General features: G+C 38.5%; 1 protein-coding gene and 1 non-coding gene across 2 annotated transcripts; both read left to right on the forward strand.

The window, feature by feature from the left end:
* Window positions 1-28,710: 28,710 nt before the first annotated feature.
* CUNH1orf185 (chromosome unknown C1orf185 homolog) lies at window positions 28,711-89,131 on the forward strand. Its single transcript, XM_063235134.1, is given in 7 exon segments — window positions 28,711-28,912; window positions 29,405-29,515; window positions 37,632-37,786; window positions 53,430-53,581; window positions 61,299-61,437; window positions 87,321-87,357; window positions 88,747-89,131. Coding segments are annotated over 7 exon segments (1,143 nt in total). The 3' UTR covers window positions 89,094-89,131.
* LOC111754895 (small nucleolar RNA SNORA2/SNORA34 family) lies at window positions 43,466-43,601 on the forward strand. Its single transcript, XR_002789567.1, has one exon. It is a non-coding gene; the product is annotated as a small nucleolar RNA SNORA2/SNORA34 family (small nucleolar RNA).
* Window positions 89,132-144,179: the final 55,048 nt, after the last annotated feature.

Consider the following 144,179-nt stretch of genomic DNA (forward strand, 5'->3'; position numbering starts at 1 on the left):
AGTTCTTTCTATACCTTCCCATTAACTACCTTTGCCCTTTGGGTGAAAATACACATAGATGCACGTAAAAGTATAAGTAAGGGGCTTCTGAACGTTTCCAGGATTCAACTCGTAGACCTCCTTTCCTTTTTTTACTCCAGCTAGGATTTTTTCTCACACACCACACCTGTTTATCTGATGGCCCCCTGGCATATGCTCTTGAATATTAATATTGTTTCAAAAGTAATGTATTAAAATTGGTCTTGATATTCATCTCCAAACAAACTTCCTGACAGCTCTTTTTTGGGGGACTACTTAAATCAATAAATTTGATGTCATCATCTGACTCTTTTCTCCCATACCTCACATTCAATTAGATAACAAATACTATTGGCTTTACCTTTAAAATGTATCCAGAAGTTTATTGCAGAGAATCCCCTCTGTTGCCCCCCTGATCCAAACTGCTATCACCTCTCATTTCAACTTTTTTTTTTGTACTGGGATCAAACTCATGACCTCATGCTCACCAGGCAGGCGCTTATGCCACTAAGCTAAATCCCCAGCTTGCTTCTGTTCTTGTCCCCAGTGTCTTCCCCAAGTCCCAGAGTCAATTCTGTTTATACCAATTAGAGCAGTTAATATATCCCAGATCAGGCTGAGATTTTCTTCAAAACTCCTCAGTGGAGTCCCATCTCACTCAGATCCAAATTCTTACTGTGACCTCCACGTCTCTTCAGGGTCTGGACCCCATTCAGCTTGACTCCTGCAACTTTGTATGAAACAATCCTCCTTTTTGCTGGCTCTGCTTCAGCCATACTGTGCTCCTTGCTGGTCCTTGAACATGTTACAGATGCTCTTTCTTTCAGCACCATTTTCATTTGTCTATTCCACTCCCTGAGAAACATGTCTGAAATATCTACATAGTGCTCACTCTCACTTTTTTAAAGGAATTGCTTCAAAAGCTGCCTTCACAATGTGACCTTCCCAGGCCAACCTACCTCCAAAATTTCAACTCCTTCTCAGTGTTTTGTGTCTCCTTTCTCTTCTTTAATTGCTACCACTAATTTAAATATATATATGTACTTATCTATTTATCTTGTTTATTTCTGTTTTCTCACATTATGACACGTGTAATGACACCAGGTTTTTCTGTATTTTTATTGGCTGTGTGAAAGTACCTATGAATGTGCTTAGAATATAGTTGGTACTCAATAAATACTTGTTGAGTGTATGAATGAAAGGATGAAGTGAATTGCAGTTGGAGAAGCTGTTATGGTTTACATCTAGACGGCTCCCTAAGGCATCATGTGATTGTGGGTGAGATATCTGGTGGGGTTATAGGAGCATTACAGTTGACTTACTATTAGGAGCAGGGGCCAGACAGGTCACTGTGGGAATGACTCGAAAGGTTTCATCGCCTTTCCTGGATCCTCCCTTGATGCTCTCTGCTTGCCGTCCTCCACACCACAGCAGTTATTCATCTGCCACACCCCTCAGCCGTGTTGTCCTGCTTTGGAGCCGGGGGAATATGGACTGAAACCTCTACAAACTGTGAGCAAAGATAAACCTCAGTGCTTGCCAGGCAGGCACTGTGCCACTGAGCTATATCTCTGGCCTCAATTCCTTTAAGTTGTGGATGTGAATTATTTTGTCCTAGTGATAAGACAAATGACTTACTACGTAAGCTTACTACTTAATCCCTCTACTTTTTTCTTGTTTTTATATATTTATGAAATGAAATATAAACCTCTTAAGATAACACTTAGGAAAGTTTCAAATATGATACTCACCAAACCATTAACTCCAATCAAGATGAAATACTTCCTGTCACATTACACTTTACTCAAACTTGAGACCTACCTGAGTGCTGGGTTTACAGGCAAACACCACCATGCTTGGCTCTGTATTTCCTACTTGTACTCAACATTTTTGGTATTTATCTATGTTGATGATCAACAGTAGTTGAAGCAGTTCATTCTTTTTAAAAAAAAAATTATATGTGGTTGTATTTTTTCCCTCATATCCAGAATTCATTTTATGGACATTCCATTTTATGAAGATTTTAATTTCTCTTGAGTAAATAAGAGTAAAATTGATGAGTTATAAGGTAATTTATTAATTATTCATTAAAGTAACAACTATCCAAAAAGGCTTCCCATTTTATAAATCCACCACTGATGTTTGAAAGTTGCTGATTAATGTTTGTTGTAAGTTTTAAAGTGTTTTCAGTAAAAAGTGATGTGGCAGGCAGAAAAAATAAGGACTTTGAAATTAGTTCCAGAATTCTTTTTTTAAATTTTATTAAAGAGGGTAAAATTAAATGGAAAAAAACAGATCAGAAGAAAACCATGTAAGAGACACAGATTTCAAAGCAGACGACTGGAGATCTTCACTATCACATTGTCTCTTGTTTTCTCCCAAATAGTTGTTCATATCTTCACATACAATGAGTTCATACAGAACAAAATGATATCAAACTGATCAGAACAGGATGATGAAGGCATTTTAGATCTTCAAGACCAGACAATAGGGAAGTCAACAATGGCTGTCATAATGTCTCTCATTCTCTTAAAAACAGCTGTCTATATCTTCATGTATGTTGAAATTAAACAAAACAAAACAGACTAAAATCACTCTGAACAAAGGTAATAGTATTGTTAGATTTTGCATCTTGACACTATAGAATCAGCACTGGGTACCTTAGTGTCTCTTGTTCTTCAAAGTAGTTGTTCATTTTTATTGTGCATTATATAATAAATTCTCATAAACTGTTTAAAAGTTCTATGCATGCATGAGTCTCTACATGTATATTCTTTCTGTATTAGAGGGAAAAACAAAACAAAGCAAGACAAAACAGAACAAATTCCCAGAAAGACATGAAACGAAAAAGACATATAAGCAACAATTACAAAGAGCCTGGAACACTGACAATGTAGGCCTTCAAAACAAGCTGATACTAGGGTTGTTATTTTACATAATGATCTTCAAGAATTTCTCAGATCACCATACAATAGTATGCACAATTGTTCCAATCCTATGAATGTTAACTATTTTGTTCTACAAACTTACAGAATTTGTAGCACAATCATCTTAGCTATCCTGTGTGTTTATATAATTTTAGATATTTTTTTCTTTTCCCTTTCTTTCTTTGTTTCTTTCTTGCTTTCTTTTTTCCTTTCTTTCTTTCTTTTTTTGCTTGCAGTAGTGGAAATCGAACCCAGGCCTTTGCACTGAGCTACACCCTCATTGCTCCTTTTATTTTGAGACAGGGTCTTGATAAGTCACAAAATTGCCCTAATTAGACTCGAACTTGCAATCTTTCTGCCTCAATCTCTCAGAATTCTAGGATTATAGGCATACATCATAATACTTGGCTACGGTTCAAAAATATTTAAAATATTAAAGCAGTCTCTTTTTCCAGGTTTAAACTAGAGACCTATCTATCCATCCCTGTCTGTCTATCCATTTCATGTATTTTTTCCTGGACTTCATTGAGTAGTCTGCCTGTAATCACAAGTAGCTTGCTGAGCTTCTTTAAAACAGTTATGTTTAATTAATTATTTGTCAGATAATTCATAGACCTATGTCTTTTGGTGTTGATACTAAAAAATTATGTTCCTTTGTGTCATATTTCTGTATTATATATGAGCGTTCTTTGTAACCATGTGTTGTTTTCTGCACATTTGAAGGGAAATAATGTCTTCCAGATTTTGGGAACTGGATTCAGTAGGGAAAAACATTTTTTGCCTATGTGTGGATACAAGGATATTGGCTGATGTGCAGCTGACCCAGCCTCTAGGACAACACTGAATAAAAATGGCAAACCTGGACATCTTTTTGTTATTACTGACCTTAGGGGGAAACTTTCAAGTCTTTCACCATAAATTATGATGTTAGCTATGAACTTTTCATAAATTCTCCTTATCGGGTAGATAAAATTAACTTTTAGTAGTGATTTCTTCAGTGTTTTTAATCATAAAATGATGTCAGATTTTGCTGAGTTCTTTTATATATCTGTGAATGCATTTTAAATCATTGTTATGTTAATGTATTTTATAATGATTGTTGAGCTGGCATTCATAAGATAAATCCTCATTTTGTCATGGCAAATAATTTTTTACATGTAGCAGGATTCTGCCTGGTGGCTTATATTCATGTTAGTTTATATTCATAAGGTTACTTGAAAAAAAATGGCCATTGGTCTAATCAAGAATATCTCTCCTGCCTGGCAAGCACAAGGTCCTGAGTTCAATTCCTAATTTAAAAAAAAACCCTCATATATGTTGAGTTGCTTTTTCTTGCTGTTTTAAAGTTACCTTCTGTGCCTCTGGCTTTTTAGTTAGTTATGCTGTGTCTTTGTGTGGATCTCTGGGTCTGTACCATCTGATATTCATTGAAATCTTCTGATTGTTATTCATAAAGGTTGGAGAATTATTTGTAATCATTACTTCGAGAATATTTTTCTACTTTTCTCTCTCCTTCCACAATACATTATGTGTATACTGTATGTTTCTGGTATCCTATAGATCTCTGAGACTTCATTCTTTGTTCTTTCTCTTCCTCCAACTAGACAGTCTCATTTAATTCAGTTTCTACCTCATGAATTCTTTCTTCAGCAGCTGAAATATGCCTTTGAGTCTTTGTAGTGGATATTTTTGTTTCACTGCTTTTTCATTCTAGAATTTCTTTTTTTATTTTAAAGAGAAAAAATAAGAACATTGATATATAGAATTTAAAAACAATAGATTAACAATGAATGGTTAATATATTGAGTATTTTTATCTTGAGAGTATTTTCTCAGATTACAAGATACAAGCATGAAAAACTGATCAAACAATAGAAGCACAAACCATTCTTTTCAACAAACTAATAGAAATTAATAGTATAATTATCTTACTTATCTTTTATATACGTGTTTTTCCTTTTCCCATCCTTCTAGAATTTCTCCCTGGCTATTTTAAAATAATTTCTAATTCACTAAAAATTAATAGTGGGAATCAGGAAGAAAAACCTTTGGAAAAGAGAAGGGAATCAAGAAAGAGTGGAGGAAGGGAAAGGCAAAGGGATAAAAAGAATTGAGATGTATTATATACAGGTCCTCCCCACAATGAATGTAATCATTATGTACTGCAAACAAGTAAAACTTTAAAAATAAATAAAATAATTTTTATCAATAGCCTTCCTGAATACAAATAACAAACTCACTGAGAGAGAAATTGGGGGAAAATACTTTTTACAATAGCATCTAAAAAAATAAAATATCTAGCAATCAATCTAATGAAGGGTATAAAAGATCTCTACGTTGAAAACTACAGTACTCTGAAAAAGCAGATTGAAGAGGATTTTAGAAAGTGGAGAGCTATCTTCTGCTCTTGTCTAGGAAGTACCAATATAGTGAAAGTGGCCATACTCCCAAAACTTTTATATAGATTTAATGCAATCCCAATCAAAATTCCAATAGCATATCTCACAGAATTAGAGAAAACAACCCTAAAATTCATCTAGAACCACAAGAGACCTGAATAGCAAAGCCAGGTCTCTGGGTGACAAAGACAAAACAGGAGCATCACAATCCCTGACTTGAAATGTTGCTACAAAGCTACTGAGATAAAAACAGTATAATACTGGCAAATAAACAGATCCAAAGATTAGAAGATCCAGAAACAACTGTTGATACACTAAGCCACCTTACTTTTGACAAAGGTGCCAAACACATTCACTAGAAGCCTCTTTAATACATGGTGCTGGAGAAATTTGCTCTACACATACTGAAGATTAAAATCGGACCCATATCTTTCATCTTGTATTAAGATAAAATCAGAATGGATCAAAGATCTTAATGATAAAAAAGAAACATTAACTCTGCTGGAAGATAGAGTAGGTAAAACTCTTGAAGACATTGGTGCTGGCAAAGACTTTATGAAGAAAACTCAGATTGCACAGGAACTATCACAAAGAATCAACAACTGGGACTTCACCCTATTAAAAAACTTTTGCACCACAAGAGACACCACCAACAGAGTGAAGAGACAGCCCACAACGTGGGAGAAAATGTTTGTCAGCTGTACCTCAGGCAGAGGACTACTAACAAGAACATATAAAGAACTCAAAAAAAATCAGCCCTCCCAAATTTAAAGATTAAATCCAAAAATGGGCATCTGAGAGGAATATACACTTTTCAGATAAAGAAATACAAACAGCAAATAAATATGTAAAAAACATGTTCAACATCACTGGTCATTTGAGAGATGCAAATTAAAACAATACAGATTCTTCCTCACCCCAGAAAGAATGGCTACTATCAGGAAATCATGCAAGCCCCAATGCTGGACAGGAAGTGGGGGAAAAAGAACCCTTCTCCATTTTTGTTGGAAATGCAGACTGGTGTAACCACTGTAGTAATCAGTGTGGAGATTCCTCAAAAAAATAGGATTGGAGGTCTCATTTAACCCAGCTATTCCAGTTCCAGGTATCTTCCCCCCAAAATTAAAACTTCATATCACAATGATATATTTGCATCCGTGTTTATAACAGTACAATTCGTAATAGCCAGATCTTGTAAACAACCTGAATGCCCATAGACTGAGGAATGAATAACAAAGTTGTGGTATTTTTATACATTTAAGTGCTACTCAGCCATAAAGAAGGATAAACTGAAAACTTTTATGGGTAAATGGAAGCAGTTTGATGAGTGAAACAACATCATATTGTCTCATTAGTGTGAGAAGCTGACAGAAAAACATTTGTTTATGTGTATGTATATGTATATAAAGAAAATAGTTAAGATAGTATACTACCAATTTCTCTGAGTTCACTGAAGGAAAGATTTGTGCTGGTATTGTTTGGACAATTGAATGCAGATGTCTTGTGTTCTGGAAAAATGATTCGGGGATTATAATGAGCAATGTTTGTAACACTGTTGCCCTCTGATTGACATGTTATGAAATTTTGTTGTAGTTTTTTTCTTCTTCTTGAAATAAAATGGATTTGGAAAACAAACAAACAAATAAAAAGCCATTATCTACCTCACAAACTATTATCCCAATAAATTGGAGATTTCAGAAGAAATGGATATATTCCTATATTTGAATTACCAAGACTGAACCAATATTTAAAAACCTGACTAATTCAGTGATAAGCAATGAAACTTAAGCAGTAATAAAAAACCTATCAACTAAGAAATGCCCACTGTGGGCCAGGAAAAGGACCAAGAATCAACCTGCTTTTCCCATGAGCCAGCAGAGGTCATGGGCAGAGAAAAGAACCAGGAAGTCAGCCTGTCTTTCCCATGAGCCAGCTGATATGATAATAAGGGTCCCACACCCATACCCATGTAGGCAACCTGCTGATTCCGAGGAACACAGGCTGGGATGATAGCAACTGAGATACAAAAGCAACTTAATGCTTGTATTGATTGATTGACTTTGTAGGCCTGGGGCTGGTAGTGTGAGCAGCCATTTAGAGGATAAGAATATGCCTTATAGCAACTATGAGGGATTTCTTTTGTTTTGTTTTTGAAATTCTACATTGTTTTCCCTTTTTTGTTTCATTACATTTTATTGGGTTTTTTTATTCCCTTCAAAATTAAAAAAAAATCCCAGATGGTTTCACTGCTGAATTCTACAAAACCTTCAGGGAAGATCTCACACAAAGATCTCACACAAATATTCCTCAAGTTCTTTATTGAAATTGAAAGGGAAGTAGTACTCCCAAAGTCTTTCTTGGAAGCTAGCATTACCCCAATTCTAAAACCAGTCAAGGATTTAACCAAAAAAGAGAACATTCAACCAATCTCTTTATGGAATACAGATGCAAAAACTCTCATTAAATACTGGCAAACAGAATATAATTATTCATCAAAAAGATTATACATTATGACCAAATAAGCTTCATCCCAAGATGTGAGGATGGTTCAACATATGCAAATCAATACATGTAACACATATATACAGAGAAACAAGGACAAAAATTATATGCTCATCTCAATAGATGCAGAAAAGACCATTGACAAAATCCAACATCTTTTTGTGATAAAATCACTGAAGAAAATAGGTACTGTACAATTATGGAAATCAGTATGGTGATTCATCAGATATCTAAGACTAGACATTCCTCCTTGTAGATATCTTCCTGGAAGAATTAAAGGTAACTTATTACAGTGATACATATGCATCTTTTTTTTTTTTTTTGTCCTTTTCTTTTTTATCGGTACCGGGGTTACTCACGACCGCCTGCTTGCAAGGCAGGTGCTTATGCCGCTGAGCTAAATCCCCAGCCCCGATACATATGCATCTTTAAAGCAGAACAATTGGTGGAGGTAAATCTTGGGAGTAGATTGAGTGTCCATCAACAGATGAATAGACAAAATACTCCATTTACACCCAATGGAGTTCGACTCTGTGATAAAAGGAGAGAATTTTGAGTCATTTGTAGAAAAATAGATGCACCTTGAGACCACAATGTTTAGCGAAATAAATCAGACCCTTAAATATCATATGGTTTTTCTTACAAATTACAAATTACAAATAAAGAGCAAAATAAATGATAGATAATAGAAAGTAGGGATAGAGACCATTCTCAAGAAGGAGATCAAAAGATGAAAGGAGGAGGAAAGAGGGAAGGAAAAAGGAATGATAAGGGGATGAAATTAAGATGTGTTGTATACACATACCAAGGAATATAAACACTATCTACTGTAAATATGTACTAATAAAAAATTTATAAAAGAAGTAATAAAGTTAATGTACATTTTATATCCACTCAAAAATTCCTGTTAGATTTTCACCAGTTTGTATAATAGCCTTTAAATTATTTATGTTTGTTAATGATAACTTGAGCTAGGCATGGTGGCCCACACTTGTAATCCCAACACTTGGGAGGCTGAGGCAAGGGGATCACTGCCAGTTCAAGGCCAGCCTGAGATACGTGAGTGAGTTCAAGGCCAGCCTGCACTGCATAGTGAAAGCCTGTCTCAACAAACAAATAAAACCCCCAAAATAAATAAATAAAAATAAAAATAAAAATATTAATGTTAGCTTGAGCTTGTTAATTATAATTTAGTACTTACTCTTTTGCTAGATATTGTTGGTTTCCCTCAGTGCCATAAATGAGACCAAGTGAACTTGGAGATAAATGCTCTAAATATATATGAAAGCATGTCCTGGGCATAGACTTTATAATGAGAGACCTGGATTTACTTTCCAGGTATTCAATATGATGGCGTAGGTTACTTAACCACTATGTGTCTCCACATCGTCAAGACTGAAACAGCATAAAGAACACATTTGCTTAGAAGTCTGATTCTTGGATTCCAGTCTAACAGATGTGATTTCTCAGTCTCAGTTTTCACACATATAAAATGAGGCTACCTTTTTCAGTGTATTAAAGGTTTGTAGCAGCAGCAGAAATGGAAAGGGACTTACTAAGGACCAAAAACTACTGAGAAGACAAACCAGGTCAAAGGTGAGCCTAGCGGCTTCTTGCAAAAATGTACAATAAAGCACATGACACAGAAGACCATCAGTAAATGTTCATTTCTGTCACTAATGGAGGGTAGTCAATGAATTTTCTGCCCAAGATATTTTTGTTTATTGCTAAGAGCACCACTCAAGATATTTTTTCCATGACTGCCATCCTGCTAAGGAGTCTAGGGAAATTTATTTCAATAACACTAGTAACCCATACCACTAGACATCAGAACCAGAAACATATGCTGATTAACAATGTTTTACCCACATATATACACATTCCCAAGGGAATGGAAGGCACTAACGAGGACTGCCAGCTTACAACATTCCTTTTGCATCCACTTTCTGTTTTCTATTTCAGGTGGAATCTCATTTTAATGAACACCATTTTAGACATCTGTTTCTACATAGTGAGGTTATTTTTGTGTTCAAACAGATGGGCAACAGGAACTGTGCTTTGTTGATTTGGCTAAAATAAAGTCTAAAACATGAAAATTCTTTTTTCACAAGTACTGTCCCTGCAGAAATGAGTTTGGTAATATATGTTGGCCATATCCAATTCCAAGAAAAACAGAACAAGGTCTGAGTGGATAACTGGATGGCAAAGTAGACTGGACAGCTAGATAAGGTAAAAGACAAAAATGGGCCAAAGTTCTCACGTGAGGACTGCTAGAAAGAATAAAACTTAGGCCAGAAATCTGCTTATAAGCATAACCTCTCTGAAGGCCTACTTTACGTTGCTCTCTCTGCAAAGACGTTCCAATTTCCTCTAAACCTATAACTCTGTTTTCTCCTTCCCATACTTTAACTTGTCCTGAATCTGTGCAATAACATTTAACGGTGTTTGTTCTGTACCTTAAAAGACAGTTTTCCTGCTCTGTCCTTTTCCCCAACAAGACTGTGAACTCAGAGCATGAAGACAAAATTGACTCATCTTCTTCTCATGCCCAGCACCTAGATAGAGCTTAATGCATAGTAGATGTTTAATATAAGCTCACTGAATTTAAGATATATGAAGAGTTACTGATATGATTGAATGGAGTATTTTCATCTAACTTGTATGTTTTCTGAGGTCAAGAACCACTCTTTGTCTAGCACGGTGGTACAGACCTATAATTCAAGCTACTCTGGATGTTGAGGCAGGATGATCTCAAATTTGAACCCAGCCTGGACAGCTTCAAGATTTAGCAGGAGTTGTCTCAACAGGAAAAAAAAGGGGGGGCTACGGATGTAGGTCAGTGTGAGGGCCCAGGGTTCAATAACCAGTACTGAAGAGGTGGGAAGCCAGGCGAAGTAGCATACATCAATAATCCTGGAATAAACTGTTTTTTCAAAATAAAAGAAGGCCAGTGACATAAATGCCTGCCTGGTAAGCATGATGTCCTGAATTTGATCCCTGGAACAACAACAACAAAAAAAAGACAAAATCCTGAAGATGTAACTTAGGAATCTGATTCTCTGTATTGCAACAATAAAACAAACCATGTTTTCATTTCTTCAAGTTTTGGTGCAGAGATAGTGGTACACATTGATGGGAAAAATTACTGAAATATACCAAAGTTGATAAAGCCAAGTCAACTATTTAACCTTTCATTCCTTTCAAGACTTTGATGCATATGCAAAACTATTATATAATGTTGAATTAAACACTAATAGTAAGTGACCAAGATACACTATGTGCTCTAGGGGGACTAAATAAAGGCCAACCTTCTAGAGCTTTCAATGATAACAAATAAATGGCTATGGTAAACATACCACTGCAAAAAACTCAACTTAGGCATCATCTAGGAATGCAAAGATAAGGTTCCCCAGGCTAAGACTGAAAAGAGTTTGACACACAAACCCAGTTCAGGAGCCCACACAAGCAGATTTCCTCAAATGAAGCTAAGCCCAGAACTGGGACTGTAAAAATGGACTGCAAAATATAACCTTTTCCATCAGGTTATATCAATCTCAGGTTGAGTGCTGATCCTTCTGAAAAGAAGATAGGGCTTCCAAAACCAAATCTTCATTTTCCACTCTTCCAGCTCCTTGGCTTCTAGTGGCTCACTGGCTCTAACTTCTGCTCCCTGCACGTGGGCTCCCAGCATGAAGCTCTGACTTGCGACCAGTGTTGGAGGATCTGCCCAAGACCAAGAACATTGGGCAGGCACTCACCTCTAGACTCATCTGTTAACCTGATTGGTCTTCCCAGCATTTTTTGGTCCTCACCAAGTCCCTCTCTATTTCTGCTGCTGCTAAAGTAAACTTCAAATCCACTGGAAAAAGTCCCCACTCTTTGTTTCTGTGAAGATTGGTGACCTCCATGGAGTTGCCCACATCAGGCCTGAGAGGACCACATAGTGCCCACTTAAGGTCCCCTTTTCTCTTTTTCCCTTTCTTTTGCATTCTCTGTGCTTTAGGAGTGCAAGGTTAATGGCTTCTCTGTCTCACCTAGACTTTCTGGAAAAGCATTTGCTCTGGGGAGACTTATACCTTGCCCTCCTTCTAAGGAAAAGGCTTCAATCTTCATCAAAGAAGAAAAAATGCTAACCTTGTCCTATTCTATCCCTCTGGTGTGGTCCTTAAAACTATGAGATAACTGTCTTTTCCCTTTTCTATACATTTGAATACTTTCTAAAAAGAAACTAATTTCCTAACATGTTCTAATGAAAGTAAACATCAGAAGCCTCCTTCATATATGACCTTGATTTTTCAGAGGCTATAAATAGTGGTGAAGTATAAATATTTTGAGGGCACAAAATATTATCTATGGCTAACTTATTCCAAAATTAAGTTATTAGCACAAAGGAATAAAGCATGGTACATGATAAAAGCAAGCAATTCTATTGAATATACTTTCTATTTAGTATGATCTATGAAGTGTTTTTCAAAATGCAATTCATTTTATCAATTGTCAAAAGTGATACATATTTACCTGAGTGAAGTAACACACCTTGTAATTAAAACACTACTAAATTTTGGCAAGAGATGGAAAATTCAAGTCCTCCTTGGGCAATTTAGTTATTTAGTTTGTTTGTTTGTTTTTGTCTCTTTAGAGACAAGGCCTCGCTATGTAGTTCAGGCAGTCTTAAGCTCACTTTGTAGCCCAGGCATCAAATTTCAGCAATTCTTTCTGCCTCAGCCTGCTCACTGCTGGGATTACAGGCCTTCTCAGAAAATTTAGCAAGACCCTGTCTCCAAATAAAAAATAAGAGGCCTGGAGCTGTAGCTTAATGGTTGAGTATCTTTGGATTTGATCCTGAGTACTAAAAAAAAAATGCGAACACAAAGTTAGCATTCCTTTTTTCAACTGTATTCCTCCTTCACTAATGCTATATGTATATATAATTGGGATCCTATTGCATATGCTTAATAAATTGGAAAAAGAAATTTCAAAACAAATTAGGAGATAATATAAATATACTGAATGGGCAGTATACAGTTAGATGGACCTAACCTCATTATACATGAATTTAAATTTTTTATCTTTTTTATTAGTATATATGTGCAATACATAATAAATATACTCATTTGGGAGTATTGGCATATATATACACATCTTATCTTGATAACTTTGAGCAATTTACTGCAGATTAGGTTCCCACACAACTAAGACCCTAAGATAGGGATTGGAATAAAGAAAACTTTATTTGGGAATCCTAATAAGGATGTGAAACAGGAAGGGAGAAAAATTAGTTAAAATGTGTTAATGAGTAGATTACCATGCAGAGCAACTAAAAATGAGTTCCAATGGAAACCCTCTGAGAGACTATGTAAAACAGAAACCAGTTAGTTATTCTACCATGAAACAAACAAACAAAATGGAAATGTGTATTCATCAATTCCCTACCTTTGGTGGTTCTGGGTTACTCCTGAGGATATTAACTCCCTGCTACTTCCTTTACAGCCTTCCTTTGAGCAGCTTGTCCCTGCCACTAAAGAAAACCCTCACACAGAAAGACAAATGGTTCAGATCTTTAGCTCTGGCATGGGATGTGTTCAAATTTGCCACTAATGCTCAGGATGGCCTCAATAGTAGGCCACTTGTATAGGATTGAGGCACTGATACATCCCAAGTCTTAGTTTCTGTCTTTATAAGTCACATAATAATTTCTACCCTGTAGAGTGTTATTAAGTCCCTGACCCTCTAAAATACTTAAAAATGATTTGGGTATGTTAATGTAATAATGTATGTGCCTTAAATTTTTTTGTCATATATTAATAGTTGATTGTGGTCCCACTGTTTGTAGTTCATATTCCTATGTAGTCTACATCTACTCACATTTATTAGGATGCTTAGATGTCACTTCCCCTGAGAGATATTCTTAACCAGATTCCTTAATTCTCTGTTTTTTCTCCTGGTATTATTTATGTGTCCTCACTAGACCATAATGAGAGTAAATTGTACTTTATCTGTCAATAAAAATGTTTGAAACGCTGAGACATCTGGGGGATGTAAAAGTTGAAAAGGAAACCTTCACTCTCAGTATGTTCATGATTCAGGCTGGGTATAAGTAAAAATTTAACTAATGAAAATTGATGCTCTGCTAAAGGTAACCCTTTATAGAGGCAAATAGGAGTAAAGTGATTCAAAACAGGACAGTGAACACTTCAGTAGAAAATGACATGTCAGCTTGGGGTGATGAAAAGTGGAATATAGTCTGAAAGAATGGAGATCAGATTAAGAGTAGTCATCTGTAGAAAGGGAAGTGGGGGGTGTGTGCGTGTGTGTGTGTGTGTGTGTCTAGTTTAGAGAAGTCAAGATGAAGGAGCAGTTAACTTTTACTGTTCATATTTTCATGTTGTATAAATGTTGTACAAGGAACAAATAGTCATCACTGCTTGTGATAGTCTACTATGTGCCAGTCTCTGTGGTAAATGCTCTGAACACATTATTGCTAAAATAATGTGTTATTTAGCTGACTGGCTAAAAATATCTTATTCTTTTACAAATTTTCTCTCACCCAAAACCAGTCAACCAACATTCTATTATCTACTTAAATGAGTAAGTGAACTCAGATGGTATTTCTCTTCTGTTTGCTGACTTATTTCATTTAACATAATGTCCTCCATGTTTATTCAGATTTTGAAAATGGCAGATTTTTCTTCTTGTTTAATGACTGAATAGTGTTCTATTGCACACATATATCAAATTTGCTTTATGCATTCACCTGTTGGTAGGCACTTAGTTTGGTTCAATATCTTTTAAATTTATTTTTATTACTATATATTTATAATACACAATGATAACATTCCTTGTGGGAAGTTGGTACATACACATAACACAACTCAATTCTTTTTTATCCTCTCCCCTTCCCTTCCTTTCTGCTCTGCCCATCCCATGGTCCTCATCCCTTTTGTTAAAGATCTACATGTCTATTTCCTATTATCTATCATTTATTTTGTTCATTTATATTTTGCGTTTCTTATATAAGAGATGCCATCAGTATTTAAGCTTATACAGCTGATTTATTTCACTTAACATTATAAATCAATGTTCATCTATGTTCCTACAGATACTTGAATTTATCTTTCTTTATGGCAAAGGAGTGAGTATTCTATATAGTTTATAGAGGCCAAATTTTCTTTTATTTTATTTTTGTGGTTGTTTATTCTTTTTTCAATTTTTAAAAAGCAAAACAGAAAAGAGGGTAGAAATAATACAGAATTTTAAAAAATAACAGTAGAAATCAACACTAGTTAATATATTACATATTATTATCTTAAAAGTAGTTGTTCAAGTTACAAAATCTAATCATAAAAAGTGAACAGACAATCAATGACAGTATAAACTATTCTTTTTGATGAACTAATAGATAATTAGTAATATGGTTGTCTATCTTGCAAACTTAAACATACATATATTATATGTGTATACCTACAAGTTGTTGTTCCCTTTTGAGCACTTTCTTTCCCTTTCATTATAATAATATTATTATAATATCTGTTGTATATTTTGGATCTTATTACTTTTTCAGTTTATTATTATTTATTTTTTATACTAGATAGACAGTATGGTATTTGCAAATGCGAATCTGATTTATTTCACATGTCACAGTAAGATATGTGCACCCATATTTATAGTAGCACAATTTATAATAGCTAAATCTTGGAAACGACCAAAATGCCTATCAACGTCACAATAGATAAAAAAGACATGGTATTTTTATACAATTCTTTTCATACTCAACTATAAAAAAGGATAAACTTGAGGCTTTTATAGGTAAATGGAGGCAACTTAGACTATCATAAGTGAAACCAAATTTTCATATCCCTTCATCTGTTGGTAAGGATACAGGTTGCTTCCCCAATAGAGGTGTTATAAATTGTGCTGCCATAAACATGGTATGTATTTATCACTGTAGTATGATGGTTTTAACCCTTCCAGGAAGATTCCTAGAAGAGAAATAGCTGGGTCAAGTGAAATTTCTATTTTTAGTTTTTTGATGAATCTCCACACTGATTTTCATAGTGGTTGTACCTGTTGATACTCTCACTAGTAGTGTAAAGTATTTCTTTATCCCCACAGCCTAACTAGCTTTTGTTGTTTAATTTCTTAATCTTGGCCATTTTTTCTGGAGTGGCATGGAATCTCACTGTTGTTTTAATTTGCATTTCTCTAATGACCAACAATGTTGAGCATTTTTTCATTCTTTATTGGTCATTTTTTCTTCTTTATCTGTGAAGTGTTTGTGCATTTTAGTTGCTCATTTTTTGGTGGGGTCTTTTTTGGGGGGGTAGTCTAATTTTTTTGAGTTCTTTATATATACTTAATGTTAAACCTCTGTCCATGGCCTAGCTTTCTCTTGCCTTGTTTCTCTAGCTAATATTTTTTTTACTTTTTTTTTAAAAAACAAAAAAGAGGATAAATACTAATTCTAAGATAATGTGTAATTTATTAACTAGAGATTTCTTACTGTTTTTTTAAAATTCTGTATTATTTCTACCCTTTCTTCTGTTTTGCTTTTTCCCTCTGAATAAAAAAAGTACAGAATTTCAAAACATAGTAGGAAATTAATACTAGTTAATATATTTCATATTGTTATCTTAAAAGTAGTTGTTCAAATTATAAGATTTAGGCATTAAAAACATGACCCTAGCTAATATTTTGAGTACCATATTGAACAAGAGCAGTGGTAGTGAACATCCTGATCTTGTTCCTGATTTTAGAGGGAAAGCTTTCCACCTTTTCTCATGGAATATAATGTTGGTGGTAGGTTTGCAATAAATGATTTTTACCAGATGAGATGAGGTTTTTCTATACCTATTTTCTTCAGCTTTTTTTAAACCTTAAATGGATGTTGGGTTTTGTCAAAGATTTTTTTCTGCATCTACTGAGTTAATAATGTGAGTTCTTTCTTTTTGTTTTTGTGATCTACTAAATTTTTAAAAATTTGTGTTTGTTGAGCCATCTCTGAAGCCCTAAGGTGAAGGGTAGGTGGTCATGAGGTATGATTTTAATTTTGTACTGGAGGTTGTACTCACAGCCTTGCGCTCACCAGTCACCAGTAAGCTAAATCCCCAGCTCAAATATACTGGAAGGCTTTCACACTGAACACATGCTTTATTTATTTATTTATTTATTTATTTATTTATTTATTTTTGGTACCTGGAATTGAACTCATTACCTCATGCTTGCCAGGCGGATGCTTATACTGCTGAGCTAAATTCCCAGTCCCCCTCCCCCATGATCTTTTAATGATAAGTTGCATTCTTTTTGCCAGAATCTTGTTGAAGACTTACTCGTGCATATTCATTAAAGAGATGAACCCAAAGTTCTCTTTTCTTAGTTGGGACCATGTCTGGTTTTGGAATCAGCATAATGCTAGCTTCCAGAAATTACTTTGGGAATATTCCTTCCCCTTCAAGTTTATTAACGGGTTTGAGCAGAATTGAACTCTGAAGTACTTGTAGAATACAGTTGTGGATCCATTGGGTCCTGGACTTTTTTTAGTTGGAAGTTTTTTAGTACTGTTTCAATTTTTATTACTGTTTCAATTTTATTTCCTGTTATTGGATTATTCATAGTTTCTATATCTTTTTGGTTCAGTTTTGGAATTCATGTGTATCTAGGAATCTATTCATTTCAACTGGATTCTCTAATTCATTGCAGTAGAGGTTTTCAAAGTAGTTACTAATAACCGTCTAGATTTCAGAAGTGTCTGCTGTGATTTCACATTTTTCATTTCTAAGTGCATTCATTTGGCTCTTTTCTTTCCTTTTTTTGGTAAGATTAATTTGTGTTATGATTTATATCTAGATGTCCCCCAAACTTTCATGCAATCATAGATGGAGCTTTTGGGGAGGCTACTGTGTTATTGGCCATTTAGGTTTAGAAGTTCAGTTTCATTTTCTTGCTGCTGACCTAAATAAAAAAGGACATATGTTTTGTTAAAAAGGAAAAGAGATTTATTCACCGCTAGTTCTCAGGAGGTGGAGAGGCCCATTTGCTTCAACTTACCTATGTACAGGTTGTTAATGGGCTTTTATAGTAGTGAACAGAGAGACACTGCAAATCTTCCCACTTGTTTCAAGTCTTCCAATCATGTCCAACTTATTGCCCCCCCCCTTTTGATACCAGGGATCAAACTCACGACCTCATGCTTGCCAGGCAGGTGCCGCTGAGCTATATCCACAGCCTTCACTGTCCACTTTCTTAAGGAGAGGCTACTGTACTGCAGCCTCCTGGGACTGATGTCTGCCTACTCTATCACTTCTTCTAGGTTAAAACAAAGTAGAGTTCTTGGTTATGTGCTCTGTAGGAGGAAGCTTGGGAGAAACCACTTATCTCTAAAAGAAAAAATGTGTAACTTTTAAAGTTCCATTTTCCACTGCTGTTTGCAATTCCTCCCTGCATATTTCAGCCCTCAATATTGAAGGCTTTGAGGTGTTGCATCATCTGGCTGGTTGTTTCATGTTGAACTGACACATGTGTTCCATCACAAAGTAGTTAAAAACAAATAGGAGAAAACCAGATGCTTGAGCCTAAAAATATATTACAAAAAATTATGAAGTCAAATGCAAAGTAGAGTCAAAGTCATGAGATATTGAACCTTTACACTTGCTCAAGGGACATTTTTGGCTCTAAGATAATCATGCATAAGAGACCTCTTTTTTTTTTTTTTTGATACCAGGGATTGAACTCATGACCGTGCGTTTGCCAAGCAGGCAATTACATTGGTAAACTAAACCCCTGGCCCAAGAGACCTCTTTCATGACTTCTGCAGCTCTACTTATTTTGGTAGGGTAAGTGTACAGGTGTCACTTTGATGCTTGCAACTCTCTTCCCTTATCTCTGAACACTATTTTTTCTTTTCTGAAGACTCTGCCGATGAGCCATCTGCAGTAGACACTGAGGTATCTTTCAGGGGTGACAGTCAAGAGCAGGACCCACATTTGAAGGGATGTGACAGATGAGTCAGTCTCACAAGCCCTTTTTGCTGAATTTGAGCAATTTTGAGTCTGTATAGTAAACTTGAACTAAAAACATAGCATCTAAGTTAACTAAACAAACCCAGTAGTCTGTGACACAAACTCAGTTCTACCATAGAGTTATGTCAAGAAAATTCTTAAGTGTCCCTTCGTCTTATAAACCAATGTGAATTAGCATTTGCTAATACCAAGACCAAGAATTACAATTTGGTTAAAAAAAAATTCAGGACTTTCTGGTGCACATACAGAACTGTAAATATTTTATTATAGTATACTAGTATTAATGTCTATTTACTAGTAACACATTTTTGAGCAACATTGTCTTATTTATCAAGACAAATGGTTTTTGCCAATTATATGAGTATATGCAATGTACAAAGTAGCAGTTTAGTAGTTTTTACAGCATATTAAGACAACAATCATGACTTTGCATTACCTAGGATAAGTACATTTTTAAAAATAAAGAAAATCACGTAAGAGTAGTTTATGTGGCCAAAACCAAAAACTTTAAAGAGATATGTAAGTACTATAAACTTTAAAGAGATATGTAAGTAAACATGAATATTCTAAGGCTTAATCTTTTTAAACATTGTCCAAACAAGACATTATAGAACACAAAAAGTTATTTGGACAAATTGAAAACTCCTTTTCAAAGGAAACAAGAGACATCGTTGATAACCATTGTTGATAACCTTGTACTCTGTTTTACATCATGTGCTATGTCTATCCTTGGTTTTGACTGACAGCTTTGTTTTGCCATATTTGACTTTATTCTCTCCCCCGCCAAAAAGTAATAAGAACTAAGGAGTAATAAAACCCAAAATGTGTAAATTTTGTTGTAAAAAAGAGAGGGAAAAAAAGAGCTCTAAAGGATACAACAGCAAGTGTGTTTAGGGGTGTTAAATAGCTGACCATATTAATGTTTTTGGTTGGATCATTGAACACAACTGTTTGCAGTCTCACTGTTTGAATGTCCACTTTGTATTCTTTGATACTGTGATTTGAGCAACTATTTCTAAGATGATAATATGTAATCTATTAACTAGTGATTTCTTACTATATTTTTTTTTTGTAGTTCTGTATTACGTGTACCCTTACACCACTTTGTTTTGTTCTGTGTTTTTCTCTTTTTCCTTTTAAATAAAATTAAAAAAAAAAAAGAAAACTCCTTTTCTTAAAGTTTTGTTTAAAATTTGTTAGGAATATAGTGTTTAAAGTTTGTTAAGAATACATTCAAATCCTGTTTTTGGGGGGATGGTCTTTTTGAGACAGTGTCTTGCTAAGCAGTTCAGATTGGACTTCAACTTACTTCGTAGCCCAGGCTGGCCTTGAACTTGCAGCAATCCTCCTATCTCAGCCTCCTGAGTGCTGGGATACAGGCATATGCCACCATGCCAAGATAATTAATATCCTAAACCTCATTGTTTTAAACAAAGATAATATTATTACTGTGCCTTATATTTTTAATCATTTTCAAAATATTTTCTTAAAGCAAACTGTCTCTAATTAGAAATGTTTTATTCAAAAGTAATACTGTTAAAATATATGAAAAATGTACAACAGAAATACCACCTTTTATTTTAAAGGAGGTAAAATTAAACAACAAAACAGAACATAAGAAATCAATGTAAGAGACATAAATTTCAAAGCAACACAATCAGAGATCTTCACTATCTATCATATTGTCTTGCTTTCTTCTGAATAGTTGCCCATATCTTCACATACAGAGGACTCACATGAAACAACATAGTATAGAACTGATTTGAACATGATGAGGAAGGCATTTAAGGTCTTCAAGACCAGACAATAGGGAAGTCAACAATGGCTGTCATAGTGTCTCTCATGTCACATTATCTCTTCAAAATAGCTGTTCATATCTTCATGTGTGTTGAAATTATACAAAAAAAACCAGGCTAAAATCACTCTGAACAAAGGACAATAGTATTGCTAGATTTCACATCATGATACTACAGAATCAGACTGGGTACTATAGTGTCTTTTTCTTCAAAGCAGTTGTTCATTTCATCATGTGTTATATAATCAGTTCTCCTAAACTGTTTATAAGTTCTATACATGCATGAGTCTCTACATGTATTTCTATCCTTTCTGTATTAGAGGGAAAAACAAAACAAATTCCTATAAAAATGCACAATGAAAAAGTCATATAAAACCACAGTACAAGGTGATACGGTTACTGTGTTTTCTCTTGTTATCTTCAATAGAATTGTTCATATCACCAGGCATAGTATAATTGAAATAGCAGTACATAACAATATTAATAAAAACAAAACATTGTAGACAGTGTAAAACTTCAAAAGCAGGTAATAATCAAACCAGAGTGGCTATCCTAGTGGCTATCCTTGTCATCTTCAGAATATTTGCCTATACTCTCAGACTTGATACTATCAATCATAACAGATTTCACTAAAATCTGCCAATACAAAACAGCAATCTAACAAACCAGATTCAACTAAGATCAGTCATGATAAAACAGTGTAAGTTATACAGGGCTTCAGATTAAGTTAATAGGAAATTAAGGATGATTGCTGTACTATATCCTGCTATTTTCAGAATAACTATCTGTGTTCTTAAATCTAGTACAAGTAGACAATCTGGAACAGAATATAATCCATCTAAACAGAGTGGTATGAACAATGTGAGTTTTAAATCCTGATACACTATTAACAATATCCTCTGCCTTCTTTATAAAGACTATTCCTTCCCTTTCACTCCCACAGGGTGCTACACATTTTGGGTCCCACCAACTCCCTCCGTTTTTAGATTAGGGGGGCAACCTGCTATTTTCCTAAGTGATTCCAAACTTTCTCCCTCCTGGACTTGATCTCAAGTTGTATCCCTTTACCTACAAAAGCCTCAAGGTTTTCCTTCATTATAGCTGAGTAGTTCTCTACTGCACATAAGTATCCTGTCTTTCCAATCTATCTGCAGGTACTAATCAAGTTACTCCTATTTCTCTCTGGTTCCCTGTCACATAGAGCATTGTTTTCTCATATTTGATTTTTGGTTCATAAACCATTTTTCAGGTTAATTATATTTCCTATACTGAGCATCTCGGTGGACCCTATCTGCTGATCTACTCTGCCTGTGTTTTGTTTCTTTCTTTTTTTTTTTTTTAGTGTATCAAGACCTTCTATGTTTGAGATTAAGGCCAACCTTCTCTGCCTCATTCCTGCTATGCTATTTTTCTGCCATTGGTTGTTTCCTTTTCTCCTTCATCCCACTGTGCCCCATTCATTGAGGCCTCCCTGCCACTGTTCCTGAAATCCTGGTATCTTTTTCTCTCTCTAGAATGTCCTTCATTATTCTCTGTAGGGTTGGATTGGTGGTCACAAATTCCCCCAGTTCCTCTTTGTCATGGGAGCATCTTGTTTCTCCATTAATTTCTAGAGAAAGTTTTACAGGGTATATCAATCTGGGCTGGAATACTTTCTTTTCTTCCAGGGCTTGGAATACTTTGCTCCAAGCTCTTCTTGATTTGATGGTCTGTGTCAAGAAGTCTGCAGTGATTTTGATGGGTTTTCCTTTATAGGTGATCTGTTTCTTTTCTCTGATGGCTTTTAATATTCTGTTCTTATATTGAATTTCTGGGATCTTGATTATTATATGTCTGGGTATAGCTCTGTTTTGGTTGTAGGTGGCTGGAGTTCTGTATGCCTTATACATCTGAATATCATTTCCTTTTCCTATGCTTGGGAAGTTTTCCTTAATTATTTCTGTGAATAGCCTTTGTTTTTCCTTTGGTTTTACTCCTGCTTCTTTACCTACATTTTTTATTCTTAAGTTATAGATCTTCTTATCATCTTCTAGCCTTTGTAATGTTACTGCCTGTTTCCTTGTTATTTTTAAGAGATCTTTCCTTTCATGATCACACATTGCAAACCTGTCTTCAAGTTTTGATAGTCTATCCTTAGTTTCTTTCAAGCAGTTTTGCCAGATTTCAATGGAGTTTTTAATTTCCTGGTAATCTCTTTGAATCTTTTTCATGTATCTTAGGTTTTCTCTATATTCTTCATCTAACATTTCTCTCTTTTTTTGTGTGTTCCTCCATTCTTCTGTCTGTGTCTTCCTGAGAAGTGCTTAACATTTCTTTTATTAATGTACTTATATCTTGCTTTACTTGAATTAATATTTTAGTTTTGAGCTTATCTATGAGGTCCTGAAGATATCTCTTTATGTCTACTGATGCTGTGTCTGATATTGCATGTTTCCTGCCCTCAGTATCTTTTGTCTTTACCTCTCCTGGATCAATATTCTCAGGGTTGGGAGCTGGGGGCTTTTTTTATTTCTTTCTCTTGTCATGTTTTTGGTTTCTTCCATACAGGTGTATAGTGAAGGTCCCAGCCCCACTTTCCTTGTTGGTTATGGTTCTTCTGCAGCATGCTGGCTAGGGATTTCTACTCTCTCCAATTTGCTGTTGGTCACTGAGGTGTAAGCAGGTGTGGTGTATGCTGGCCCCTCCCCTCTGGGCCAGTCAACCTGCAGGGGCTTCACTGCATTAGTGTGTGCTGCGTATACAGAATTGGTTTGGAACAACTTATTAGGTCCCGTCCAGGGGCATGACCCAGGTCAAGAAAATCCCACTAATCTGTTCTGGGAAGGGAGTAATCAATGGAAGATACTGCCATTCCAGATTCAGGCCAGTCCTGCCAGATTCCAACATGTTGTCCTGTTGGTCGCCCCTTTCCCATGGGAGGGTCTTGTTCCCAGCACTCACCTCAGGTTAATGCAGGTCCCTCACTGCCTCCATTCTCTGTTGGGCTCGCCAACCTCTGACTTCAGCTTGACCATGACTCTGGTGAGTCACAGTGGCACTAATTTGGGCAGCTCTAGTGAGTCACAGCAGCGCAGGCAGCTCCAATGAGTCAAAGCAGTGTGAGTTTGGGCCACTCCGGCAAAAAGTGTCATGGCCACTTATCTTAGCTGCTCCAATGGTAACCCTGGGACTGTATGTTTGACCAGCTGTTTCCCTTTAGTTTCTTTCTGAGTCGAGATGATCCATCTCCCTCTGTCCTGACCTCTCCAAGATGTTTTATTCTGGTATCTGAGTTGTTTCTCTCAGGGAGGCTCTGTATCTGGTTGTTTATCAATCTGCCATCTTTAGCTCCTCCCAAGAAATTCTGTTTTTATGTTACTACAAAATTATACCATCCCACACATAGGTTATCAATAGTTTTAAAACTCATGTTATTAATTCATATTTGTGTCCCAAGTCATGTCAGATATAGAGGTAAGCACTATATGCATATATATATATATATCATACTTGAAGTGGGAAAAGCCCAAAATCTTTATTTCTGAACAATGAAGAAGCACAGCATGGCTGGATACTGTTTATTCAGACAGAAGTTAATGCATAAGACAAACTATTTTTTTCATAGATCTAATATGGAAGTGCTCAAGTGAAATAGTCATTTTGCTATAAAACATAACTCTTTTAACTCTTTACTAATGCCTCGTAAAACACTGCCTCTTTGGACCCATTCTACTAATACTAAAATCTACTACAATCTAATGTTCTCTGAGAAGCTAAACAATTTAAATCTTTCAATAAAAGAAAGCCCAGCCAGTTTTATATTAATATATGTGTCCTTTAGATGTATATCCAGTAGTGGAATTGCTGAGTAATATCATAATTTTAGTTTTAATTGTTTTAGGAACTTCTATATTGTGTTCTGTAATGCCTGTACTAATTTGCATTCCCACCAAGAATGTACAGGGTTTTTTTTTCTGCTCCATATCCTCTTTAACACTTATATTTCATCTTTTTGATAATAGCTATACTAGTAAGTGTTATGGTATCTCATCCTGGTTTTAATTTGCACTTCCCTGGTGTTTATTGATATTGACCATTTATCATAGAGCTCTTGGCCATTTCTATGTCTTCCTTTGAGAAATGCCCATTAATATCCTTTGCTTATTTTCAATCAGATTTTATTATGAATGTAAATTGTGGATATGTGGGCCACTGCCAGAGTGGGGACAGCCAGACCCGTGCCTCTCTCCATGAATTAGCACCATTCACAGACTGCGGAGGGAGAGAACCAGGCCTTACTAGGAAGTGATCTCCTCCTGGAAACCATATCATTTTCATTGTTTTGTTGGGTTGGGTTTTATTCTCTTTTGTTTTGTTTATATTAAATCTGATGGCATGAACAGCTATTTAAAAGACAGGAAGACATTATGGTAGCCATTTTGAATTTACTATTAGCTCATTTTGAAGTCATTTATTGCATTCATGGTTTTGTCTTCATTGTTTCTATTTAATTCTGTTCTGTTTGATTTTACTATGTCTGAAAGTATCGTCAGCTCTTTTGAAGACAACAAAAGACATTATGGTAAGTGTTGTTGATTTCATAAGATTTTAAAGTTTATTTTGGTTTATTTTTATTGGTTTTATTCTGTTTTATTTTCCTTGGTTTTATTCCCTTTAAAATAAAAAAATTAAAACAAAAAAGCAAGAAAAATAAATGTAAATTGTGCCTGCCAAGCAAGTGTGAAGTTGTGAGTTTGATCTCTTGTACTTCCCAAAAAAAATTGTGATGAAAAACTTTGTCAAAGATACATTACATCATGTATTGTTTTTCTATTATCATAAATTTAGCAACTTAAAATAACACCAATTTTTTATTTTAGATCAGAAGACTGGGTTTGGCTTTAGTGGATTATCTGCTCAGGATCTAGGATGGTGGCAATCAAAATTAGGTTAGGAATGTGGTCTAATTTGAGTCTTGCCGTACTCCTCCAGTCTCACTCATTCTTGGAAGGATTCAGTTACTTTACTTGTGGGATTAAAATCTACTTTCTTGCTGAAAAATCAAGGCTACTCTCTGCTCTTCATCATTGAGCACCATTCTGTGTCTATGATACTTTGTTCTTTCAAGGATAGCAGATACACTTTCTTTGACTTCTTTCAGTTTTGATCTCTAAATTTTTTATGATAGTACACATGATTAGATCAGTTAACACCCAGGATAATCTTCCTTTTTGACTGGCTTAAATTCAAATGGTTAGATCCCTTAGCAGCAGCAAAATTTTTTAGCTTTAGTCATGTAACTTAACCTAGTCACAAGGGTAACATCCTATCATATATACAGGTCTCACCAATCCTTAAGAGGAGAGGATTATGTAGGGTATACACAACAGGGGAAAGAAATCTTGGAGACTATCTAAAAATTCTACCCACCTCATATAGGACTATGGTAGTTAAATATTAATTTGTGACAGACCAATGGAACATTCAAAGTAATGTTCTGGGAGTTTTTCCCCTTTTTGAAGGACAAACTTTTCATGCTGGTTTTCCTGATATGAACTCAGCAATTCTCATCTTCAGAGGAGCTCGGGTCCTCACTGTTACTGAGGATGGCTGTGGTCCTCTTTGGGGAAGCTCTGGTTCCTTACCATGAGCATCACTTCCTGGCTTCAGTGCAGATTCCTCAGCCTGCTGGCACAGATCTTTTATCCCACTGTTGCAGACTTGTACCTTCTGTCACTGACCTTCTGCCTTCTTCCCAGACCTCCATAAGACTGCATGGGCTCTAGGCTTCCAGCTGGACTCAAGGAGGACATTACCATGGACTCTAGATCTTTGGTGGGACTTGTGCAAGATATTGCCATGGGATCTAGGACTTCAGATGAATCCTTTAGGTCTCTAGTATGTGGACAGATTTCTTGTACTCTTTAGCATTTGACTTTTTGGGTGAATATTATGAAATAATTCTATAAGTTATGTGTCCTGTATTAAATCTATACCCTTGAAAACTCTGGTTACAAATAATCCTTGTTATCTCTTTCTACAATGTCCCTCAGGACATTTTGGAGTGCTGATTTAGTGTTCATGAATCTCCTCAGGTATTCTTTATCATAGAAGTATCTTAATTTTGCATCAGTTTTGAAAGATAGTTTTTCAGGATACATCAGTCTTCGTTGGAGGTTGTTTTTTTGTAGGACTTCTTCACTCCAAGCTCTCCATGACTTGAAGGTTTGTGCTGTGATTTTGATGGGCTTTCCCTTATAGGTGATTTGTGTCTTTTCTTTAATAGCTTTCTCTAATAGCATTCTGTTGTTGTGTTAAATTAAGCTTAATTCCTGGGTTAATGCTTGTAAATTGCCCAAGTAAGTAGTTTTATTGCTAATATTTAGAACTCTTAAGAAATGATGGAAGCCAACTAGCAAGCCTTTCTGGCAAGTCATGCAAATTATGAGGCTTCAGGAAGAGAAAAATCAGTGCCTCTCAAGAATGGGCCATGCTGGGTCTGGGAGGATTCAACAAGAAGCCAATAGCAGCCTTTCTAGCAAGCTGCACAAGGTGTGTGGCTTCCAGGAAGAGAAAAGAGTCAGTTTCTTCCATGAGCCTACTGAGTACAGGCTGAGAATCAAACTATTCCCTCCCACCACATAAGCAATCAGCATTGGAGGACAGGCTGAGTTGATAACAATTAAGCATAAAGAAACTAAATGTTTGTATTATCTGGTTAATTTGCAGGCTTGGGGCCAGTGGCCTGAGCATCTCTTGGAATATACAATATAGCAAATATGGGGAATTTCCTTCTATCTTATCTTTGAAATCCAATGTTGTTCTCACTACTTTGGTTTGTTTTGCTTTATTTAATATTCTGTTTTGATTGGTTTTATTCTGTTTTGTTTTTGGTTTGATTTTGCTATGTCTGATGGAATGGACAACTATTGTGAAAATAACAAGATATACTATGGTAGTTATTGTTGTTTTCCTAGTATTCTGCTTTGAAGTTCTGTACCAGTTTTGCTGTTTGTTTTGATTGACTTTATTCTGTTTTGTTTTGTTGGGTTTCACTATCTTTAAAATAAAACAAATTAAAAATGACTACTTCTCAGCGATGTCTTCCAGAAATAGCTGGTTTTTGAGTTTTGAGTCTGTTGCAAGATTCTACCTCTTAAATTTGTTAAGGATGAGAAACTGCTGCCTATTTGGCTCAGCACCTGGTTCTTAGGCATTTGCCTATAGTATTACTTATGACCATTAGGCAATCTCAGTCTCTGTATACCAGGAAGAACAACTGATTAGAACAATTCTGTCACTTTGGCTAAAATGGTGCAATCAGCAACAACAATAGCTTCAAACACAGCCTAACAAATTGTTAGGCTGACAAACTGAGGTAACTATTAATTTGCCACTTTTGATTATATAAACCAGATTTGAAATGATATAACAAAATCTAAAATGAACCAGAAAATTGTGTGTAGTAAGTAAATCTTCAATATAGTGAATTTACCCTCAGAGGAGAAAATGTAAAAGGGGTTAGGAGGAAAAATGTAGAAATAGAAGAAAATGAAGAGATTAGAAACAAGGCTGGAAGATGAAGGAAGATCACACAAACTTTGGGAACCTGTTGATGAAGCCAAGAGGGAAAGAGAGAAGAAAGAAATAAAAACAAGAATAGAACAACAACAAAAACAAACAAGAAACTGTTCACTCTCGCATAAAAAACAAAAATAATCAAGAAACAAAACAAAACAAGAAAAGAGAGAAAGAAAGAAAAAAGAAAAGAGAAGAAAAAAATACTCGCTTTAAGATGTGTCTCTGCTGTCACTGGTAGACAAAGTAGGCAGATAGTTCAGACCTGAGTTGATTAATCCCACCAAGCCAGCCATAGCTTTATGGCAGGACAGTGGATAATCCCAGCATGCCTGCACCTTTAATTCCACTGACATTCAGGCTGGTTTCTGGCTGTGTGGCTGGCATCAGACCCAGTCACTTTATAGTAGTTCATGTGCCTCTCTGTCTTGAACTTGGCCCCCTGACTTCCTGCTGACTTGAACATTGCTCCCTTATCCTGACACTTAGAGCTAGAAGATGGAGCCAGCAGTTTCTCCAAATTCCAAGCTCAGCTGGCCACTTTCCAAGAGGGCTTCTGGCCAACTGCTCTCTCCTGGGGGATATCTGAACCCAAATAACTCACCAGCCACTGCAGTCCACTCCATCTACTGTTCTGTTCCACTAGTGCATTTCTTCATGGAGGCCTCTGGAGTCACCAGCAGTCACCATGTGTCTGCAGGTTCAAGCTGCCCCTCCCACAAGTGAATCCAGGCTCAGGGAGAAAGTGCCAACTCCACTTCCACCTCCTTGTTTTCATTGAAGTCTCTCTCTTCACTCTCCCTGTGGGCTTCAATTTTTGCTTCAGATCTTTTCTAGTTCCCAGGGACCCACCTCCCTCCTTCTTCTCATATTGCTATATTCCAGTGTCTGGATACCAAATCTCAGAGAGACTCTTTTTTTGCTGCTTACTACTCCACCATTTTCCCAGAAGTTTCTTGATTAAATTTGTGAAACAATGTTGTAATGAATTGTAATATATAGAAAAATTCCTGCAATATTTAATTATCTTTAAAAGTTTTATTTAATGATCTGTATTTTGATCATTCTTTATTTATAATCCACCCAAGTATGAATTTGACAGAGTCTTAGTAGATTCTGTAATAAAAAATAAAATCCAGAAAACTGGAATATTGTACTTTTTGACTAAATTTTAAGTCTTTAAAATTGACAGGACTTGGCAGACTATGCAGGGATCAGGAAGAGAAAAGTCAGTGCCTCCTGGGAATCAGCAGTGCTGGGAATGGGAAGAGCCCACCAACAAACCGACTAGCCAGTCTGTCTGGTGAGCCACACAGGCCATGTGGGGCCCAGGAAGAGAAAAGTCAGATAGTGCCTCCCATGAGCCTACCAGCGTGGGGGTTGAGAATCACCAACGCCCCTCTCCCATATTCCCCCATAAGCAATTGTCTGATTCAGAGGACAGGCTGAGTTGATAGTAACTGAGGTACAAAAAGCAACTGAATGTTTATATTTTTTGTTTGACTTTGCAGTCCTGGGACTATTGATCTGAGCGTCTATATGCAGGATAATATTATGCAGCACAGCAATTATGGGGAATTTCCTTGCATCTTGTTTTTGAAATACAATATTGTTCTCACTGTTTTGTTTTGTTCTAATTAATTGTTTTGCTTTATTTGATATTCTGTTTATTTTGGATTGATATTGCTATATCTGATGGAATGGACAACTATCGTAAAGATAACAAGATATACTATGATAACCATTTTTGTTTTTTATCCTACTTTGAAGTTCTGTACCAATTTCACTACTTTGTTTTGATTCAATTTATTCTATTTTGTTTTGTTGGGTTTTATTATCTTTTTTTTTTTTTTTTTTTTTTTTTTTTTGTCTTTTTCCTTTTTATCGGTACCGGGAATCGAACTCACGACTGCCTGCTTGCAAGGCAGGCGTTTATGCCGCTGAGCTAAATCCCCAGCCCCTGGGTTTTATTATCTTTAAAATAAAAAATAATAAAATTAACACAACTTTAAAAAATTGAATATTACTTCAGATGGCAAAAACTGGTCAAGTGTAATGAGCAAGGCTAGAGGCTTTGGAGTATAGGTCAGAAATTACAAACTTTAAGGTAAAAACTGATGATGTAGGAGGAAAAGGTATATAAATAGTTTTTTTAGCTTGGCTAAAACTACTTTATGATGAAAACTTAGTCTAGTGTAGACACCTAAAATTGTGTGTAGGATGGAAACTCCACTTTATGTTAGTCTTGAATTTATTGTACAGGTAAGAAAACATAGAATTGTACTGGAATCATATGAATAAAAAATTGAAAAGAGAAGGGCTAAAGCTTTTCCCCTTTCAAATTGTAACCTTTTGAGATCTCTTTGTTTGGGACAAAATAGAAAACAGCAACAAAAGACAAAGTGGAGTTCATGAGATGTGTTATCAATGCTAATTGTTTGTCAGACAGTCTTTCTGGGTCACTCCCAATCCTAGTAAAAATAGTTGGATAGCTGGGTTTATTTGCATGCCCCTGTAATCTTAGCACTGGGAAGCAGAGGCAGGGGATTGAAAGTTAAAGGATAATCTGCACTATATAGTGAAAATGAAAAAGGGGACGAGGGATCTTATTGGAAATATCAGATTTTAAAAGTAATCTCAGCTCTAACCCTGGCTAATTAACCTCCTACTTAAAGTCAGAACCAAGTATGTTTTTCATTTCCTAATAGGAGTCACAGGCCGACCAGAAAAATAAAAACCTATTAATGTAATTATGGTAGTGTTACTGAGTTTTGGGATGCTGGAGTCTCCTTCTGGAGGTGGTTTGTAGGTTCTTTCTACCCTGAGCAAACAACTGGTTAAGGAAAACACAAATGGTAGCCAAATTTTATTAAAAGTAAGAAATAAAAAGGCTCTGCAGAGTGAGTTTGGGCCAAGTAAAAGTAGAAAAAGAAGCACACTCAGCAGCATGAGGCCAGACCACCATGGAAGAGAGAACATAGTGGCAGAAACTCAGTGGCAGCTTTTTCTATCATCCATTCCTCAGACTGATGACTGGCCTTGGCCATCCTATCAAAAATCAACTTGGGCCAAACAGGGTGGCATGTACCTGTAAAACGAGCACTTAGAAGGCTGAGACAAGAGGATAGCTGAGAGTTTGGGGCCATTCTGGACTACAAAGTGAGCTGTAAGCCACCATGAACTGCATAGTGAAACTCTGTCTCAAAGGGGGAAAAAAAGGAATGAATGAAAGAGAGAAAATTTTTTAAAAACCTGCTTGGGTTCTCTTTAGAAGTCCACATGCAGGATTTTGGGAACTGTTCTGACCATGTGTCCTAGGTTTTAAAATGAATTTTTCAAGGACATATTCAAATCCCTTCACCTGTTTTTTAATCTAATGTGGTTACTCCTTTGCAATAATTTAAATTTTTGTAAATAACACATCATATATATTTCCCCTTTCTGTTTTGGCATGCTCTAAACTGCATTAGTAATAGTTCCATTTTTAAGTCATTTAATTCAATAATTTTCAGTTGGGCATCTGCAACATGTCAGATTTTCTTGCATATAAATCTTATATAATTTTTTGCATGATTTCCATATGGTCAGCCCTCAAAACCAAAAAACTGGGGGGAGGGGCAAATGCCAGGAATGGTGGCAAATAAGAAAAGTGGGGGTTTTTTTTTCATTGTGGCTACTATAACAAAATACCTTATACAGGATAATTTATAAATAGTAGAAATTTACTGCTCACTGTTCTGAAGCCTATGGAGTCCAGGACTGAAGCACCAACAAATTCAGTGTCTGGTGAAGCCTCACTCTCTGCCTGTAAGATGGCACCTTATTTCTGTGCCCTCACATAGCACAAAGGAACATGGAGCTCCATTCAGCCTCATTCCTAAAATAACTAATTCTCATAATTACTTCCCAACATGCCTCAGTTCTTAATATCACTACAATGGAGATTAGCTTTCAAAATGAATCTTGGAAGGATGCATTCAAATCCCATCACCTTTTTTATCCAGTGTGGTTACTCCTTTGAGGCAAATATTTGAACTTTTAAAAATTTTCATTGTTAAAATATGTCTTAAGAATATCATTTTGTTAATAGTACAAAAATCATTTGGTAAATTTTTACGTCTGTTATGTTGGCTAAAATACATGCCTTATTGGAACTAGACTGTAATAAGTCTGTGGTTGTTAGGGAAGTATATTGTAGCAGAAGATGCACCCCCTCCAGCCAGTATACTTCAGTTTATTAGCTGTCCAAGTTATATTTCCAGTTCCAGTTCCTGTTACTTTTGTTTCTTGAAATGACTGGTCACTGTGGTGCACAGCTGGTCACTATGATGCATATTGTAAGAACTAATCCCTAACTGACAAGCCATTCTCTCTCTGTATTTCCTGCTTGCTTGTCCCATGTAAGCCCTATACCACCAGAAATCAGGGCCTGATATTTTGGGAATGATCCCCATCAGTAAACGTAGAATAAACCTGCCTCCAAATTCTGAATATTATTTTGGTGTTTCTGCTTGCTGTTGCATATCAGTCACTTTTGCTATTTTGAGGCAGTCACAAAGTAACAGAAATTAGTTGTCTATAATAGGACTATTAAACTTGTTTGCAGGTAACTCCTTCTAAAAGTGGTTTACCAATTCAATATTACCGGGTTCTGGGTTCCTTGCCTCTTCTTCTGGAGTTGGATTTCAGGTTCCTCTAATCTTGAACATAGAATTGAACAAAACAAGCAAAAAGCAGTGGCAAAGTTTATTTTTAAAAAGTGAAACTGAAGAATGAGGGAGAAAGTGGTTCTTCAGTGTGAGTAAAAGAGAAAAAACAATATAACAGAACACCTTATAGAATGCAGGGTGGCCTCTATTGTTAGGAAAGCCATGAGAGCAAGATCCTTTTGGTAACTGTGTCCTTTTATATTGTCCAAATCTTGAGGAAACCCATGAGACCTTCTATATATGGATGCTGAGATCCTATACCTCAGGCTGACATGGGGTCTAAGTTTTCTTTCGAAAACATGCTCTAGTTCTCCATAGAAGTCCATGTGCAGGTCTTTTGGAACTGTTCTGCACATGCATTCTGGGATTTTGTAATAAATGAGTCACACCTACTTTCCTAGCCAGCTTCGCCATGCATTAATCCCCTATGTCAACCCTACTGACAACAGTTATTGGCCCTGGTTTTAACCATATGTTGTAGTCAGGGGTTACAAGGAGAGCAATTAAATACTTGACACAGAATTTATAAATATTATTTTATGATGGTCATCCAGAGTTAAATACAGGAAAGTGCAAGAAATCTGTGTAAACACTAAAGACCTAGAAAATTCAACAGAGGGTTTGGATCCCACAGCAATGTTCTGCATGAGTCCACCTCAATACGTAGAGCCCATGACAATGACTCATGCTAGTCTGTTTTATGGATCTGTGCTGGGAAGGCCCAAAGGTCAGTGGTGGAAACTAAAAAATCTATGATTCCAGGATGAAGGCTCTGTACCAGTAGGTTGAGGATTCTGTACTGGAGCCAAAAAGTGACACTCAAAATAAGGACCAGAAATCCCCTGAAAAGTACCACAGCCATCCTCAGCGACAGTGAGGTCCTGAGCTCCTCCAATGATGAGAACAGTTGAGTACATGTCAGGAAACCTGTGTGACAAGCTTCTCCTGGAGATTAAACAACGTACATCTTCCCCCTCCAGAGCTAGGAAGTCATGCTTAATGTAAGGAGCAGAGCTACCCCAAAGTGATCCACAGCCACTTTCGATGACAGGGTCCCCAGCGCCTCTGATGATAATGGCCGAATTCATATCGAGGAAGTTAGCTATGGCAAGCTCCTCCCAAACCAACAGCTCCAGACAACAATTAGGAAAACCCACAACACCCTACTCTTCCTTTCTGTCTGCTTTTATGCTGGAAACTTTCTTCAGGTGGGCCATCTACACTCAGTAGCATGCTAATTTAGTTCAGCTGATGTTAAGTTGACCACCAGTTTTTAATCCATAACATCTTATTACCTCAGACAAAATATAGTGAGGACAGATGCAGTCCAAGAACAAGAAACCAAAGTTTTTATATTTTGTTACAGTCAGAGCTTTCTGAGGAAGAACCACATGACATAGATATCCACTCAGGGAAAGCACCAAGTCTATCACAAGATGGACGGAAAAGGAGTGTATGGACACATAGCTATATGATGATTTCCAAAGCAATGAATGGATAGAAGAGAATAAGCATATTTAGGACTGGGCTAGTTCAAATAATTTCAGCAAGCTCTTCTGACATAGGGGCTAGCTTTATGTCATGGATATTATGTCATTGGATATTGTTCATTTTCCAAAGGGTCATATCCTAGAAGATCTTTCCCCTGTGTAGTGGTAATCTGAAGTAGGACTTTTAAGATATGAAGCCTAGTGAGAAGCAATTATGTCATAAGGAAAGCATCCTCAAAAGGATCAATGCTCATCTCACAAGAGTGAGTCAAGTTCCTGCTATTGGATTAGTTACCTTGAGGGCATGTATAGCCTCTGCTTGCACACGAGCATTCACATATGAACTTCCATGTGATGCCATCCACTGAGTTATGATGCATTATGAGGACCTTACATGTGTGTATGAACTTAGAATTTTTAACCTCTAAAATCATAAGCCAAAATAAGTCTCACTTTTTCTTATAAAGTATGCATTCTGGGAAACCAAGCAACCAGCTTGCCTCCCTGGTAAGTGGCTGTGGTGTAGTAGGTTGTGGCCACCCCAAAGGAAGAACCACCAGTGTCCCCTGAGTTCTGCGCCATGTTGAAACTTAGGGTGCTGGGAAACCAAGCAACCAGCTTGCTTCCCTGGTAAGTGGCTGTGGCTGTGTCAAAGGGAGAACCACCAGCATCTCATGAAATTCATGCCATGTTGGAACTTAGGGTGCTGGGAAACCAAGCAACCAGCTCGCCTCCCTGCTAAGTGGTAGTGAGCCTACTGGCACATGGGCTGAGACTCAAACATCTCACCCCACCCCACCCCATTAGCAAATGGGATCCAAAGATCTGAGCATCTTTTGGGAGATTGATCATACGCAATATAGCAAATAAGGGATTTCCTTCTACCATCTTTTTGAGGGCAAATATTTTTACCACTGTTTTGCATTATTCTGATTAATGATATTGCTCTATTCAATGTTCTGTTTTGATAAGTTCTATAATGTTCTATATTTTGCTTTATTTTGCTATACCTGACTGAAAGAACAACTATTGTGAAGACAACGAGATATACTATGGTACCTATTACTGTTATCCCATTAACCTGCTGTAAAGTTCTGTACCAAGTTCACTGCACTGTCTCAATTGGCTTTGTTCCATCTTGTTCTGCTGCATTTTACTACCTTCAAAATAATAAAAAGTTAAAGAAACTGAAAAAAAGTATGCATTCTCAGATATTTTGTTAGAGCATCACAAAATGATCTAAAACACCCCAGTTGTTTGGTATCTGATCTTCAGGGGAGATTAGAGTGGTTATATAGTGGCCATGAAAATGGCTAGGATATGGACTTCATCAGCTGCCCCAGAAAGGAAACTGAGCAGCCTACAGTCAGGGCCTCAAAACAGGGTTAAAACAGCACTGATTTAGCTGGGTAAGATGATGGAATACTCAGGAAGTTGAGGCAGGAAAATTGCCAGGAGTTCAAGCAAGCCCAGTCTACCCTGCATAGTGAGATCCTGTCTCAAAAAAGAAAAAAAAAGCACTTATTTAAAACTACATTATAAACTGGGTCTGTTGAGGGTATACCTACAATCCCAGCTATGTAGGAGGCTGTGTCAGAAAGATCACGAGTTTGAGCACAGCTTGGACAACTTTAATAGGAGCATGTCTCAAGTAATAAAATAAACTCTGGGGAAGTAACTCAATGGAAGAGCAGGTAATTTGTTTATATCTGACAATAAGCCTTAAAGTGATGCTTTATTAAGCTGGTAATTTAATGAAAATAATGATACATATTTTATTTTATGAAGAATATTTTATTTCTGTAGCAAGAGGTATAGAAGCTGTTTCTTGAAAGCCATAAAGTAAGTGACTGCCCACCAGAGGATGCTACAACTGCTTGAAGAAAACAATGGCTTCAGTAACATTGTATCTTACTCAAGACAGAGAAACCAACATCTAGCACAGTACTCATACCAGACAGTGGGATATGTTTATCTTTTGATCTCTCCCCACTTTTTGAAAGAAAGGTTACAGTAAAAAGAACCAAAGCAAATTCAGAAAATAATTGGGAAACAAAACTGAGTATTGTCTTGATGCAGTCAACAGACTTCTCTTGTTCCCCAGTGCTATCTTAATGTTCAGCATTTACTTTTATATCCTTAAACAAGGCTCCTCAGCACTACTTGAAAAATGTTATCAGTGATTGAATCAGTGACAGATATGTATTCCATTGAAACTGAACTCAGATCTTTCTAGGGATGATAGTGTGAGAACACACATTTTCTTGAGATGTTCTTTACACTTTTCACCGGCTATTGCCTGATTTCCTTGAGAACTTTATCAGTCTCTAAAAGTATGTTGTTTGCTGTTTGTCTTAGTTATTTTTTACTGGTCTCTGAGACAAAATACATGATGTCCAAAATTGGGAAAGGAAAGGTTTATTTCTTACAGTTTTTGGAGGCTTCAGTCCATACTCAGTTAGCTCCAAGACAGGGTGGCATGGTGGGGCTGCAGTTCATGGCAGCTGCAAACAGCAAGGCAGAAACTGGCAAGAGAGAGAAACACACCTTCTTCCTGCCATTATATCACATCCTGGCTCCACCCCTAGGCTGGTGTAGCAGTCACATTCCCAATCCAAGCACCAGACAATGAACCAGTCACAAACACATAATGCAAAGGCATGAGGCTTGGAGACCATAAACCATTACATCCCACCCCTGACCCCCAGGACTCATGTACATCCTTCATACAAAAGACATCCATCTCGAAGAGTTGCCAAGATCCTAACATTTTCAGCATTGCTGAGAAGTTCCAGTCCCAAGTATCCTCTGATATCTATGGCAAACTCTTAACTGTAAACCCTTGTAGAAATGAAACAAGGATAAACATTTTTGAAATACAAAGGCACAAGATAAACATTACCATTCCAAAAGTTATAAACAGGGGAATATAAAGCTTTGGAAACAAAGCAAGTCCAAAATCCAGTAGGGTGAACAATGTTCTAGAGTTGCATGCTCAGCATTTGAAGCAATCTAGTTACAAGTTCCAAGAGGCTTAGGTGATTCCACTCCCACAGCATTTCCAGGGATTTTAACTCCTGTAGCTTCTCTCTTAAACTCTCTCTGCTCGCTTTTTGCATAGCTTTCCTTGGATGATCCACGTTCCTGGCTTTTCCAAACTTCTAGGGTCTCCACTGCATCTTTGGCTTCACCCTTACATCTGTGCATATTGCCCTTATAGGGGCACACTGCTCGGCCTCCCAGACCCTTTGCAATCGAAGTGAAAGCCGTCTTCAGAATTTGTGTATTTTTCTTGCACCTAAAATCAGTGCCATGTGGATACCACCAAGGCCTGCTGCCATCCGAGCAGTAGCCAGGCTTTTCTCTCTTGTGGCTGTAGGGATAGATTGCCTGGATCACTGGGTTCTGTGAACCTGATTGTGAAGAAAAGTTTCTCTATGTTGCCACCATTCTGGAACCTCATGTGGCCTCTGTCACCATTCTGGAGCATGGTGCGCTGCAGTTTTCTCCTCTGAGCAAGTTCTTTCAGGTTTGCAGTTTTGAGGCTGCAAAAGGTGGAGACTCGCTGCTTCCTGGGATCCCCCAGGGCCATCTTTCTTAACTCTCTGTTTCTTTTCAGCAATCAAAGTCTCAATGCTGTCTTTACAATCCACAGCTTTTTTTTTTTTAATTTTTTATTTAAGGAGAAAAGAAAAAAAACAGTGAAGGGGTACAAGTTATACAGAAGAAAAAAATGCGCAGTAGGAAATCACTAGTTAATGGATTACATACCGTCATCCTAGAAATAACTGTTCAAGTCACAAAACCAAAGCCTGTAGAGTGGACATTCCAACAATGATACTGCAAACAGTTCTGTTCAATGATTCAATAAAACTCTGTGATATCATTTTCTATCTTATACACTTAAATATACATGCAGTTATATAGTTTAGAGCACTTTCTTTTCCTCTCTTTTGTACAATGACTATTACACATTTTGGGTTTCATTGCTCCCACGGTTCTTATTGCTTTTTTGGAAGAGAGTAAAACCAAATGTGACATAACAGAACAGAATCGGTCAAGTCAAAAGGGTGGACATAATAGATAATATAAAAACATAATACAAGGTGATCAACAATGGTTACCATAATGCCTCCCGCTATCTCTAATAGAATTGCCTATATCATTAGTTGTAATACAATTGAACAAAACAGTAAAGAACAAAACCGACAAAACCAAAACATTGGAGACATTGTAGGTCTTCAAAAGTAGATAAAAGTCAACGAGAATGGGCGTTATAATGAATCTCATTATCTTCTCAGCTGATGCCTAAACTTTCGAACCTGATACTATCCAGCAAAACAGAATAGAGGAACCTCAGTCAAAAACAAGATGGTGAGAGTAATACAGGGCTTCAAATCGAGATAATAGAAAGTCAAAGTGGGTTACTATATTATATCCTGCTATTTTTTCCCTTTAATTAAACGGATAAAAATAAAAAAGTAAATAATGGGGCAGAGATTGAGAAAAAAGAGGGCATAACAGCGAAACAGGGCAGATCAAAACATAACCATTTAAGCAGAATAGTGTTTCACCACCAGATAATTCCGACCCAAAAGTAGTTACCATATTGACTCTTTCCTTGAAGTCCTTGAGTACAACTTTGTATACTGTAGCATTAAGGATATCAAAACAATGTAAAACCATTTAAGAGAATGACAGCATTATAGAGTATTTAGAATCGACTAACAGAAAATGAACAATGGTTTCTGTATATTCTCCTTGTCTTTAATAGGTTTTTGCTTATACTATCGTACATAATAAAATCCAATAAGATACAACCTGTTTAGACCATTGGAGACAGAAGAACAAAAGCTAGATGAGACTTCAAAACAAGATGGTACTAAATCAGTATTACCTATTAAGATGTCATTTTCTCCAAAATAGCTGTTCCTATCATCCAATCTTCTCTGTCTCATTTCTGTTGAGCTCTTTTTCTGTCAGTAGCTGTCAGTTTGTCTTCTTCATTTTGTTCTCTGCTCCATTCATTGTGGCCTCCCCACCACTATTTCTGGGTTCTTTGTATTTTTCTCTTTTTAGAATATCCTGCAATACTTTCTGTAGGGTTGAATCGGTGGTTGCAAATTCCCCCAGTTCCTCTTTATCCTGGAAGCACCTTGTTTTTCCATCAATTTCCAGGGACAGTTGTGCAGGATATCTCAATCTTGGTTGGAGATTATTATCTTTCAAAGCTTGAATTATTTCCCCCCATGCTCTTCGTGATTTGATGGTTTGTGAAGAGAAATCTGCTGTAATTCTGATGGGTGTTCCCTTGTAAGTGGTCTGTTTCTTGTCTCTTACAGCTTTTAATATTCTGTTCTTGTATTGAATTTCTGGAATTTTTATTATTATATGCCTGGGTGTTTCTCTGTTAGGGTTGTAGGTAGCTGGGGTCCTGTATGCCTCACACATCTGAGTATCTTTATCTTTTGCTAAATTAGGAAAATTCTCCTGGATTATTTCTGTGAGTAGCTTTTGTAGTTCACTTGTTTGTGTCCCTACTTCTTCTTTTATGTTCTTAATCCTTAAGTTATGGCTCCTCTTATCATCTTCTTGTCTTTGTATTATTGCTGTTTGTTTCTTTGTTATTTTTAAGAAGTTTTTCATTTCATTCTCCCATATTACAAGTCTGCCCTCCAGTTCAGATAGTCTGTCCTTAGTTTCTTTCAAGCTGTTATGCCAGTCTTGGATAGACTTCTTAATTTCTTGATAGTCCCTTTGAACCTGCTTCACATACTCTATGCTTTCTCTGTTTTCTCCATCAAGCAATTCTCCCCTCTTTTTCTGTTCTTCCATTCCACCATCTGTTTTTTCCTGGGTGGTGCTTAGCATTTCTCTAACTATTCTGCATACTTCTAGCTTCAGGTCGTTGATAACTTCATTCCTGAATTGGTCTATGAGGCTCCCTATATGGCGCTTAATGTATATTGGTGCGGTGTCCACTATTGCCTGTTTCTCAGAATTGGGGGCTGAGGAGCCTTTCTTGTTGCTTCCCTTCCCCATATTTTCTGTTCCTTATAAAATGCAAGCTTACATAGGAGGCCCGCTTCCCTGCCTGTCAGCCACAGCCTGATCAAATTGCGCTGGCTAGGTGTTCCCGCCCACCGCTGCGCACCAGGGAGTTGCGGAGGAGGCAGCCTACGCGGGAGTCAGTCGCTCCTCCGGGCCACCTTCAGGCTCTGGGATCTGGGTTAGGCCAGCCTACTGAGTCCGCCCGCAGCGTCACGCAGGCCAGGCACTTTTTACCAATCCCATCCGAGAGGGGAATGTGCGGCTGGAGTCGCCACCGCGCCCTGCTCTTACAGGACTGCCCGAGCCCAGAAAGTCCTCCGCTGGAGTCAAACTGTGGTAGAGTGTCAGTTTCTCTCACTCACCTCGCCACCAGTCAGTTTTCGTGTATGCCTCCTTGTCCGTCCTGTTTTCGACTCCGTTCGCAGACTCCCGTTTCCAGAGCTTCTGCGCGTCTCTCCTTGGTGAGCCGCTGTGGAAGCAGCCAGCCGCCCTGTGGCGGGAAACCCAAATCGTGGTTTCCAATGGCGCGGGGTCGAGCCTCCACACCGAGTCTTTTCTGTTCCTATTTTAGCGCCAGGACTGTATTCTAAGTTGGTTTCTCTCAGCCCAGTTCGTTCCTGAGTCAGCAGAGCATATCTCTACCGGTTCATGTCTCCTTAGTCCGCATCATTCCTGGCCTCTGAGCTGAGCCTTTCAGAGAGCCTCCGGTAGTTGCTGTTGTCTGTCCGCCATGTTCTCCTGGAAGTCAGTTTTTGGAGGTTTCAGTCCACACCCAGTTGGGTCCAAGACAGGCAGGCATGGCTGGGCTGCAGTTCATGGCGGCCGCCCACAGCCACAATCCACAGCTTTACTGGAGCTTTCCTTCTGGCTAAACTGACAGTATTGTAAATTGTCCTGCTGGCCTCTTTGCTCTTGATTTGCAACATAAAGCTGGCTAAAAGCTTCCAAGTATCACCATCCCACAGCCTCAACATTTCACTGCCTTGAAATTTCCTTTGCCAGATTAATCAGTCCATTGCCCTTAGTCTAAGTCTCAGGCAAAGTCTCTGGGCATGAGCAAAATGCAGGCCCCCAGGACTCATGCCAAGCCATAACACACATCATGGGGAGTCCAATAACCAATGCAGCCCTTCTTCCCAGCAGAAACCTCCCAAGCCTGGTCTTTACCATGAGGCTTTCTATCAGCCTTCCGGTCTTCTGAGCTCTGAACAGAATCTCCTCTACAGAACAACCTAAACTGTTCCAGCTCTATGCATCCAGGCGACATGCCTGAACCTTTCCAAACTTTGCCCACAAGCCATTTCCAAAGCCTCTTGAAAAACATGGTTAGGTATAATCATAGCAATGACCCCACTCTGGATACCAAATTCTGTCTTAGTTACTTTTTACTTGTTGCTGAGACAAAATACCTGATGCCCAAAATTGGGAAAGGAAAGATTTATTTCTTAGTTTTTGGAGGTGTTAGTCCAGGTTTCAGTTGGCTCCAAGACAGGGTGGCATGGTGGGGTTGCAGTTCATGGCAGCTGCAAACAGCAAGGCAGAAACTGGCAAGAGAGAGAAACACACCTTCTTCCTGCCATTATATCACATCCTGGCTCTACCCCTTGGCTGGTATAGCACTCATACTTCCAATCCAAGTGCTAGACAATGAACCAATCAAAAATGCATAATGCAAAGGCATGAGGTTTGGAAGCCACTGACATGAATCATCACATGGTTATAGCTTGGATGGGGCTATTGCCCCACCACAGCCCAAGTGGTCATAGGAGGGCTTCTCAGAGATGGCTGGAACTAGGATGTGTAATGCTGGATTAAGGATGATATGCTAGGATTAATGGTGCGATGTTAGGGTTAAAGGTGGCTATCCCAGGTGTGAGTGATACCCGTCCTTAGGTAGGTAGCCTAAGTAGAGTGTAAGGGACAGAAAGAGAACTACTGTTTGCTGCTTCATGCTTTAGTTTTTGCCGCTTCACTGCTTTGCTGCTATTTACCTGCCATGAACCATTTTCTCCTCTCTGTCATGCCACCTTGCCTTGTAGCAAGCCAATTATGAGCTGTAACCTGTGAAAACTGTGAGCTACAATACACCTTTCCTCCTTTAACTTTGGGTGTCTGGTATTTTGTCTCAGCAACAAGAAAAATAACTAAGACATTTGTCTATGTGCTTATTATTCATCCTTTCCTACTAAAATATGAGTCCCAGGAATCTTTCCTGTTTACCAGGGTATAACTGGATGCTAGGTCAGTACTGACACATAGTAGATGTACATATGTGTGAAATTTATGAATTTCACTTTCTGTAATGATTTGTCAAATGAGAATATAAACCCTTTACAGTTATACTCCTATGTTTGCCAGTTAGCAAACTAAATTTTATTTAAGGATAAATTTTTCTTGAAGTATGTACAAAGTATGATTTTTAAAAATTTGCTGGAACTTGCCTACTGTTCATTTGTGCATCTTGTCTCTTTTCAGAGAGAGTTTAAAATGATTTTCAAATAAAAGTCATATATAATAGACCTGATGACATAAAAAATGAAAACTAGAAATTGAATTAGAAAAGACAGTTTTAAAAATTTGAGTTAAAATAATTTCTATAATCAAACATGCAATTTTAGCTAAACTTCACAGTATACAAAGCAAAATACTGGGTATTTTTAACTCTTATTATCTGATAAAGGGAATGCAGCTAATAGTTAACCTAATAAGAATGGTTTTTAATATTAAATTCTAAAGAACTTGTGTATAAAACAATATTTATGTAATTATCTTCTATATAATAATGTCTTTATTAGATCTTTGCTTGAACCCAAATTATTAAAATATAATTTATTAAATTAAGGTATTTCTTTAGAAATACTAAACTTGTCATTTAGATATACTTTCTGATATAGTCACTTAATATAGGCACTAGTTGTTTGTTCAATGTTTATTATTTTAAATTTTATTTGTGTACACTTACTTTGAGTGGTCAGGTAGCAATCAATTTAAGATAACTATTGAATGGCCCTGAATCAAGGCTGATAGTTTTCTGAAGTTGTTGGTTTCAAGCAGGCACTAAAGCTGTGTCATTCCATGTTGTGTCAGCTATTTCAGAACTTTAGAAATGTAATGGTCAGTTTGTTAGAAAGAAACAACTTTCCCAGTAAGCCCACCACTGCAGGCGGGAGAGAGTGATGCACCCCTGGTGAGCCTGCCTCCACATGCCCAGAGGAGAAGAAGTCACACTTCCCAGTGAATTTGCTGCCACAGGCCTGGAGTAAAGGACATCACATTCTCCTGGTGAGCCAGCCACTGCATCCTGGAGGAGAAGAAGCTACACCCCCTAGTGAGCTGGCTACTGCATCTTGGAGGAGAGGAAGTCATGCCCCTAGGGTTCCACTGCCATTGGAGAAACATCAGTGAGCAGCCACACTGCATATTTTGGCCACCTTGTGGATCTTGGATCAGAGGAACCCAGGTACCTAGCCCAGCCCACTGTGCAGCCAATGCAGGAGACACCTGAAACTTAGCAAGCCACTGGTTCAAGGAACACAGAAAAATATCAAGATGGAGCAAGGTGCATTCTCAAACCACCAGCCCATCCAGAACAAAAGTCCAGGAGACCTGGACACAAAGGAATTACAAGTCACACACTTGAAATTTCTGAAAAGACAGCAACTGAAGCAAAGAGACATTAAGCGCTTATATAGTTTAACGTTGTGTGCTTAAACCTCACTCAGAACAAGTCCATAGTCACTTAATATAAGCACTACTTGTTTGTTATGTTTTTATTATTTAAAATTTTATTTGTGTACACTGACTTTGAGTGGTCAGGTAGCAATCAGTTTAAGATAACTATTGAATGGCCTTGAATCAAGGCTGATAGTTTTCTGAAGTTGTTGGTTTCAAGCAGGAACTAAAGTTGTGTCTTTAAAGTTGTTGCTTATATTAAGTGACATAAACACAGAGGAAATTAGAAGTCACACATCTGAGATTTCTGAGATTATAGCAACTAAAGTAAAGAAACACAGTGCTTGTGCTGTTTGATTGACTTTACATGCCTGTTTCTGGTGGTCCAAGCTTCTATTTAGAGGACAATAGTGTGCATGACAGTAACCATGGTTGATTTCTTTCAATCTTGGTTTTGAAATCCAATTTTGTTCCCATTGTTTTGTTTTGTTTTGTTCTCTGTAAAATAAAACAGATAACTATTGGATAGGATGCAAAGTCATTAATTATGTCTTAAAGGAAAATTAGCATATATTTTCATAAAGTAGATAATCTATTTTGAGAATTAAGAAGGTTGGCTTTTATTCTTACCTATATTGATAATAATGTTTTAATAACTTTCCAGTTTTTAATTTTTTTATCCAATGGCTCCTATATTTCCAAAGCTCCCCAAGATAAATGTCAGGAGACAGAATCAGAACTCAAGTCAGAACTGACTTGAAGTTACTTTACCTCTTCCACTAAAACTAACCTAACTTCTAAATAAAAAGATTAGTTCTAAGAAAATTTGCAATGACTACATTTTCTCTGGTACCAGAGAAGTTTTTATTTTTGTATTCTGATTGTTTGTTGTAGTTATAGAACATTGCACAGATTATTTTTACCTAGACTGCTTTTGTAAAGGATTTTTGTTATAGCTTGGCATCCATCATAAAAGATTTCCCAGCTGGGCATGGTGGTTCATGCCTGTAATCCCGGCACTCAGGAGGCTGAGGCAGGAGGATCATTGCGAGTTTGCGGCCTAGGTTACAAAGTGAACTCAAAGTCAGCCTGAACTGCATAGAGAGAACCTGTCTCAAAAAGACCAAAAAAAAAAAAAATATTTTCCTATACCTTTTGACCATCTAATTTTTCTCTTTATCTGTCTTTCAGTCTGTCTGTCTGTCTGTCTGTCTCTCTCTCTCATTATTAGGAATTGAACTCAAGGTCTCATGTGTGGTAGACAAGTGCTCTATCACTAAGCTACACATCCCCAGGTCTTCTTATTTTATTTTGAGAATGAGTCTCACTAAATTGCCCAAGCTAGATTTGACTTGAGATCTTCCTGCTTCAACCTCTCAAGTACCAGAGATTACAAATATGTACCACCATACATGGCAGCTCATTTGATTTTTTAATAACATTTCCAGATAGACGTCATGGAAGAATTAGCTATAAAACCACACATAATTGAAGACACAGATATAAATAAGGAAATCATTTAGTATTATCCAATTGGAAAATGGAAAGTACTGCATTTTCTCTAATTAGAAATATTGACTTTGGCACAATTGATATTAAACCGTTTTTTGTTGTGAGTGATATTAAGACCAGGACACTAACTTTAAGGCATGAGGCATTCTTTATGTAATGAATATAATACAATTTATAACAAAGTCTTATAGCTAAAATTTTTTTTAAATACAGCAAGGAATAGATTCAAGATTGGCAAATACTTTTTTAAAATATAACATCTACATAGTAACTACATTTAAATTAAGACAACTCTAAGTGTCCTAGAAGCCAAAATATAAAAGGAAACATGTCAGGTATGTCACTAGCCTTAGCAGAAAAAAATAGTTTTTTATGTGGAACTTTATTTAGGGCCAGTTTGATGATGTGGAAAATGCATCCCTAGTAAAAATCTTTAGAAAATATAGTAATGTTTCTTGTCAATTTATTGTCTTTTATTTATTTTGAAGAGAAGAAAAAAATTTCAAAACATGATAATTAGGGGTAACAATGGCATATACATTGCATATTGTTATCTTCAAATCAGTTACTCAGAGTACAAGACATCTGCATTTAATAATACTAGCACAAAACTTTCTCTTCAATGAACTGAGAGAAATCAGTAGTATAATCTTGTCAATTCTGACAAAAGATGGTACAAGTTATTTAAAAATACAAGAAGAGAATCTGTTTTACATAAGGTTCAAATTTTATGCAGTTAATATAACTGCAAAATTTATAACTTAAGGTCTCGCCTCAAATTTGTGCTCCTCTTGCCTCAGCCTTCTGAATAGTTGGTATTATAGGAATGCACCACCATATCTTACAACATTTTTAAGTGTGAGCATGCTTGAAAGCAGCAAAGGTAACAGTTAATCTGAAATTAAAGTTAGTGGTAGATGGTGTTGAAAACTTGGGAAAAAGAAGAAAGTTTAAAATGTTTGCAGTGAAGATCAGGAGAAAGAACTGATGAAATATCTATCTATTCCATTGGATTTCATTTGTAACAAGTGAACAAGCCACCGGAGAGGTAGTTTGTAAAGCCCCTTTGACTATCCATATAAACCATTAGATTACAGAATCTAGATCCATATTGTTGTGGTTTAGATGGAGAATGCCCCCCAAAGCCTCCCACACTCAGAGGCGGAGCTTTTAGGTGATTAGTTCAGAGGGCACCCCGGATGGTGCTGTTAGGAATTGAACCTGGTTAGAAGAAGTTCACTGCAAGTGTGACCTGTAGGGCATCTCTCCCTCCTTGGCTCCTCCATTCTTTCTCTGCTTCCTGCTTGCCATGACTTGAGCATCTTTCCTTTACCAGACCCTTCTGCCATGCTCTTCCTACCACGGAGCCAGCCAACTATGGACTGAACCCTTGAAAAACCGGGAGCCAGAATAAAATCTCTCCTCCTTTAGGTTGTAGGTGTCAGGTGTTTTGTGGTAGAGACTAAAAAAGTAACTAAGACAGTAGTTGACCATAGTATCATAAACTTTTTTTGAAATCTATACTAATGGATTTATTACTTTAGAAAGCTAGGGGATTAACCTATTATGAAAATTGGTAAGTTGTAGCCCATAAGTACAGCTTTAGTAGCATCCCCCAAGCTTTGATGTATTGTGTTTTTATTTTATTTGTTCTCTCCCTTTTTTAGCCCATGAATTACTTAGAAATGTATTATTTATAAATTTTAATGGTCTTCAACTAAAAAATTACTATGTGCACTTGAAAAAAATGATACATTGTTGTTGTTGGGTTAAATTTTCTGTAGTCTATTAGACAGTTGATCAATGAGGTGATATCAATACATGGCTTCTAGGGTTTCCCTGGGAGTCATCTCCATCCCAGTCAGGGGGAAAGGGCAGAGCAGAGTGCTCAAGAGGTTTTTGTGACATCACTGGCACTCAGATTCTATTGGTCCAAACTCAGTCACATGGCTTCATCTAATGGTATGTGAAGCTGGGTCAAGTTCACCTTTTAGCTTGAAAATAGAGGAAAATGTCTTTGGACAACCAACCAGCAATGTCTTGTTGTTCTCTGGAAGAGATTCTATAAGATAAGAAATTGTTAGATCATCGGTATACTGTAGAAATTGTAAAGTTTTCAGGACTTGCTGTTTTCTTTGAGGGAAAAATTTGTAACTGCTGTTTTAGTTTGATATATCGTGTGTACTTGGGTTTTCTATTATTTTTTGATATTTAAAGAAAATTTTAAATTCTGCATCTGATTTTTGCTGTTTCTGTTGTTTGCTAGCTTGTTCCTGCTTCTGATTTAGTAGGTTAGGATTTCCAAGAGCTCCACTGGATGGTTTGTCTTGGGTCCACATAGAGTCAGCTGGATGAACTGGAACAGACAGACCCATTCCCAAGATGTCTGGTGCCTTGGTGCATTTGCCTTCTTTTCCTTTCAATAAGGGCACTCTTTGTCCAGCCTTTCTTGGGCTTCCTCGCAACACTCCTGAGGAGAGTCCTGCTTCTAACGTAGTGCCTGGCATCTAAAAAGGGGAAAGGGAAGTTACAAATCCAGTTAAGAGCTATGTGCAGAACTAGTACTACATTATGTCAGCTGTACTCTACTAATTACAGTGGTCCAAAAGCCTACTGAGCTTCAAGTAGATGAAGGAATAACATCTCCTTAGAAGAAAGAAACATAATTTAATACTTTTTATTATATTTGATTACACAAACATGGTATTTCAAAACTAAGATTTGAGAGGCACTATCTTGCAACTAGAAATTACTTAAGAAACAAAAGTATGAAAACAACAAAATCTTTATCATGTTCCTTACTACTTGACAATATGCTCCCATCAAAAGATCTTCAAGTAGTTTTATATTATTTAGCCCCTTTCCCCAAACAATATACTCCTTGGTTGTCTTAGGACCCTTCTGGTTCTAAATAGCCTTTTATGAAAGCATTTTCCAGTTGCTTTCTGCTATGATATCAGGTTTCAGAATCTTAATGAAGTGTTGATCAACCAGACTGCATCTCTTGCTTCCTTTATTTCTAATTATCTTTTTTTAATTTAGTGATATACCTTTAAAGTTCCTCTATGTCATTTTTTAAGAAAAAGATAAAATAAAGTTTCAAAATTAGGTAATTGAAGAATAACAATTGTTAAAACATTGCATATTGTTATCTTTAAATTAGTTGCTTAGAGTACAAGTTATTGGCATTTAATTTTCCAAACAATATTAGCACAAACATTTCTTTTCAGTGAGCTAAGAGAAAGCAGTAGCATGACCATCTTAACTATCACATGTGTATAGCTTGATTTATTTCACTTATGAGTATGGTCTGTAGTTCCATCCATTTACCTACAAAAACGTCAAGTTTATCCTTCTATATGGCTGATAAAAAGACCACATCTTTTTTTTTATCTATTCCTCATTTGGGTTGTTTCCAGGATCTCAGATGCCCATTTTTGGTGTGGGTCTTTAAATTTGGGAAGACTGAATTTTTTGAGTTCTTCATATATTCTCAATAGTAATCCTTTGTATGAGGAACAACTGACAAATATTTTTTCCCACATTGTAGGTTGTTTCTTCACTTTGCTGGCAGTTTCTCTTATAAGATGAGGTCCCAGTTGTTAATTCTTTGTGATAGTTTCTTTGCCTACATCAACGTCTTCAAGATTTATACCTATTCTATCTTACAGTAGATTTAATGTTTCTCTTTTAATATTTAGATATTTACTCTAAATTTAGTTTAGTGTATGGTGAAAAATATGAGTCCAATTTTGACCTGCAGCATGTGCAGAGCCAATTTTTCCAGTACTGTTTACTAAAAAGGCTATCTTTCTTCCAGTAAATGTGTTTGGCACCTTGGTCAAAGATGAAGTGGCTGAGCATGTCTGGGGTTGTTTCTGCATCTTCCAGTCTGTTCTACTGATCATCAAGTCTGGTTTTTTTGTTTGTTTGGTTTTTGTTTGTTTGGTTTTTTTTGCCAGTACTACCTTGTTTCATTTTTTTAAAATCACAGTAGCTTTATAGTATAATTTCAAGTCAGGGACTGGGATGCCCCTGTTGGCCTTTGTTGCCCAGAATTGCCTTTGCTGTTTTGGTTACAGATGAACCAACTCTTTGATTCATTGATCCTTTGTATTGTTTAGTCTCTGATATTTATAATTTCTTCCCTTGCATGAGCTTGTGGCTTAGCCTTCTCTTCTTTTTCTAGAAACTTGAGGTCCACCATTAAGTTGTTTATTTGCAATTGCTCTGTTTTCCTGATGTGGATATTTACTGTTATAAATTTTCTACCTAGGATTGCTTTCATTGTGTCCCGTAAGTTCCATTATATTGTACTATCATCATTGTTCTGGTATAAAAACTGTCTAATTTCTTCTTTAATTTAATCTGTGACCTCATTGGTTGTTCAGTAGGGTGCTATTTAATTTCCATGTGTTTATGGAGTTCTTATGGTTTCTTTTGCCACTAATTTCCAATTTCATTGCACTATGGTCTGAAAATATGCATGGGATAATTTCAATTCCTTTGAATTTATCAGGATGTGGTCTTTATAGAGAATGTCCTCTGTGCAACTGAAAAGAATGTATATTCTGAGCACGTGGGGTAGAACACTCTGTAGACGTCTACTAAGTCCACTTGTTTCAGTTCTAATATTTCATTGTCAATTTTTTTTTGCCTAGTTGATCTGTCTGTTTGTGACAGGGGGGTGTTGAGATTCCCCCATTACAATTGTATTAGTATTTATTTCATTTGTCATGCCTGTTAATATTTGCTTTATATAGTTGAGTGTACTGGTATTTGTTGCATATATATTTATACTTGTTATCTCTTCTTCTTGGATTACTCCCTTTACAAGACTGTAGTGAGCTGTTTTATCTCTCTTTATCAGTATTGGCTTGAAAGCCACTATGTCTGCAAATAGAATAGCTACACCTGCTTTTTTCCATGTTCCTGTTGCATGGAGTATTGTTTTCCATCCTTTGATTTTTCAGTCTATGAATTTCTGTTTGAATTAAATGCGTATCTTGTGTACAGCATATTGTTGGATCTTGCTTCATGATCCATTCTGCCAATCTGTGTCTTTTGATTGATGAATTGAGACCATTAACGTTGATGATTGTAACTGTTATGTACTGACTTACTCATCATGTTGTTTTCTTGTAGTTGCCTCCCTTCCTTTCTCCCCTCCCTCTGTCTAATTGTTTGGCTTGCCTGGTGGATTTCTTCTGTTGGGATTCAAGGAGTTTTAGTCTTTGTTATTTGTTTCTTGAACACCTTTCAAAACATTTTAGAGTGCTGGTTTTGTTGTTTGAACTGTCCTTAAATGTTCTTTGTCATGGAAGTATCTTATTACCATAAGTTTTGAAAGATAGTTTTGTGGGGTACATCAATCTCAGTTGAAGGTTTTCTTCTTTAAAAACTTGAAATTCTTTGCTCCAAACTTTCCTTGAGGGTTTGTGTTGAGATGTCAGTTGTAAGATGAACTTTCCTTTATAGATGATTAGTTTCTTTTCCCTAACAACTTTTTAAGATTATATTTTTGTGTTGAATTTCTGGAATCTTGACTATTACATGCCTGGCTGTAGAATGAAGTCTGTGAACAGGTTTTTTTTTTTTCTTTTTTTAATATCATTTGTGGTATTTTCTGCTTTCTGATTGACTCCAACCAATCCAATTATTTCTCTTTGTCTCATCTAGCGCAGCTACTGGGCTGATTTCTTTTTCTTTCTTTCTTTTTTTTTTTTTTTTTTTTTTTGTCTTTTTGTTTTTATCGGTACCAGGGATCGAACTCACGACTGCCTGCTTGCAAGGCAGGCGCTTATGCCGCTGAGCTAAATCCCCAGCCCCTGGACTGATTTCTTATGGACCATTGATATTTTTGAGAAATCTTTCTTTTCATGATCATTAACTGCAAGCCTGTCTTCTATATCTGTGATCATGTCTTCTCATTGCCTTAATCAATACAAGTATTTTCAATGGAACTTTATTCTCCTGGAAATCTGCTTGAATTTGCCTTAGGGATTCCATTTCTTTCCTATGCTGAGCATTTATAGCTTCCATCATTTTCTTAAGTTTTTTTTTTTTTTTTTTTTTGGTCTGTATCTGCTCTAGTATCACTAAAGATAATCTTCATTGTGGACACCATCTCAGCAGGTATTTGATAAATTATTTGTGACTTGATTTTTTGCAGAGCCTCATTGAATTGCTTTGTTGCTACCACCTCAGAGAGGCCAGGTGGGAAGCTTTCAGATTGTTCCACCTAATTGCCTCCTTGATTTTCCTTTGATGAACTAGTTGTCAGGGAACGTATCTTGTTTGTATGTCTTCTTTTTCTTTTCTTTTTTTTAGTTGAATTCTGGGAGATGCTTGTAAGTTGCCTGTGGTGGGTTGTTTTATTGCTAGAAATTAGGATCCTTAGATAATGACTACTTCTCTGAGGTATCTTCTTGATTTTCGGGTTAGAGTCTGTTGAAAGATCCTGTCTTTTCAATTCATTGGAGATGAGAAGTTTCTGCTTGTTTGGCCCAATTCCTGATCATTTGGCATTGTGCCACAGTATTTTCTGGGACACAGTCAATTTCAGTCATGCACTACCAGGAAGAACAACTGTTTAGAACAATTAAATCATTTTGGGCTATAGTGGTGCCAATAGCAGCAAATACAGCCTAGAAAATTACAGAGTGAGATAATAATTAATTTTCCACTTTTAATGGAATGAACTAGATTGTGGTGGTTGCATCATAAAATCTAAAACAAACCAGAAAATTATATTCAGTATACAAGTCTTTAATATGTCAATTTTGCCCTCATGAGTTAAAATATAAAATGGGTTAGCCAGGTGTGGTGGCTCACGCCGGTAATCCCAGCATTCGGGAGGCTGAAGTAGGAGGATCATTGTGAGTTCAAGACCAGCCTGGGCTACAAAGTGAGCTCAAGGCCAGGCTGAACTGCATAGCGAGACCCTGTTTCAAAAAAGACAAAAAAATAAAATGGGTTAAGGAGAAAATAGAGAAGGAGAAGAAAAGGAAGAGATTAGAAGTAAGATTGAAGGACAATAGGGAATAACACTAACTTTGGGAAACTGGACAGAAGACTAGAAGGAAAGATAAAAGGAAGAACAGAGTAGAATCTCCATCATGAAGAGGCTAGAAACCACATTCATACTCATAACAAAGCAAGATCAAACAATGAAGGAGAAAAAAATTACAACAAAAAAATGAAGGGGAGAGAGAGAGAGAGAGAGAGAGAGAGAGAGAGAGAGAGACAGACAGAAGCCCACTTCCATGTTTGTCTGCTGTCACTGGTAGACAATATGTGGAGACAGAGTCCAAATCCATGCAATGTATTCCTGCAAGCTAGCAGTAGCTTATTGATGGGGTAGTGGACAATCTCAGCAAAGTTGTACTCTCTGGCCAGCACCAGACTCATCTGGCCTGCAGCTATCAGTGCACCTTCCATGGGTCTGGGGATTTAACTCAGTGACATAAGCACCTGCCTGGCAAATGCAACATCATAAGTTCAATCCCTAGTACCACCAGCAAAAAAAAAAAAAAAAAAAAAGTCTTATGTCAGAAGACTTCCAGGCATGATATATTCTTAGCTGGACTGAGAAGAAAAAAACTTGACAAGAAAAGGAGCAGGTTGGATATATACATAGAAAAACAAAACCAAAGTTTCAAATCATGGCAGGGTCAAAGAAATGCACTATGGAAGCTAATCTGCAAGATGCCTGTGACATTCTCTAACACACAGTGTTTACACTATTGTATAATTTAAATAGTCTATAGTTTTATTTACATAGAGAATAAAGATACTCCTATCAAATAATCTTTTATTATTTTTTGTAGGATTGCTTAACTACCTAATCTATTTTCTGGCTGCTTGTGCTGTTAGTTTGGGAATAGGTTTCTTTGCATTGGCATCAGCTTTGTGGTTCCTGATTTGTAAACGAAGGTAAGATTTATTAGAATATTGAATTTTATCTCTTAAAATTCAATGAAGAGCTTTTTCAAATAATATTTAACTCAGCTGGGAATGGTGGCATATGCCCATCATCTCAGCACTTGGGAGGCTGAGGCAGTACAATCCCCACAAGTTCAATGCCAGCCTGGGCTACATAGGGAGTTCAGAGCAAGCCTGAACTATATAGCAAGACTGTGTCTCAGAAGAACCCCCCAAATTTAAAAAATATATGTATTATACTTAAATAATTATTATAGTATTGATTTTATAATCTGGGATTTGATCATAGGTCTTTTGGTTGAAGAAAGAAGGTTTTATGTGTTTTAAATAAATTGAAAGAAAATAGACTAATATAACAGAAATTTTGTGCTTTAGAAGTTTAAGGGACATCAAGCTCTATTTTATTTTCTAGAAGACATTGCAATTACAAACAGAAATACTGAAATGACACCCAGGACTTGAAGGTAGATTTATTTATGTTGATGGGCACTGACGGGAGATCATTCCCAAAATATCAGGCCCTGATCTCTGATGGTCTAGAGCTTTTCTGAGATAAGCAAGCAAGAAATACAGAGGCAGAATGGCTTGGCAATTGGAGATTAATTTATACAATGTGTATCACAGTGACCAGCTATGCATCACAGTGACCAGCTGTTTCTAAGAGACAGGAGCAACAAGAATGAAACAGAAACTATTGCCTACGCAACTAACAAACTGAAGTGTACTGGCTAAGGGGGGCGTACTTTGTGCTACATCCCCCGCAACTCTTTGATTTCCCTAGCAAATCTTTGCTACGCATATTACATTTAATGATCTTTTGAGACAAGGTCTAACCAGAAGGGTTGTCAGTGATCTTAGGATGGGCTATAGTCAAAGTCCCCAAGACTGAAAGTTTTTTCCACCAGAAGTTTGTGGTTTGTTCACCTTATTATAGTTTCCCCCAAAATTGACTCTGACAAGGAAATGAAGGACTTATTCTGATCTAGGAAAATGTCCAATGTGTCTTGGATATTCGTCAAATCTTGGTCAAGCATTTTTTCTATTCTCTTAGAGCAAGCATTCATAGATGTAAGGCAAAAACAAAAACAAACAGCACACAGCTATCAGGGAGCAGAAAAGCAAGGACTGGATTTAAGCAGAGCCCAGGTCAATTAAGAAAAACCACAGCAACAGGGGGCAATGCTGTGAACTATGTCCATGGGCCTCAGCCGTGTGTGTGGACTGGTCAGCATCCAGAATGACCAGAGCGAGACTTTGAGTGCACTGTCTCCTTAAAGTGAGCCTCAGAGGAATCATCCAGGTAAAATTTTCAATGAATCTAAGGCTGGATTTCTGAAATTTGTACAAGTAGTTAAAATGTACCTGCTTCTGTAGGATTACATTTTATTTCTGTGTAATCTATCTATGTATCTTTAAATGGAGAGAGTCCACCCTAACGTATGAGGTCAGGGCCAGTGACACAGATGCTGAGGCCTGAACTAGCTTCAGGGGTATGGGTGCCAGTACAGCAGCTTGAGCTTGCAGAACATATGGTGAGGGCAGGTCGATGGCTGGGGTTGATTGTTTTCAGTTAATCAAATCCCCAGAGGAGGGTTAGGCCTCTGGACAAAATTATCTTGTGTCACTGGTAGCAGGTTTCCAAATAGCATCAGAAAGCAGTTTGCTATACACTCATCGCTTCAGGACAATCTTGGCCAAAATAGTTTTGTCCAAGGTGACCACAGCATATTTAGCCTGTCACACTTTATTCCTAAGAGAGCTACTTCCATATGTAAACAGATTGGTCATGGGGGTTTATTTTTTAGAAAAGTGCATTCCAATGCAGCATATGGCACGTGGACAGCTAGGCCTTGGTCTAAGGTGAGCTTGTCATCTTTCTTGATCAGAAGGACAGTGGCTGGTAGAGTGCAGAGACAAAGGGGGAGGCAGGCCTTTCGGGTCACTGGGCACTCCCAGGGACTGATAATTTGAGTAAGCATATAGAAGTGAAGTGATCTTAACTACAGAGACTGAGTCCAGGTGAGTTAACCTTTGAGTCCAGAATTGAGGTCTTTGTGAAGAGGGGCTGACTGACAGGAGCCAACTCAAGAAAGAAGGTATTCTTTAGGTCCAGGTAGGTGTACCAGCAGTTTGTGGGTGGCAGGAGACTGAGGCAATTATGGTGGCATTGGCAGCTCAGAGATCTTGAACTGGCTTTACTGGCAGGGGAGGTGTATTTTAGTTGTTTGACAGTCTACAGATATTCTGTAATTTTGAAGCTTCATTTTTTTTTCTTTCTCAAGGGACTATGATGGCTAGGGTCTCTCTAAAAATATTGAAAAGTTCTTAGCCTGTTATTGGCAATTGAGTCCAAGTGAGCTGGCCTTCTGTCTGAGGGTTCTCCCAGCTGAAGGGGCTTATGAGAGCAACTTGCAAGTAGAGGAAGGCATCTTTTAAATCTTGGGAACTTCAGAGTGCAAGGTGATGACTGTATTGCTGATGGCATGGAGATTTTGCCCAAGGTGATTAAAAACCTATCAGACTGATGTGTGGCTGGATGCCTGTTTTTGTTCCCTGTGATATTTGACAGCAATGGGGGTGGCCACAGTGAGGTGGCATGGTTGGTGGTAAGGCCAAGAGGCAAGTTTTTGACTCATACCTTTGAGAGGAAAGTTTTCAGAATTTCAGGAGTATGATTATCTATCTCAGACATTGTCTTTCTCTCAGGAAACAATTAGGGTTGAAAGTGCAGGGTTAAACAAGACAGAGGCTGACTAACTTGGTGCAAAAGAGATGATCACTTGTAATTTGAAGAGAAAATCTCTTCCCAGATGTGGTATGGAGACTGGCTTACACAGGAGATGTCCTCCCAGGCTGCAAATTTGTGTCTGGCAAAAAGAGCAAGAGGCAAGAATCCTAGTTTCTCCAATGACAGTGTGAGGGGCTGCTGGTGACCTAGCTGAAAAAGGAAGCTCAATTTGGCCTAGTCTGAGTCTGACAGACCAATGAGTTCTATCATCTGATCCAAGTTGAAGCTTTTGAAAGTGGTTATGTTAATAATCTGAATGGACATTTATTTTTTTAGTGACCATAGTCCTTATAACTCATAGCCAGTGACAGTGGTCATCTGTCAGACTGGATTTTCTTGTGGACATCAGGTGCTTTTTAAAAAAAATCATCCTTCTAGGTAACAGTGGTTGATGGTCCTTTTGTCCCCCTTTTTGATGTCTTTGAGATGTGCTTGACTGGTTTTAGGTTTCTAGACAGGGTGACCTTTGGGAAAGGCCATAGCAACTCATTTGTCAGAGCTGACAGTCCAATTTTTCCTCAGTCAAATGTGGAACTTGAAGGAACTGATGACAGTCACCTCAAGTGGCCATTAGATGACATCATATGACCAGGATAGAAACAGGTTCTGGAGGGAGTGCCTGTGTGGCTGAATACAGGCAATACAGCTGAAACCAGTTTAATTGGCCAGAAGTAGATGAGTCGGGAGTGGGGAGTGAAGCTATAGGTGTTGGTAGCAATTGCGGCAGCCAACAAGGGTACAAGGTGGAATTCTCAAGGAAAATGGGCCTTTCTTTTCTTTTTCTCAGAAATGGAGGGAGCAATTTGGTTTCATTTTTAGCTCTGTAAAAGCCTTTTTTTTTTTCTGCAGTCAAGGATGGTGAGTTTTGACTAATTCTGATCTCTAACTTTCTATGTGTGTGTTGTGCACCCCCAACAGACAAAGGGCAGGTACACCTCAGAGAGCAAGCCATTCAGATGCCCACCTGGCCACACATCCCTCACAGAAACTTAGGTGCAACTTAGCTAAGGATGATATGAGGCGTCTGTTATTTCATATGTTGATTGCCACAGAATCACGGGTAAGGGCCCATTGTCACCATGAACAGTGCTTTCCAGTCTTGTTGCACAGATGGAGCAGCCTATTGCTTATGCTGTCTGGTCCACTCACTCACACAATCATTCAGCAGACACTCAGAGGTTAAATATCCAATCCCCCCTCCCTCGAGGGTAGCCTTAACTAACAAGAGTTGATCAAGCTTTTATTCTGTCCAAACTGGACTAACTGGGATGTCCCAGGATTCTTACCAGAATCAGGCAGGACAACAGGCAGGCAGACAAAATGTATCCTCTTTCTTTTTGGGGTCTGATGAGGACCCCAAGAGGAATCCTCCTCCAGACCTCTAAGGAGACTTGAGAAATCTCAAGGACATGCCTTCTTGTCAGGACCCAGAAGAGGTCCTTGCTCCATGTGTAAGGGCCACACTCGTGACCAAAGAGGTCAGCATGATCAGTCTTCCTGGCCAGTTCACCAGATGCAACAGCAAACAGAAACACTGAAATGACACCCAGGATTTGGAGGCAGACTTATTTATGAAAATAAATGAACTGATGGAATTAATGCTGATGCTTATGTTTTTACCATGAGTACTTGAGTAGTTGTGCCATTGTCTGAAATAAGATGATCATAAAAGGGACTAAGTTTTGGAGTGATGAAAAATAGGAGTTGTGTTTTGAATGTAAATCTGAAAGTTAATTATGCATCAAAATGGAAATACCACATAGACAGTTGGGTATGCATGTATAGACTTCAGGACAGAAATTAGGACTGAAAATTTGATATAGAAAGTTATCTAAAATCGTAGAACTAGGGCTGGGGATTTAGTTCAGTGACATAAGCACCTGCCTGGCAAGCGAGAGGTCATGAGTTTGATCCCTGGCACAAAAAAAAAAAAAAAAAAAAAGTAAATAAAATTTTAAAAAACATAGAACTAGATAACACTAACCAGGGAATGATTATGGAAACAGGAGAACTATAATTATGTCCTTCACACTACCAACATTTAGAAATCTAGCCGAAAACAATCCACATCTGAGAGGAAAGGAAAGCAGAAAGATCTAGTGTCAAAGAAGTCAAAATCACAAAGCATTACAAGAGGAAAAAGTTTTAGCCAGTTGCGTTTTGAAGGTACTTTGAGGACATAGAAATATGCTTCTTGGATTTAGCAACATAGAAATCAGTAGTAACCTTGAAGATATTGATACAATGACAGGTTGAGAATCTCATCTTCAGGGAGAACATTAGAGGTGAAAAAACTCTGTGTGTGTGTGTGTGTGTGTGTGTGTGTGCGCGCGTGTGCGTGTGCATGTGTGTGTGTGTGTCTGTGTGTCTGTGTCTGTGTCTGCAGAAGCTAATAAAGAGTAATAACCAAAGTACATAGAATCAAAGAAAGGATTTTTCACCTTTTGTAATTAGACAACATGCTTGATAGCAACCTCTCTCTTTCCTGTCTTTGGTAAATTTGAACTGTCACCAAATTCTATTTATTTTGGCTCACAAATCCATCACATCTATTCATTTCTCTCCATTACCACTTCCACCACTCTAGCAAATTTATCTTTATTTCCTACAGTGACTACAGCAATAGTCATTACAACTTTATTTTTTAGTTAGTTATTTAGTTAGTTTGTTAACTTATTTGTTTTTGAAGCAGAGTCTCACTGCATAGCCCACGCTAGTCACAAATTCTCTTCATCCTTCTGCCTCAGCCTCTGGAGTGCTAGGATGATAGGCACACACCACCACCCATGCCCAAATACAATACTGTCTTCATTTAATCTCATCTCCACACATCAGCAAGTTGCTTCCCAAGTGCAAATCTGATCGAATCACCCCAAACTTCTCCACCTTCACTATAAGTGAAAGGGCTTCCCACTGCTTTTGGGATAAAGACAGAACGAATGTCTTTCAAGGCCACATGTGGTCTGCCCATGCATACTTCTCAGTTTCATGTCCTACTTTCCCTTTTGCTTCCTGTGTCACTCCTACATTACCCAAATCTGGTTTGTTTGTTTGTTTGGGGGAAGTTTTTTTCCCCTCTCTTTTTTGAGAGAGTTTCATTACGTACTTCAAATTGGCCTTGAACCCACTTTGTAGTTTAGTCTGGTCTTGAACTCACAGTGATCCTCCTGCTCAGCCTCCCCAACTCTGAGATTATAGGTTTGCACCACCACACCCAGCCGTTATCCAAATCTGGCCAGTAAGTCTTAATACTTGATATTTTCCTGCCTAGAAAATGCTTATTTGCATATCTCCTCTCTTCCGCCAAACTACCTAATTGCTGCTATTTCTTCAATTGCCCAGTTCAGTCATGCCTTTAATTAGGAAACCATTTCCTGACCTTTCTTACCAGCTGCATTCCCTTTGTTACCTACTCCTGCAGTACCAGCACTTTACACAGTTACAATTTGTCATTTTCTTGTGATTTTTTTTTCTTGGTTTTCTGACAGGGTTTTGCTATATAATTTAGGCTGGCCTTTAACTCAGTATAGAGCCTAGGCTGGCCTTGAGCTTGTGGCAATCTTCCTGCTTCAGCCTCCCAAGGATTACAGATGTGAGCCACCATGGCCAGCCTGATTATTTGATTAATAATGTCTTCTTTACTGTTTTTAAAGCTATATGAGAGCAGTAATAATTCCATAGGACACTGTGATTTTTCCCTCCCATTATGTACATAATACTTATCATTTCTGGCATGTAATAAGTACCTAGTAAATACATGTTAAGTGAATTGAATTTGATGAATGAATAAATCCTTGCATTTTAATACCTCATTAAGTAACATGATCGCTTGAATTAATTTGGAAAGTTTCCAGTACTTCTGAAGGAAAAAATGGCAATCAGCATTATTATTTTGGGGAAAGAGTTACTACTAAGAAATGACCCTGACACAAAAAAAGAAAAATTAAGAGGCTGGAGATGTAGCTCAGTGAAAAGACCCTGGGTTCAATTCCTAGTATCACAGAAAAAAGCTCAGTATTGGTGGGGCACCTCCTGGGGTTGAACAAATGTATCCCCACTACAGCATCACAGAGCGTTTTTATTGCCCTACAAATCCTCTGTGCTTCATTTGCTCATGCCTCCCTCCCCCAGTCTGGCAACCACTGATCTTTTCAGTCTATAGTTTTGCCTTCTCTATAATGCCATCTAATTGAAACTGTACAATACATGGCCTTTTAAGATTTGCCTCTTTCATTTAATAACATGCATTTAAATTTCTTCCAATCTTTTCATGGTCTGATAGTTCATTTCTCTTTAGTACTATGTAATATTGTGCTGTCTGGAAATATTTAATCCATACTAACCATTTGAAGACACGTTCCCTTATACTTATCTGCTTGTCATCAGCTATTTAATTCCTGAGTCACTATCTTTAAACTTTTCACTCGTTTGTGGTTGCACGGGTGGTAAAGATCTCAGATTCTCTTCCATTAGAGGTCACTGAGTTTTAGGGGGAAAAAATAAAAGTCATTGGTTACATTGGTTAGTCTCCTTCCTCTTATATTTTCAAGATGCGTTATTGTATACCACATATGATCAATGGGTTTCATTTTATTTCCTTTGCTATTAAAGTTAATGTGAAAATGCCAACATTAAAGATAACTAATTATCTCACAAGCACAGGGAAGTATATCAATGACTTTTAGTTAATAGTCAGACTGGAAATGTTTAGTAGTTTAATTTGCTTTCTATAAATAAAACAAGTGTAATGAAATCTAATGTATGAGAAAGCATATAAATTGATTTATGCTTTTAAAAGTAAATATGCTGTAACATACTATTCTGACTTTTAAACCTTTATGTTTAAATATTAGGAAAATGATTTTACTTGGATTTTAATATAACTCATATTTATAATATTCTGTATAATATATCTTTCAGAAAAATATTTCAAAATTCTAGCTTTACAGTAATTGATGACAGATTCAGACAAGGATCATCAGCGGTAAAGATTCTCAAACCCCATTCTCAAAGTGTTTTCATTTCTCGAAATTTTCATACTGGAAGACTCCAATCACAGGTAAAGTGTATAGTTTACAGCAATCTTTTCAAAAAGTCTTTATACTATCTCATTAGAATAAGACTTTAAATTCAAAGAGCGGGATAGCCATTTTTTTTTAATTTGAGGGATAATAATATGGAGTCAAGTTTAAATTATCCAGCCTAATTAAGAATCTATATTACATAAGTATAGTAAAGTGAAAATTTAACTGAAAATATATTCTATCTATGCTCACTTTTCCATCTCTCACCAAAATCGTGTGCTCTCCATAGTGAAATGAAGATAATACATATAAAAAACTGAAGGCAAAATTATTGGGTCTGTCAGAGGAAAAAGATTTAGAGTTAAGAGGAACAGTATTCAGATAACCAGACTACCTAACCAAAAAGTAATTGAAGCTAAATCAGTTTGATAAAGATCTAATCTTTTATTTCATTCTAAACTCTGAGTCTCACTAGTGCAAATAGTAAGACATGGCCAGTGTGGTTCAAGTGAGAAAAGCAGACCATAATGGTGTTTGAGCATTTGTAACTTATCTAGTGCCTTTCATTTGCAGTACCAGTTTTGCCACTGATCCTATATAAATAAACAAGAATCCAGCCCTAGGTGAAGCTAAAGTTAATAGAAAAAATACAAATAAACAACATTATGTGATAAGAAATGACAGTTTTAAAAGTACAATGAGGGAGACTATATTGAGGAGAGCTTCAGAGAGAAGACATTTTTACCTGGGTTTTGAGAAATCAGTAGAAATTCCTCAAGAGGAAAAAAGAAAAGTCATTTTATATTCAAAGGTTTGCAACTTTTAAACAGCATGTGAAGGCAGACAATGTATTTAGGGAGTTTAGCATTCATAAAGGGGAATGATAAAAAAAGACTTCAGAGAAATTTCCAAGCAGGTGTAAGATACTGCCTATAAACTCAGAATTTGGAAGGTAAGGCTGAGTCCCACTGGGAGATTTTAGTGAGACCCTGTCTCAAAATAAAAAATAAAATAGCCTGGAGTTGTAGTTTAGTGCAAAGGCCCTGGGTGAGGAGATTTGATGAGTCTTGTTTTCCTGGAAGCATTATAGTATTATAATCAAGAGCGTGAACCATAGAGCCAGATCACACAGGTTTAAATCTTTGCTATACCACTACTGACTGTGCAATATTAAGCAAGTAGTTAACTTCTCTGTGTCTGTTTCTTCATCAGCAAAGTGAGGCTAATTCCACTTCATAGAGTTGTTATAGGATGTTAGAATTATCTGGTGCAAGAGAGAAGTGAAAGGTAAAAAAAAGAACAGTTTATTGAGGACATGGAAAAGAACACACAACCCATGGCCGTTGGGCTGTTTCCCCTGACCAGAGAGACAGAAAGGCAGAGGGTTACATGACCTCTGATCAGAAGTGGTGCATGGGGTGGATATTGATGATGTGCGAGGAACCAATTGGAGTTCTCTTTGCACACAAACAGGAAGGGGAGTTGCAATTAGGGCTGGAGAAGAAGGAGGAGGTGGTAAGCATTACTGCTTTGGCCTTCTGCCACATTAGACCATCACCATAATTGTACAGTAATTTATACTAGGGCAAGAACCTTTCATTCCCATCTTTGTATTGTTAGGAAAAGGGCAGACTGTATCTTACTATTTCTTGCTGGACAGGAGCATTATGTTGGGGTCTAGAGGGTTGACAGGATAATGGTTGATGCCCATGGAGAGCTGGTACCAGGTGTTTCAGCCCAGACAAGGAGTTTCTTATTGGTAAATGCTCACATACCAGATTGGAGAAATAAAAAGACAAGGTGCTCTGAAGAGGAAGGTCACTATCATAATTAAAGGACCCAGGAAATGTAGAAGGAAAAGTGCGCTTGATCCAAATGTGTCATTCCAGCAGGGCCATGTTAAGAATCTGAAAAATAAATGTGAGGTTGGGAGGGGTGAAGTTACAAGAGGTAACTATTCCCCCATTGAAGGGATGAAAGTGTAGGTAGGACTTGCCCTTGGTCCGGGGATTGAACTGGGGAATGGGAAGCGTGAAAAATGTAAGGCCTGCCAGTTGAATCATGTTTGAGAAATTATACACTAAGGGTGAGGAAGGCTGTGGCTGTGTCACTATAAGTGATGCAAGATTTTAGACCTACAGGGGTCTCATATTTAACTAAACAGTTGAGGGCAGAAAGAACTAAGATAGTTGTAGTGAAAAAGTTAACTAATACACTGTAAGGGATCAGGAACCAAATAGGATAACAAAACATGACCTATCCTGAAAATTGTGGCTGTGAGGCCTTGGTGACATGGAGATGGGAGACAGGAGATGAGATGACTGATCAGGATGTTTAGAGCCAGGGGAATTAAGGTTAAGAGAACACCACTTAGCTTGAGTGATGTGGAACCAGGATGTCACTCCAGCAACCTTGTGCACTGTTGGAGTTCCAAGGAAGACCAGATAGGGGCCACTCCGCTTTGGGTGTAGTCCTGTTGAAAGATCACAAGATGGTTGCTGCCCATTACATGGTGAGGGAGCACAATATGGCAACCAGTCATCATGTGACCTGCAACAAGAAGGCTGCTGCTGATCTCATGAGGAGGGACTGCAAGATGGTGGCCAATTACCCTGTGACCTGTTACAAGATGGTGGCACATTATCACATGGCAGAGAACCACAAGATGGTGACTGTCCTCCATGTGAACTGCAGCAAGATGGATGCTGAGGACCATGAGGTATGGGATGGCAAGATGGTAGTTGAATACCATGTGACCTGCTAGGTGGCTGAAATGCACAAGACCAAGTATGGTGAGCTGGTGGGGGAAATGGCAATGCAGGAGTAGGAGACAAAGAAGAAGAGATGTCCGACAGAACAGATGGCTTAGGTGGAAGGGATTGAGAAATCTGAAACTAAGGAAGGATTAGAGATCATTGGGGGTGAGGAAGGGGGAGAGAATGACATGGGGGGCACAGAAACCTCTGGCCAAGAAAGCTGTGGGGTTTGGTCTTGGAGATATGGGGGAGAAGCCCTAAGACAGGAGATGCATCACCTAAGGGGTCTGGTGAGGAGTAAGGGAGAGTTCCTGGTAGAGTAGAGTGATCCAGAAGTATTTGGACAAGACAGAATGAGAAAAGGACTGGTCTTCAAAGTGAAAAAGGCCTAAAAATGCGGGGTTTCTGCCAACTTGCCACCATTGTGATAAAAGTATAAACAAAAGATCAGCTTTTTGAGGCCAAGAGCAACAAGATTATGAACTAGGCACCTCAGAGGTGTGTTTTTCAGGGTTAGGTAATGGTCTCCATGACCAAATTAAAAGTGAGCCAAAAGAACAACTTTGCCTCAGAATGTAAGAGCTTTAGCTCCCCCACCAAAGAATGTGAAAGTTGTTGTGGATCACACTTATCAAAAGAAGTCATCATCTATTTTGGAAGTATGACACCGGAAGTCCCAACACCATTTTCTTTGGCTGTGGGGTCCCAGAGAACAAGAGGGTAGTAGTTTTGCCTCAGGCTGTCCTACCCAAGGAATGAGAAAACTGCTATCTCTGTCCATAGTTGGTAATGGATAGGTTTTTTGATGTAAGCTTGCAAATTTTAGAAACAGAAACAGAAAACCTCAGATGGTAGCTCACCTCTGATGAATGAGAAGGCTTGGTGTCGCATGCGGATTAGGGCAGCAAATAAACAGGTCCTGGAGGAAGGAAAGGTGGTTTGTAGGCAGGAGAGCTCAAATTAGGAGTGACTCCCAGGAGCTAGCGTTCTGCCATCTGAGTCACAGCACCAAAATGTTAGAGTTATCTGATGCAATAGAGAAGCAAAACCTAAAAAAAGAACAGGTTTGTTGAGGATGTGGAAAGGAGCACACAACCCATAGCAGTTGGGCTGTCTCCTTTACCAGATACAGAAAGGTAGAGGGTTATATGACCTCTGATCAGAAGCGGCACATGGGGTAGATATTGATGGTGTGCAAGCAACTGATTGGAGTTCTCTTTGCACACAAACAGGAAGGGGAGTTGCAATCAGGGCTGGAGAAGAAGGAGGAGGTGGTAAGCAGTACTGCTTTGGCCTTCTGCCACATTAGACCACCACTATAATTGTACAATAATTTATACTAGGGAAAAAATCTTTCAGGATTAAATAAAATAGTATGTGAAAAGCATTTGAAATAGTGCTTAGCCACAAGGTGGGCACCATGCAAGTGTTCTGTTATTACCAGACAATTTTGAGCAGGTGGATCAGTAAAGATCAAATTAACTCTTTCAAATAAAGGATAATTTGAAATGGAGATTCTGCTGTAGAGAAAAAAGTGTCACTATATGTTCATTTAATATTAATCACATTCTAGGCACTTTGCTAGGTACCATTATATAATGCTTTCATCATACTTAGTTGTAGATACACACAAATAATTACAAAAGTGTCATAAGTATGATTTTAATTAGGTACTTTGATTAATCATATGTGATAAGCATTTATATGCCAGACATCATTCCAGGCACCTGGGAATTTGCTGGTGAACATGTGAAACAGTAGTACCTGCTTTTATGAAGTTTATGGTGTAGTGAGACAGATAAACAATGTATGAGCAGACACAAAATATCTTTTTAAAGATCATTTTAGGTTGATAAGTACAAGTTATGTATATTTATTATACACAATGCTATGTTTTGAAATATGTAGTCATTGTGGAATGGCTGAACTGAACTAAATAACATGTTACTCCACATATGTGTCATTTTTGGAAGTAAGAATGCTTAAAATCTACTTTCACTAGTGCACACCTCAAGAGGCTGAGACAGGAGGATCACCATGAGTTTGAGGTCAGCTCGGGCTACACATAAGTGGTTCAAGAACAGCTTGGACTACATAGTGAGACTGCCTCAAAAAAAATCTACTTTCAACAGTTTTCAAGAATTCAATACATTGTTAATAATGTTCATATTAGGGCTGGGGATTTAGCTCAGGGGCATAAGTGTCTGCCTTGCAAGCGCTCAGCCGTGAGTTCGATCCCTGGTACCAAAAAACAAAAAAAAAAAGTTCAAATTGTACAGTAGATTTCTTGACTCATTCCTCTTTTCTGAGAGCTTTTTCCCTTGGAAACTGCTTCCTTGGAGCTGCCCACCACCAGCACGACCACAGCCTGAAAACCGCCACTGTGTCTGCTACTGTGAGTGTGACATTTTTGGGTACCACATATGAGTGATCAAGAGGAATTTATTTTTCTCCACCCAGCTTATTTCACCTAGTATAATGTCTTTCATGTTGTCACCTATGTTGTCACAAAGAACAAGATCTCCATCTTTTTAAAGGATTTTATTCAGGTTTCATGATAGCCAGTGAGAGTGTTACAGCAATCAGACCAAACACAGAAAGATACAGCACTGAGGATGTTTAGAAGGCAGTTTATTACACAGTGGACTAGACTGGAATCTCTCCTAAAGAGCTAGAGCCCCGCCCAGTAGGTTTTGGGGGCTTTTAAAGGGAAAGCAGAGGCAGATTTGGTGCATATGATTGGACAGTAGGTGGCATCATGGGTTGGGGAAGGAGTGTGAACATCTCATGTTACATTGTAAGGCTATCAGTTGTGCAAAGACAGGAAAGACACCTCAAGTTACATTGCAAGGCCAAGGGCTACACAAAGGCAGTAGAAACAGAGTTTACACAAAGAAAAGAATGTTCTGTTACCAGGCTTGCTGGGATATGTCCACTGGGTTTGGCAAACATTCTTGGCAGGCTTTTGTCTAAAATTTTAATTCCCTTTCAATAGGAGCCCCATTCAAGCTGTAATAAGAAAGAATAAATTATGTAAAAAGAATAAGACAGTTCTGACCTCAGCCACAGTTTTAGCACAAAAGGACATTTTCATATTGTCCCTTTGTCCTTGTCCCAATTCCTGCCCACTGTACTGTACTCTCCAGTTCCAGGTAGACTTCCGTGTAGCAGGAAGAGGAATAAAAATGCAGCTTTATATAATCAAACACTAGAGCTTTTAAAAAGCTTTTATTGGGAAATATAGCACACATAGAGAACAATGCACACATTATTTAAAGAATAATAAGCGGATGAGAGACAGAGAGAAAGAAAGAGAAAGAACAATTCTTGCTGGAGAGAGAATGACTCTCTGTATTGGCCAGGTTCTCCTCAAAGTCCTAGGCTCAAGCAATCTTCTTCCTCAGACTTCCAAGCAGCTTGAACTATATACATATAAATGGAATTTCTATACATGTAACCCAGAATAAGACATAGAATATCACGTTTCTTTGTGATGTTCTGAGTCTCACATATCTCTCCCACTCCAATCCCCACATTCCACAAAAGGAACTATTATTTGGGGGTTTTTTAAGATTGGGAATCGAACTCATGACGTATGCCTGCCAGGCAGGTGCTGTGCCACTGAGCTAAATCCCTGTCCTAGGAACTATTATTCTGTAAGTGCAGTTAACCATTTCCACACTATTTTTTGGGTAGTTTTACCATAATTTTATGGATTCCTAAACAGTACATCATCAAGTTTTATATTTTTGGAACCTCAAATCTAATTTTTTTGTACAGTATTATATTTCTAAATTGATCATCCAAGTTGATGGACATAGTAACATATCATTATTTTTACTATTTGGTATTCCACTATATGAGTATATCAAGGTTTATGTGGCACATATACAGTATTTTAAAATGCTTTCTGAGCACACTTCTATAGGGGATATATTTAGCAGTAGGAATTGCTGACCCATAGACTGTGTACATTTTCAAGATTATTAGATAATTCCAAATTGTATGCACTAGCACGTGTGTATTGATAAAGCCATTTTATCAATACACAGGTGCTAGTCATAAATTATACCCTAGCTTCAACAAATATTAATATCCTAAAGCTTATACTTTTTTAAACAATCTAATGGATTCATAATAGTACTTATTTATTATATGCCAAGGGTTTTTTTTTTGTTTGTTTGTTTCCTTGGGGTTTTTCAGTTTTTTTTAAGAATACATGTCACTTTGCTTTTTGTAGTTTGTTTGTTTGTTGATACAGGGTCTTGCTATGCTGCACAGGCTGGTCTCCTGGAAGCAGCTGTCTGTTTACCTCAACCTCCTGCACACTGGGACTACAGGTGTAGTCACTGCACCCAGCCTAGCTGTTGCTGGTGTTGTTTAGCAGAACTTGTTTTCATATTTTCTAAGCTACTTTAGGTTCATAGCAAAACTGAGCAGAAATCCCACAAATCTCTTGATCTCATGCAGGCACAAGCTCTTCCACTACTAGCAACCTGCACCAGAGTGGCACGTTTGTTACAACTCATGAGCCCACAGGGACACATGATAACCCCACATAAATCCACACCTCAAGTGTAAGGTTCACTCTTCATGTTGCATTCAGTGAGTTTAACAAGTAAATAATGATATGGACCCCTATGACAGTATCATGCACATTGGTTTTATTACGTGAAAATTCTGTGTTCTTCCACCTCATTTCTCCTCTCCTTTAGCCTCTGACAACCTCTGATTATTTTATTATTTGCCCAGTTTTTGCCTTTTCTGGAATGTCATATAGTTGGAATAACAGAATATATACCCTTTCAGATTAGTTTATTTCACTTGGCAAAGAACATTTAATTGCTTTCCTCCGTGGCTTGATAGCCCATTTCTTTTAGCACTGACTAATATTCCCTTGTGTGGATATATTGTGATTTATCCATCACCTATGGTAAGATATATTGGTATTTCAGAGTTTTGGTAATTATGAATAAATCTGCCATAAATATCTATGTAGTTTGTGTGTTGACATAAGTTTTCAACTCATTTGGGTAAACACCAAAGAGCATAATTGCTGCATCATATCATAATTTTGTCTAGTATTGTAAGAAACTGCCAAGCTGCCTTCCAAAGAAGCTGTATCAGTTTGTAGTCCCACTAGCAATGCATGGGCACTATTATTGCTCCACATCCCTGCCATAATTTGGTATTGTCAATGTTTTGTGCCTTCACTACTTCAAAAAATGTTCAGTAGTATCTTGTTTTAAGTTGTAATTCACTAGTGACACAATGCTGAATGTTTTTTCATATGTTTACTTCCCATCTCTACACCTTCTTTAGTGAAGTGTCTAGTCAGATCTTCTCATTTTATAGTCAAGTTACTCATTTTCCTATTGTTGAATTTTTAACAGTTCTTTTTTGGATAAGAGACTTTTATCAAAAGTTGCCTTTTGAAGTTATTTTTTTCAGTCTTCTTCTCTTGATATTTTTATTTTTCTAACAGAAAGGTAATTATCATTTCTGAAATTCATTGTTTTCTCCTGTGTAAAATGCCCATTACCTTTTACCTTTTTCATCACAGGTTGTCTTTTCCTTATAAAACATTGAAACCAGGCATGCTGATGCATGTCTGTAATCCCGGCACTTGGGAGCCAGGAGAATCGCCCTGAGTTTGAGGCCAGTCTGGGCTACCTAGTGAGTTCAAGACCAGCCTGAGACGTGAGCCCCTGCCTCAAAACAAAACAAAAGAAAAAAGATGTCTTTATTCTGGAGTCTAATCCTTTTTATAATATGTTAATTTTAATATCTTCATCCATTTTGTGATTTTTCTTGGCACTATTTTTATGTTGTATTTCTTTATGTTGTGTTTGGAGGACAAAAATTATACTAAATCTACCTTGCCTTTGCTCTATAAATAGAATTACAAAGCCTAGATGACAGCTCATGTATTTATGACATGTTTTACTGAATATTTGAACTTCAATGTTGAGAGATACAACTCAGAAAAAAAAGATTCTTTTCAAATATTGTTGCTCAATGACCATGAAACTGTTCACCTGAAATCTCTGAAAGACATATATAAGATTAATATTGTTTTCATATCTACTAACACAACATCCATTCTGCAGCCTCAAGGTCAAGGCATACATAATTTCAACGCTAAATCTTATTGGAGAAACATATTTCATAAGGCTATAAGCTGCCATAAATACTCATTCCTCTGATGAATCTGGGCAAAGTAAGTAGAGAAATCTCCTGAAAAAGATTCATTTTTCAAAATGCCATTGAGAACATTCTTGACTCATGAACGTCATTCAAAATATTAACATTAACAGGAATTGGGAGAAGTTGTTTCCAAACTTCGTGATGACACTGAGGGCATTAAGTGTGCAGTGGAGGGAAGAGCTTCAGGCTGGTAGAAATAGCAAGGGAATGAGAATTCTAAGCAGACCTTAAAGACGTGATGGAAGTGCCATCATTTCATGATAAAGTGCTAATGGATGAGGAAATGTTCCTATGAGAGAGCGAATGAAGTACTTTCTTGAGATGCAACCTACTATTGGTGAAGTTGCTGTGGACATGGCTGAAATGAAAACGAAAGGTTAGTTGACAAAAAGCAAGAGCAGAATTTTGAGAAGACTGAAATTTTGAAAAAGTTCTACTCTAAGCAAAATGCTATTTAGTAGCATCACATACTACTGAGAAATCTCTTACGAAAAGAAGAGCCATGAGTATGGCCCACTTCATTGTCCTTTTTTTTTTCCCTAATGCTGGGAACCCAGGACCTCATGCATGCGAGGCAAATGCTCATCTTAGCCCCACCGTTGTCTTATTCTAGGAAACTACCACAACCATCCCAGACTTACACAATCAGGAGCCAATTAGTCAGCAGGCATCAAAGCAAAATCTACATCTTCCCATGGATATACAATTATCAATATTTTTTATTGTAGTCATTCTAAACACTGTGCAGTACTTACAATTTCCATTTCCCTAATTATGGTGATTTTGTATATCTTTATATACATTTATTTGCTACCCATACACTTTCTTTTGTGAAGTCTTGTTTAAATCTCTTGTACATTTTCTAATTGGTTTGATTTTCAATCATTGGATTTAGAGTTCTGTTATGGTTTAGCTCTAAAGCATCCCCCAAATTCTCATGTGTGTGGAAGGTGAGGGGATGGGGGGCTCCTCATCCATTGCTGCGCCCAGCAGCCAAGTGTGCTGTTAGGAGGTGGTGCCTGGCATTAGGTGGGGTGCTGGGGACTTGTCTCTGGCTCCTTCCTTCTCACCATAGGAAGAGCCCCTTTTTCTCCACTGTGTGCTCTGTCATCCTGTTTCTGCACTAGAGCCAGCCAACCGTGACCTGAAACTGGGAGCCAAAATAAACCTTTCTCCTTTAAGTTGCAGGTGTTGGACATTTTGTCCCTATGATGAATGGTGACTAAGATAAGTTCTTTCTATATTATGGGTACAACTCCTTTGTCAGATACACAGTTTTCAATTTTTTTCTTTCAGCCTCTCAAGTACTCTTATTATAGGCATTTACCACCGTGCCCTGGCTTATTCTAGGAGTTCTTCATGCATAATCATATCACTGATGAAAAAAATATCACTTTCATCTTTCCAATATTCATGCTTTTATTTTCTCATCTCATTGTATTGCCTAAGATCTCTAGTATAATGATAAGTATGGTATGAGCACATATCCTTGTTACATTCCTGATCTTAGAGAAAATACATTCAGCTTTTCACCGTTAGTTGAGGTTTAAGGAGTGTAGGTGGTAGGTGGTGGGTTGGTGGTAGGACACTGAGCTGAGCAGTAATGGCAAACCTTTCATAGCCTCCAATGATGTAAACTGCCCACTGTGGCATACTCGCCATAGGTTTGCCGCCACTGATTCTAGCATGCTTGAGACCCTAGGTTTGATTCTCAACACCACAAAACAAGTAAAAGTAAAATAAAACACCAAATTAGATTTTGGATTTCTGTAGATACATATCAGGTTAAGGAATTTCCTTTCTATTTCTATATTATTTGTTTTAGTTTTAAATAATGAAATGTATAGAATTTGGCCAAGTATCTTCTGCACATCCATTGAATATTTGTGCATGTTTTCTCTTTAATTTTTTAAATGTGTGTTACAAATGTGATTTTCAAATGTTAAACCAATGTTGTATAAATCCCACTAGATTTACTAGATTTTTGGATTTCAATTTAGTTTGGCTTTTTGATTTTTTGAGACAGGGTCTTGTTACATATAGTTCAGATTGGCCTTGAACTCACTATGTAGCCCAAGACTGGTCTCAAACTCGCAGTAATCCTCCTGCCTCAGCCTCCAAAATATTGGAATCACAGATGTGGGCTTACCACATCCACAGATTTACTAATATTTTAAAGGAATTTTTTTGCCTCTGTTCCTGAGGGATGATGTTCTATAATGTCTTTATCTTATAATTTCTTCATCTTGGCACATTTATTCTGGTCACAAAAATATTGAGAAGTATTCTCTGCTCCTGTAGTTTCTCAAAAATTTATATTCTTAAAATAAATTTAATTGTAATTGGCACATAGTAATTATATGTACTTATGGGGGAAACTGATATTTCAGTATGTGTGTTCAATAATGCTTAGGTTAGGCTAATTGGTATATCTTTTACATTCATTTCTTTATGTTGGGAAAAATCAAAACGTCTATAATAGCTATTTTAAAGTATTCAATTCATTGTTGTCAGCCATAATTATCTTGCTATGTTATGGAACATTAGAAGTTGCTCTTCCTATCCACCAGTATCCCTGAATCCATTAGCTCTCCACACACACCCATATCTTTCTTATAACTAGTGGTTTCCTTGTAACCACTAGTCTAGTCTCCGTGTTGACACCAGCATTTTAGGTACCAATGTAAGGGAGGTATCTGTCTTTATGCACCTGACCTTGCGTATTTGTGCTACATTTGCTTCTCCATTCATCTATCAGCACCTACGTTGATTCTAGGCCAGGGTGATTGGAGCTGCAATAAATATGCAAACAGAGATGTCTTCTTTATTTCAATTCCATGTATTCCTCTTCCTTTGAATATATTCCCAGGAAGTGGATTGCTGGGAATATATTCCCAGTAATAATAGTTCTAGTTCTAGTTTTTGATGAACCTTTGTAGTCTTTCATAATAGCTATACTAATTTACTTTTCCACCAAGAGTTTGGGAGAGTCCTCCTTTCTCTCTTTGCCAATGAATAGTAATGTGAAACATAGTCAACCTACAGAGTAGGGAAAAAATTTTGCCAGCTGTTTCTCAGAAAAAGGACTAATATTTGGAACATAAAAAGAATTTTAAAAGATCAGTCTTCCTAAATTAAAGCCTTAATCCAAATGGACATCTGAGATGATCAGACACTTCTCAGATAAAGAAGTATAAATGGCAAATAGATATATGAAAAAAAGTTAAACATCACTGGTCATTCAAGAGATGAAAATTAAAACACTAAGATTTCATCTTACTCCAGAAAGAATGGCTATTATAAAGAAGACAATCAATAACAAATGCTGGTGGGGGTGTGAGGAAAAATGAACCCTTCTCTACTGCTGGTAGAAGTGTATACTGAGGTGAAACCACTGAGGAAATCAGTGTGGAGATTCCTCAAAAACTAAGACTACAGGTTCCATTTGACCAGCTATTCTGCTTCTTGGTATCTTCCCAAAAGAATTTAAAACATCATACCACAGCAATATATGTACATTCATGTTTATAACAGCATAGTTTCTAATAGCTAAATCTTGGAAACAACCCAAATACCCATCAACTGAGGAATGGATGAAAAAAAGTAGGGTTTAAAAAATATTTAAAGAGAAAAAACAAAACAGAAAAAGGATAGAAATAATACAGAATTTCATAAAAGTAAACAGTAAGAAATCACTAGCTGAAGAATTATACCTTGTCCTCTTAGAAATAGTTGTTCAAGTTACAAAAGTAAAGCATACAAAGTGGACATTCAAACAGTGAGACTGCAAACAGTTCTGTTCAATGATCCAACAAAAACCTAGTAATATGGTTATCAATCCTACACCCTTAAACATACATGCAGTTATATCTTTTAGAGCACTTTGTTTTCCTCTCTCCCTCCCTTTTTTTTTTATAGGTACCGGGGATGGAGCTCACGACAGCCTACTTGCAAGGCAGGTGCTTATGCTGCTGAGCTAAATCCCCAGCCCCCTCCTCTCTTTTTTACAATAGTAATTACACATTTTGGGTTTATTACTCCTACATTTATATTACTTTTAACACTAGAGACACAATGTGATATTTATAAATATGATTCTTATTTATTTCACTAATGAGGATAGTCTCAAGTTGTCTTCATTTACCTATAAAGGCCTCAAGAGCATCCTTTTTTATAGCTGAGTAATATTTCCATTGCATAAAAATGCCACATCTTCTTCATCCACTCTGTGGTTGATGGGCATCTTGGTTGTTTCCAAGATTTAGCTATTACAAATTGTGCTGCTATGAACATGGGTGCACATATATCACTGTGACATGACCTTTTCAGTTTTTCTGGGGAAATACCCAGGAGGGGAATAGCTGGATTGAATGGAACTTCCAATCTTAGTCTTCTGAGAATTCTCCATACTGATTTCCATAGTGGTTGCACCAGTCTACACTCCCACCAACAATGGAGCAGTGTTCCTTTTTCCCCTGCAGCCTCACCAAGATTTGTTATCAGTTGATTTCTTGATGACAGTTATTCTTTCCTGAGTGAGATGAAATCTCAATGCTGTTTTAATTTGCATTTCTCAAATGACCAGTGATGGTGAACATTTCTTCATGTATTTATTTGTCATTTATATATCTTCATCTGAGAACTGTGTGTTCATCTTAGATGCCCATTTTGGAGAGGATCTTTGATTTGGGGAGCTTGATGTTTTTCAATTCTTTATATATTCTGGATATAAGTCCTTTGTCTGAAGGATTGCTGGCTAAAATTCATTCCCATTCTGTGGGTTTTCTTTTCACTCTGTTGGTGATTTCTTTTGAAGTGTAGAAACTTTTCAATAATATGAGATCCCAGTTGTCGATTCTTTGAAGTGTTTCCCATGTAGTTTGCATTTTGTTCATGAATTCTCTCCCTACCCCTATGTCTCCAAGATTCTCCCTATTTTGCATGTCAGTAGATTTTGTGTTTCTGTTTTAATATCTAGGTCTTTGATCCATTTAGACTTTAGTTTTGTGCATGGTGATAGGCATGGATCTAATTTCAGTCTTCAGCATGTGGTGAGCCAGTTTTTCCAACACCGTTTACTAAAGAGGCTATCCTTCTTCCAGTGAACATATTTAGCCCCTTTGTCAAATATCAGGTGGTTGAGTGTCTTTGTAGTTGTGTTTGCATCTTCTAATCTGTTTCATTGATCCTCAGGTCTATTTCTTTGCCAGTATCTTGCTGATTTTATCACTGTGGCTTTGTAGTATAGTTTCAAGTAAGGAATTGAGATGCCTCCTACTTTGCCTTTGTTGCCCAGAATTGCCTTTGCTATTCTGGGTTTCTTCAATTTCCAAATGAATTTTAAGAGTGTTTTCTCTAGATCTGTGAGGTATGTTAATGGTATTTTGATTGGAACTGCATTAAATCTGTATAACAGTTTTGGGAGTATGGCCATTTTCACAATGTTGGTTCTTCCTAGCCAAGAGCAAGGAATATCTTAGGTTGATTCCTAAGTATTTTATTTTTTGGGATGCTATTGTGAAGGGTGCTATTTCCATAATTTCTCTCTCAGTGACTTCTTTGTTTGTGTAGAGGAATGCTATTGATTTTTGAGCATTAACTTTGTATCCAGCTACACTGCTGAATTTGCTTATTACTTCTAGTAGTCTTTTAATGGAGTTTTTTGGGTTTTAGATATAGAGTATCCTGTCATCTTCAAATAGTGATAATTTAACTTCTTCTTTTCCTGTCTTTATTCCTTTTCTCTCTCTTGTCTGATTGCCCTGTATAGTGTTTCCAGAGCTATATTGAATAGGAATGGTGATAGAGGACATCCTTGTCTTGTTTCTGATTTTAAAGTGAAAGCTTTCTGTTTTTGTCCATTTAGTATAATGTTGGCTGTTGGTTTGTCACAGACAGCCTTTATAAGAATGAGGTAGACTCCATGTATTCCGAGTTTCTGAAGGGTTTTTATCATGCACAGGTATTGGACTTTATATCAAAGGCTTTTTCTGCATCTACTGAGATGACCATGTGGTTTTTGTTTTTGACTCTGTTGATGTGTGATACATTTATTGACTTGTGTATGTTAAACCATTCCTGCATTCCAGAAATGAATCCCACTTGGTCATGATGTATAATCTTCTTGATTTGTTGCATTCTATTTGCCAGTATTTTATTGAGAATCTTTGCATCAATGTTCATTAGTGAGATTGGCCTATAGTTCTTTTGGGTTGAGTGTTTCTCTGGCTTTGGTATGAAAACAATCCTTGCCTCTAGGCTTTCTTTTCAATTTCATTGAAGAGTTTAAGGAGTATTGGCATCAAATCATCTCTAAATTTCTTTTAGAATTCTGCTGTTAATCCATCAGGACCTCAGCTTTTCTTTGTTGATGTTTTTAATTACGTTTTCAATTTCAATAGCTGATATTGGGTCATTCAAAATTGCTATATCTTTTGATTGAACTTTGGTAGTTCACACGTTTCTAGAAATCTGTCCATTTCCTCTCTGTTTTCCACTCTATGTGAGTAGAGATTTTCAAAGTAGGTATTCATGGTCTTTTGAATTTCCATGGGATCTGTCATAATTTCTTTCTTTTCAGACCTTATTGTGTGAATTTGGGTTTTTTCTTTCTTTTTCTTTATAAATTTAGCTAGAGGTTTGTCAATTTTGTTTATTATCTCAAAAAACCATCTTTTTAATTTATTAATTCTTTGTATTTTTTTTAGTTTCAATTGCAGTGATTTTTGCTCTAATCTTTACAATTTCCTCTCTTCTATGAGCTTTGGGTTTAACTTGCTCTTCTTTTTCTAGAAGCTTCAGATGAAGCCTTAGGTTGTTTATTTGTGCTCATTCTGTTTTCTTGATATGACAATTTATTGCCATATATTTCCCTCTTAATACTGCTCTCGTCGCATCCCACAGATTATAGTACGTTGCTTCTGCCTTTTCATTAAATTGTAGGTATTGCTTTATTTCTTCTTTAATTTCATCTGTAGCCCACTGGTTGTTCAAAAGATTGTTATTTAATTTCCATGTATTTATGCAGGTTTTGCCATTCCTTTTGCCATTAATTTCCAATTTCAGTGCACTTTGGTCAGATACTACTCATTGGATAATTTCAATACCTTTGCATTTACTTAAGAATGTTTTATGGGATAATATATCATCTATTTTGGAAAATGTCCCATGTGCAGCTGAATAGAATGTGTATTCTGATGTGGTTGGGTAGAATACTCTGTAAGCATCTACTAAGTCCAATTGCTCACAGGTATGATACAGTTCTATTATTTCTTTGCTGACTTTTTGTCCAGTTGATCTATCTCTTTGTGACGATGGACTGTAAAGGTCCCCTGTTATAATTGTGTTCTTGTGTGTTTGGTTTTTCATGTCCATTAGTATCTGTCTTATATAGTTGGGTGCTCCTGTATTTGGTGCACATATATTTACAATTGTTAGTTCTTTTGAATTTTTCTACTAATGAGTTATATAGTGATCTTCTTTATCTCTTTTAATCATTTTAGCTTTGAAGTTCAAATTGTCTGCAAGTAGAATAGTTACCCCTGCTTTTTTCTGGGTTCCTGTTGCATGGAATACTGTTTTCCATCCTTTGACTTTTAATCTATGAGTTTCCTTTTGGGTCAGATGTGTTTCTTGTATACAGCATATTGTGGGATCATGTTTCTTGATCCACTATAGTCAGCCTATTTTTTTTTTGATAGGTGAATTGAGGCCATTTACATTTATGTATATCACTGATACGTACTGGCTCAACTTTACATGTTACATTTCAGTTGTTTGTTTTCTGCTTTTCCCCCTTGTTTAATTGCATGTCCTACCTGATGGTTTCTTTCTGTTGTTGTTCTGGGGATTGTGGTCATTTTTATCTCTGTCTAGTATGTCTTTCAACATTCTTTCTAGGGTTGGTTTGGTGGACGTGAATTTCTTCAGTTGTTCTTTGTCATGGAAGTATCTTGTTTCTCCATTAAATTTGAATGAAAGTTTTTCTGGGTACATCAGTTTGGGTTGAAAGTTGTTTTCTTTCAGAGCTTGAAATACCTCACTCCAAGCTCATCTTGACTTGTTGGTTTGTGCTGAAAAGTCTGCTGTAATTCTAATGGGCTTTCCTTGATAGGTGAGTTGAGTCTTGTCTCTAACAGCTTTTAGTATTCTGTTTTTATGTTGTATGTCTGAGATCTTAATTATTATATGTCTGGGTGTAGGTTTATGTTGATTGTGACTATTTGGCATTCTATATGCCTCACTTACCATATCAGACTTTTTCCCTATATTTGGGAAATTTTCTACTATTGCTTCTGTGAATATTGTAGATATGTCATTTGCATTGACTCCTGCATCTTCACTGATGGCTATTAATCTTATATTGTTGCTCTTGGCAGCATCTTGAAGCTGCTGAATTGTCATTTCATGCTGCTTTGTTATTTTTAAAAGTTTTATCCTTTCATGATCACTAATTGCAATTCTGGCCTCAAGGTCCAAAATCCTATCCTCAGCTTCATTTAAATGGTTTTGCCAGCTTTGAATAGAATTTTTTGTTTCTTGGATGTCTCTTTGAGTTTGTTTCATGAATTCTGCATATTTTCTACATTGTTCATTCAAGGTTTCAATCAGTTCCCCATGCTCCTGTACTTTTTTCTCTATTTCTTCTTTAGCTGTGCTCAGCAACTCCTTTACTAACGTTGTTATTTCTATCTTTACATGGGAGAGCACTTCTAATTTGATTTCCTATATAGCCTCATGGAGTTTTTTTTTTTAATTTCACTCGCTATCTTTCCAGAGATTTCCAGTGTATTACTTTTGAAGTCCTCCATTTAATGTCTCCTGTACTTGCTCCTGGTGGACTAGATGTTTGAGATTGCATTTTGCTCTTTTGCCATTTTCCCCTTTTAAGTTAATATTTGGTCCTTCAGTCCCACTAGTGTCAATTGTTGGTAGTGTGTATCTTGGGGTCCTAATGTGAGGTTGATGTTTGTCCAATTCTTGGGTCCCTCAATGAATAGTTGGGTCAAGCACTTGACTTCCCACTGCAGGGCCTATTGGATGAGTCCTATATTCTTCCTTGGCTGACAAGCCTAGTAGTATTGATGTAGGTCAACATTTAGCTCCTGCTATTACTTTATCTTCAGGTTTTTCAGGTCACCAAATCTTTCTATAGTGTTTGGGTCAGCTGAGACCCTATTGTGTCCCTAGGATGTGCCTGTGTGTCTCATAAGCCCTTTTGATTTTCTACAAGTGGAAGAAGTCATTATTGGCACACTCCTCACCTTGCTTGATGTTTTCTGTGTGCAGGAAGGAATCACTCTTGTCAGACTCATGAATATCTTATAGTTAGTTTGAGGGAGCTTTACTACTAGCCCTATTTACCTACTGTACCCCTCCATTTTAGGGGCATACTCACTGCATTGACTGGATCCTGCTGAGATCTTTTGTTTGGATGAGGCAGTTACTGAATCTCCCTTCAAGCTAGCACAGTTAATCTGCTATAGTCCAACATTCTGGGAGAAAGGTTGGAGCTGAAGATCAACAGCAGTATTAGGTCCAGGAGGTAGAGAGCATCCTGGAGGGGCCAGTAAATGTTCTGGGTCCCGGCATCCACTGAGCCGGGGCCAAGGTCTCAGGATGGCCTGGTGCTCCTCACTGGTGGCTGGAGTGGCACAGGAAGTGCGCAGCTGGGCAAGCCAAGGTCCGAGGGCCACATGTGGTGTTCCGCAGGGTCGGCACCAGTCGTGCAAGGAGTGCACGGCAGCTCAAGCCAAGCTTCCAGGGAAGCATGGCTTCACTCACTGGCAGCTGGAGTCACACAGCAACCGCGTGGCTGACCAGGCCAAGGTCCAAGAGGAGCATGCATTCCCCAGGTGGCGTGGACCAAGGTCCCAGGGTGGCATGCCTTCATTGGCAGCTGGAGTCGCATCAATGTGGGGGTTTTTTTGGTTTTTTTTTTTTTTGTCTTTTTCCTTTTTATCGGTACCGGGGATTGAACTCACGACTGCCTGCTTGCAAGGCAGGTGCTTATGCCGCTGAGCTAAACCTCCAGCCCCGATGTGGGTTTATTTAATGCAATGGAATGCTACTCAGCTATAAAGAAGGATAAACTTGAGACATTATAGTTAAATGGATGGGCCTTAAGACCATACTCCTAAGTGAAATAAGTTGAACACACATGTATAAATATTGTAATGTCTGGTGTGAGAAACTGAAGTGTAAGTGAAGATCAAAATTTATACTGGATATTGTGAAATAAGAAGTTGTTCAAAAGGAAAGGGGACTTAGGGAGGGGAAAGGAGAAAAGAAGAAAGGATAAAATGGAAACAAATTTTTGTAAATAAGGAAAGGAAGAAGGGTTAAAGAGAAGGGAGGGGAATGGGGAAAAAAGAGGAACCAAGATATATTATGTACAGGTACAAGTTCCATATGATAAATGTGATCATTATGCATATCCTAAATTGTACCAATAAGCTCAATAACATAAAAAATGAATAGTGTCATACCTTGGTACTCAACTGCTTTGAAACTCATTGAATTTGGTTTTCGATCATTGCATGCTAGAACTTGATGTTGATAACTCACTGCCCCTTCCAGCCAAATCAGTTAGGCATTTTTCACTGTTGGGATACATCTCACCTTCCAGAAGCATTTAACAGTGAGTTCTGATGTTCCGTGGTACATTTTAGCTGTGTGTTCTTGAGGAATATCTATTTTGGTCACTCATTCATGTGTACATTACTGTATTTGGTTTTTTTGGTTCTTGTTTTTACTGTTGAGTTGTTCTAATCACTTTTATATTCTGGAAATATTTCCATGTCAGATGAGCACTTGCAAACATTTTCTCTCATTCTGTAGGTTGACTATTATTTCCTAAGCTGTACAGAAGGTTTTTACTCTGATATAATCCCATGTATCAATCTTTCCTTTTGCTGCCTATGCATTTGAGGTTCTATCAAAAAAACAAAACAAAACAAAACAATGATTGACCAATGTCCCAACGTGCTTTCCCTATATTTGCTTTTAGTTAGTAGTTACAGGTCTCAAATTTAAATCTTTAGTCCATTCTGAGCTGATGCTTGCATATAGTGAGAGATACAGACACCCAGTTTTCCAGGCATCATTCACTGCTGGATATTGCTGCCTTCAGCTGCCCAGCTACGTGGGGAGGCTGAGATGGAGAGATCCTTTGAGACCAATCTGCACAATATAGTGAGATTTTGTCTCAAAAAAAGCTCCATTGAGGCTGGGGATTTAGCTCAGTGGCATAAGCGCCTGCCTTGCAAGTGTGTGGTCGTGAGTTCAATCCCCAGTACCAATAAAAAAGAAAAAGACAAAAAAAAAAGTTCCATAAAGACAATCAGAAAATTCTAGGGCCTAAGACAATATCTCAATGGTTTTATTATAAGAAATGATAAGAAAGAAATTCACATAGAATTATATAAATAAAAATTTACAATTTTTATTTTATTTATTTTGCCAAATTGGGATTGAACCCTGGGAGACTCACACATGCTAGACAGGTGCTCTACTGCTGAGATAGATCCCCAGCCCTTTTTCATTTTATTCTGGACACGATCTCTTTAAGTTAACGAAGCTGGCCTCAAATCTGTGACCCTCCTACCTGAGTCTCCTGAGTAGCTGGGATTACAAATATGCATCACTATACCCAGCTCACAGAAACCAGTTGGCTGTAAATTCATGGATTTATTTTGAGATTTTCTGTTCTGATTCGTTGCTTTTTGTCCTGTTTTTATTCACTCTCATGCTGTTTTGGCTCACTTCCCTTTGGAGCATGCTGGAGTCAGTCCTTATATATAGTGCCTTCAACTTTGCTCTTTTTGGTCAAAATTTCTTGGACTATTCAGGGGCTTTCTGGTTCCATACAAATGTGAGGAATGTTTTTTCTATTTCTGTGCAGAGTGTCATTGGTATTTTAATAAGAATGCACTAAAGCTGGGAGTAGTGGCTCACTCCTGTAATCCTAGCACTTCGGAGGCTAAGGCTGGAGAATGGTTTGGGCTACAAAGTGAGCCCAAGCCCAACACGAAGTGCATAGCAAAACCCTGTATCAAAAAGACAAAACAAAACAAAGATTCACTTTGGGAAGTGTTAAGAATTTTTTTTTTTTTTTGTACCAGGGATCAAACTCACGACCTCATACTTGCAAGGCAAGCACTTGTGCCACTGAGCTAAATCCCCAGGCCTCAAGTATGAAGATTTTAACAGGGTTAGTTTATCCTATATATGAACTTGAGATGTCTTTCCATTTGTGTGTCCTTAATTAATTTCCTTTATCACTGCTTTGTAGTTTTAATCATGGAGATCTTTCACTTCTTTAGTTATATTTATTTTTAGTCATTTTAATTAATTAATTAATTTTGTCTTTTTTAGTTCAGGCTGGCCTTGAGCTCACTTCATAGCCCAGGTTGGTCTTGAACTGACAATGATTCTCCTGCCTCAGCCTCCCAATTGCTATGATTACAGATGTGAGTCACCAAACCTGGCCATTTTAATTTTTTGATAGTTACTGTAAATACAATTTCTTTCATTCTCAGCAATTTTGTTATCAATGTATAAAAAGTCTATTGATTTTTATATGTTGATTTTGTAGCCTATGACCTTTGTGAATTCATCTAATAGTTATTTGAAGTCTTTAGGGCTTTCTTGTAGAAAACCATGTTGTCTACAAACAGGAATAATTTGACTTCTTCCTGTCCTACTTGTATATCTTGATATTTTTTCTCTTGTCTTATTACTGTGGTTAAAACTTCTAGTACTACACTGAAGAAGTGCGGAGGTAGAAAATGTTTTCTTGAGCCTAATCTTAAAGGTAATAATTTCAAATTTTTCCCATTCAATATGATGTGGGCTGTAGGGTTTATCATATAACCCTTATGTTGTTGAAATACCTTCTTTTTATACCTTATTTTTTGAGGATTTTTTTATCATGAAGAATGTTATTTTATCTAATGCCTTTTCTGCATCTATTGAGATTTTTATTCTTCATTTTGCTGATGCTATGTTACTTTTACTGGTTTGCACATGTTGTACCATTCTTGCATCCCTGAGGTAAATCCCACTGGATCAGGATGTATAATCTTTTTCATGTGCTGCTGGATTCAGTTTTCTAGCATTTTTTTGAGAAATTTTGCATTTGTGTTCAACAGTAATATGGGTCTATAGCAGGGGTGGTGAACCTATGGCATGCATACACAGTGGGATGTTTGTATCATTGAAAACTCTAAAAGATTCACCATCACCAGTCTATAGTTATTTTCTTCTATGGTATATTTGTGCAGTTTTGGTATGAGGGTAATGCTGGTATAACAGAACACGTTTGAAAAGCTTTCTTCCTTTTTTGATATCTTTGAGTAAGTGAAGTAGAATTGATGCTGATGTCTGTTATTCTTCCTTACTTCTCAACCCAGCAATGACTCAGTTCACAAATGCTTCTGTTTGTGAATAATTCGATTTGCAAATAGAAGCATTTGGCAAAATTTTGCTTCTACTTGTGAACTCTGCATCAAGTGATGAACTCAAGCACTGCTATCTTGTCCAGAATTATGGAGCAAATTAAGTTCATGAATGAAGGAAGGTACCATGGTACTTCTAGAATGAGAATTTTCTCATACAGTACAGTATAGTTTTCAACTCCAAAATTCAATACTAATTCAGTGTGCTTATATAATCTACAATTCATATCCATTTTATCAATTATTTCAATAACATCCTTTATGAAATTTGTCTTGGCAGTACCAGATCCAGTCCAGAATCACATTCCTTTTAGTCTTTATAACTAGGGACAGTTTCCCAAATTTACTTCCTCTTTTGTGATATTGGCATCTTTTTGAGAACACCAGTCAGTTACTTTATGAACATTAAATTGCTCCTTAACTTGCTTTTTTCCTGTGATCACATCCATTCACCATGTCAGTGCTCTCTAGTGATTTTAGCTTGATCATACAGTTAAGATGATGTCTGTTTTTGCCTCGCAGTGTTATTATTGTCCATGCAATTCATAAGCACTTTGAAACCATGCAAGTATTCTTTCCTTTATCAAAAGTTACCTTCTACCTACAGAAATTATTCTTGTCTATGCTACTTTTTATGAAACTACAGTAAACTGATGATCTTCCAGTTCCACCACTCTATCCTTCCCTTGTGTAAGGGAGAAGCCTCTCCCTTTTCCTTTATTTGTTCAATGTAAATATAGATTTCTATTTTATTCAGCACATTATAATTCCATTACCATCATTATTCTGAATCCCAAATTTAACCAGGTACCCTTCAAGACTGTTTCTCTTGCTGGGAATGGTGGCACGTGCTTGTAATCCCAGCACATGGAAAGCGAGGCAAAAGAGTCCCCAAGAGTTTAAGACCAGCCTGCACTACAGTGAGACACTGTCTCAAAAAAAAAAAAGCTTGCCTCTCTGTCTTTTTGATATATTTGCACCATTTTTTAGTCCTTTCTCCCTCTTTCCTTCTGTCCTTCCTGATATACAACATGATTTTTAATATTTGAAAGAATATCATATTAATATCTATGTATCATGATGCATTTATTTTCTTACTGTTAGAATTTTGTATTTTATTTTACTTTATTTTGTTTTTATTTTTTGAGACAAGGTTTCACTATGCAGTTCAGGATGGTCTTGCACTCACTTTGTAGTCCAGGCAATCCTTCTGCCTCAGCCTCCCAAATGCTGGGATGTGCTACAATGCCTGGTTGTTAAAATTTTAAATTGTAAGCTTAAAACTACTTGAAAGTTTTTAAATGGCATTATGTATTTCCGGAAATGTATTTATTAATTTCTCTCCCCAAATTTTCCACATAGTTAAAAGTAGCAGTGTATAAGAATGCCTATAGTGTCATTCTCTTCAGGCTCTATCTACTCTGTGGTTCTCAGGTTAGCAATAGCAGTATTACTGGGGAGTCTGTTGGAAATACAAAATCTCAGCTCCTATCCCAAACCTACTGAATCAGAATCTGCACTTTAGGAAGTTCTCTGACTAACTCAAAGGCACATAAAAGTCTAAGAATCAATATCCTAATGTAATTCATATGGAAGTCACAAAAGAAATTGTTCCTGTGAGATCAAAAAGAAACACTTAAGGACACCTAAGATTAGGAGGCAGATTTACTTAACATCAGACTGGTGCTGACTAGGAATCAACTGTTCTTCAAAATGTCAGGCCCTGAAGGCTCAGGGAGGGAGGTTTTTATGGGGTCAGCAAGGGGAAATACAAAGGAGAGGACTTGGCTGTCTTTGATTGGTTCTTACAACATGCATCACAGTGCCCAGCTGTTTCTAGGAGACAGAAGCCACTGGAACTGCAACAGGAACTATTACCTGGGCAACTAAAAACTGAAGTATACTGGATAGGGGGCCATTTTCCGTTACAGTCCTAAATCGAGGCAAGGTAAGTTTAAGAAGCCACACTGGCACTGATAGTAAAAAGTGAAAAGGACAAAGAACCAAAATTGGTTTTGAGAAAAGCGCTTCCATATTTGAAAGTATGAATGTAGCCTAAATAAGGCTCTCTAGGAGATAGACCAATGTACACGAACACAGACTATTCACACCATTTCCCCCAGAACACAAGAGATTTTGTTATTCTCTCCAGCATTAGACTTCTCCCACTCTATCCCAAACACACTCTATGCACTAGCCAATTGTTATCTAGTGGCCTAAGGAAAACTTGAATTCTAGTCCTTGCAGGTTGTTTCCGTGCATACTCCCAAACCCCATTCCATACTGTTTCTGTAGGAGCTGATAATATGCCCAAAGAATCAGCCTTCAAACAGGAACACCAGCAGGGGATTTAGCTCAGTGGCTTAAGCACCTGCCTGGAAAGAGCGAGGTTGTGAATTTGATCACTGGTACCAAAAAAAAAAAAACCAAAAAAACAAACAAACAAAAAAAACCCCCAAAAACCAGAAACACAAAATGATTCTGGTACCCTGAAATCTGAAAATTATTATACCACTACACTTCCTGGTTCACATCTGGAATATATTGCTTAAGCAGAATTTTAATTGCTTTAGAAAAATATTCCTATTTTTACTAAAAGCCTTCAGCCATAATTGTTGTTAGTTAATAAGTTGAACAAGTGACTGATAGATGATAAACCTGCTTGAAACATATTTCATACCTTCATTCCCTTTTGGGCTACACTTTTTAAACCAATCCTAATTCCTTTCAAATGATTAATCAATACTTTTCTACTCTTTTTTTCTTTCTTTCTTTCTTTCTTTTTTTTTTTTTTTTTTTTTTTTTTTTTGGTCTTTTTGAGACAGGGTTTCTCTATGCAGTTCAGGCTGGCCTTGAGCTCACTTTGTAGCCTAGGCTGGTCTCGAATTTGCAAGGATCCTCCTGCTTCAGCTGCCTGAGTGCTGGGATTACAGGCAGGATTACAGGTGTGAGCCACCACACCCGGCTCAAAGAACGTCTTCTTTTTGGTACTGGGGATCGAACTCACGACCCCGCACTTGCTAGGCAGGCGCTTATGCCACTAAGCTAAATCCCAGGCCCTTATTCTTTCAATATAGTTTGGTGAAAAAATTTACACTGTGGCCCAGCATAGTGGCACACATCTGTAATCTCAGCATTCAGGTGGCTGAGGCAGGAGGATCAGTTTGAACTAGAGGCCAGCCTCTCCTACATAGTGAGTTCAAGACCATCTAGGACTACACAGCGATACCTTGTCTCAAAAAACAATTTTTTAAAAAAATTCATATTGTGTTCGGGGATTTAGCTCAGCAGCATAAGCACCTGCCTGGCAGTTGCGAGGTCATGAGTTCAACCCCTGGTTTAAAAAAGAAAAAGAATTTCATATTGTGGAAAAAACTCTCCAGTGAAAATATGTAATGTCAAAACTTACTAATCATATGAATGCATAGATCAAATATATTACATAAATTGCATAAATACTATTTCATTTTAAAAATACAAATAACTTTTTTTATGTAGGAAGAGCAAAGAAAAAAGGAAGAAGCAAGTATAAAAGGTACTTTTTCTCAATAATCTGTTAGAACAAGTCCTAATCACCATAGAGCAATTCATATTTTAAAGTGGCAAAAGCCTATTCTAAATGTTTTTAAGTATTTTAAATGCCATGAAAATTTAAGGGATATGTTAATTCACTATGTGAGAGGGCACATAACTTCCCAAAAAAACCCAGAATTTTCAATTTCATATCCTAAAATTTGAAACATGCTCTTTCCTATTTGAACCCAAAACTGTCATGCATGATGCTGGAGGGTAAAAATGAAGTTTTGGGCCTTTCAGGGGCAGGGGTAGAGGGTAGAACAAGAATGAAACGATAACAAAAAAATGAGATTTTTGTGTTACACTTTATATATTGTATGCTTTATCTTAGTATTGCAAAGAATCGCTTCCTACCTACGTTGTTTTAGAAATGGTGAATGGCATGCCTGTAATCCTGGCAGTCCGGAGGCTGAGGCAGGAGGATTTCCATGTGTTCCAGGCTAGTCTGAGCTATATAATAAGTTCAAGGCCAGCCTGACCTGCAAAGCAAAGCCTTGTCTAAAAAAAAAAAAAGAAAAAAATTGCCAAATTTTATATAAAATATGACAACTTTAAAATTAATGGGCAAAATATGAAAAATAACAGTCAAAATATTATAAAATATATTTTTATATAATGTGGTATTTTCTAAAATTATCACTTTTTAATATCCAATGTGTAGCCTAAACAACATGAGAAATACATGAGACCTAAGAATAATGAATATAAATTGAAATCCAATTTGCATCTGATTTGTGATAGTTCATTTCACTAACTCTCAGTTTCATCCTTTATAAAGTAGTACTAATAACTATCTAAAAGAATTATCAAGAAGATCCAGGTGTGGTGGCACATTCCTGTGATCTCAACACTCAGGAGCCTGAGGCAGGAGGATAACTTGGCATTCAAGGCCAGCCTGAACCACAAAGCAAGACCCTGTCAACACACACACACACACACACACACACACACACACACACACACACAATTATCAAGAAGATAAACATACAAGTGCATAAAAATGCCTTGCTTCTGTGTTGTTACTATCAATATAGGGTCAACTCAAAGACCCTTCCCACTGTAGACCATTTTATAATCTACCAGCTGAGGGAACCTTGTAGTATTTTTAAAACTGGTTTTATTAAATAAGGCAACATTTAGCCATAATCACTAAGAAATTATTTTAAGGAACACTAGAACTCAGATTTCCAGCCTAATTAAACTGTTCTTATATTAAAACAGGCTGATCTTATTTTCTTATTTAGAATGTACTTTCCTACTTTTTTTTTTAAATGTAGGCTCTCACTATGCAGTTCAGGTTGGTCTTAAACTCACTATGTAATATTTATGGTAAATCTATTTTTCACAGAGATTAAATATCATCCTGAAGATGAATTCTTCCCTGCAGCAGAAACACTCATCTGTGACCCCCAAGAGATTAGTTCAGCAACAAATAGCAGCAGTGTCACATTAAACTTTTCAGTATCACCGTCAGATTCTCCGTACAGCCTAAGTATACAAGCAGCTGATGAATGGTTTTCGGATGATTCTCTAGAAGAAAATAATCCTCCACAGCCTTTTCTTAGGGAAACCGTAGTGGACAAAGTATTTTCATACCTGTCAACCATTTCATCAGAAGAAGGTACTTAAAATATGATGAACGTGACAATGCATGATGATCAAAATGATGGCAGAATCAAGGAAATGCTTTCATAAAGAAACACGGAAGTTGAAATACAAAACCTTCAACATAACAGTGAATGACTTTTTTTCTTTTGAAGTCTTGTATGCCCTGAAATCAGGTAAAGTTAAAACTGAATTATCAGCTTCTGAGTCTCCTAACATATTCATGCTAATGTTGTTTTTCTTGTGCTTTATTATAGAGTAGTCCTGCTTCCCTTGCTGACTCTTATTTCTAAAAATAAACTATTAGGAAGAACTGTAGGGGATGTGGCTCAGTGGTAGAGCTCTAGCACCCCAGCACCACAAAGGAAAAAAACTACAGTAGTATCATGAATATTAACCTTAACTCCTTGTACCTCATCAAAAGATAAAATAAATAATAAGATTGTATTTTCAACATGCAAGAGAATTACTTTAAGAAATCTTCACAAGGCCAGTTGTGGTGGTCTGTAATTCCCATGCTCAGGAGGCCGAGGCAGGAAGATCAGTACAAGTTCGAGGCCAGCCTGGGCTACAAAGCGAGTTTAAGGCCAGCCTGAACTGCACAGTGAAACCTTGTCTCAAAAAGACAAAACAAATAAAATAAATATTTAAAAAGAAATCTTCACAAATATATTTTAATAAAAATCCACAGTATTTTTGTTATAGTTTGCATATATCAATTTTATTTCCACGTGAGTAGGTATGGGTGAAATATCTCTATGAGCTTTTCTGAATTTACAAAACACAAATCACCTATCTTTCAAATCTTATCATGCCATGATTGGGGGCTGGGGATTTAGCTCAGCAGCATAAGCGCCTGCCTTGCAAGTGTGGGGTCATGAGTTTGATCCCCGGTACCGATAAAAAAGAAAAAGACAAAAAACAAAAAAAGGCAATTATCATGCCATGACTTTGAAAAGCAAGATAAACTTGCTCTTATAAAAGTCACTGGAACACTGGAGAACCCAGCAAGTAATTTCCTTTTGATTCTCCTTTCTCCATTTCTCCGAATGCTCCCCAATCCTCATCCTTCTGTGATAAAAATGGCTCCTAAGCACCTGACTCAAGCTAGGTGAGCTAGAGTTTCTTTCTAGTATGAGAGGTTTTTGATCAGAAGTGCATGGTTATGTGGGATTTCAGAACCAGTCATGTGATCTTTTTTCTTCTTTCCTAAATACTGTCTATGTAGTCAATCTTTTATTTTGCTTTCTCTTAGGAAAAAGATTGACTGATATTTGGTATATTACCTTTCATGCTTAAATAGCATATGACCTATTCATATGTTCACAAGGGATAAATCATATTTGTTAACAATAAGTATGAACAAAACTTCTCAAGTAAGGTAATAAATAGTATTTTCAAGATCTACAATTTCTGACCCAGAAAATAGTAAAGGAGTTGGAACACCTTTATCTCTTGATGTACTTGGGCCTGTCCACACAGTGTGTGGTAGGTCCTGAGCACCTCTCTCCCATCCACCCCTACATCTTCATAAGCTGTTTCAAAAGGAGCAGTAAAAACAAAACATTTGATTGGTCTCTGGCTCTCACCATCCTGAAACTCAGGCCTTGCTGAGGAAGGGAGTTACAGCTAAGGATGGCACAGTGCCAAGGCTTCCCCAGGAATCTGGAGTTGGAAATAAGCAATTCTAGCTTTTGTCTGACTTGTCTCTGGAATAGAAAAATACAAATTGGGGAGCTGTGGATTACCATGTCCTGCTATGCAACTTGGGGAGTAAAGGCAACAAGTCTGCAAAGAGAGAACGATGAAGCATTAGCAAGTTGAAAAGCAGAGATGAGAAATCAGGAGAATAGGATAACTTCCCTGCCTGTGGGTATCCCTGGATCCTAATTGTAAACTCTTTCTATTTTCTTAAAATCACAAGATGTGATTTCTGTTATTGGCTACCAAATTTGAGGGCTGAATTTAATTATCATGCATGGCGTTAATATAATTTTGTAATTTTAGAATAAATTCTTCTGTTCCCATAAACTAGAGTTTATTTCTTTTACTACATCCAAAGCATCCAACCAAATTCTTGTCCATAATACAAATGAGAAATGAAGATATTTATGCATATAAAGTACTTGTTATACTATAATAATATATATATATTTTTTTTTCAAAACAGTTTTTTTTTATTTTATTTAAGGAGAAAAGAAAAGAAAGAAAAAAAAACAGTGAAGGGGTACAAGTTATACAGATTTACAGAAGAAAAAAATGCGCAGTAGGAAATCACTAGTTAATGGATTACATATTGCCATCTTAGAAATAATTGTTCAAGTCACAAAATTAAAGCTTGTAGAGTGGACATTCCAACAATGATACTGCAAACAGTTCTGTTCAATGATCCAATAAAACTCTGTGATATCATTTTCTATCTTATACATTTAAATATACATGCAGTTATATAGTTTAGAGCACTTTCTTTTCCTCTCTTTTGTACAATGACTATTACACATTTTGGGTTTCATTGCTCCCACGGTTCTTATTGCTTTTTTGGAAGAGAGTAAAACCAAATGTGACATAACAGAACAGAATCGGTCAAGTCAAAAGGGTGGACATAATAGATAATATAAAAACATAATACAAGGTGATCAACAATGGTTACCATAATGCCTCCCGCTATTTCTAATAGAATTGCCTATATCATTAGTTGTTATACAATTGAACAAAACCGTAAAGAATAAAACCGACAAAACCAAAACATTGGAGATATTGTAGGTCTTCAAAAGTAGATAAAAGTCAACGAGAATGGGCGTTATAATGAATCTCATTATCTTCTCAGCTGATGCCTAAACTTTCGAACCTGATACTATCCAGCAAAACAGAATAGAGGAACCTCAGTCAAAAACAAGATGGTGAGAGTAATACAGGGCTTCAAATCGAGATAATAGAAAGTCAAAGTGGGTTACTATATTATATCCTGCTATATTTTTCCTTTAATTAAATGGATAAAAATAAAAAAGTAAATAATGGAGTGGAGATTGAGAAAAAAGAGGGCATAACAGCGAAACAGGGCAGATCAAAACATAACCATTTAAGCAGAATAGTGTTTCACCACCAGATAATCCTGACCCAAAAATAGTTACCATATTGACTCCCTCCCTGAAGTCCTTGAGTACAACTTCATATACTGTAGCATTAAGTATATCAAAACAATGTAAAACCATTTAAGAGAATGACAGCATTATAGAGTATTTAGAATCGACTAACAGAAAATGAACAATGGTCTCTGTATAATCTCCTTGTCTTTAAAAGGTTTTTGCTTATACTATCGTACATAACAAAATCCAATAAGATACAACCTGTTTAGACCATTGGAAACAGAAGAACAAAAGCTAGATGAGACTTCAAAACAAGATGGTACTAAATCAGTATTACCTATTAAGATGTCATTTTCTCCAAAAAAAGCTGTTCCTATCATCCAATCTTCTCTGTCTCATTTCTGTTGAGCTCTTTTTCTGTCAGTAGCTGTCAGTTTGTCTTCTTCATTTTGTTCTCTGCTCCATTCGTTGTGGCCTCCCCGCCACTATTTCTGGGTTCTTTGTATTTTTCTCTTTTTAGAATATCCTGCAATACTTTCTGTAGGGTTGAATTGGTGGTTGCAAATTCCCCCAGTTCCTCTTTATCCTGGAAGCACCTCGTTTTTCCATCAATTTCGAGGGACAGTTGTGCAGGATATCTCAATCTTGGCTGGAGATTATTATCTTTCAAAGCTTGAATTATTTCTCCCCATGCTCTTCGTGATTTGATGGTTTGTGAAGAGAAATCAGCTGTAATTCTGATGGGTATTCCCTTGTAAGTGATCTGTTTCTTGTCTCTTACAGCTTTTAATATTCTGTTCTTGTATTGAATTTCTGGAATTTTTATTATTATATGCCTGGGTGTTTCTCTGTTAGGGTTGTAGGTAGCTGGGGTCCTGTATGCCTCATACATCTGAGTATCTTTACCTTTTGCTAAATTAGGAAAATTCTCCTGGATTATTTCTGTGAGTAGCTTTTGTAGTTCACTTGTTTGTGTCCCTACTTCTTCTTTTATGTTCTTAATCCTTAAGTTATGGCTCCTCTTATCATCTTCTTGTCTTTGTATTATTGCTGTGTGTTTCTTTGTTATTTTTAAGAAGTTTTTCATTTCATTCTCCCATGTTTCAAGTCTGCCCTCCAATTCAGATAGTCTGTCCTTAGTTTCTTTCAAGCTGTTATGCCAGTCTTGGATAGACTTCTTAATTTCTTGATAGTCTCTTTGAACCTGCTTCACATACTCAATGCTTTCTCTGTTTTCTCCATCAAGCAATTCTCCCCTCTTTTTCTGTTCTTCCATTCCACCATCTGCTTTTTCCTGGGTGGTGCTTAGCATTTCTCTAACTATTCTGCATACTTCTAGCTTCAGGTCATTGATAACTTCATTCCTGAATTGGCCTATGAGGCTCTCTAGATGGCGCTTAATGTATATTGGTGCGGTGTCCACTATTGCCTGTTTCTCAGGATTGGGGGCCGAGGAGCCTTTTTTGTTGCTTCCCTTCCCCATATTTTCTGTTCCTTATAAAATGCAATCTTACAGAGGAGGCCCGGCTTCCCTGTCTGTCAGCCACAGCCTGATCAAATTGCGCTGGCTAGTTGTTCCCGCCCACCGCTGCACCCCAGGGAGTTGCGGAGGAGGCAGCCTACGCGGTAGTCGGTCGCTCCTCCGGGCCACCGTCAGGCTCTGGGATCTGGGTTAGGCCAGCCTAGGGAGTCCGCCAGCAGCGTCACTCAGGCCAGGCACCTTTCACCAATCCCGTCCGAGAGGGGAATGTGCGGCTGGAGTTGTCACCGCGCCCTGCTCTTACAGGACTGCCCGAGCCCAGAAAAACCTCCGCTAGAGTCAAACTGTGGTAGGGAGTCAGTTTCTCGCTCACCTTGCCACCAGTCAGTTTTCCTCCTTGTCCGTCCTGTTTCCGACTCCGTTCGCAGACTCCCGTTCCCGAGCTTCTGCGCGTCTCTCCTTGCCGAGCCGCTGTGGAGGCAGCCAGCCACCGGGCGGCAGGAAATCCAAACCGCGGTTTCCAATGGCGCGGGGTCGAGCCTCCACACCGAGATTTTTCTGTTCCTATTTTAGCGCCAGGACTGTATTCTAAGTTAGATTCTCTCAGCCCAGTTCGTTCCTGAGTCAGCAGAGCATATCTCTACTGGTTCGTATCTCCTTAGTCCGCATCATTCCTGGCCTCTGAGCCGAGCCTTTAGAGAGCCTTCAGTAGCTGCTGCTGTCTGTCCGCCATGTTCTCAGGAAGTCCCTATAATAATATATTGATTTCATAAAAACCTCATTCACTTTATTAAAGTGTTGTTCTTTATCATAGACATGTATATTATTCTATTTGAAAAAACCTACAGAACAGTACTTATACCAATTCAAATTACACCAGTCAAAAGGATCTTATTTTCAAGAACTATGAAGGATCTGAGATTTCACCTTCTAAGCAAGCTGACAAGTTAGCCTGCAACAGTTTCATGGGTCAGATTGTTAGGTCAGACACAAAGTATCATCATTTTATACTGTTTCTGAAGTCCCAGGTCTCACAGGGTGATGTGAAAATGACCACAGACAGTGAGTTGCACTATAAACAGTGAAGAAAGAATTTAGGGAATCAAATATTTTATAATCGACAGTAAAGTACAGATGCCCTTTGCACCAGAGGGAGCCACAATCACTGTCTTTCATCCTTGAAAAGATCATTTGGAATGTAATAAATCTGTGTCTTGGCTGATAGACGGGCAGACATGAAACACATTGCCATAAGGTATTAGGTACAGTTCATTTGATTACAAATATCTAAAAACCAACACAAGTGAACTTAGAAAAATTAGTTTCTCCAAACAATGACTGAATAACTAAAGGTAAGAAACATGAGGTCTAAAAGACAAAACAGGCTCAAAAAATCCAAGACTTTTCCTATGTGTATTGGTCAAGGTTCAGTGATAGCTGCTATCACTCTCCATCCTCTGGGCCAATCATCCCTTCCTGGACTGCACCATCAAATCTAAGATTTACCATGTTTTCACCATTGGCTACAGGTTTAGGAAGGAGGCTGGAATGAATGCGATATTGATCACAGAAGCTCTTAAAGACCTTGCTGTTACCAACATGACGAGGCAATTGGCAGGAAAAGGAATCTGTATGGATTGACTTTTTGAAAGTCTTCATCCTTCCAGTTGCTGTCACTGTAAAAAATGCATGGATGTTTATACATGTGTAAGTCCTTTAGTCTAAGATGATTTATCAACATTGTGCAAGCCAAAAAAAAAAAAAAAAGTTCAGTGAGAGACAAACCACTATCATATCCAGGATAAGGGATTTAGTCTAGGAATTGTTATATTTTGCACAGCTGTAGAAGTAACTGGGGATGTGAAGGTTTAGGAGAGAAATTGAAGGATCAGAAGAGTTTCTCTAAGACACGACCTCATCCAACTGCCACACTGAGACAGAGGAAGTCATGTAGGAATGTGATAAGAAGTGGCACTTCTGAGCAACAACTATATTGCATATTGCTGTCCTCTAAATAGTTGCTTGGCTGTGGAGTGCAAAGTCAATCAAACAATACAGTTCCTCCAAATCAGCTGTTTGCTCTTCTCTCCCTAGCCTGTGTACCGGCCAGCTCACAGGTGGGGGCTTAGCTTCCTTCCTTCTCACTTAACTTTTAATGAGACTTAAAACTTTCAAACAAAATAGAGTTCAGCAAGATAGAAAAATAAGAGGTATCTTCCTTATATTCCTCCAACAACAACAATAATTTTTCAGTTATCCCTGGACAGAATGCCTGTGGGGAGCTTTGCAATCCAGGTAGGAAGTTTGAAACCCTGGGGCAGCCCATGATGTAGGAGGGCAGTACTACACCCAGATGGCAGATTTGCCAACCATGATCCTCTTTACATACCTGGGAATGCCTCACCCTTATAGACAGCCACAGCCCTGTTGGGCCTTGGTCTTGCTCCTGAACCATCCACCCTGGAAAGCATCACCCTACTCATATGTTGGATGATGGACTTGCTGATGTTGATTCTGGATGTGTACTCAGAAATAGCTCTGAAACTTGACTCTAGCCTCACTCAGCGGTGGTCAGAGACCAGTTCTGCCAATGGGATAGGGTGCCAGAGACATGCCTACAGAAGTCTACGGGGCAGGACTGCCAATATTAATCCAACAGCAGGTCTTAAGAAAGCTCTAAGGCTTGATTCCAGTCTTTCCCAGCAGCAATCAGAGATCTGTCCTGCAGGTGGCACAGGGCCAGAGGGAGAGAGAGCCACGTCTCTGAGCTCAGTTCTGGCTGTGGTCTCTGAAATAGCCTTGTCACCTATCCCTTCTCAGTCATGGGCAGGGGCAGTATAGTCTGCCTAAGGACCCTCCCAGGACCCAAAATGAACCCTCCCACGAGCCCAGAAGAAGCATAGCTGTATGTATATCTAGTATTAGGGCCATAGTCTATGAACCCTGACGCCCTCTATCCCAGCACTGTCACTGTGGACCAAGATCCTGGAGACAGCCCAGTCTACTTAGGAACCAAAAAGGGACCACGCCCACCAAAGACCTTGGGAACAAGCCTGTCTTCCACTTCAGACACAGTGGACGCTATGTGACCCAGCTCCAACTGTATTTAACCCTGATCCAAGAGGCAGTCCATCAACCCAGAAACCTATGCAAGCTCTTCACCTGCTGAAACCAATCTGTCATGACTAATGGTGGTCTTTCCTCCTTCAGATATACAGACAACACAAGCTTACATGGGCAATAAAGAATCAGGCAAACATTAAGCAATCAAAAGAAACTTAAGAATCTCCAGCAACTGAACCCAAAGAAATGGAGATTTATGAAATGTGTGAAAAAGAATTTTAACCATCTTACTGAACCTCAAGGAGGTACAAAACAAACCCACATAGTCAACTAAGTGAAATTAGGCAAATGGGCAAAGTTAAACATTTAGTAAAAATAGACACCATAAAAAAGGAGCTAAAGAATATAAAGACAAATCTGAGAAATTCAGCAAAGTTTGAATGGCAGACTAAATCATTCAGAAGAGTTAGCAAATGCAAGGACAGTTTATTCAGAATTAGCTAGAGGAACAAAAAGTAAAAACAATGAAAGGATAAGGAAACTACAGAACACCAACAAGCGTATGAATATGTGAATTATGGAAAACTAAGAGGTGAGAAAGTGATGGAAGGATTATTTAAAGAAATACTGTCTGACTATGTGGGAGACTAAAAAGGAGGATTACAGGTCCAAATTCTGCCCGAGCAACTGAGAATTTTTTAGAACTGGGAATGCAGCTCAGCGTTAGATTACTTCTTGGATGTGTGAGAATCTGGGTTTAATACTGAGGGAGGAGAGAGAAAGAGAATGTTCCCAATTAAGATTCCCAAAGCAAATTATATAGAAGTGTCAAAAGTCAAAGATGAAAAAGCAAACATCTTGAAAGTATCAAAAGATAAACTTACAACATACATAAAACTAATATCAGACTTATCAACAGAAATATCAAGCTCAGAGGGAGTGAACTGATGTATTCCAAATGCTTTTTTTAAAACCTCCAACCAAGAAAACTATACTCAGCAGTCATCCTTCAGAAATGAGGGAGATGAAAAGAATCTTCCAGGCAAATGAAAGTTAAAGAAGTTCATCACAACTAGACCCTTTAGTTTCAGTTGAAATTAAGAATGCTGTTTAACAACATGAATATATATGACTAAATAATTCAGTGGTAAAGGTACAGAGTAAAATTTAGGAGACCCTAACACTGTAATAGTGGTGTATAAATCATTCTTTTTATTTGTTTGTTTTGTTTTGTTTGGAGACAAATTCTCCTTGTGTAGTTCAGGCTGGGCTTGAGTTCACTATATAGCCCTGGTTGGCCTTGAACTCACATCAATCCCCTGCCTCAGCATTTTTGAATTCTGGGATTACAGGCGTGAGCCACCACATCTGGTCTTTGTAAATCATTCTTAACTCTAGTACAAAAAATACAAGACTCAAAAGAACTATAGTCACTGTAGATAGAGCAGATATATAAAAGGATGTAAACAGGAAGGATCAAAAACAAAATGTGGGAAAGAATAGAGTAAAAGCTTTTTATGCAAAGTCAGTTTACAATAAACTGTTACAACTATAAAATATTCTATCTTAACCATAAAGCAAAAACCTATAGTAACACAAGAGAGAAAGAGAAAGGAATCATAATCCCATTACCCTGAGAAGTAAAACAGGAGGATAATATGTCCTAGCCCAGCTTAGGCAATTCGATGACTTAATTAAACCTTGTTTCAAAATAAAAAAGATAAAAGGCTAGGGTCATAGCTTAGTATGAAGGGCCTGGGTTCAATCAGAAAAAAAAACTAATAAATAAAAACAATCAAATCATACTAATGGGTCAAAAGAGAAATCAAAAAATACCTTTAGACAAGTGGTAATAGATAATATACCAATACTCATACTCATGGGATGCAACAAAAGCAGTTCTAAGGCAAAATTTTATAGCAATAAATACCCACATTAAAAAAGATCTCAATTTCTGAAAAGCTAACATTATACCACAAGCAACTAGAAAAAGAATAAGCTGAGCTCAAATGGAAGAAAAATAACAAAGATCAGGTGAGAAATAAAAGAGATGAGAAAAAATAGAAGAGATCAATAGAATTCAGTATATTTTGAAAAGATAAAATTGATAAAATGTTAAGAAAATGAGAATTTAAAATGTGAGAAGATTTCAGAGAATATGGCAGACAGATAGCAGCAGCTACAGAGGCTCTCTGAAAGACCCAGCTTAGAATTCAGGAATGGTGTGGAGTAAGGAATCATAAGCAAGAGGAGATATGCCCTGCTGACCCAAGAACGAACTGAGCTGAGAGAAACCAACTGGGAACACAATCCTGGTGCTATAACAGGAACAGAAAAGCCTCAGTGTGGAAGCTGGAGCCTGTGCCATTGGAAGCTGCGATTTGGGTTTCCTGCCACCGCTGCTGCATCTGCATCGGCTTGGCAGGGAGAGAGAAGCACGAAAGCTCTGAGAATGGGAATCAGTGAACGGAGTTGAAAGCAGGAGGAGCTGTGGGAGAGCTGTGCATCAACCTGCAGTGAGTGAGAGAAACTGGGACTCTTCCACAGTCTAGGAGACTCCAACAGAGGACATTCTGGAACCGGGCAGACTTGCGGTAACAGGGCGCTGTAGTGACTTCAGTCACGTATCCCGCTCTCAAGCGGGATTGGTGAGCAGTTTAGACGCTGTTGGCTGAGACCCAGTAGGCTAGCACAACCCAGGTCCCAGGGCCTGAAGGTAGGTTGACCTGGAGGAGTGGGCCGCACATAGACTGCCCGGTCTGCAATATCCTGATGCACTGCGGTGGGCGGGATCACCTAGCCGGTGCAATTCAATCAGACTGTGGCCAACAGGGAAGGAAGCTGGGCCTCCTACATAATGCTTGCATATATAAGGAACAAAGAACATGGGAAGAGGGAGCAACAAGAAAGGCTCCTCAGCCCCCAATCCTGAGAAAGAGGCAATAGCAGACATGGCACCAATAGATATAAAGCGCTATCTCCAGAGCCTCATAGACGAGTTCAGGAATGAAGTTATTAATGACCTGAAACTAGACATAAGCAAAATAGTTAGAGGAATGCTAAGCACCACCCAAGAAAAAACAGATGGTGGAATGGAAGAACAGAAAAAGAGGGGAGAATTGTTTGATGGAGAAAATAGAGAAAGCATAGAATACATGAAGCAGGTTCAAAGAGATTACCAGGAAACTAAAGACTATCGAAAACTGGCATAACAGCTTGAAAGAAACTAAGGACAGATTATCTGAATTGGAGGGTAGATTTGTAATATGGGAGCATGAAATGAAAAACTTAAAAATAACAAAGAAACAAACAGCAATAATACAAAGACTAGAAGATGATAAGAGGATCTATAACTTAAGAATTAAGAACATAAAAAAAGAAGTAGGGACACAAACAAATGAACTACAAAAGCTACTCACAGAAATAATCCAGGAGAATTTTCCTAATTTAGCAAAAGGTAAAGATACTCAGTTGTATGAAGCATACAGGACCCCAGCCACCTATAACCCAAAGAGAGCTACACCCAGGCATATAATAATCAAAATTCCAGAAATCCAATACAAGAATAGAATATTAAAAGCCATCAGAGACAAGAAACAGATCACTTACAAGGGAACACCCATCAGAATTACAGCAGACTTCTCGGCACAAACCATCAAATCACGAAGAGTATGGGGGGAAATAATTCAAGCTTTGAAAGATTAACCTCCAGCCAAGATTGATATATCCTGCACAACTATCCCTGGAAATTGATGGAAAAACAAGGTGCTTCCAGGATAAAAAGGAACTAGGGAAATATGCAACCACCAATTCAACTCTACAGAGAATACTGCAGGATATTCTAAAAAAGAAAAATATGAAGAATCCAGAAATAGTGGCAGAGAGGCCACAATGAATGGAGCAGAAAACAAAATGAAGAAGACAAACTGACAACTAATGACAGAAAAAGAGCTCAACAGAAACGAGGCAGAGAAGATTGGATGATAGGAACAGCTATTTTGGAGAAAATGATGTCATAATAGGTAATACTGATTTAGTATCATCTTGTTTTGAAGTCTCATCAAGCTTTTGTTCTTCTGTCTCCATTGGTCTAAACAGGTTGTATCTTATTGGATTTTATTATATGTGATAGTATAAACAAAAACTTTTATAGACAAGGAGATTATACAGAAACCATTGTTCATTTTCTGTTAGTTGATTCTAAATACCCTGTAATACTCTCATTCTCTTAAATGGTTTTACATTGTTTTGATATATTTGATGCTACAGGATACAAGTTATACTCAAAGATTTCAAGGAAAGAGACAATATGGTAACTACTTTTATGTCATGATTATCTTGTGGTGAAACACTATTTTGCTTAAATGGTTATGTTTTGATCTGTGCTGTTTTGCTGTTATGCCCCCTTTTATCTCAATCTCCATTTTATTATTTACTTTTTTATTTTTATCCTTTTAATTAAGGGAAAAATAAATAAAAAATAGCAGGATATATTATAGTAACCCACTTTGACTTTCCATTATCTTGATTTGAAGCCCTGTATTGCTTTCACCATCTTGTTTTGACTGATGTTCCTCTATTCTGTTTTGCTTGATAGTACCAGGTTTGAAAGTTTAGGCAACAGCTGTGAAGATAGTGGGATTCATTATGACACCCATTCTGGTTGACTATTATCTACTTTTGAAGACCTGTAATGTCTCCAATGTTTTTGTTTTGTTGGTTTCGTTCTTTACTGTTTTGTTCAATTTTATTATAACTGATGATATAGGCAATTCTATTAGAGATAGCAGGAGGCATTATGGTAACCATTGTTGATCACCTTGTATTATGTTTTACATTATCTATTATGTCCACCCTTTTGATTTGACTGACTCTGTTCTGTTATGTCACATTTGGTTTTCCTCTCTTCCAAAAAAGTAATAAGAACTGTGGGAGCAACAAAACCCAAAATGTGTAATTGTCATTGTACAAAAGAGAGAAAAAGAAAGTGCTCTAAATGATATAACTGCATGTATATTTAAGTGTATAAAATAATGATATTACTGAATTTTGTTGGACCATTGAGCAGAACTGTTTGCAGTCTCACTGTTGGAATGTCCACTTTATAAGCTTTAATTTTGTAACTTGAACAACTATTTCTAAGATGACAATATGTAATCTATTAACTAGTGATTTCCTACTGTTTATTTTTTTTCTGTAAATCTGTATAACTTGTACCCTTTTTCTGCTTTTTTTTCTTTTTCTCCTTAAATAAAATTTTTAAAAATGTAAAAAAAAAAAACCCTCCACATCTTGTGAAACAGAAATGGAGCCCACTGAAGGCTCTGATCTCCATTCCCTGCTCCTCCCAGCCACTGGCCACACCTCTGCATTTTCCATTTCTTTGACTTTTGATGGTGGTAGAGCATTTTGTGTAAGTGGAATCCTACTGCATCTCTCTTTTGGTGACTGGCTCTTTTCACTTAGCACAATGTCCTCATGACTGGACTGATTGTGCATGACCTGCAGGTGGGTGTCCCCCAACCCCTCTTACTGGGGCTAGCCTGGGCTCCTGTCCAGAGGACCAGACCCACAGTACCTGTCCATCCTACAGCTGTGGGAAAGGGGATTGTGATACGTACAAAGTGATAAAGCTAGTGTAGAACATTTAAAAATATAGAAGAGAAATAGGAAGAATCACCCAGAATTACAAAATTTTAGTGTTAATCATTTTGGGCTTCTTATATGTACATTTATATTTATGGGATACATATGCATATATAATAAAAATAAAATGTCATAAAAAAGTGAGAAGATATTGCAACTTATACCACAGAAATGCGAAGACTGTTATAAACAATTGCATGCTAGCTGAAATAAAGCAAACAATCAGAAAGATGCAAAAACTACATGACTTTCCATATATATGAAATATTTTTTAAAAATAAAAAAATTATAACTACTACTATCATTATTTCTGTAATTTGTCACATGATCACAGATAAGACAGAAAGAAAAAAGTTCACTGATGGATTCTAGGAGTAATAGAAGGATCACTTCCATTTTCACCTTTGTTTCCTAGAAAATTCTAGCCAGATGACAATGAGCACTTTATCTGGGCAGCTGAGTGTGTACCACATTGCTCAAGTCCTGCAAAGTATTGCCAGCCAGTTGCTACTGTTTTCCTTTACAATTCCCTTCTATCATTGAACCAGCCTATTTCTTGAGGTAATGGGAAATACAGTAAGATGATGAAATCTATGATATAACAATATAAACCCACTTGGCAGACCTCCTGTGATGTAAAAGAAAATTATTTCATGTTCAGAAGCAATCCTTGCAGAATACCACCATCATGTGGAATAAAGTACTCTAAAGTCCATGAATAGTGGTATTGGGAGAAGCATTACCTCCTAGGAGGCAAGTCCATATTGAGTATATTTTCTGTTGCAAACACTGGATGGTGGAAGTGGTCCATTAACAGATGGTGGGAATGGAGAATCTGTGCTGGGCTCCGCCTTTCGTCAACTGGGCACTTACAGGTAGCTATAGTCATACCAGCCTTAGAGAGTAGAAGTCTGGATATTTAGACCCAAGAGTAACCACATCTCTTTCACGATGGCCACTCTGTGAGTCTATTGGGCAAGGACAATAGACTTTCAATGGCTATTGAAAGAGATTTACCAACATCCATATAAAAATCATCTCATTCACCTGATTATTTACCTCTTTGACAGTCCTTTAGAGTGCACCCACCTGAGACCAAAATTTATCTTTACAGACTGTACCCATTCAGAAAACTGTATCTGTATACATCTTCCCTAGACTCTGTGACACTAATTTTCTAATTGTACTCTTTATAAATCCAACTGTCTGAACAAACCACTAGCCACTCTCATAGCAGTCATTTCTCTAAATATTTATCCTCCTAGGCTTTACAACTGGATGTGCTGCCAAAATAATGTCTACTGGGATTTCCCTGCACATCAAGGCACACTTTAGTGCCTTGCATCAAATTTCAGACAATGCTAGTATAACATTCAGAACTCTATAAACCAGGCTCAATTACTGTTATCCTCTGGGAACTAGAGAAAAAGAATTTCTCTTGAGGTTATAGCTTTTATATGTTAAGAAAAAGACGATCACATAGTAGCAAGAACATCAGTATCTTAACTATTAACCCATGCAAATTACCAATTTGCTCCAATTATATCCAATTGCATAAAACCAATTATATCCAATTGCATTTTTTGATCAGGTACAAATCTGTGCATCTATGTCTTGTTGGCTCACACAACACCCAGTTCTTTGTAAACAGCTCTACTTATAACTTAGTGGTTATGGTCACACGTTCAGCTTCTAGTACTCTTAGGAACAAGCCTGAAGATGTTTCCAAAAATTATCATAGACTGGTCAAGCCCACAACCTCCCAAACAAGTGGACATCAAAGACAATAAAAGAGACAAGTGTTGTGATTTTATTTTATTTTATTTTATTTTATTTATGTTTTTGGTACCAGTGACTGAACTTGTGACCTCACACTTGCCAGGTGGGTGCTTGTGCTGCTGGGCTAAACCCCTGGCCCAAGTGGTGTGATTTTAGGGCCCCAGAAGGATCAAAATCATCTAGTAGAATTTGAGATTCCCTGGGGGCTGAGACAACTTCTCTCTGGCATCCCATATTTATTTGGTCTTCAAACAAGGGAAGAGCTTAGAGTGGAAAATGCAGGAGACTGAGTAGAACCTTAGGAGTGTTGTACACTAGCAAAAAGAGCTTCGTTATGTTTGTATTATACCAAAATACCTGTAATGTGGCCTACTGTTCTATCTGCGTGTTTCTTTTCCTCTGGGTGACCTAAAATGTTAATCAATGCTCCCCTCTGTAAAAAATTGTAAATCCCTGGAAACCTGACCTAATTGATATGTTAACCATTGCTGCCCTCTACAAATAACAGATGTTATATAAAATTGAGTGCTAAAATAAGTTGAAAAAGGATTGTTAATTCCTGCTAGACTTCTCTGTCCTCTGCAAAGGGAAACAAAGGTCTTCCTCATTCCTTAGCAGATCAAGGATTTTCTCATTTCCTGATCCACGCCCATGACCTTTACTTTGTGAGCTGTGATATGTACTTAAGGGCAGCAAGTGTAGAGAAACAACACACAGCTTTTGCATTCTCCAACTGCACTGTGTCGCTAGCCCAGGATAAAATAAATCAGCGCAGCTTTTTAAAATATGTTTTTGCCTCATTTTTGAACTCGAGTTTGGGGGGCTCATTTGTGGGGATTACAAGAGAAGTTAACTCCAAGTTACTTGAAGAACTTTTCCAAGTAATAAAGTATGTTAATTTAGGGGAACTATCTTTTTTTTTTTTTTTTTTTTGAGATGCAGTTTAGGTTGGACTTGAGCCTTCACTTTGTTGCCCAGGCTAGTCTCGAAATCACAATGATCCTCCCACCTCAGCCTCCCGAGGGCTGGGATTACAGACATGAGCCACCATGCCCGGCTAGGAGAACTATCTTATTTCTGGGTTGATCTTCAAGTGTGAGATGCCTGCAGCTGCAGTCTTCCTCTAGCTAATTGGGGTAAAAGTCAAGCATTCTCAATTGTGGTCTTATCCTTTGAGGCATCACGGCATCACAGCCAACTACAGGCCTCAACCAGGACCAGTGATTCATTAGAGGTTCACTTACTGCCCATCTCCAGAAAGGGGCTCTAGGCCTTGGACAGACTCACAAGTAAACATAGAAAGCCAATCAGTTCATATTAAGTCTTGCTCAGATTTTCAGTGTTCAAAAAATAAAATCCTGCTCAGGGCCACTTCATAGTGGTTTCCATCAAAAAAGAGAACAGTTGTTGGCAGATGAGAGCAGATTTGTTTTGAATCCTAAGGCTCTAATTAACCTATAATGGCCTGCTGAAGTTTCCATTCACATACCCTTGTCTGCTGTAGACCATTGAAGAAGCATGGGCATGCTGGATCAAGGACCTGTTGCAGAGCCTTCTTCCCATTCTTCTGAGATCCTCAAGAGCTGAAATTCTTTTGCATTACTCAATAAACAGGTCAGAGTAGCACAACAGATGCTGCCTCTAATATTCAAAGGAGCTCACTAGACACAGCACCTTCTTATGGTTGAAGGAAACAAACACAGAAACTTGTCTTCCACCTTGGGAGAATATCTAAGTATGCTCCAGATGACTAGATGCTGAGTGATTCCACTAAAGTAATAGCTGAAAGGATTTTGGCCCAGACAGGACACTGTAGCTGGTAAAGCCTCAGGCAAAAACCAAAGAGCTCCATCTCCCCCACCCCTAGGAATTTACCTGTGGCCCTATCTTCCCCACCCTTAGGAATTTGTCCCTGGCACCAAACGAGTGCCAATGAGATACCTGTGCATCCCTAATGCCCCCTCAGGCTCCACCCCAAACCTAAGCTATGTGTATGCCTCCACTCCACATGTCCCACAGAGAGATCGCCGACCTTGGGGGTAGATGCCGCACCCCAGGGGATCAGGGGGTCTTTCCCCGCATTCTTAAAATAAAGATCATTTATATTTCATACTTATCTTTTCAGCCGCCATCCCCACAATTCTATCATATGGTTCCCTGACCAGGAACGGCAGATGAGAGACTCCTGGGGCCCTCCCAATCTGAGTCCCCTGCAGTTCACAGACCAGACTGCATCCTGCATTAATTCCTCATTTCTACACTTAGGAGCTTTAAACTTGTCACTGCTGCTTCACAAACAACACCGGCCCAATTTACCACGGGTGAGCAAGCCCCAGAGATTGCCGCTGGGCCAGGCCCCATGTGGGTTTTCTCCCCCTTTCCGTGGATTCGCATGATGCTCTCAAGTCCTTAGACAGCCCAAGGCAGAGTTTTTCTGGGCCAACCTGGGTCCACACTGAGGAACTCTCATGTCCTTCAGAGCTTTTTAAGCTCTCACAGGCAGAGCCGTTACTAAACTCCATGGAAAAAATCCACTTGTATATATATTGGTGATGGCCAATTATTACGAGCTTTGGAACCAAAATACCAATTGGTCTAAAACAAGTAAAAGTGACGACTTAAACTTAGTAGACCACGGTCCTTTGCCTCATCTGGCTATAACTACATGGTGCATAACTACATGGCCAGACCCCACACCAGATTTTACCTTGGGGACTACTTCCTGTCCCCCCCCCAAAAAAACCACACCTATCTATGGCATATCACACTGATGACAAGTTTACAAAACTATCTTTAAGCCTCTGTTTTGAGAATGTGTGTTCTTTCCCACTAGCATCCCCTTTGTTTCCTTGCTGCTTCCCCTCCCCCCCCCGGGCGCACCGACCCATTCCCCGCCAGGATGGGGGAGGTGTGCCCAAACAGTGTTGAGAGATACACATGGACTGCTTTAAGCTTTTACGCCACGCCCTAACTCTGCATAGTGTGTCAGCTCTCATGCCGTGCTCCAGCTCTGTGTGGGGTCTGGCTCTAATGCCGCGTCCTACTCCATGCACCCCACGAGCAGTCCCAGCTTCACAAGGTCCCCCAGCTTCACACAGGATCCCGGCATGCAGGGTCCCAGCATGCAGGGTCCCGGCTTCACACCGCATCCGAGCTCTGCCTCCCAACTCTGCCCCGCATGCACTGCGTGCCCACTGCCACTGCTCCCCCCCAATCCTGCGTGCATTTCTGGGGCAGTTCTAGCCCCGCCCCATGTGCTGCATCCCGGCACACACTCCACCTTCACTCTGCATGTGCTGCCCCCACGCTGGGCATGTTCTGCGTACGTGCCAGACCAGTCCCTGCCCCCAAGCTCAAGCGCGGCTCTGGCTGCCAGTGCAGAGACAAATGCAGCAAGTCACAAGACAGTTAATCGTTGCTGATCTGATGCTATATTTGTGTTTTCAGACACAAAGTTCAGATTGTTTCTGCTGCCTTTTTTTGTGTTCCAGATATGACAAATGTTTTCTTTCAGATCCAGATATATGCTTAGAAATGTACTATCTAGATGTTTAACAACTAAAATTAAAAAATAATTATAAATTCCTTTTGCTGGGAACTACTAGCTCTTTTCCAAAACAAGGTTTATATGATACATTCAAAACAACAAAACCAGCAGAAGCCAAACTTAAACCTTTCCTAGCCTATCTGCTGCCCTGGCTCAGCCCTCCACCGATCCATAATTAACTATATTCAACTGATATTAAATAACACTGTAACTGATTTCTCTCCTAAATAAAAAGATAAAAAAATTAATTAAACAGGCCATCCTCCAAAAATCAGATGGCATTAGACATTTTAACAACATAAAGAGATACTTATATATGACATAAATGACATGTCAGTTCCTAAAATTCTCTGGATCTGTCCTCCTTATGAAAAGCCATTACTAAAATTATAAATACCCTGTTGATTATATCTGACTCCTGCATACTTACTTAATTCTACAGATACCTTTTACTGTAGTCCAAATCCCAAACAAGAAGGCAAAACTTGACATTCAAACCTCATAGAGACCTTAATATGGTTTTTCATGTTTTCAATAACAGAGATAACAGTGACACTTGGAGTTCTGAGAAGGTAAACTGACACAAGGCGGAGCTGCCTGCCCCCCCCCCGCCGCCATGGACCATGCCTTAAATGTAGCAGAAGACATTGGGCAAGAGAGTGCCCCATCGTGGTGTTCTTTGAGACCTTACCCCAGGGCTACTTGACCTTCCTAGCCACCAGAGAGTGGGTATGCCATCCTAACTTCCAGCCCTCACAGTAAATGCCAACACTGCCAGATTCATCACTGACAGATCTGCTTAAACTTGCTGCTGAAGACTCACGGGCTCAGGGCCAACAACAACCCCCTTTATGGATGTCCATCTCAGAGTCCAAGTCCCACTAAAAGTCTCAGGTAAGACATTCTCTATATTTGTGGACATAAAGGCCATATATACAGAGTTCTTCTTGAGTTTTCAGGCCACTATAGTAAGTCTTCAAACTCTAGAGGGTATTGAGGGGCAACCTATGCCATTTACAAACAGGGCCTATTTCGTGCAGGTTCCAGACTGCTTCTTCCCAATCCACCCAGTGGTGCCAGGTACAGTCCTAAATCTTAAAAATGCTTTTTATTCCCTTGTGTTTATATAGGCTGACCCAGACACTGAGGCCTCAACAGCTTACACCTGTTATCGCTAGACCACCTCCTTCCTTTCTTATTCACCAATTTCTCAGACAACCCTGATCAAGACTGACAGATAAATTTTGTGTTCTATTCCAAGGACTACAACCAGGTTAGAGTGACCCATACCTGATATTCTTGGCAACCTCAACAGTGATCAAAGTTGCTAGACTGCCATCCTGGTTTCACATTACTCAGGCTAAGTGATGCCCTTCCAGCCCTAGATTTAACAATCCTTTTGCCTATTCTTCTCCATGTCACTAAGGCCTCACAACCACAACTCTCAGGCTGTCATGTTTTGTTATCCAATTTGGTTTCTAATTTGTTATTCTTTTTATAGCAGAACTTTTAACAGTATTTCCTAAAGACTCCAATGTCATGCATACCAGAGACAAGTCTTACCTACCTACTGTCTTAACTTTTATCCTTTCAGATGAAGGAGTAATCACCTCTCATAACTTCACTCCTCCTAACCTCACACTTATTTTTCAGAATTCTACCTTACTGTGGCAATGATTCTACCTCAACATGGTCCTGATATAATGACATATCAAAATCAAAAGCACCTTTCCTTCTACCTCACCTGGGTCCTTAAATATGACAGTGCCATGCCTCCTAACATCTTGTCTCTTTGTTTTTCCAGTCTAACATACGTGCATTCACCAGTGAAGTTGTCCTGGCTAAAACACCTGGCACCAGCTCCTACATGGGCATCAACCGTCATCCCCACCTAGTCCCCAGTACAATGTCCCTTTCCAGCAGGAAGCAATAAAAAAAGAAATCTTGGCCCCTTTCCTAATAATAATAATCATAAGATGGGATATGAAAGAGTTTGGGCCCAGACAGGACACTGTAGCCAGTAAAGCCTCAGGCGGAACCAAGGAGCTCCATCTTCCCCACCCCTAGGAATTTACCTGTGACTCCTATCTTCCCCATCCCTAGGCATTTGTCCCTGGTGCCAAATGAGTGCCAATGAGATACCTGTGCATCCCTAATGCCCTCTCAGGCACCACCCCCAACCTAAGCTACATGTATCCCCCACTCCATGTGTTCCACAGAGAGATCACCGACCCCAGGGGGTGATGCCATGCCCCAGGGTGTCAGGGGTTTCTCCCCACATTCTCAAAATAAAGGTCATTTATATTTCATACTTCTTAACTTTTCAGCCAAGCCCGGCCCCCACAGTTCTATCAAAAGGAGAATAATTAAGGCATCCCTTTTTATTTCTATTTGATAAATGTCCTCAAGGCATCCCTCAGGTTGATTCTGCTCCAGGGCAGGTAGATGCCCTCTGGAGAGAGTAGAAGATAGACTTGGGCAATCTACCCATTCTCAGCCTGGCACACAATCTTATCTGCCCAGATAGCTCATGAGCTTTGTTTCCATGAGGAATGCTTAAAGAAGAAAGCATAACTTTGTAATACACTATTGCTTTTGTTCAGCAAAAGAGGGCATATGCAAAAAGGTGTGTTGATAATTAGAGGATTTCTCTGACTGTATAGTGAAGGAGGTCACCTCTGGAGATACATACAGCAACTAATAACTTGGGGAATTCCAGCCATAGGCCCTAGGGCAAAGAAGCCTTCAAAACAGTTGTATAGCCCATCTAAACACCTGGGTAATCTTTTCTAGTGAAGGGACATGGCTAAGCTTTATTTAAATTTCTATGTCTTTGAAGTACACAAGTTAAACTTATTATCATTTAGCAATCAAATTTTATATGTTGGTGAAGGCACATCCCTTTCCTAGGCACACAGAAAAGAAAGGGGCTATTTACTCTTAACATATGTATTAGCCCAAATGTTCATCCTTCCCCTACCAGCTGCTGTGGAATGTAAACAATTGTTTCAGACCACTTCAATTTAATCTTTGAAGGGAGAGGTTGTCTCAGTAATCTAAAAATTCACTGAAAGGCTTATTGAGAGCTCCTAGTCTACTAGCAGACAAGCCACGATGACAGATAAGTGGAGGTTTTCAGTGGCCACGAACCAATGTCCACTGAGGAACCTTTGGGTATCCACCCCATAGAGTTGCCCTGGCCAGGAACTCTCAATTGTTCTCAGTTTCTATTGGCCCAGATAACCAAATATCAGTCAGAAAGGAATCCAGCTGTCTGTCTGGGCAACATTCCATTGATCCCTTGGCCACTGGCTTCAGTGGGGATTCACCAAACAGATGCTGGGGAAGCCTGTCCTCTGCTTTTGGGGGTAGCAGCTGCTATAAGAGTGATTAATTAGTTGGCAAAGTAACCAGTGTTTGTCAAAATTCTATAAGGGATAGTTAAAAGCCTGAGTAAGATCATTAAATACTATATGAATTTACAATAAAGGTTTTAAAGTCCACAACTTGAGAGGTTAGAAAGCCTCCTTATTTTAAATGTGTTTAGGTCCCATTTGTGTGCTGCTTCTGGGGATAGCTTCTTTCACTGTCACATGAAAGCCAGTTCTCCAGATTAAATCTGTGTCTCAGATTTAATCTCCAAAGGAGATTTGCCCAGAACACTGATTTGGGACATGGCCTTTATGTGTGTTTTCCTGGATGGGCACAATTCTGATCAATGTCTCATCTGACTCAGAGAAGAGGTATGTATCCCTTATCTAAGATGACTTCCCTATCTTCAGCATTAGCAAATGCTCATTTCCTATGGGCTTAACTAAGAAGGAAAAGGTTTGAATAGCCTACAGTTCTTTCTGATCTTACATGCCTCTATAAGGAAAGTACAAAGTGGAAAACGAGTAGAGGTAAAGTCAAAGAAAGGAAACTGAAGCAGAACAGGCTTGACATTTCCTCTGGAGTTTAGAGGAGGATCAGAGCCAGTCTGTCTCCGTGAAACCTGTCCTCCAAGTCTTGGAGACTGGCTACCAGCCTAGTGCTGCTTAAACGGTGGAAGGAGTCCCAGTTTTTTGTAGGCATGTATATTTTTTTAAGTCTGAGCTAGATTTCCTTTAAGAGAACCATTTTACAGAAGTTTACATTAAAACCTGTCAGAGGTATTCTAATATTTTCTTTAGTGCTATTGTTCTAAATACAGTCAAGCAAGGAGTACCAGTAACTTTAGCAACTAATTTAAATTTAACTTGTACAAAACAAAATAATAACAATAACAATCTACCATTAAAGAAATACCATAACTTTATAAATTTCCCATGTTTTACCTTAGATTTACATTATTTTAATAAAACTACCTGAGACAAAGCAATTAATAATGGGCAAATAGCAAGCAATTATCACAAGTAGTTATAAAAAACTGGCAAAGACAAAGCAAAATTTGAAGCATAAAAATTTGTTACCTAAATGAGTCCCAGTCCAGAGTCTATGAAGCAAAAGCAAACTCTCACCTCCACCCAGTGGTCTCGCTGGGGCCTTCAAGTGAGATAGGGGAATGAAACTCCCAACTTAGTATGTCTGCGAGTTCGCACTCTCTAAAATCAGAGAATGAATTTTAGGAACAACAAACGTTAAGAGTAGAATATATTTATTGAAAGAAAGAAAGCTTCTGTCTGAAGAGAGATGGAAGGAATCCTGGGTGGGCTGCCCAAGACTCTGCCTTTTCCAGGGACTTTTATAGAGCAAAATCATGGGTTCAAGGTGGGAGGGGACTGAACTCACAAGGCAGATGGGCATAAGGTGAGACATAACTATAGTTAGCCAATAAGATCAATAGTTCAGGTAAAATTGATTAGGGACAAATGGGGAATCGAGTCATACAGAAAGCAGCATTCTTAAGAATCAGTAACTTTTCCTCTAGGGAGATGGGATAGTGAGTCCAGGCTTCCTCAGAGTGATAGAGAACTAATTAGACTATCAATCTTTAGGATGTGGATGCATTTGTTTGGTCCTTTGTCTTGAGGCCTGGCCCATAGCAAGAGGTATCTGTCTCCCCCACAGTTGTACGGTATCTGCACTGGCTGCTTTGAGGACCTAGCCCTGTCTCACTGCCTATAATATTTCTAACTAACTCAGCTGCCTGCCACACTATTATTTTGGGTTTTTGTTTTCTTTTTCTTTTTTTTTTTTTTTTTCCTTTTTGAGACAGTGTTTCACTACAGTTCAGGCTGGCCTCGAACTCACAGCAATCTTCTTGCCTCAGCCTCCCAACTGCTAGGATTATAGGTGTGTGCCACCGTGCCTGGTTTATCATTTTATTTTGAAAACATATAAGATTGTATCCGAAAGATGAGAAGTATAAAATAAAAGAGGCCTTTATTCTGAGAACACGGAGAGAGAAAACCAAAACACCCCCAACCACTGGAGTCCAGCTTTCTCTCTGGTGGACATGTGGTGTCAGGGGTATGTAAGTAGCCTCGGTTTGGGGTAGAACCTATAGGGGTATCAGGGATGCACAGGTAGCCCATTGGTCTTTGTTTGGTGCCATAGGTAAATACCTAGGGGGCGAGGAAGATGGAGTCACAAGTAAATTCCTAGGGGTTGGGGAGATAGGAGCTCCTTGGTTCTGCCTCTAAGGCTTTACCAGCTATGGTGTCCCGTCTGGGCCAAAACTCTTTCATATCCCATCTTATGATTATTATTATGAAAAGGGGTGAAGATTTCTCTCTATAACTATTTCCTGCTGGCAGGGGCGCTGTACTAGAGTCTGGGGGTGTCAACAGGGTGGCGGCCCAGGTAGACGCTGGTGCCAGGTGTTTTAGCCAGGACAACTTCACTGGTGAATGCACATATGTTAGACTGGAAAAACAAAGAGACAAGATGTTATGAGGAGACATGGCACTGTCATATTTAAGGACCCAGGTGAGCTAGAAGGAAAGGTGCCTTTGATTTAGACATGTCATTATATCAGGACGATGTTGAGGTAGAAACATTTGCATGGTAAGGCAGAATTCTGAAAAATAAGTGTGAGGTTAGGAGGAGTGAAGTTATGAGAGGTGATTACTCCCCCATCTGAAAGTATAAAAGTTAAGAGGGTGGGTGTGTAAAACTTGTCTCTGGTCCAGGAGTTGAACTGGAAAAAATAGGGGGAGCAGGGAAGGCAGTGACTGTACCAGTATAGGGAAGGTAAGGGCTTATGCTTTCAGGGATGTCACCGTTAACCAGACAGCAGAGGGCAGAAAGAACTGCAACAGTCATCACATAGAACATTATGAAGATTATCTTATGCATGATGTGGGAGTCTTTAGGAAAGACTGTCAAGAGTCCTGCTGTAAAAATGATCATTAATAGAACGTAAGAAATTAGAAACCAAAGTGGATAACAAAACATGACTTAGCCTGTTAACTGTGGCTGCGAGGCCTTCATGAAACGGAGATGGGTAGATGACAGAAGATGAGATGACCACTCAGAATGATCAGATTTAGGGCTGGGAGGGTATCTCTTAGCCTGAGTGATGTGAAACCAGGATGGGAGTCCAGCAACTTTGACCGCTGTAGGGGTAGCCAGTAGACCAGATAGGGGCCACTCCACCTTGGTTGTAGTCCTGTGGATTTAGAACATTTGAGATAAATTAGATCTCCTGGGGATATGGGAGGAACTGGTTTGGTTTCTCCAGATGGTTGTGGAAGGCAGAGATCAGCATGTTGTTGCAACAAGTGTCAGAGGAAGGAGAGGACTGGGACATAGTCAGCCAGGGGAGGGAGATTTTGGGGAGCAGGAAGATTGTGGAGTAAGAGTGGCCTGCTGTACATAAGTTCAAAAGGACTTAAGAAAGAAGGAGCCCGAAGAAGTGCCCTGAGCTTGGCTAAGGCTAAGGGCAAAAGTTGAGGCCAAGGTTGGTGTAGTTCTAAAGTGAATTTTGTAAGGTGTGTCTTTATGAGGCCATTTGCCTTTTCTACTTTCCCTGAGGATTGTGGATGGTATGCGATGTGTAGTTGCCAGGTGATGTGTAAGCTCGAGGATACCTGTTGAGTGATCTGAGAAATAAAGGCGGGACCATTATCTGACTGAATACTCTGAGGTAGACCAAACCTTGGAATGATTTCTTGTAATATGACTTTGGTAACTACATCAGCAGTTTCCCTGGTTGTGGGAAAGGCCTTTATCCATCCAGAAAAGGTACAAACAAAGGTGAAAAGATATTTGGGAGTTTTGTGGTGGGGCATGTATTTAAAATCTATCTGCCAGTCCTGACCAGGGGTGTGTCCCTGAAATTGATGGGTAGGAAAGGAAGGGGGTGCCATACGTCCCTGAGAAGAGGTCCTAGCACAGAGATAACAGGTGTGAGTAATCTTAAGAATGATAGCTTTTAGAGAAGGGTGTGTGACTATTGGGGCTAAGAGTTTGTATAGGCCCTGTGATCCTATATGAAAACAGTTGTGTAAGTCAGTGATGATGTCTAAGGCCTGTTGATGTGGGAGAACAAGTTTAGATGCCTGAAAAATCCATCCCTGAGTGTTTTGTGTGTGACCTGGTTTATGAAGTAGCTGTAACTGCTCTGGTGAATAATTAGGCTGAAGTAGACTGTTTGGGACTAACAAGAGAAGATGAGAAGGGCATAGCCCTTGTGCAGCTAACTTGGCTTGTCAATCTGCAAAGGCATTGCCTTGAGCAATAGGATCTGTAGAGTTATGGTGACCTCTACAATGAATAACTGCTGCCTGCCTTGGAAGTTGGGGTGCCTCTAGAAGTTTAAGGATAAGGGGAGTATTAATAAGGGAATTATTATTACCTTGAGTGGTAATAAAACCCCATTCTTGCCAGTTAGAGGCATGAGAGTATAAAATGCTAAATGTATATTTTGAGTTGGTGTATATATTTATAATCTTGTCCTCTGTTAGTGTAAGAGCCCTTGTAAGGGCAATAAGTTCTGCCCTCTGTGAGGAGGTGCCAGGTGGCAGTGGATTTGCCTGTATAACTATTGTGTATCCTGCCTTCTTTTGGTTGTCTGTGTTTGTTGAACTGCCATCTATGAACCATGTGTCAAAGGCTAAAGAGAGAGGTGTGCTACTGATGTGAGGGAAAGGGGTGGGAGTCATCTGTGGGAACTCAATACAGTCATGATGAGGATGGCCTTCTGAGGTGGTAAGTAAGGTTGCTACATTAAGAGGACCACTAGTTGCAATATAGATGCAAGGGTCTTGAGAGAGAGCTAAGTGTACGTGTTGATGGCAAGAAGGGGTCATTAGGGCAGGGAGCACCTTATGTGAGATAAGCTCACATAGGTGATGAGGTGAGTGTACTGTAATAGATTGCCCTAATGTAAACTTCCTAGCTTCCTGTGTCAGGAGGGCTGCAGCTACAAGAGCTCGGAGACAAGGAGCCCATCCTTTTACTGTGTGATCTGTTTTGACAAGTAAGCTACTGCTTGAAAAGAAGGTCCTTTTTTGTGTCCTAGTACATATAGTATTGTGGCCCTGACAAGTAGTGTATAGGATGAAAGGTTGGGTGGGATCGAGAAGGGTAAGAGCTGGAGCTTTTAGGAGAGCCTCCTTTAATTTATGAAAGGAGGCATGTGTGGGCCTAGTAGGGTCCAGAGGTTCTGATAAGTGACCCTTAATGCTTTGTAGAGGGGTTGAGCTAGGGCTGCAAAGTTACGAATCCAGAGATAAAAGAAATTAGCTAAACCTAGTAAATATGTAACCTGCTGTTTAGTTATGGGAACCTGGAGATCACGAAGAATTGCCTTACGATCTGAGGTGATGGAACGAGTGGTGGGGGTGAGAGCAAGACCTAGGTATTTGACTTTTGAGGAGGCTATCTGGGCTCTTCAAAAGGAGCCCAGGGTACAGGGAGAGACCCTGTATCCATGACTAACAAGGAAATTAAGAAGACTGGCTGAATGGTGTATGGCTAACATATGGGATGGAGAACATAATAGAAGATCATCTATGTATTGAAGAAGAACACTAGGTTTGAGATCAAGTTCTGTGAGGTCAGTAACAAGAGCTTGACTAAAGAAGTGGGGACTATCTCTGAACCCTTGGGGGAACACTGTCCAAGTAAGTTGTTGAGACCTGAGAGTGTCCGGGTCAGTCCTCTTTGTGTAAACACAAAGAGGTTCTGGCAATCAGGGTGTAGGGGGATAGTAAAGAAGGCATCTTTAAGATCTATAACTGTAAATTGAGTGGTGGAGGGAGAGATATGAGAGAGCATGGTATAGGGATTTGGCATGACTGGGTAAGTTGGAGTAACAGCACTGTTAATTGCCCTAAGGTCCTGTACTAGGTGATAGGACCCATCAGGCTTGAGTGCCGGGAAAATGGGAGTATTGTGGGGTGAATGGGTAGGTTTAAGAAAACTGTTGTCCAAAAGGTGCTTAATTATGGGCTTAAGTCCCCTTAAATGTTGGGGACTATGGGGTATTGGGGAATGCAGGGAAAAATTGAGGGATCCCTGAGATGGATTAAAACAGGTGTGGCATGTGTAGTCAGGGTGGGATTGGATGTGTCCCAAACTATGGGGTCAACCAGAGAAGGAGGAAGGTGAGGGAATGGCTTTGTGATGCATTGTGAGGCTGTTAGGAGGATTAGGGCTGTGAGGAGAGAGAAAGTAGAGGAAAAATTAAGCTTTTGAAGATCTCTACCTAAAAGGGGTGTGGGACATGTTGGGATTACTAAGAAGCTATGGGTAAAGAAAAGAGTCTGGAATTGACATGGGATAGGCCCAGTTTGCAAAGGTTGAGTAGGCTGGCCTTCAATGCTCACAACAGAAATCAAGGACTTATTACAAGGTCCTGAAAATTCAGGAAGTACACTATAAGTCACCCCCGTATCTATAAGCAGAAATATTATCTTACCTGAGGCCTCCAGTGAGACTCAGGGCTCCAACAAGGTTACCGGAGTGGGGGGAGCCTCAAGCCCTGTCAATCTTCCGCAGCAAGTCCAAGCAGATCAGTCAGTGACAAATCTGGCATTGACAGAGTCTCCTGTGAGGGCGAGGGATTAGAGGATGGTTTACCCGCTCGCTGGCAGCTAGGACAGTCACTCTTCCAATGGCCCTTATCATTGCAGTATGGACATGGTCCTAGAGGGATGCCAGGGTCAGGGCAATCCTTTGCCCAGTGTGCTTGTTTGCTGCATTTAAAGCATGGTTCAGGCAGGACTCAGGCAGCCACACCTTGTTTTGGATTTCTTGTCCTGGGAGCCCTGAGTGCCACTGCTAAGAGATCAGACTGATATTTAGCAAACTTTAATTTTTGAGCTTGCTTTTCCTCTTTTTGAATTTTTTCTCTGTTGTTGAAGACACGGAAAGCTAATTTAAGTAGATCCCCTTGTGGAGTTTGAGGGCCATGTTCAACCTTTTGTAATTTTGTACGAATATCAGGAGCAGACTGGGAAATAAAATAAGAGTTAACAACAATTATCCCTTCATGAGAGTCTGGGTTCACATTAGTAAACTTAATTAAGGTTTTCCAAAGCCAATTTAGGAACACAGCTGGGTTTTCATTAGCCTCCAGGACCTGTTCTAAAAGTTTGTTATAGTTAGTGTGTTTGTGAGCAATCTTATTAAGGCCCACAATCAGACACTCAATCATTTTATGTCATTTTGTCAAACCTTCACAGTTTTGATAGTTCCAGTTAGGATCTTGTTCTGGCACAGATGCAGGCCCAGGGTCATTATCAGTGGTGTTTGCCTTATGTCTGTGATCAGCTTCTTCTCGAGCTGCTTGCCACAGCTGATTTCGCTCTTGTGAGCTGAGAGTGGTATTTAGAATCACATAAACATCCTTAAGATGTAAATCATAACAATTAATTATAAATTCAAATTCCCTGATATAATTCTGTGGGTCAACAGAGAAGCTACCTAATTTATGGGTAATCTGAGATAAGTCAGAAAGGGAGAAAGGCACATGTATATTAACAAATCCCTCAGGGCCAGCTTGCTCCCAAAGTGGTAGCAGAGATTGAGGAGAAGATTATGGAGTAGATGGCCACTGGGTGGCCATCCGTCCAGTAGACACGTGTGAGCAATTATCTGTAGATCAACCACAAGGTGGCTGCCAGTTACCCTGGGATGAGGAAACACTGGCATATGGTGTCTCACTGTGTGCCTTGCAGTGATGAAATTGCTGTCCACAGCACAGTGAACCATCATGTGGTCTGCAACAGGGTAGCTGTTGCTGATCACAAGAGGAGCCACAAGGGGACACCCATTGACCATGAGATCCGTCCCATAATGGCGGCACCTGTCACGTGGCGGAGGACCATAACATGGTGACCGTTTCCAGCGTGAGCTGGAACAGTCACTCGGCTTGCCGGAAGGAAACAGTGACCAAGACCTAGTATGGTGGGCTGGAGGTGAGAATGGCATAGGGGATAGAGAATTCTCAGGTGAATAAGAAGTCAGAGACTGCAAGGAAGCGCTAACAGAGGGATTGGAGCCACTGAGAGAGTTATGGGCTCCAGGAGAGGGAGGGGAAAATGACCGCACAGTGGGAGGTAACGGTGAGGAATGATTTTGGGGATAGGCGGGTAGAGGCCAATAAAAAACTAAGGGTACTTCATGAGGGCAGGAAGGGAGAGTTTGTGGTGCAGCAGAGTTAGCTAAAAGTACTTGGTGGGAGTACAAGATTTAATGAGAGACAGGCGTGTTCTCAGAACAAGGAAAGCTTGTACATAAGGGATCTCTGTTAACTTGTTGCCAGGCTGACAGAAATCGTACATATTTTTGAGAATATAGGGGTCAAACGTCCCCTCTCTGGGCCAACGGTTGCTGATAAGTGGGTAGGTCAGCCAAACCTCCTGGCAGTAAAAAGTTAATCGTTTAGTTTTTATGATGCTTTTAATCTTAAGAGTAGATAGATTGGAAATTAGGCATTGTAAAGACATCTTTTGGGAATTAGAAAAAATATTTCCCATGACTAATTCAGGCAAGAAATGAGCCGTGGTCCGGAGGGCAAGCTGTCACTCGTTCTGTGGCACCAAACAGCGTCTAGGGCTCCAAAAATCATATATTCCAGTCATCACTAAGAGATTTACGAGTGGAGTCCACGTGGGGTCAGTAACAGTTCTGCCCATGAGAGCATGAAGCTCTGAGGGACATGAGGGTCTCACAGTGTGGGCAGTCCAGAAAACTCTACCTTGGGCTATCCAAACCCAAAGGACATGAGAGATTTTCGAGTGTGGACACAGGTTTCCCAGAAAGACCCTGCCCTGGGCTGTCTTAAGGACATGAGAGCATCAAAAACCCATGTGAAGGGGGAGAAAACTCGCCTGGGACCGAGCCCAGTGCCAAGAATTCTCCAGAGTTTGCTCACCTGAGATTAATCGGGCTGGTGTTGTGTGCAAGCAGTTGGCAACAAGTCAAGCAGTTCCCAGGAGAGGAAAAGCAGAGAAGTAATCCACGATGTAATCCGGTTCGTGAATCAGCTGAGGACTCAATTGGGTGTGTCCCAGGAGTCAGTCACCTGCCGATCAAGTCACGGCACCAAATGATGAGATTATATCCAAAAGATGAGAAGTATAAAACAAAAGAGGCCTTTATTCTGAGAACACAGAGAGAGAAAATCAAAACACCCCCGACCACTGGAGTCCAGCTTTCTCTCTGATGGACATGTGGCATCGGGGTATGTAAGTAGCCTCAGTTTGGGGTGGAACATAAAGGGGCATCAGGGATGCACGGGTAGTCCATTGGTCTTTGTTTGGTGCCATAGGTAAATTCTTAGGGGGCGGGGAAGATGGAGTCATAGGTAAATTCTTAGGGGTGGGGAAGAAAGGAGCTCCTTGGTTCCGCCTCTAAGGCTTTACCGGCTACCGTGTCCTTTCAGGGCCAAAACTCTTTCAATATACTGTTATTGTTTTGAGTTTGTTGTTGTTTGTTTGTCTCTTTGGCCTTTTGTTTTTCTTTTCTGTGTCTTTTTTCTCTTAAGTAAAAAAAAATAAAATGCTGGCCTTGCAGTGATATAAGGATGAAGTGACATAAGTGATATAAAAACTGCTTATGCAATTCCTGAAACAGTGAATACTCAATGAAGATTCACAATTTATTGTTGGAAAATTTGCCCATAATTTTCCACTTTATGAATTTATTATAGACACCTATGACAGGTAAAAATACTGGTATGAAGTTTGTCAGATACATGTGCAAAAACATCAGTGTTTTGTAAGTCATGTTGGCTGATTATAAAACAGGGGGTTATTCTGTATATATTTGAAATTCTAGAAAATGAGAAAAATTATCCATAAATATAGTCATAAGAGCATTTCCTTTGCTTCCTGAAACATAAAAATATAGCCAGGCATGTGATACACTCCTATAATCCCAGTTACTTGGGAGGCTGAGGCAAGAGGATCGTAAACTCAAGGCCACTTTGGGCAACAGAGCCAGAATATCTCAAACAAAGAAAACCAAGAAAATGTACGTATTTTACAAAAGCAGAGTTATAATACATGTATTCAATTTATATATCACTGTTTTCACTTAATTTGTCATTACTTTCAGGGTACTTTTCATGAAGAACAGCACTTATTCTCCAGCTGGAGGTTTAGCTCGGGGATTAAACATGTGCCTCACATAGGAGGCCCAGGACCCTAAATAAACAACCAAATCATCAATTGCCAGCATCCTAAGTAAATAAATAACCAAAATGTTTACTCTCCAAACCAAAACAGACATCTTGTTTATTGGACCTGCTTTAACCCTTCCTTTGAATCTCCATCTTCTTCGGGATAATGTACTGTACTTATCCACTTCTTTAGGGTCACATCCACAGAACCATTCACAAGCCACAGGGACTGACAGATGCCCAGTGTGAAAGCTGACATTCTGTATTCATCTAACTGAGAAGTTTTTTTTTTAAATGCACCCTAATGTCAGTACTCTGGGAGGCTGGTGCAAGTGAATTGTAAATGTGAGGCCAGTCTGGACAATTTAACAAGACCCTGTCTCAAAATTAAAAATTAAAAAAGGAGCAGGGGTGCAGCTCAGGGCAAACAACATGGGTTCAATCCCTAGCACTGCAAATACATAGGAAGTCAGAGACAAATGGAGATGTAGACAATATAGATAAGTTGCTTTATGGCATGAATTACTCATACCACCTAATCAAAAATATGTTAGAGCATATTGATCACATGCATGTGTGGTTCAAACTGGGATTCACTCAATTACAAGTAGTAGTGCAGGCTGGCCTCAAACTCACTAGGTAGCCTAGACTGGCCTCAAACTAGCAGCAGTCCTCCTGCCTCAGCCACCCAAGTGTTGGGACTATAGGCATGTGCTACCATGCCTGACTCAAGTAATAGAAAATAATTTCAAATTGGCTTAATTGATGACAGGGTTTTTTTGGCAAATATAACTAAAAATCATTTAAGTATTTAATGTAGAGTTCATGGCAGTTTAATTAGGGATTTTCCTCAATTGTTTTTCAGCAGTCCCATCTCTGACTTCCTGTATATGCTGACTATATCTTTGGACTGGCTTCCCCCTTAGGCACAAATTAGTGATAAGATTTTTATACAGTGATAAGTGATAAGATTTTTATATATTTTATTTGCACGCAGGGAAAGAAATCAGTACAGTATTTCTCGAAACCAGTGAGTAAAAATCCCCAACATGATTAAATTAAATTATTATTGAACTTTCATTGGAGGCTAGAGGACTGGTATATTTGGCTAGTTTATACCTCATTTACCAGAGTAAATCAATGCCTCAAGAGAGAGAAGATTACTGACTTGTAAGAATCCACCTGTAGAGCTGGAGTTCTAGCCAATCATACAGGAGGAATTCCCAAAGGAAAATATGAGTATAGTTAGGATCAGCAACTAACCACAATATATAGTAGTTATTATAAAAGTACTAATATATAGTACTTTTTTGGTTGGCAGACATCTATCAGAGATTATTAGTATATTTTTAAAAATAATCTAGCATCCTGGCTGGCCATAAAATTACTAGCAATTCTGGGTTCTCTTAATCCAAACTGACTTAACAAGAGAATTATTTCTCAAAAAACACAAGTCCATGGATGAAGCAGCTCTAAAAGTGGTTCAATGGTGGCACTAAAAGATTGTCTCAAAATAAAATTAAAAAGTCTGGGGCTGCTGCTTGGTGGTAGAGCTCATGCAGCATGTGGAAAGCCCTGGGTTAAATCTTCAGAATAGAAAAAAAATTGTTCTCTCCTTTCTCTGCTTTAGTGTTAGCCTTCAGTGTTAGCCTCACACTCATGATAGAGTAAATGACTGCAGTTCTAGGCAGCACATCCCCCAGAGGAGGGACATCCCCTTTCTTCAGGAAAAGGAAGAATCTTTCAGAGTTCCCAGGAGACTTGCCTGCATCAGCGTGGCCACCCCAGTGGGCTTTTGCTCTTGTAATCTCGTGCTTACTCCCTTGGTGGCTCATCCAGTCTGTGCTTCACACATCACCTCTCTCCTGACACATCCCCATTTTCCATCTCTAGTCCAGACCCACCCATGGAAGGCAGACCCATCTCTCAGGGAGCCCACCAACATCTCCATGTGCACCGGAAGTCTAGCAGTTCCAAGGTGTGCTCCAGGCCTTTCCCTTACAACCCACTTTTTTTTTTTCTTTTTTCTTTTAGTACCAGGGACCAAACTCATGACCTTGCACGTGCCAAGCAACTGCTTGTGCCATTGAGCTAAATCCCTGGCCCTCCTTACAACCCACTTCTTTGTTCTTATTCAGCAAAGTAAACAACTCCATTCTTCTTATTTCTTTAGTGTAAAATCTTGGTGTCGTCAGAAGCAGTTATGTACCCCTGCAATCTCAGTTACTTAGGAGGCTGGGGCAGGAGGATCACAAATTTGAAGCCAGTCCAGGCAACTTAGTGAGAAATGAGACCTTCTCTAAAAGTAAAAATAAAGGGTTGGGGTATGGTTCAGTGGTAGAGTGTCCCTGTATCTCTCTTTCTCTTTCTCTCTCTTTGTTTCTCTCTCTCTCTCTCTCTCTCTCTCTCTCTCTCTCTCTCTCTTTCTCACACTAACACACACAATACACACAACTTTTGCTGTCATCCTGGAATCTATTCGTTTCTTTATTTAAATGATTTTTATTGATCTATTTTAGGTATATAGAATCACATTAATCATAGAGAGTTTGTACCTGCACTTGATACATCTTGATTCGTTTTTCCCCATCCCTCTACTCCTCCTTCCCTCCTTATTTACAAGAACTTTTTTTTCAGTTTTTTCCTTCTTTTCTCAATTTGTTTTTACATTTCCCTTTTTTCCTTTCCTCTCCCCTCCCTATATGCACATTTTCTTCCTATTTCACAGTATCCGTTATACATTTTGGTTCTTACTTACACTTTTGGTTTCTCATACCAGGCAAACAATGTGATTTTTATTCATGTCTATCTGACTTATCTCACTTAAGAGTATGGACTCAAGGTGCATCCATTTAGCTGTAAATGTCTGAAGCTTATCCTTCTTTATGATAAAGTAATATTCCACTGTATTTTTTTTAAAACACATTTTCTTTATCCATTCACTGGTTGATGGGTATTGGTACCGTTTCCACCATTTGGCTATTACAGATTGTGCTGCTATGAACATGGGTGTGCATATATTTCTGTGGTCTGATGCTCTTAATTCTTTTGGGAAGATATGATGAAGAGGGAAATAGCTGGGTTGAATGGAACCTCCAGTTTTAGTTTTTTGAGCAGTGTTTGTACTGATTTCCACCAGCACTTGCACCAATATACCCTTCCATCAATGGTGGAGAAGTATTCCTTTTCCTCTACAACCTTACTAGTATTTGTCATTGGTTTGTTTTTTTATGATAGCCATTCTTGCCAGGACGAGGTGGAGTCTCAGCATTCTCTTAAATTGTGTCTCTCGAGTGACTAAAAATGTTGAGCATTTTTTTCCTGTATTTATTTGCCATTTCTCTTCCTTCATCTGAGCGGTGTCCATTCATTTCAGATGCCCCTTTTTAGATCAGGTCTTTAAATTTGGGGCATCTGATTTTTAAAATTCTTTATATATTCTAGATAGTAGAACATATAGTAGATTATATGTTCTAGATAGTAGAATATATAGTAGATATATTCTAGCTGTCTGAGGAACAGCTGGCATGGACTCTACTCATTTATACCCCAATTTAACTATCAGTGAAATCTCGCCAGCTCTGTCTTTGCAATGTGGTGAATCTGCAGTCCGGCCCCTTGCTACTGGATGGATGTTTTTTGTTTTGTTTTGATTTGATTTTTTAACAACAGAAATCGAATTCAGGACCTTGTGCTTCCCAAGCAGGCCCTTACACTACTGTGCTATATTCCTGGCCTGGATGTTATTCTTATCCAGCGAGCAGCATCTCTTCTCTCAACTATTACGGTCACTTCCAAACTGATCTTTATATTTCCACTCCTGCCTTCCACATTCTTTTATCACCACAGCAGCCAGGGTCAAAATGTGGCACAGGAAATTAGACCACGGGCCAGGGATGTAGATCAGTGGGGTAAACGCCTGCCTGGCACATGAGAGGTCATGAGTTCAATCCCTGGTACCATCACCAAAAAAATAATTATAATAAAAGAATTAGACCACACCATTTACCCACTGCGGTGGATTGATAGCTGGTGGTTAACTTGTAACAGCCAGCTGAATCATTGTGGTGCTGAATGTGAATGGCCCCCCTGAGGATTGTTGCCAACATAAAAGGGAGACCTAAAGAGAAAGAAGTAGTGTTTTTGGTTATCCATGGTGCTGTCAGTTCTCCTGTGGCCATTGGCTCTTCTGGAAGAGTTGCTGAGCGTCTTTCCTGTTATAAAGTTGGCTGTTGTCATTGTCAGAGGAGCTCAGGACCTTGTTGTTGTTGAGAATGTCTGCGGTTCACTTTGGGGGAGCTCTGGTTTTACCCCTTCCTGGCTCCGGAGGGGAAGATGGTGTGTTATTCAGGCTACAGGAGAAGTTTGTCATGCTGGCTTCCTGATATGAACTCAGCTATTATCATCACAGGAGCTCAAGACCTCACGGGCTCTGAGGATGACTGTGGTACTTTTCAGGGGAACCTGGTCTTTACTTTGCGCATCACTTACTGGCTCCAGGACAAAACCCTCAGCCTACTGGCACAGACTTTCTAGCTTCCTCCATTGACCTTTGGGCCTTCCGAGCACAGATCTACAAACAGATTTGCATGAGTCATTGTCATGGGCTCTGGGTCTTCAGCTCCAGGATGTTCCCGTGGGATCTGTTCCTCAGCTGGGTTTTCTGAGGTCTTTAGTGTGTGGACAGATTTCCTGTACTTTTTGTGTTTGACTCTGGATAACTATTATGAAGTAATTCTGTAAATTATGTGTCCTCTACTAAACTGTTTGCCTTGCAAACTCTGTCTGCTATGTCTCTCAGCATAAAAGTGAAAATGTTAACAGGCCTCTGCTCCAGCCAGCCCAACTGCCTCATGCTACTCCTAACCTGCACCAAGGAACTGCGGCTCAGGGCCTCTGCACCTGCTTCTCCTGTTTAAGAAGCTTTCTTATTTAAGAAAACACTTAAGTGTTTGCTCAAATGCCACCTTTCTGTCTCTGTCACACTGACTTTTCTGTCTCACTGCTGCTTCCTGTCCCCTTCACATGCTTCGTTTATCTTCTTGGTTTCTCTGCTATCTAATATACTATTAATTAATTCATGGATAGAGCAATCAATTGACTGTCTGTGTGTCTCCCCAGTAGAACACAAGCTCTGTGGAGCCCTGTCTATTCTGTTCACTGATGGAGCCCCAGTGCCTAGAACAACGCCTCACACATAGAGGGTTTTCCATGATTGTGGAAAAGAACAGACCAGCCACCGTGATCACTACAGGGAGGGACTGCGTCTGACTCCTGGCTGGGTCCCTTGTGCCCAGGAAATTGTTGGTGATAAGATTATAGTGCGTCCAAAAGATGAGAAGTATAAAACAAAAGAGGCCTTTATTCTGAGAACGCAGAGAGAGCAAACAAAAAACTCCCCCGACCACTGGAGTCTGGCTTTCTCTCTGGCAGACATGTGGCATGAGGGCATATATGTAGCTTAGGTTGGGGGTAGTGCCTGAGGGGCATTAGGGATGCACAGGTAGCCCCTTGGTATTCTTTTGGCAACATAGGTAAATTCCTAGGGGTGGAGGAGATGGAGCTCCTTGATTCCACCTGAGGCTTTTCCGGCTACAGTGTCCTGTCCAGGGCCAAAAGTCTTTCAGTTGGTATGAGATAAGAAGCAGTAGAGTAAATCAATCTTCATCAGTCTCATTGTCTTTACAAGGAATTATAGTAACCTGTAATCCCAGCAGATGGGGGCTGAGGCAGGAGTAGTAGAATTTAAAACCAGCTTCAAGGTAACTTCAAGGCTGGCTTGTACTGCATAGTGAAACCATGTCTCAAAACAAAAAACAAAACAAAAATGCCACGAGCTGTGTGCCTGTCCTGTGCTTTGGTGTTTTCTTACTTTCCGTGGAATAAAATCTTTTTTCTCATTCCCTCAATATTCCCATCAGGAAACACACATCTTGCTGCAGTGCTCTATATCACTGGATACCTGATCCAAATACCCAGACACTCTCTTGGGATGTTGGGCTGAGCCCTGGACATATACATCCTGTTGATTCTATTTCTAAATCACCTGAACTTTCCACTTAACGGTAAGTGCCTGACATTCTTATCAGACTGATCTCTCCTTCAAAACAGAGTTAATACTTTATTTCACTGCATCCTGAATGTTCCAGGCCTCTATAGGTGGGTTTTGGGCTGACCCTTTGCCTGTTTCCACAGGTTTCTCTCCTCCTCCCCATATTCCCATGTAGCCACCAAAACATCTTGGTAAGCTTTTCAGTATGCATGTCCTTATGTTATCTAATTAAAAGCATAGGCTTGAGTTAGGTGTGGTGGCACACACCTATAATCCCAGCACTTGGGAGGCTAAAGCAGGAGAATCACCATGAGTTTGAGGCCAGCCTGGGTCACATAGTGAGTTCAAGGCCACCCTCAATTACAAAATGAGACCCTATCTCAAGAAAACAAAGTGAAAAGAAACATAGGTTTAGGAATCTGATAGGCTGAATCCTGCTGCTGCTATTTACTGGTTATGAATTTGGGTGAGATATTTAACCTCTCTGAGTGTCTCCATTACAAAACCAAAAATCACAATGCCTCAGAGGGTGATGATAAAGATGAAATTCAGTGGTCAGGAGAGCCACGTGAGGCTCTGTGAAAAACTTACTGAGTCTCCTGGTCACCAACATCAGTTATGAGCTCTGGCTTAAATGAGAGCAGAAAACTTCAGTCAAATATCTAGTTGTTTATTCTTCCCAGAATCAAAGACCTGTGCTCTGGCCCTTCCAGATGTTTTGTTTTAAGACAAAGTTCTCTAATTCTGCCTCTCTAAAAAAAAAAAAAAAACCTTGTTTTATTTTTGCATATTTCCTTTATAGGTATAAAAAGTTTACATTAATTATCCCACAGTGAATATACATTTGCATCTTTTTCATTGAACTTATTGCTATATTTTAAGTTAATTTAATTAATATTTTAAAATATAATTATCACAATCAACTGGATATGTCAGAACTGACAGAATTTTTAAAAATGTTTTATTTTAAAGACAATAAAACAAAACACAACACAACAAAAGCAGATCAGAATAAAACAATGCAATCAATATAGGGTTTCAAAATGAGACAATAGGAAATCAGCAGTGGTTACCATTATGTCTCGTTTTCTTCAAAATAGTTCACATTCAATGAATCTTCACATACAATGAATTCAAACAAGACAAAATAGTACAAAATTATTCAGAATAAAAGAATGAAAGCATTTCAGGCCTTAAAAACCAGACAATAGGAAAATCAACAATGGCTATCACAATGTGTCTCGAAGAACTTATTGAATTTTAACATTATGAAATTTTCTTGGAAACAACCAAAATGCCCATCAACTGCAGAGCATATGAAAAAAATGTGGTATTTTTATACAATGGAATACTACTCAGCTATAAAAAGGATGACCTTGAGGCCTTTATAGGTAAATGGAGGCAACTTGAAAATATCCTTATTAGTGAAATTAGCAAGACTCACATAAGTAAATATCACATTGTCTCTCTAGTGTAAGAACCAATAAAAACTGACAGAATAATGGAATCCAAAAAGTGTAACAGATACTGTAAAAGCGAAAGGGAAGGAAAGTGCTCTAAAAAGTATATGGTATGTATAGTGTGTAAATTAGATGACCATATTATTGAATCTCTGTTGGAACATTGAACAGAAAGATTTATACTATCAATGTTTGAGTGTGTAGCCACTATTAAGGCTTTGATTTTGTGACTTTGGCAACTGGTTTTTTTTTTTTTTTTGGCGGTACCAGGGATCAAACTCACGACCTTGCGCTTGCCAGGCAGGCACTTATGCTGCTGAGCTAAATCCCCAGCCCCACTGGCATCTATTTTTTAAGACAACAATGAGAAATGTAACAACTAGCGATTCTACAATGATAATTTTTTAAAATTAGTATTGTTCTACACTTTTCTGTTTTTCTATTTTCTTTAATATTCTTTATATTTGAAAAAAGTGAACAATATGCAATATAACAACCATTGTTAAATTTCTTTCATTCTGTTTTGAAGACGTGTATTGTTACCGTTTTGAATCTGCTGTTGTTGTTTATGCCTTTTGCTTTTTGTTTTTCTTTTCTGACTTTTCTCCTTTTTTAAATAAAAATTTTAAAAAATTGTTTAAAACATTATGAAATTGTTGGAAATTTTTGTGGCTCTAATTTTTTCATTAAAATGGATAATCTTTCATTTATGGATTTTCTCTAACTTCATGGCACAGCTAAATAACTTATAAACCAAGGCATTTTTATGAGTCAATATAAATTTCCTCATTCTAAAGGATTTTACTAGCTTACACTGACAGTGACAATGTTTCCTACAATGTATTTTTCACATAAAATTGCACGATGGCCTTTTCAACAGTGATATTATGTCAATATTTTAATTTCTCTCCATTGAGCCAGTTCTAATGTAACACACATACATAATATACACCTCCTTTTCTATCACAAAATATCAATAAAATGAGAACAAATGATCATTTTAAAAGTATAAACTCTTAGCCAACAAGAAGGCAAAAAAAGTTGTCAATGAATGTATTTTTTTTTCCAAGACAAGGTCTGTGTAACCCAGTTTGGCCTCACACACACTGTGATCCTTTGGCCTCAGCCCGAGTGCTGGGATTACAGGCACACACCACAAACACCTGGCTAGTGAACGCATTTTTAGAAGAAATTAGCAGAGTTGAGAAAGACGAAGAGTATGCTGAGAAAAGAATCCAGTGTGGAAACTATAGAATCAAGTAGAACAACAATAGAGTATACCCTCCCTAAAAAAAGCAAAAGAATCAAAAATAGCATATACATAAAGTGTCATATATATACTTATGCTAAATGTCAGGCTTTGTTCTAAGCATTTTACTTCTATGGAAGCAATCCTCACCACATCCTTTGAGGTAAGTACTATCACTGTCACCACCTTGCAAAGGCAAGGCTAAAACATGAGGTCAAATACACAGAGGACGGAGACTTGCAGGTCTTTCCCCAGCTCAGCCAGCCTGCTGTGAAGGAACACAGACCCTGGCAGCTGGCATCATAGGATTCTCAGGGAAATGGTCAGGTGACTTCCTGTTGGCTGCCAGCTGTCAGATCTCACTGTGCACGCAGAGCTGCCTTTCTAGCTCCTCCCTACCAAATAAGAAAGGCTGCAAAAATTGGCCAGATGTTTGGAGGAAAAAAGACTTCAGAATGAAACTAAAAGAAATAAACAGTAGGTGTGGCGGCACATGCCTGTAATCCTGGCGCTCGGCATAAGGGGCAAGAGCAATAGACAAAGAATTTGGAAGAAGCAGATAAATTTAAAAGGTCATCAGGCTATTTAAATAAGAATAACTACCACATTTATGAAACAACAGTAGGATGCTTTTCTTATTTAAAAAAAAAAGAAGAAACAAGAATAAAAACTCTTAGAATTAACACATGTCTACAAAATTAAAACAAACAAAAATCAGAGAGCTGGGCACATTGGTGCATACTTGGAAATCCCAACTGCTGCAGAAATTGAGGCAGGAAGATGGTAAGTTCAAACCCAGCCTAGACAACATGGCATCTTGGAGAGATCTTGTCTCAAAGTTTTGGGATGGTTGTTGTTGTTGATGTTGTTTTTGCTGCCGCTGCCGCTGTCTTTTTTGAGGCAGGGTCTCACTGTGTAGTTCAGGCTGGCTTTGAGTTCACTATATAGCCCTGGCTAACCTTGAACTCACACTGATTCTCTAGTCTCAGTGTCCCAAGTGCTAGGATTATAGGTGTGCACCACCATACCTGGCTTCAAAGTTTTTTAAGAAGTTGGGGTTATAGCTCAGTGCAAAGACCCTGGGTTCAATTTCCAGAAACACATACAGACACACCCCAACACACACACACACACACACCACGCAAAATCAATAGAAGGATGGGGAGTTAATATATCAGAAATCAAAAAATAGAATACAAGAAAACAAGCCTAGTGTGGTGGCATACACCTGTAATTCTAGCACTTAGGAGGCTGAGGCAGGATGGTTACAAGTGTGAGATCAGGCTGAACAATTTAACAGACCCTATGTCAAAAAAAAATTAACTGACAGTGCAGGATGTAGCTTAGTGTGAAGGCTTTGAATTTAACCTCTAGTTCTGGGAAAATTTTTTTAATAAATCCTCTAGAAAGCAGAGTAAAAATACAAAACTTAACAATAAAAAAAAAACAGGCTGGGAGCAGAGATGATGGATAGATAACAACTGGCTACAGAGGCTCCCTGAGATATTCAACTTAGAATTCAACATAATACAGTGTGGGGAGCCCCAAACAGAGGGAGATGAATTCTGTCATCACAAGAAGAAATCATGTGAGAAGAACCAACCAAACATACAGTCCCAGTGCTATTATTGGAACAGCTATTATCAGCTTGCACCCCAGCAGGCAACTTGCCCAGCTGTCCAAGGTCCCGCCACTAGAACTTACAGGAGGTACACTTACATTGAGTTCGGGGCTCTGCAAGCTGAATGGAGAGCTGAGTTGGTGGGGTACCTGCATCGACCTATGGTGAGTGATGGGAGTGGAGCCATTCCACAGAAAGGGGGGCTCTGGTGGATGACAATCTGGGACCAGGCAGGAGTGGCAAGTACAAGGGGCAGCAGTGACTTCAGTCAGTTGTTCCCTTCCTGAACGGGACTGGTGGAGTGAGCTGGGCCTGGGTCACATGACCTGGCTGAGACCCAATGGGTTGTCTGAAATTGAGTCCCTACATTGGTGATGCACACTAATGCAGTGAAGCCTCAGAAGTTTGACTGACCTGGAGGGGAGGCAGCGCAGGGTAATACAGTGCAGGCCACAGTGGCTTGACTGACCCAGACGGGAGGGCCAGCATGTGCTGCCCCTCTCTGCAACTCACAAGAACATAGCAGGGGGAAGGGTCATCTAGCCAGCGTGCTTCAGAAGAATTGTAACCAACAAAGAAAGAAACTGGGGCCTCCTGGAAGAAGCAAAAAAGATGAGAAGAGGAAGCAACAACAAAAAGTCCCCAGGTCCCAACCCTGAGAACATTGACCCAGGGTAGGTAAATACAAAGGAGAATGAGAACAGCAAACATGCAATATCAAACACAGTGCTAGTGGACATAAAGAGATATATTCAGGACCTCAAAGACGAGTTCAAAAGTGGCAAGTAAAGCAAGATATAAGAAGATTAATAAAAGAGATGCTGGGCACCCATCAAGCAGACATAGATGGAGGAGGGGAAGAGCTCAAACAAAGGAGAGAACCATTTGATGAAGAATATAAAAAAACATAGAATACATGAAGCAGATTCAAAGAGATTGCCAGGAAATTAAAAACACTATGGAAAGATGGCAAATCAGCTTGAAAGAAACTAAGGATAGATTATCCAAACTGGAGGACAGTTTTGCAATGTGGGATTATGAAAGGGAAAACTTTTTAAAAATAACAAGGAAACAAGCAGTAACAATGCAAAGGCTGGAGGACAACAAGAGGATCTATAACTTGAGAATAAAGAATGTGAATAAAGAAGCAGGGGTACAAACAAAGGAACTACAAAGGTTATTCACAGAAAAAATTAAGGAAATCTTCCCAAACATAGGAAAAAGAAATGATATTCTGATATATGAGGCATACAGAATTCCAGCCATCTACAACCAAAACAGAGCTACACCAGGCACATAATAATCAAGATCCCAGAAATTCAATATAAGAACAGAATATTAAAAGCTGTTAGAGACAAGAAACAGATAACCTATAAAGGAAGGCCCATCAGAATAATGGCAGGCTTCTCGACACAAATCATCAAGTCAAGAAGAGCTTGGAGCGAAATATTTCAAACCCTGAAAGAAAATAATCCCCATCCCAGATTGATATACCCTACTAAACTGTCTCTAGAAATTAATGGAGAAACAAGATGCTTCCAAGACAAAGAGGAACTTGGGAAATTCACAACCACCAATCCAACTCTACAGAAAATACTGCAGGGCATTCTAGAGAGAGACAAAAGTACTAGGATTCCAGGAACACTGGCAGAGAGGCCTCAATGAATGGAGCAGAAAACAGAATGAAGAACATAAGCAGACAAGTGATGGCAAAGAAGAGCATAACAGGGGCTGGGGATTTAGCTCAGCAGCATAAGCGCCTGCCTTGTAAGCAGGCAGTCGTGAGTTCGATCCCCGGTACCAATAAAAAGGGAAAAAAAAAGAGCATAACAGAAATAAGGCAGAGAAGATTTTATTCAAAACTGATATGATTGATAGTATCAAGTCTGAGAGTATAGGCAACTACACTGAAGATGACAAGACTCTACAATACACATTCTGGTTTGATAACTGCCGGTTTTTGAAGTTCTATACTATATACAAAGTTGTGTTTTTATTTATACTGTTAGGTACTGATCTATTCAATTATACTATGTCTGATGATATAGCCAATTCTATTGGAGATAACAAGAGACAACACAGGAACCATGGTAGAACTCTCTGTCTTATAAGTTTTTTTCATTTCATGCATTTATAGAAATATGTTTTGTTTTGTCTTGCTTTGTTTTGTTTCTCCCTCTAATACAGAAAGGATAGAAATACATGTTAAGACTCATGCATGTATAGAATCTATAAACAGTTTATGAGAACTTATGACACATGATGAAATGAACAGATACTTTGAAGAAAATGAGACACTAAAGTACCCAGTGCTGATCATGGAATGTCATAATGTGAAACCCAGCAATAGTATTATTCTTTGTTCAGAGTGATATTAGCCTGCTTGGGTTTGTTCAGTCTCAACATAATTGAAGATATGTATAACTGCATTATGCTTAAGTGTATAGGATTGGCTGGGGATTTAGCTCAGCGGCATTAGGCATCTGCTTTGCAAGTGCATGGTCGTGAGTTCGATCCCCAGTACCAATAAAAAATAAATAAATAAAAATAAAAAATAAGTGTATAGGATTGATAATCATATTTTTAAGTTTTTGTTGGAGAGCTGAACAGAACTGGTTGCAATCTCACTGTTTGAATCCCCACTTTATATGATCCACTTTAGTAACTTGACTATTTGTAAGAAGATAATCTATAATCATCAACTAGTGATTTCTTACTGTTTATTTTTTTCTTTGAAATTATGTATTATTTCTACCCACTTTGTGTTTTACTTAGTCTTTCTTTAAATTAAAAAAAGACACTACAGTATCCAGTGCTGATCCCAGAGTGTCATGATGTGAAATCTAGCTATACTATTATTCTTTGTTCAGAATGATTTTAACCTGCTTTAGTTTGTTTAATCTAAACATAAATGAAGATATGGATAACTGCATGTATGTTTAAGTGTATAGGATTGACAAGCATGTTACTAAGTTTTTGTTGGACAGTTGAACAGAACTGTTTTGCAGTCTCACTGTTTGAATTTCCACTTTACATGTTCCATTTTTGTAGCTGGAACAACTATTTGTAAAATGACAATATTTAAACATCAGCTAGTGATTTCTTACTGTTTGCTTTTTCTCTGAATGTATGTATTATTTCTACCTATTTTCTGTTTTTGTTTAGTCTTTCTTTAAATAAAATTAAAAAAAAAAAACAGGCTGGACATAGTGGCATACACCTGTAATCCCAACATTCAGGAGTCTGAATTAGGAGGGTAATCATGAGTTCAAGGCCAGTGTGGGGTACATAAGTTCTAGAAATCTGTCTATTTCTTCTGTGTTATCAGACCTAGGAGAGTAGAGGTTTTTGAAATAGGTGTTGATGGTCTTCTGTATTTCTACAGTCTGTAGTGAGTTTGCCTTTTTCATTCCTTATTGCATGAATTTGAGCTTTTTCTTCCCTTTTTAAATAAAGTTGACTAGGGGCTTATCAATTTTATTTATTCTTTCAAAGAATCAACTCCCTGATTCATTGATTCTTTGAATTGTTTTCTTAGTCTCTAGTGCATTAATTTCTGCTCTGATTTTTATAATTTCCTCCCTTCCTTTGGGTTTGGGCTTGACTTGCTCTTCTTTTTCTAGATGTTTGAGGTGTAGCATCAGGTTATTTATTTGTATTCATTCTGTTTTCCTGATGTGGGAACTCAGTGCAATAAATTTTCCTCTGAGGACCACTTTCATCGCATCCCACAGATTCTGGTAAGTTGTATTTGTATTTTTGTTTGCTTGTAGGTATTGTTTACTTTCTTAATTTCCTGTGACTCACTGATTGCTCAAGAGTGTGTTATTCACTTTTCATGTGTTTGTGGTACTTTTGCACTTTCTTTTATCATTAATTTCTAGTTTCATGGCGCTATGATCCAATAAGATACATGGGATAATTTCAACTCTTTTGCACTTATTTAAATATGCCTCGTGGTCTAGTATATGGTCTGTTTTAGAGAATGTCCCTTGTACTGCTAACAATGTGTATTCTGATGTTGTTGGATGGAACACTGTATATGTCTATCAAGGCCATTTGTTCACAGGTGTGATTCAGTTCTGTTATTTCTTTGCTGATTTTCTGTCTGGTTGACCTGTGCCTTGGTGTCAATGGTCTCCTGCTATAATTGTTATTGCTAATTTGGCTTTTCTTTTCTATTAATACTTGCTTTATATAACTGGGTTCTCTGGAATTTGGTGCATATATATTTAAGATTGTTATCTCTTCCTCTTTAAGTTTTCCCCTAACCAGTACGTAATGACCTTCTTTATCTCTTCTTATCATTCTTGGTTTGAAGTTCACATTGTCTGCAAACAGAATAGCCACCCCTGCTTTTTTTTTGTTCCTTTTGCATGAAGTATTGCTTTCCATCCTTTGGCTTTCAGTCTGTGAGTATCCTTTTGGGTTAGATGGGTTTCTTGTAGACAGCATATGGTTGGATGTTGTTTCTTGATCCATTCTGCCAGTCTGTTTCTTTTAATTGGTGAATTGAGACCATTTACATTAAAGGTTATAACTGTTATATATTGGTTTGTTGTTGACATGTTATCTTTCTGCTGTTGTATCTTTATCTTTCCATTCTGTTTAATTTTCTTCTTTGCTTAGTGGTTTTTTCCTAAGTGTATCTAAATTGTCTTTCACTATTCTTTGCAGGATTGGCTTGATGATCATGAAGTTCTTCAGCTGTTCTTTGTCATGGAAGTATTTTACTTCTCCATCCATTTTGAAGGACAGTTTTGCAGGGTACATCAGTCTACTTTGGAAATCATTTTCCTTTAGGATCTGAAATACTTCACTCTATGCTCTTCTTGACTTTATTGTTTGTGCTGAGAAGTCTGCTCTGATTCTGATAGGTTTTCCTTTATAGGTGATCTGTCTTTTCTCTCTGACAGCTTTTAATATTCTATTCTTATGTTGGATTTCTGGGATTGGGATTGTGATTATGATATGTCTGGGTGTAGTTTTATTTTGGTTATGTCTATTTGGAGTTCTATATGCTTCACTGATCCTCATGTCAGTTTCCATTCTCATGTCTGGGAAATTTTCAGTGATTACTTCTCTAAATATCCTCTTGACATCCTTTATGTTGTCCCCTTCTTTTTCATTTATCCCTATCTACCTTATGTTGTTCTTCTTTGCATCATCTTGCAGCTGTTGAAGTGTTATTTCCTGATTCCTTATTACTTTTAAAAGATCTTTCCATTCCTGTTCACTAGCTGCAATCTTCTCTTTGAGGTCTGAAATTCTATCTTCACTTTTGTTGAGGTGGTTTTGACAGCTTTCAATGGAATTTTTGATTTCCTATATATCTCTTTGCATCTGCTTCATGTATTCTGTTTGTTTCTTATATTGTTCATCCAGAGATTCTATCTTTTTGTTTTGTTCCTCTAATTTTTTAACTGTGTCTTCTTTAGATGTGTTCAGCATTTCTGTCATTACTTTTATCATTTCTTCTTTTACCTGGGAGATTATTTCTAGTTTGAATTCCTTTAAAGCTTCCCAGAGTTGCTTCTTTATTTCAGTTGCTATTACTTTAGGTGTATGGTATATATTTTCTTCCATCTACATAGCTCCTAAGGCTTCTTGGAATGGGCTGGATGTTTGAGATTGTGTTTTGGTCTTTCGTTTTGTCATTTTCCTATATTTCCACGTTTCAGGTTTTATTCCAAGTCTTCCCTTGGGCCTGTTGGAAATCCTCTTCTATGCTCTCAGCTCCTGGGACTCTGGCCACCCAGTTCACCAGATTGAGAGAGGATCACTGAAGGTGAGGCAGGCGGGCCCAAGACCTGTGGAGCCAGTGAGTGTGGCAGGAAGTTTCTTGGCCAGTGGGAGCAATGATCTTAAACTGCCAGAGCTCAGGGCTTGTGATGGTACAGGGACACTCACCTCAAGCTACCCAGTTTCCAGAATTGAGGTCTCAGGCAGGCCCAAGATTCCCAGGGAGCCAGCTGAGCACAGCAGGGTCTCACTATATGTATAATTCAGGGTACCCCTGAACTGACTATGTAGCCCAGGCTGGACTCAAATTGCAGCAGTCCTCTTGCCTCAGCCTCTGGTGTGCTGTGCCACCAGGCCTGGCCTTTTTGTGAACAAAATTGTTCACACAAAAAAGCATTTACAAACCAAGGCACCACTGTACCTGAGAATAAATTCCAGAGGAAAGATTCATTGTGTCTCATGGTTTCAGACGCTTCAGAGCGTGGTTACTGGGCTGCCTTGCACTGAGCTGTGATGAGGCAAAGTAGCTCATCTCCTGGCAGACAAGAGGCAGAGAGACACAGAAGGCTGGCAAGGAAGGAGCTGGAGAACTGTCGGGTAGCCCCAAGGTCACACCCTTATGTGTCCTCCCTGGGGCCTACTTCTGGTCTCCATCACCTGCCAACAAAACAGTGGATTGTGAGTTCATCACTGAATTAATCCCTGATGAAGTTAAACCTCACAGTCCCAACAGCAACCACACTGCCAGCACCAAGTGCCCTTGGGAGGCTAAAGTGGATCCCAAGCTTAGCATGTGCATCAGAGTACACCCAGAGGAACATTGAGAGAGAGACCAGGGATATAGCTCAGCCTCCCAGCACTTCCAAGCCTCCAAGTCTGGCAAGCGTGAGGTCTAGAGCTCCATTCCTGGTTCCACAAACAAACAAAAGAACACTGAGAGATTCAGACAGTATGTCCACACTGCCAGGAAGAAAAGGGTATCATACAAGGGATAAAGAAAGAAGTAAAACAACATAAATTGATGTAGCAGGATACAAAATAAATGCTAAAAATCAATAGCTTTGATGTGCATCCTTAATGAACCTACTGAGACAAAAAAGTGGAAAAAGTGCCATTCATATTAGCACCAAGAAAAAGTAAATACTTCAGAATTAAAACACAGGAGTGAAACACTTCTGTAATGAAAACTACAGCACTCTGAAAAAGATCAGAGAACATCAGAAACAGGAAAATGCATACTTTTTAATCCCCGCACATGGGAGGCTGAGACAGGAGGATCTCCTTGAGTTTGAGACCAGCCTGAACTATGTAATGAGACTCAGTCTTGAATAACAAAAACAAAAAACAAAAAAACCAGAAGGAAAAAGAAAATTGAAAGGTAATGTACCTTAAAATATTCCTTGATTTAGTATAATTGACTTGCTTTTTTTTTTTTTTTGCTTGTTATTATGGCCATTAATCTGTGTTCATGATAATTAACTTGATACAGTTTTACCAACTTTAACTTTTTTTTTTTGATACCAGGGATCGAACTTGCAACCTAGAGCTTACCAGGCAGGCACTTATGCCACTGAGATAAATCCCTGGCCCAACTTTAATTTTATAAAACTTTTTCAAAAGAAAATGGAACTATATCTCCTGTTTTTAGCTAGGCAGAATCAGTATAGTCAAAATGATCATATTTTCAAGATTGATATACAGATTTATTGCAATCCCAATCCAAATACCAAGAGCATGGCTTGCTGGCCACCACCATTAGAAGGTTTGCTCCCTATAGGCAGCCAGTGTGAGCAGGGAGACTCAGCCAGATCCATCTCTGCTTGCTGCTGCTGCTATCAGAAGACTTGTTTTCCATGGACATTCAGTATGAGCAGAGATGCACAGTCAGGTAAGCCCTGTACACCCACAGGCCACCTTTGGAGACATTTACTCCCTTTGGGCAACCAGCACCCATCAGGAGAATCAGACAAACACACCCTGTTTGCCTGCCAACATCATGGGAGGCCCAGTGTAGATATAAAGGTTAAGAGAAAAAGCCTCTTACACATAACCCTGCCATCAGGGAAGCCCCAGTATAGCTGCACAGGTCTGGAAAAGCCCACTCCATCCCGTTACCTCCCTGGGAACCTGGGTTCAGAGAAACCCAGGTGCCTGTCCCATTCCCCTACACTGTGGTGAACATGGGTCACACACCTAAAATCTCCAAGAGGATAGCAACTGAAGTAAAGAAACAACTTCACGAGACTGTAAAGTAATCAGATCAGAAATAATATCTCAGGTAAAAGAAGAAATCACAAACATCATGGGAGAACTGCTGAGCATATCTAAAGAAGACATAGATTTAAAAAAAGAGGAGCATAGGGAAATGATGGAAACCTTGAATGAACAACACAGAAAGGAATTACAATGCATGAAACAGATTCAAAGAGCTATCCAGGAAATGAAAATCTCCATTGAAAGCTGGAAAACTGATTGAAAGAGACTAAAGATAGACTTTTAGACCTTGAAGACAGGATCACAGCTAGTGATCATGAAAGGAAACACCTCTTAAAAATAACAAGAAACCAGACAATAACAATTCAATGGCTGCAAGACAATGCAAAGAAAAATAATTAAGAGAGATAGTTATCAGCAAAAAATCAGGGGTCAACACAAATAAAATAAAAAAGACTATTTACAGCAATAATAGCAGAAAACTTCCTAAACATGGGAAAAATATCTGGCATACAGGTTAGTGAGGCAACTCCAACTAGCCATAACCAAAGTAAATCTACACCAAAACATATAATAATCAAGATCCAGCAATTTAGCACAAGAATAGAATATTAAAAGCTGTTAGAGAAAAGAAACAGATCACCTATAAAGGAAAACCAATCAGAATCACAGTAGACTTCTCAACACAATCCATCAAGTCAAGAAGTTTGGAGTGAAGTGTTTCAAATCCTGAAAGAAATTTGTTCCTGAAAGAAAACAATTTCCAATCCCATGCAAACTTTTCTTTCAAAATTGATATAAAAATAAAATATTTCCATGATAAAGAACAGCTAAACAAATTCATGACCACTAAACCAACCCTAGAAAGAGTGCTGAAGGATACTCTAGAGAGAGATAAAAATGACCATGGTTTCAGGACAGCAGCAGAGGAGGATCGCCAAACAGGACAGGCAAGTGAATGAGGAGGGCAAGTGGAGGGCCAATGGCAGGAGGATAGCGTGGCAGAGATAAAGCAATGCCTTCTGGTTGTAACCATTAATGTAGATGGCCTCAATTACCAGTAAAAAGAAACGCACGGAGAGTGGATCAAGAAACAAGATCCATCAACACACTGTATATAAGAAATACATTTAACTGGAAAGGCAATTCATAGACTGAAAATCAAAGGAGAGAAAACAATTGTTCCATGTGACAGGAGATCAGAAAAAAGCAAGGGTAACTTGCCCCTCAACCTCAGAATGGATAAGAAAGATATAGTATTTTCATGCAGTGAAAAGCTACCCAGCTATAAAGTAGGATAATCACAAGACTCTTGTAGGTAAATGGATGCAACTGGAGGTTATGCTCATGGGTAAAATGGTTTAGATTCATATGAATGAACATCAACTTATCTCCCTAGCATAAAAAAAAAAGTGAAGGAGTTAGTGGGATCCAAAGAATACAATAAATACTGTAAAAGGGAAAAAAACACCTAAAAAGGAAACATGATAACCACTGTTAATCTCTTATTATCTTGTTTTATATTCTAGTATCATTTTTGTAGTTTTGTTAGGTTTGGTTTTATTCTGTCTTGTTTTGTTAGATTTTACTGTGTCTGATGTTATGGGCAGTTATTTTGAAGATAATGGGATGTATTATGGTAGCCATTGTTGATTTCTTATTATCTTGTTTTGAAGTCCTATACTGCCTTCATTCTTTTATTTAATTGGTTTTATTCTGTTTTGTTTTGTTTGATTTTATTATGTGTGTGGCATGAACAACTACTTTTTTAAAAATGAAACATTATAGTAACCATTGCTTATTTCCTGTTATCTTGTTTTGAAGTCCTATAATGCCTTCATTCTTTTCTTTGATTGGTTTTAGTCTGTTTTCTACTATTTGATTTTATTATCTTTAAATGTATGGAAAGCTATTTTGAAGAAAACAAGAGACGTTATGGTAGCCATTGTTGATTTCCTATTGTCTTGTTTTGAAGTCCTATGTCGCTTGCACTGTTCTGTTCTGATTTGCTTTGTTCTGTTTTGTTTTATTTTGTTTCATCCTCTTCAAAATAACAAAAAATACCAAGAACATTTTTCACAGCAATGGGAAAAAATTTATATGGAACCAGAAGAGAATCAGGATAATTAAAGCAATCCTGGGTAATAACAGCAAAGCTGGAAGCATTGAAATCCCAGATTTCCAGTTATATTTTAAAACTACAGTGATTAAAAACAGCATAGTAAATTCCTAGCACCAAAAAAATTATATATATATATTATATATATATATATATATATATATATATATATATATATATATGGCATGGTACGGGCACACACACAAAAAAAAAAAACATGTGGATTAATGGAATAGAATGGAGGAGGCAGAAACAACCTCAAGTATATTCAACTATTTGACCTTTGACAAAGGGACTAAAAACATGCTGGAGGAAAAGGCCTCTTTAATAAATGATGCTGGGAAAACTAGCTATCCACATGCAGAAGTTTGAGTGTAGACCCATCGCTCTCACCATGTACTGAACTAAAGTCAAAATCAAAGTGATTCAGCTGTTTGCAGTCTCTCTGTTTGAATGTCCACTTTGTATTCTTTGATACTGTGATTTGAGCAACTATTTCTAAGATGATTATATGTAATCTATTAACAGGTGATTTCTTACTGTTTTTTTGTTGTTGTTGTTGTTGTTGTTTTTTGTAGTTCTGTATTACGTGTACCCTTACACCGCTTTGTTTTATTTTATGTTTTTCTCTTTTTCCTTTTAAATAAAATTTTAAAAAATTTTTTAAAAAAATCAAAGTGATTGTTAAAACAAGCATTTAACCTGCTGGAAGGTGAAATAGGAAAAACTCTTTAAGTTACAGTTGTGGGAAAGGAACAAAACCCCAGTTGCACAGGAAATAGTACTAAGAATCAACAAATGGGATCACAGCAAATTAAAAAGTTTCTGCGCAGCAAAAGAAAGAAATAACAGGCAGGGGGGGAAAAGAAAAGGACCAATAGAAAAGAAAATTCATAGAAAAGGAAAAAAAAATTTGTGCTATTCCTCAAAGGACTAATATCTACAATATATAAACAACTCAAAAAATTAGATCCTCCAAAGTATAAAGAACCAATCAAAAAATGGGCAAATGACACCAGGATGGTGGCACACAGCTGTAATCCCAGCACTTGAGAGGCTGAAGCAGGAGGATTATGATGAATTAGAGGCCAGCATGCACTACAAAGTGAGACTCTGTCTCAAAAATAAAATATAAAATAAAATAAAATAAAACAAAACCAACTGAGAAGAACAGAAACTTCATAGGATAGTACATAAGAAGTACAAACGTACAATAAATGTATAAGAAACTCAACACCACTAGCCACTAAAGAAGTGCAAATTAAAACACTGAGATTTCATCTTATCCCAGAAAGAATGGCGCTCAATAAGAAATCAAATAATAACAATTGCTGAGGAGGCTGCAGGGAAAAGAAACCCTTCTACATTGCTGGGGGAGTTTAAACTAACACAGCCACTGCGGAAATGGAATGAAGTTTCCGCAGCGAACTAAACCTGGTTCTTGCCCAGAGAGCAGAGGGCAAAGGCTGCCACCCCCTGATCCGCAGGCTGAGAGGGTCCTGGCATCCGACCGTCCTGGAGGTCCCCGTGCTGAGGAGCCCGCAGGCCTGGCTTCTTTGGGGCAGAGACTTTCTAGGGCTTGGGTTGGAAATGCAGCTTCACAGAAACAGGAGTAACCTCCGCCGCGCCCTGAGTCGCTGTCCCCGCCGCCTGGCGCTCACCCAGCCCGGGGAGCTCTGGGCCCCGCAGCACCCCGCCCCGGACTGGGGCGCCCTCCTGCAGCCTCCGGGAACGCCGAGGTCTCCGGCACCGTGACCCCGAGGCTGCTCTCAGCGAGGTTGGCGCGCGTCAAAGGCAGACTTAGAAAGAAACTCAGACACAAAACCCAGCCAGGCTTGCGTCTGAAAGTCGGGGCTCCGCGGCTGCCCTGCTCTGCCCAGCCACGGACGACGCGGGTCTGCAGATTCCGGCCGCTCAGTGGACCGAAGCTCCTCCTGCACCCGTGGGATGGGGCTGCAAAGCTAGTGGGGGTTGCCCGGGGGCCCGGACAAATGAAGGTGGCTCTGCACTGAGTCTGTCAGTCCTAGGAACCTCACGGAATTACCTCCACAGTTACGCAAACTGACTTAAAGCAGTCTCCATGTCCTCCCACTCCATTAGAACTGACTAAAACCCATCAGCCTGTGGCTCTGTCCCCACCGTCAATGTGCCAGGCCCCACTCAGCATCACCCTGTCAATAAGCCACCTAGTGCCTAACCCGTCCCTCAGGAACCCAGCCCTGCATGCTGGACAAAGGAGAGGCCCTGCAGAAGAGGTGGAGATGGTTTTGGCCCTGAAACTGCCCAGAACCCAGCAAAGGTTTTAAATATCCAAAAGGCGTCGTGCTCTGCCAAGGGCCCCCAGGAAGTAGACCCGAAACTGTCCAGGCAGGACCGTTGCACTGTGACCAGCATCTATTTACACTGGGCTTAGCCTAAGATGTATGTGAGCAAGCATGTCACTTAGAGCCAAATTCAACGTTTTGTATGTGTGATTTTTACAAATTATTAAAATTTGCCTTAAGTTACAAAAACAAAAAAACTCCTTAAAATTTCATTTGACCCAGTTCTTCTCCTCTAGATA

The sequence above is a fragment of the Cavia porcellus genome, unplaced genomic scaffold (assembly GCF_034190915.1).
Source record: "Cavia porcellus strain 051 isolate PalLab524CR breed Dunkin Hartley unplaced genomic scaffold, mCavPor4.1 scaffold_25, whole genome shotgun sequence".
NCBI classification, from domain to species: Eukaryota; Metazoa; Chordata; class Mammalia; order Rodentia; family Caviidae; genus Cavia; species Cavia porcellus.